This window comes from Natrix helvetica (assembly GCF_964273705.1).
Source record: "Natrix helvetica genome assembly, chromosome: 1".
Lineage (NCBI taxonomy): Eukaryota > Metazoa > Chordata > Lepidosauria > Squamata > Natricidae > Natrix > Natrix helvetica.
Genome location: NC_138548.1, coordinates 299,356,858 through 299,501,036, shown reverse-complemented (window position 1 = coordinate 299,501,036; position 144,179 = coordinate 299,356,858). Strand labels below are relative to the sequence as shown.

At 40.7% G+C, this 144,179-nt stretch overlaps 1 protein-coding gene across 1 annotated transcript; it reads right to left on the bottom strand.

Annotated features, from left to right (window-relative positions):
- Positions 1-25,169: 25,169 nt before the first annotated feature.
- SEMA3G (semaphorin 3G) lies at positions 25,170-118,378 on the bottom strand. Its single transcript, XM_081946372.1, has 16 exons — positions 118,171-118,378; positions 75,874-76,034; positions 69,059-69,121; positions 58,552-58,671; positions 54,680-54,770; positions 52,741-52,857; positions 52,058-52,200; positions 41,373-41,487; positions 40,556-40,625; positions 40,080-40,224; positions 39,547-39,778; positions 38,251-38,342; positions 37,034-37,075; positions 32,485-32,710; positions 31,578-31,717; positions 25,170-27,011 (listed from the first exon to the last, which is right to left on the bottom strand). The coding sequence occupies exons 1-16, from the start codon at positions 118,289-118,291 to the stop codon at positions 26,526-26,528; spliced, it is 2,364 nt and encodes a 787-aa protein (XP_081802498.1). The 5' UTR covers positions 118,292-118,378; the 3' UTR covers positions 25,170-26,525.
- Positions 118,379-144,179: the final 25,801 nt, after the last annotated feature.

The window sequence follows — 144,179 nt, the reverse complement described above, 5'->3', positions numbered from 1 at the left end:
GTTCAATCTTGGCAGTAAATGCCAATTTTAAATGTTCTGCCGAGAAGTTGTGAAGATGGGAAATTACATTTAGAATATTCCTTTGTTTCTCCAACTAGGTGTAAATTAACAGCTACTTGCTGGACTTTATAAATACTATTTTTGTTTAGACTTCTATGCCGTCCGTTTTGCCAAGGCGATAAGGCAGCTTATAGTCATGCAGTTAAAATACCATATAAAACATTAAAAACGAAAGAAAAATGATAAATAAGAACTGTGTGGTTAAAAGTTCTGATAAAATTTGATTAACTGGGATGGAAAGGAAGGAGCAAACTGCATGGGGAGGAGCTGGAGTCCCTGACTAATCCATTAACTACCACCAAGACACCATGTTCCCATTGGGGCCATGGGCCAGCTGGCAGAGCCATCTTCAAGTCCTTTTGGAAGGCCAGAAGGGACGGTGCACATCTCACCTTAAAGGGGAGGGAGGATGTTCCAGAGGACAGGCACCACTCCCTATATCAAAAAGAAATCTTTAAAGAACCATAGGACTGTCTGGAGATTTCTACCTCACCATTATTCTCAATCTCCAAATTCACGAAATCAGTTTAAATTTGGTTTATCCCAATCCTCCAAGCAATTGATCTTAAAAATAATAAAAATAGTTGACACAAATTATTGATACAACATCTCCAGCAGCAACATTCTACTCTATAGAACCCACTCCGATTTCAGAGACAATTCCTCCCCCCCCCTCCACAACAAAAAAGCCCAGCCATTGCAGCCAACTGAAGAGAAAGCGGAACCAGAGCAATCTCTAGTCACATTCCCCTCACAACCTTCCCTTGGCTTCTATGGGTGGGATCTGAAAAACCCTCAAGCCACCTTTTCCCTTGAAGAGTCTGCAGGAGCAATGTGGGTGTCAAACTCAATTTCATTGAGGGCTACATCAGGGTTGTGTTTGACCACAGGGGGCTGGGGAGTGCGTGGCCAGGGTGGGCATGGCCAGCTCGATCTCCACTTTTGGCATGACAACCTCCTGCAGCTCTCTGCCAGCAAAAATAAAGTACGGTGTTCGGTCCTCCTGAACTCCATTTTCACTGGCAGACGCACCACAGGCTGGTCCTTCGCTATTTCCAGGGCAGCCCTGTGGGCCAGATCTAAGCAGCCTGCATGCTGGATCTGGCCCATGGACCTTGAGTTTGACACCGCTGTGCTAGAGCATCTGAACTCAGGGCTGAGATGAAGCATAGCAGAACATCTGACATCTCATATAAAACCCCCAGCCTGACTTCCCTGAAATTACAAATAAGCATGCAGGTGGGCCAGAAAGAAACCAGTTTGGTTCTCCAGCATGGATATTGTTGGGGAATTACAGAGATCCAAAGCTGCTTTTCAGCTGCCTTAGAGTCTACAAGCTAACACAGTATTTCTGGGTGCAAGGAAGGTGGGGTATACTCCTGGTCTCTTATACTCAGGGTCTCTTCCATCAACCAATGCCATTGTGCTGGACTTCACATTCATGCTTTCTCTGTGGCTGCATCTATCCTGTAGAACCCCATACTCCCAGATCTCCAGAGGGCCCTAAGCCTTTTCTAAGCTTCTAAAGACTTAGTTGTCCTCAAGCCACTTGGGCTCAAAGTCACTGCTATGAGATTCCTGACTTTGTAAATCACATAAATAAATAATATAAATAAAGAAATTCAAATAACAGCTGCAAAACTGGTGGAAATCTTTTGACATAAGTGACAATGGGGTTTAAGTTATATAAGTTAAACATGTACCTGTTATTCAGAGGTTTCAAACCATTGCGTGATTTGTAAACATTTAGAAGCAGACACACACATCTCTTTGGGCAGACCAGACATGACTGGTTTCAATTCTTGATTGTTTTATTTTTGCTCTGTAACAGAAGGGGCTGGGGGGGGGGGGGGGCTGAAATCTGAACCAGAGCCTGCAATGCTCTGTTTTCTCTTCAAAATTGTGCCCTGAAGCTCTGAGTTATCCCAATGGATTGTTGTATGAAATAACTTTGTGTGAGAGAGGAATCCTCAGCTAAATCAGATATGCCCAAATCAAACTAGGATGTGGAAAGCTAACTTCAGCTCACCTGGAATTCCACCATCTTCACCGCCCTGTTGGCCTTGGAGTTGAAGGATGCAATCAATACAATGCGAACAGTTCCGTTTGATGAGATTCTCGGATGAGTGGCATATTCCTGACACATGTTTCTGATCTCAAGATATGGAAAGCTGGGGAAGGGTCTTGCCTTCTAAAGCATGTTGAACTGGGGAACTTTGGGACCTGACATCCACACATATTAAAGTAGCTAAGGTTGAGAAACATTGTTCCTAAAGGGCAGCTGTTTCCCGGAACCATCTTTGCAGATTTTCCTGAATCCAGCTTATAGACATCTTTTTTAATCTTTGTTGTCTGGTTTAGCCCAAAGGAAATCTAGAGATATCCATCTTTTAGCAATAATTGGTGAACTATTCCGAATTACATCATTTGTTTTATGAGTGTTTGCTTCTTTTCAAGTATAAAATAAATAATGAGTTGCTGCAGTGGCAGAGTTATGTTGGCTACTGAGCAGCCTTGTGGTACAATTCAAAGTTCTGATATTGACCTACAAACCTCTACAAGGCCTTTTAGGTATGTAAAAGGTTGTCAGAGTTTGATGCAGCAATCACATCCAGAAAGCACACACAGGTAACTGATTCAGGAAGATTAATTAACTTCTCTTTATATATAATATAACACATGAAGTAAAATATACAAAACCAAAAACTGGTTCTTCCAATGTGGTAGAGAGTACAAGCAAACACAGGCAGAGGAGACAACAGTTTCAGTTCAGAGCAGCAAACTAGTTTTTTTCAGCTCAGCACAGACTCAGAGCTGCACAGCTAAGCCATGTCCTGGCTCCTAGCTGTTTCAACTTCCATTGGCTGAGCTTGTTATTAAGCCCTATTCCAGTTCATGAATATACACTGACAAAGGTACCACCTGGAGATTAAGAAATTCCCTGAGGATGAGCTCCAGCACAAGTCTGAAAGCTCAGAAGACAAAACCTCTGGTCCCGGTGACCGATTTAGACTGGATCCTGCAACATTATCCTGCGACACCTATATTTGCCTTCATTTGCATGTAAAGGACCATCTACTTCAAAACAATCCTATCTATTATATGTGCTTATCTTCAGGGGAGCATGCTACATGTGGCCTCTCCAAAAGAGATTTGGGCAGAGAGAGTGTCCTGTGAGAGCACCCTCCCTTTTGGAGCAGCCTCCCACCCAGCCACAGATACCGTCGCTGAGTTTTGAGAAGCTTTTAGAATTGCCCTATTCAGAAAGGCCTTTGAGGCATGACATCTGTTTCTTGCATGGATATTTATACTATGAAAAAAAAGAAAAAGAATGTAACAGTTGAAGTGGAAAGCCATCTGATCTTACTAAGTAGAATTGGTGAATATAAGCATGGAGATGAATGTGTAAGTTTAATTATGAATGCAAGCAGTAAAAGGAAAGTCAGAATCCCCATTTTTATTAATTTATATTTAATTTAAATTTATATTTCCATTTTATTTTAATTATGAATAAGAGCACTAAAAGGGAAGTCAGAAAGTAGGAATCCATAGTTGTTGCTCGTTACATGCTAGCCTCCAAAGAACAGTGATGCTGGAAGAACCAGATATGATCTTTCAGAAAACAGATGTGACATTTTGGATAAACATGATCCAGGAGAAAAGATTCAGCTAGCCCTCATAAATGGATAGTTTGCAAAGAAATAAGAGAGTAAAGAAAAAGCAATCGGTCCCTTCAAAATCCCAAGAATGAATTAAAGTCAGAGGCATCTTCTACTAATTTGGCATTTTTGCATTGCCAAAAAATGACAAATCTTCATCATGATGTTATGATGAAGAAAAAATTCACCCTTTCATGTTTTTATGTTCTTATGATCATGTTTTATGTTCTCAGATTGGCTGCAAATATGTAACTCCTGGGATCTGTGTTGTGATGTCATGACAGATGTTTTGTCACTTGCTCTCTCCATGGGGCCAATATGAGAGTGTTGACTGGTGAGTATGCTTCTTTTAAAATTAAAAGTTTCAGCATGAGCCTGTACTCTATACTCTATATCCATGATGGCGAACCTATGCACACGTGCCACAGGTGGCACATGGAGCCATATTTGCTGGCACCTGAGCCATCTGCTCCAGCACGCATGTGTGCACCAGCCAGCTGATTTTCAGCTTTCCAGGTGACCGTTTTCATCCTTCCCAGGCTTCAGGAAAGCCTCCGGAGCCTGAGAAGGACGAAAAACAGGCCCAACCGGAAAACTGGAAATTTGGAAATGATCTGCTTCCAGCTTGTGGAGGGCCTCCGGGGGGCAGGGGGAGGCCGTTTTCATCCTCCCCAGGCTTCAGGAAAGCCTCCGGAGCCTGGGGAGGGCAAAAAAACAGGCCCAACGGGACAAGGAAGCGGAGGCTTAGGGGGTTTTTAGTTAATTGTTTTTTAAAAACTTTTAGGGGTAGGGGGGTGGGTGGGTCAGGTCAGGAGCGATGAGAGAGCCAGGTCTTCAGGTGTGGTCGCGAGCAGAAGGAGTGGAAGGGAGGAGGAGGGGGAGGATATCGTTCCTCTACAGGGCTCGCTGATTTCAACGGTCGTAGGGAGGGGCAGATACGAGGACAGATTAAGAACTCATAGTCGGTTGGGAGACCGTGGGTGCTGGTTACACCTGGTCGCTCGTACCAACCCCCGCGTTCTAGGTGGTCAGGAGCTGCAGACCCAGGGCCTGAGGCTGTTGCTATGCAATGCGAGGTCCGTCGTTAATAAGGCCCCCCTCATCTACGATCTAATTTTGGAGGGGGAGCCGGACCTCGCGGGAATAACGGAGACCCGGTTGGGCCACGAGGGAGGTTTACCACTCGTGGAAATGTGCCCACCAGGCTACCTAGCATTTCACCAGCCCCGGGCCCAGGGAAGGGGTGGTGGGGTAGCAGCGATTATCCGGGAGGATTTAGAGCCAAGGGAGTCCACTGTGCCACAGACGTCCGGGTGTGAATCCCTTGTTGTGAAATGGGGCCCTGGGAGACAGTTGGGCCTGCTGATAGTATACCTGGCTCCTCGCTATACATCAGTGGCCCTGCCTGAACTCCTCGAGCTGATCGCATCGGTGGCGGTTGAGACCCTTAGTGATGGGGGATTTTAACCTGCCATCGATGGGAGAAGCATCCGAGGGGGTTCGGGAGTTCATGGCAGTGATTATCCGGGAGGATTTAGAGCCAAGGGAGTCCACTGTGCCACAGACGTCCGGGTGTGAATCCCTTGTTGTGAAATTGGGCCCTGGGAGACAGTTGGGCCTGCTGATAGTATACCTGGCTCCTCGCTATACATCAGTGGCCCTGCCTGAACTCCTCGAGCTGATCGCATCGGTGGCGGTTGAGACCCTTAGTGATGGGGGATTTTAACCTGCCATCGGTGGGAGAAGCATCCGAGGGGGTTCGGGAGTTCATGGCTTCCATGACAGCCATGGACCTGACTCAATTGATTCAGGGCCCGACACACGAGGGAGGACACACCCTGGACCTTGTTTTTGTCTCTGGCCAGTGGTTGAGTGATCTGGGAGGAGGGGACTTAACCATCACTCCCCTGTCATGGTCAGATCACTCACTCCTCCGACTCGACTTCCCTGGTGCTACCCCCCGCTGCGGGGAGGCGGAACCTGAAAACACTAGATGGTTCCGCCCCAGGCGCCTGATGGAACCAGATAGGTTCCAGACGGAGCTTGGGCCACCTCCTGCAACCCTGACCCGCCCCCGGGTAGAGGACCTGGTGGTCGCGTGGAATAATGCGACTACCGGGGCCTTGAACCGGGTGGCGCCTTTGCGGCCTCTCCAGCGGCAACGATCCATCCTGGCTCCTTGGTTTACCGAGGAGCTAAGGGTGATGAAGCGCCGCAAGAGATGCCTAGAGAGTCGTTGGAGATCCTCCCGATCCGAATTTGACCGAGCACAGGTACGAGCCCATTTAAGGACGTACCTAGTGGCATTGAGAACGGCCAAACGCCAATATTGTGCCGCTCTCATTGCATCCGCAGAGAACCGCCCTGCCGCCCTGTTTCGGGTGTCCCGCTCCCTTCTGTTTCAGAGGCCGCAGGAGGCCCCTTTACAGGGTAGGGCAGAGGAATTTGGGAAATATCTGCAGGATAAAATCGCTCAAATCCGGAAGGATTGGGTCCCCTTCAGTGGCCCAGTCGAGACGCCAGTGGCGAGTCTTGAGAAACCTTTTTGGGAGGAGTTTGACTTGGTTGTCATCGAGGATTTGGACAGATTGCGTGGACGACTGCGACCTACCACATGTTTACTGGACCCGTGTCCCTCCTGGCTTGTACTGGCATCCTGGGAGGTTACACGCGACTGGCTCCTGGGCCTAGTGAACGCTTCGTTGGGTGAGGGGTCTCTTCCGGCCGCCTTGAAAGAGGCGGTGGTGGGACCCTTGCTCAAGAAGCCTTCCCTGGACCCTACGGAGCTGGCCAATTATCGTCCTGTCTCCAACCTTCCCTTTTTGGCGAAGGTTGTAGAGAGTGTGGTGGCTTCTCAGTTCCCACGACATCTGGAGGAGAATGATTATCTAGACCCGCGCCAGTCCGGCTTTCGCCCCGGGCACAGCACAGAGACGGCCTTGGTCGCGTTGGTAGATGATCTCTGGAGGGCCAGAGATAGGGGTTGTTCCTCTATCCTGGTCCTATTAGACCTCTCGGCGGCTTTTGATACCATCGACCATGGTATCCTGTTGCACCGACTGGAGGGGTTAGGGGTCCGGGGCACTGTTTTGCGGTGGTTCGGCTCCTACCTCTCTGGCCGGACGCAACGTGTGTTGGCAGGGGAGCAGAGGTCGACCCTAAGCCCCCTTACCTGTGGGGTGCCACAGGGGTCGGTCCTCTCGCCACTCCTGTTCAACACATACATGAAGCCGCTGGGTGAGATCATCCGTGGTTTCGGGGTGGGATATCATCTGTACGCTGATGATACTCAGCTGTACATTTCCACCCCGAACCACCCCAACGAGGCCGTCGAAGTGATGTCCCGGTGTGTGGAAGCCGTACGGGTCTGGATGGATGACAACCGACAGGCTCAACCCTTCCAAGACGGAGTGGCTGTGGGTTCTGGCCCCCCGGTTCAACCAGTTAATTCCATCTCTGGCCATTGGGGGCATTCAACTTGCCCCCGTGGAGCGGGCGCGCAATTTGGGCGTCCTCTTGGATGCCAGGCTGTCCATGGATGACCATGTGACAGCCGTGGCCAGGGGGGCGTTCCACCAGGTTCGCCTGGTGCGCCAATTGCACCCCCTATTGGACTGGGACGCCCTACGCACAGTCACCCATGCGCTGGTGACGTCTCGCCTGGACTACTGTAACGCTCTCTACATGGGGCTCCCCTTGAAATGCACTCGGAGACTGCAGTTGGTCCAGAATGCGGCCGCGCGGGTGATTATGGGGAGTACGAAGTATTCCCATGTGACACCTCTCCTGCGTGAGCTGCACTGGCTTCCTGTGGTCTATCGGGTGCGTTTCAAGGTTTTGATAACTATCTTTAAAGCGCTCCATGGCTCAGGACCTAGTTACTTGCGGGATCGTATTCTGCCCCATACATCCCTGCGACCAATTCGCTCGCACAGAGAGGGACTCCTCCAGGTGCCGTCCACCAGACAGTGTCGAGGGGCGGCGCCTAGGAGTAGAGCCTTCTCTGTGGCGGGCCCAGCCCTGTGGAATGACCTCCCTCCGGATATTAGGACTACGTCTGACCTCCGTTCCTTCAGAGTTAAGCTCAAGACCCACCTATTCCAAGTAGCTGGCCTGGCTCAACCATGATCTAACTATATCGCTCCTGACGGGTTTTTTACTAATGTAATTCAATTGAATTTATTTATTGGGGGTTTAAATATTGTGACTTTTTAATTGTTTTAATTGTTAATTGTTTAATTGTTTTTTAGCTATCAGCCTACCTCCTCCTTGTATACGTCTTATATACGTCCTTGTTATATGTATGTCCTGTCCAGATTTGTATTGTATTGTATTGTACTTTGTATTTTATTTGTTTTATTGTACGCCGCCCCGAGTCCTTCGGGAGAGGGTGCGGCTTAGAAATAAATATTCTATTCTATTCTATTCTAACTGGAAATTCAGAAACGATCCATTTTGGCTTCCAGAGGGAAACCTGCGGAGCCTGGGAAGGGTGAAAAAGAGGGCCAACCGGCCAACTGGAAGTTCGGAAATGATCTGTTTCCGGCTTCCGGAGGGCCTCAGGAGGGGCAGGGGAGGCCGTTTTCACCCTCCCCAGGCTTAAGGAAAGTCACCAGTGAAAAACTCCCTTGCAAGCGCGCATGCATGCGGGGGGGGGGAGAGGTGTCATGCATACATGCACAGGTGGCCGGGGCACATTGAATTTTGGGTGTGGGCATGGACACACGCGCGATGGCACGCTCACACACAATTTTGGCACACCTTTACAAAAAGGTTCGCCATCACCGCTCTATATATTATAATTGATTTTTAATTATGACTTATTCACAGGCTGGCAGGTTAGGGGGGTTATAAAACAAAATCAGTATCAAACTTTAAAGCTCTTAATTCTCCCTAAACCCAATCCAAACAAACTGGGTTGTTTTTTGTTTTTTTTGCTTTATCACGTCCAATGATGCTAAGATATGGATAGGGCCTAAATTGCAAATCTCTTGGAGGGAATAGCACAGTTAAAAAGAGGAAACAAAGGCCTCAAGATATGCCTCCTGCAACCCTCAGAGGCCAAAACAATATTTTCCCAAATGTAACTCCCCCTTCCCCATTGTTTATTGCTCCTCATTTCTTTGCAGTTGTATCAATGTCGCTACATAGCTGCACAATAATTGCTAGAAGAGGTTCTCTAGTGAACTGCCAGGGATAAGAACATAAACAGTGTCCCTGCTGGATTGGACTGTTGACCTATCTAATCCAGCAATCGGTTCTCACAGTGGCCAACCAACTAATTGCCCAAGAAATCTTTAGTCTCCTAGTGGATGGCATGAGAGTTAGTCACACTGTCCTTAGGGCTAATAGAATTGGTCCAACCCCCCACCCCTTTTTTTTAAGCCAACCAAGCAGATAGTCGGCACCACATCCAATGGTAACAAATTCCAAAATTAAATAATATGTTGTTTTTTAAAATTCCAAAAGATAACCTGGCAATCATCAAATCTCAAAAGACTCCATTTGAATTGAAGCTCTGTGATCAGGCTCTCAGGCTTATCTTTTTAAAGGTGAAGGCTGACCTTAAATTCAAGGAAATGGAGCGTATTAGTTCAGGCCCCATAGTAACGGCCTTTTGTATTGTGAAAAACAATTACCTTTTCCCATCCACCTTTAATTTAATCTCATTAAAGAAAAAACTGTAATCGCTCTACATAATGCGGCTGAGGCAACTGCATTTATAACAAATTGAGAAATCTCCCAAGGAAATCAGATGAAGGCTGTCTAATCTAACCAGATTGCCATACATGGAAAAACAAAACAAAACACTATGATCTTTTTTGCGGAGGAAGTGACACATTAAGTGTGCCTTTCTTATCTCTCAATGGATATAGAGAGCTATTTCAGTATTCATAACAAGGGTGAAATTCATCAGGTTCTGGAGAACTGGTAGCAGAAATTTTGAGTGACATGCTGAAGTTGCTCACTTCTGTTCCCTTTGTCACTTTTTTTCTTTTTAATATTCTCCTAGAAATATTAAATGAGAGCTGAAGAAGCTTCTTGGATGAGAAGTGAAACATCTTCAAAGAAAAAGCAGAAGGTCCAGTTGTCTCTATAAAAAGCACCTTTGGCACAACCATGACCTGAATAACTGAGAATCTCCATGGCTTTATCTTCTTAATGGGAGAGGATAGCAATGGGGAGGGGGGGAATAACCTCTCCCGTTTATTTGTATCATAAGGTGATCTAAAATTCCCTTCCAAGCTACCTTTCTTTAACTGATTCTCTCTCTTCTCCTCAGTCCCCAAACTTGAAAGAACATTCAGGAACCAACTAGCATCCTCCCCAATTTTGGAACCAGAACTCTACCGTGTTTCCCTTTAAATAAGACAGGGTCTTATTTGTGTTAGGATTATGGAGACAGGGTCTTATTTTCTTTTGACCCCCGAAATAAGCACTTATTTTCGGGGAGGTCTTATTATTTATGAAGTGCAGGAGGTGGTGAGCGTGATCACTTCATGGCTGCTACTGTGTTGCAATATTTTGGGGGAGGGCTTATTTTCAGGGAAGTTGTTATTTTCAGGGTAGGCCTTATTTTAGCGCATGCGCTCAAAAGCCCGATTGGGCTTATTATCCGGGGAGGTCTTATTTTAGGAAACAGGGTAGGTTATTTTGGCCGTATCCTGGCTGCTCCCATGCTCCTGGGAACTTGCTCTGGTGTCTTGATAATCTTGGAAGCGTTTCCCCAAACTGCTGCGAATGTTAAGAGAACTGAGACGCCGGATGGGGGGGTCAAGGTGAGGATGTTGGGAACCAGTAGGAAGAAGAAGACCTTAAATAATGGTTGGGGATGGCCTGGAACCTTAGAGGTCACTGGAGACCCGTGTTAGGGCCATGGATGAGCCTAACTGACTGCCCAGACTAAGACTAAGAACAGCTGGGCTTAGAAGGCCACCCCCCATTCACTAAGGAACCCACATCTGTAACTACATCTACTTTCAACCACCTTGGACTGTCCCCCATTTTTATGATATCTCCACCTGCTTCACCTTCACGTTCTGGAAATATTTGGAACATTTTCCCCTCCAACTCCCCATTAACATCTTAGCCTCTGGCTATTAACTATTAACTATTACCATCTGCACCCTTACCCAATTGGGTTTTAATATTCTATCAATCTACTCAAGGCTAGACCTGCTCCGCCTGCGAGAGGCCCCTCTCTCGCAGTATGGCCCTTGGCGCTTTCAAGGGCCTGCCTTGATGACGGGTTTGTGAACCCCGAGAGGTGGAAGAAACGGAAGCTGAGGGGCTTTTTATTGAAATGTTTTACACTGTTCTTAGGGGGTTCCAGGGAGGGGGGTGGGTTAACCAGGCCGGGAGGGAAGCCAGCGCCAGACGAGCAGGTGAGTCAAGGAGGGGAGTGAGCGGGGTGGGGGGGGAGAGGGAACAAGCCATTCCAGTAGAGGGTTGTTTTATTACATCGGTCGCGGGGAGGGGGGGATGCGAGGACAGGAGAAAATCACGAGGTCGGTTGGGAGACCGTGGCTGTTGGCTACACCCGGTCGTTTGTACCAACCCCCGCAGACTGGGTGGTCAGGTACTACAGGGCCAGGGCATGCGGCTGATGCTGTGCAATGCAAGGTCCGTAACCAACAAGGTCCCCCTCATTAGTGAGTTGATCTCCGAGGGGGAGCTGGACCTTGCAGGGATAACAGAGACCTGGTTGGGCCACGAGGGTGGCTTACCCTTCGTGGAAATGTGCCCACCGGGTTTCCGTGCATTCCATCAGCCCCGGGCCCTGGGTAAGGGTGGCGGGGTGGCGGTAGTTATTCGGGAGAGTCTAGAACCGAGAGAGTTCACTGTTCCTCAGATACCCGGTTGTGAGTCCCTAGGTGTTAAATGGGGCCCAGGGAGGCAGTTGGGCCTGCTGATTGTATACTTGGCTCCTCGCTATACATCAGCGGCCCTGCCCGAGCTCCTCGAGCTGATCTCAGAGACGGCGGTTGAGATCCCCAGGCTTATGGTCATGGGGGACTTCAACCTGCCATCGATGGGAGCAGCATCCGAGGTGGCTCGGGAGTTCATGGCTTCCATGACAGCCATGGGCCTGACCCAACTAATTCAGGGCACCACACATGAGGGTGGTCACACACTGGACCTTATTTTTGTATCTGAACAGTGGACGAGTGATCTGGGAATAGGGGACCTAGTTATTACTCCCCTGTCATGGTCAGATCACTCATGTCTCTGTCTCCGGCTCGACTTCCCTGTCGCTACCCCTCACCGCGAGGAGGCGGAGCCAGCTCGTCCAAGCTGGTCCCGCCCCAAGCACCTGATGGAACCGGAGAGGTTCCAGACGGAGCTTGGGCCGCTACCTGTAGCTCTGACCCACGCTCGGTCGGAGGACCTAGTGGCCGCCTGGAATATGGCGGCGGCTGGGGCCTTGGACCGGATTGCGCCTTTGCGACCTCTCCTGCAGCAGCGATCCGCCCGAGCCCCTTGGTACTCAGAGGAGCTGAGGGCGATGAAGCGCCATAGGAGACGTCTAGAGAGCAGGTGGAGGTCCTCACGCTCCGAGTCTGATCGAACACAGGTAAGATCCTATTTACGGACCTACCTTGTGGCATTGAGAGCGGCCAAACGTAGACATTGTGCCGCTCTTATTGCATCCGCGGATAACCGCCCTGCTGCCCTGTTTAGGGTGACCCGCTCCCTCCTATCCCCGGGTGGCGCGGGAGGTGCCCTTGCAGGGTAGAGCAGAGGAGTTTGGGGAATATCTGCAGGACAAAGTCGCTCAGATCCGGAGCGGATGGGCCCCCTCCAGTGGCCCGGACGAGCCGTCAACAGTGAGTCTTGTAAGACCACTCTGGGAGGAGTTTGACTCTGTTGCCCCCGAGGATTTGGACAGGTTGCGTGGACGGCTGCGGCCCACCACATGTTTAATGGACCCGTGTCCCTCCTGGCTGGTACTGGCATCCTGGGAGGTGACACGAGGCTGGCTTCTGGGCCTGGTGAACGCTTCATTGGGTGAGGGATCCTTACCAACTGCCTTGAAAGAGGCGGTGGTGAGGCCCTTACTCAAGAGGCCTTCACTGGACCCAATGGAGCTGGCTAATTATCGTCCAGTCTCCAACCTTCCTTTTTTAGTGAAGGTTGTTGAGAATGTGGTGGCGCAGCAATTTCCACGACACCTTGACGAATCCGAATATCTAGACCCACGCCAGTCCGGCTTCCGACCCGGACACAGCACAGAGACAGCCTTGGTCACGCTGGTTGATGATCTCTGGAGGGCCAGAGATAGAGGTTGCTCCTCTATCCTGGTCCTATTAGATCTCTTAGCGGCTTTTGATACCATCGACCATGGTATCCTATTGCGCCGGCTGGAGGGGATGGGAGTCGGAGGCACCGTTTTACGGTGGTTCGGCTCCTACCTCTCCGACCGGTCGCAATGTGTGTTGACAGGGAGGCAGAGGTCGACCCTGAGGTCACTCACTTGTGGGGTGCCGCAGGGATCGGTCCTTTCGCCCCTCCTGTTCAACGCATATGTGAAGCCGCTGGGGGAGATCATCCGTGGTTTTGGGGTTGAATACCATCTGTACGCTGATGATACTCAGCTGTACGTTTCAACCCCAAACCACCCCAGTGAGGCTGTCGAAGTGATGTCCCGGTGTTTGGAAGCTGTCGGGGTCTGGATGGGGGACAACAGACTCAAACTCAACCCCTCCAAGACTGAGTGGCTGTGGCTACCGGCACCTCGGTTCAGTCAGTTGATTCCATCGTTGGCCATAGGGGGCGAACAGCTGCCCCCTGTGGAACGGGCGCGCAATTTGGGCGTCCTCCTAGATGCCCGGCTGTCAATGGATGACCATGTGGCAGCCGTGGCAAGGGGGGCGTTCCACCAGGTTCGCCTGGTGCGCCAATTGCGCCCCCTCCTGGACCGAGATGCCCTACGCACGGTCACTCATGCACTGGTGACGTCTCGCCTGGACTACTGTAATGCTCTCTACATGGGGCTTCCCTTGGGACGCGCCCGAAGACTGCAGCTAGTCTAGAACGCAGCCGCGCGGGCAGTCATGGGGAGTACCAGGTACTCCCATGTAACACCGCTCCTGCGCGAGCTGCACTGGCTGCCTGTGGTCTTTCGGGTGCGTTTCAAGGTTTTGACCACCATCTTTAAAGCGCTCCATGGCATAGGGCCCAGTTACCTGCGGGATCGCATCCTCCCACATACATCCCAGCGGCCAATTCGCTCTCACAGGGAGGGGCTTCTCCTGGTGCCGTCCGCTAGGCAATGCCAGCGGGCGATGCCAAGGAGTAGGGCCTTCTCTGTGATGGGCCCAACCCTCTGGAATGACCTCCCCCCCGACATTAGAACCACCACCGACTTCCGCTCCTTCCGGCAGAAACTAAAGACTCACCTGTTCCGACTGGCTGGCCTGGCATAATTTCAACGCCTATCTCCTGGCATTTATATTTTCACTGGTTTTTAAGGGGATTATTCTGTAGACTTAATTTTATTGGGTATTGGGATGTTAATGTCTGTTTATTTTAATTATTTATTAGCAATACAGTCCTGCACATCTTTTATCCTCCTCTTATCCATCTATTTTATATTTGTATATATATATTGTCCATTTAGTAATTTTAATTGTTTTAATTTTGTTCTTTGACATGGACTGTACACCGCCCCGAGTCCCTTTCGGGAGAGGGGGCGGTCTATAAGCGCTAATGAATTCAAATTCAAATTCAAATTTTGCTGTGGTTCCTGGCATCTTCATATCCAAAATGGAATAATGTGATAAAGACAGAAGAATTCTTCCTTGTGCCATCCAACATCCCACTGTTTTGTTTTGTTTTGTTTAATGTCTGTGCCGAATCTATAAACATCCTAAATCAACTATGTAGTCCACAGAGATTCTTGCTTGGTAATAATCTTCTTCTTGGCAGGCCCACTGGTTCTCCCTACTGTATGAGGTTTGATTGGCAACAGGAAGAAAAAGATGTTTATCAGACCAGAGAGGTCACTGAACAAGCAAGATCATGCTGTTCCTCCAAAAGCACATCTGCTTTTTCCAATCAAAGCTGCTGGTAACCATGACCAAACCAATATCTCTTTTTCTGCTTTGTTATATAAGGTTTCTCTCCCCCCACCCCCACCCCCTTGACTTCTCTTCTAATCTGCTCTAGTTTCAGGAATAGAATCCACCTCAGCCAGCCCAGATCACACAGGAAGGGGGTGTAGGCTTCACCAGTTAGATGCAGCTACACAATGTATCTGCCTTGGCTTAGCCTTCATTCTGTCAACCGATCCTGTTAAAGCCTGAAGGCTTATGATGAGGGGCACTGAATAGTGGTGAACAAAAGCATATCCCTCACAATTAACTCTAGTGTGTTTTGCTATAGTGGTTGAAATTTCCAAAGGATAAGTTGGGTGTGTAGCTAATCATTTGCCCCTTTACTGAAAATGAACAAGGGTGCTGAATCAACATACACCTCCTGGTTACTGCAGATGGCAACCTTTCTCAACTTGGTATCTCCAACTGTGTCAGAACTGTGTTCTTTCCAACACCAACAACCAGGAATTTGGGTGGAAATTTAGAGACAGTTATGGAAAGCATGAAACTAGAAAGAATTGATGGATGGTACTTGGAAAAAGCTTAATCTGGAGAGTGACAGAAACACGCATGCATTTAAGTATGAAACAGGACTAAGACCAAATGATGAACTAATTATATTTGCTTTGAATCCAAATTGGAAAGTCCCAGTGAGGATTCAAATGGATTTTTCTGGTTATGTGCTTTGCATAATGCTAACTTCATTTTAATGTGTGCTGCCAACTAGCAACTAAACACAATAAGAATCTATTAGTGTATCACAAGGAATCTATTACCTCCAGATTTTGGCAAACTACAAGTCCTAGTGGTCCCAGCCAGTACAGTCAAGAGGAAGGATCCTGGGGGCTCAGTAATAAATGAAGGAGTACAGCTCCCACAATCTGGGTGTCTCTAATGAAAGCATTCCCAGTTCCTGCTTTCTGCATAATTTTAAATTTTCAACCGCTTTTCTATTTATCTTTTTATGATCTGTAAGCTATCCAGAGTCATCTTACTGTGGAAATGGACAGCGAATAAATTTGATAAATAAATACATTTCCACCATTTAATGTGATTAATAGAAAACAATTCAGGCAGTTGGGTCTGTACACAGTCTGATAGCAGCTTTCCAGAATATCAGAGAACAAACCTCTGCGATTTTGTCTGGGCTGTTCCAAGAACTGAAACCAGAACCATTTGTATTCTAAGTATATGGGCTACTACTCATTTATAATACTTAGGTCAGAGGGGAATCAATGACCAATCTCCAGTTCCTAATATATATGGCCATAGTGGGCTGGACACAGGTCTTCTCTAGCTAATTAGATGAAGCATTTCCCCCACTAGTTTATGCAACTATTAATCTCAAAAGCCCATCTTCAATGCTCTCACTTCCCTGTTCCTGAAGACAAAAGAACAGACATCAGAAAACCAGCTTTTCCATGTGTGTTTCACTGCTTATTTGGTGTTCAGGGCATTTTTATGGCATCAGGAGATTATTTTTCCCCTCTCAATCCTAGGTTTCTGATGTCTAAATTGATCTTACTATTCCTGGATGCTTTTATTACTCAATTTAAATTCTTGATTGTTTTCTTGTACTGTTATTCTGTAACAATTTTGAGAGCAACTCTACTATATGTATATTTGGGGCAGTGGTGGGTTCCGGTTCCCATCGCAACCGGTGCGCTGCGACGGGGCCGGGCGTCCACAACTGCCCCAAATACGTCTACCACTGCCGTACGCTGCACGTGCCTGTGCAAATGGCCCAGTTGGCTTAAACACAGGTAAGGAACGAGAGTGGGCAGGTGGGCCCACCAAAGCACCATTCCAGTACGGTGGCCACTGCTCCCAGCAGCCACCGGTACACCCATACCAGGGCATACTGGCTGGAACCAACCACTGATTTGGGGTGTTCTGTAATGGACTGAGGGCTGGGCTATAGTGTAGTGTTTATGAAGTTGGACCTGAAATAGGGAAACTAAACATCAAGTGGAGTTCAACCAATCAATCTCAATTTTCTGTTGGGAGTAAAATTAGTTAAGACTCCCCCACCAGAGTCATCTTGAACTCTGAGAGAGATATTGGTCTGAAAACGCATTTGACGGTGATGATAATTAATAATAATTATGTTGGAATTGGATTAGTGTAAAAAATGTTATTCTTCACAAGTGACAGATTTTACCCATAATATTAAGACCTGAATAAGCTACAATTTAATAAATCATAGCTCAGTATGTGAACTCTGCCTGCATAAATCTGCCACTTCAGGATAACATATCTGATGAAATGGATTCTTCTACACTTCACCAAACCTAATGTTGCCATAAATCTGTTATGTCTTTATATTTTACGGTGGTTAGCTTGATATTCTTTAACACAGAACTGTAATGAGCGACTAAAAGAGTCAAGACACTGGGGCAAATGAAATCCTACCCATTTTGTTCAGAAGATGGTTACATTCTTCTCCGATATTGTGGTCTTGAGAGACTTTGGACTACATTGCCCATCTTTCAAGTCAGCATTAACATTATGGAAGATGGATTCCAATAGGAACTTTTGAAAGGAACTTCACTGGAAATGAGGGTGAGCAGCATGGGCGTTTCATAGGCTATAACATGTGAAATCCATTCTCAGCTCATACATTATTTTACTCTACATCATGCTCCTTTTGCATTTTATAGGACTTTTTTAAAAAAAAAAAACTTCCTGTAATTATACCCCAGCAGATGCAAGAAAGAAGTTCCCCAATTTCTCTCCTCTCTCTGATCTCGTCACTCTCTGGTCTTCAAAGACTTGAACTGACCAAAGAAGTCCAAGCAAACAGGGATGGGGTAAGGAGGAAGTGTATTTTTTTTCCTTCCTAAAGTCTGCATGAAAAATCCACTTCTGGATATCCATTCAGATTAGAGCTGAGGTCATTCAAGTATTAAACCTATTACTGAAGTATATACTTGGCAGTAGCTGCTGCAGTCACAAAAGGAGTTTTACATCAAAAAATGCCTTGTTGAACACTAGGGTAAATGTATTCCACTAACCAAGTCTGAAAAAATATATTATTTTACCCTTCCTTTTTTTTGAAAATAGGAATTGCTTCCCCTACTCTTTAAAACAAGTGGGACTTAAGGTAGACATAATGGCGCTGGGGTTTATCTTCCCCACACATTCTACCCTAGCCATTCTGGGGATGCTATTCTCTTGGCAGTCTTTGCTGGTTAGCAATATATAGAGAAGTGAATAGTAGGCCCAGTTATGGAAGCTATCAGATAACACGCAATATAAGCCATAACAAAAAGCCACTGGTGACTTTCTCTTCAGTCTTGGAAACAGGCCACGTAAAAGCCTGATTCCAATGATTTCAGAGCCCAGAGACTATCTGGTAGAGTACAAGTTGATTACTTGATGTTGAATAGCAGCTACACTAGAAAAAGGTGGCATATTCACTGTACCTTTTTTTCCCCTCTCTTGCTCGCTCTTATCGCTTTTTATGCCTTCCCATCCTTCAAAAGCTTTATGAAGACGTCCGCCAATTGTCTTCATTTTAGTCAAGAGAAATGCTTAGAACCAGAAGTGAAAATGAGTGATTTGGCCAGGTTCTGCAAAATGACCTCCCAGGCTCAAGTCAATGAGAGATTGAGGCAAAATAAATCACTTCTCCTCCTCCACTAATCCATACTTCCTGTTGCAATTTTCTAGCTGTCTGCCAAAAATTCATCTTCGTCATTATCATCACGATGATGAAGTAACTTCTATTGAGGAAGCTGAAAAGCAGTTAAACCCCTTTTACCTTTAAAGACCTAGTGGTACAGGTATAATCCCAGAACTGAAAGACAGGATGAGGCAAGAATTCTTCAAATGGGAGAGGGGAAAAGGAGTAGAATTTAAAAAATGAACCATCTTTGCAACGGTTTTAAGTACACCACAACTGAACTAGCAATGCATTGGCTCATCTGTTGAGCAGAGATAAAGTGGTGACATGGATATATATTCACTGTTTTTTCCCTTCTCATATTTCTCAGCCTCTCCATCTTAAAGTTTCCTCTTGTTTCCCCATATCTTAACTGCAATCATGTTTTAAATCAAACCATCGTCATGTAGCCTATTTAATTGCTTTCAATCAGTACATTGTACAGTGATTGCAGCTCTGTGTTGTTTTTATATAAAATATTCCAATGTAGCAAACCTGCATTTCACAAAAATGAACTAGTCCCTGGGCTAAATAAACAGATCTTTCTCCTCTTTCACCCCCGCCATTTTAATGGGTTTTTTTCAGCAGAAAAAAATGGGTGCAGATTCTGAAAGATCTTTTCAATACAGTACAAGAGTAACTTACAAGACCACCATACACTCTTGCTTTAGCAACAAGTGTTGGAAGTGATTTACTGGGACTAATTATATAAAGCGACAGTGTTATCCTACAATAAGAAATATTCATCTATTTTAGACATTTCTAACATGTTGGCCTCCAACAGTGTTGAATAATAACTTGTTTCATTTTCAGCCTGTTCCTATTTCATGAAACATCCAAGATTGCTGATTGGAACAAGATGAATTCATTGCTAATCGGACTACTTTCTTTTAGTCTATTTCCAGGATGAATGATTCTTACTTAGCCTTCTTCCTTCATTCTTTTTAAGATTCATTTCGATCAAAGTATTTTCATTTTTCTGGCAAATATTTAATGGAATTCTGTAGGCATAGACATTGCAGGACAACCATATTTGTCTATGGCAGCAAAAAATCAGGAGTCTGACAGCTTTTTCCAAATAAAAGTATTTATTAAGAGCTTTCATGAGCTATACCTCATCATATGTGTGTGTGTATGTGTGTGTGTGTGTGTGTGTTGTATTTGTGCTGATAAATAAATAAAGGGAGACTAGTATAGATCTATTTCAAGCTATTTAGCTCTCATCAGCTAGCCATACCCTTACTGGGATTTGAACCTGGGCTGTAATACATATTAGGCAGAAGTGTTAGCCACTAAGCCACAGGCTCGCCTCCTTATCAGCTGAGCCAGGGAAATAGGTATGTATTTGTGTTACAACCCCTGGTATGCCCAAATACAACCCCTGGTAATGCCCAAAGACAGAAAGGGGGAGTAGTGAGCTCCCCCCCCATATTTGGGCATACCAGGGGTTGTAACACAAATACATACCTATTTCCCTGGCTCAGCTGATAAGGAGGAGAGCCTGTGGCTTAGTGGCTAACACTTCTGCCTAATATGTAATACAGCCCAGGTTCAAATCCCAGTAAGGGTATGGCTAGCTGATGAGAGCTAAATAGCTTGAAATAGATCTGTACTAGTCTCCCTTTATTTATTTATCAGCACAAATACAACACAAACATAGCAAAGGCAACATTAAAAATAAAAATATGGTTTTCTGCCTGGATGTCTTCTGTAATGAGCCGAAGGACAGAAAAGGGGAGTAGTGAGCTCCCTCCCATATTTGGGCATACCAGGGGTTGTAACACAAATACATACCTATTTCCCTGACTCAGCTGATAAAGGAGGAGAGCCTGTGGCTTAGTGGCTAATATAACTGCCTAACATGTAATACAGTCCTGGTTCAAATCCCAGTAAGGGTATGGCTAGCTGATGAGAGCTAAATAGCTTGAAATAGATCTATACTAGTCTCCCTTTATTTATTTATCAGTACAAATATAACACACACACACACACACACACACACACACACACACATATATATATATATATATATATATATATACACACACACACATACACACACACAGAATCTATGGAAACATGTACTGTATGTATGTATGTATGTATGTATGTATGTATGAATGAATTAATTAATGAATGATTTAAGGAGAGAGATGGGTGGAAAAAGACTGAAAGATAGGTTGATTATGCAAATGTTATGCATATGAATTGCTCTGTGAAATTTAACAGATGTTTTCAGATGACTGGTATCTAAACTAAAAAAATATTTCAGATATTTTAATTCATACAAAGAATGGGGCAAAGTAAGTTTGTTTTTGGATATGGACGAAAGCATGATTCTTCTGGATAGAAGTGATTCAGAAGAAGTATGAGGAAGAAAAAGCCAAGGACATTAGCAGCAGCTATAAGGAGGGAAGGGTAGCCATGCAGAAGATCAGAAATGGGTGGACTGCTTGGATACACTATGCTGGAGCTACTTGGGAGAAAGGGGGGAGAGAGGGCAACGCAAACCAGTCTTTCCCTATTTGCCCAATCATCTCACCAGAAAATACCATGAACTGGTGTTTTGCACAGAACATTAGGCACAAACCCCATGAACCTCAAAGAAGCCCTAGTTGTGTGACATAATGGGACCGTTCTGTGTGCTAAGAGAATCTAATATATCATTTGTTTATTATAGATACTCCGTTGATGGTGAGCAATGATAAAATGGATTCAGAGGTAAAACAGATGAACTGACTTTATGAAGTAGTTTTGGTTTTTTTTTCCAGGTTAAATGTGGTGATAAGAATTGTGCTCATCCTACCTACCATGGGAGTCGATTCTGCTTCTAGACCAGTGGCGGGATTTACTACCGGTTCTGTGGACATGGCTTTGTGGGCGTGGCAGAGGAAGGATAGTGCAATATCCCCATTCCCTCCCCACTCCTGGGGGAAGGTTACTACAAAATCCCCACCCCACTAACCTGCTTTCCAGCTCCGTTCTCCTTTTCAGAGCAAGAAAAGAAGATCAGCTGGGAGGCAGTGGGGGCAGGGCCAGCCTATTTGCCGGTTCTCTGTACTACTCAAAATTTCTCCAGGATCTGTTAGAACTGGCTAAATACCACCTCTGTTCTAGACCCAATAGATACCTTCATATGAACCTCCAAATCATGTTCATTCCATTTAGTCTATTCTTTTTTAATGGAACAATGTTGAATAGTATGATCAATCCAGATGTTAGCAGTGGAACCTAAAGTTTACAAAGGACTTGCTTGATCATTGAAGGGACTCTTGGCTTGTTTTGAATGAGCTATATATTAGAGCTTAAGGAACATGTCACAACCTTGGCAAAAGAGAAATCCACAAGTTGGTGTACACAAATAGATTAAGGGTTTGGAAACATACCAGTGGATTATTGCCTTAGTGCCAGCCAGGGCTCTCTGATCTGCCTGTCCTTTTGTTACATTTTATTAATTAAACATATTCATGCTGACATATTACAGGACGAGGCACAGCTATAGCGTCATCTTTATTTCCAAGAATGTCTGTGAGCCATATGTTGGTACTATAGGCGTTCTCAGAAGTAACAACGACTGAGCATTGCAGCCCAAGGCTTCCTTTGAAACGGTGCCCATCTGTTAGGAAACAGTCAACCACATGCAACAGAGTAGATAGGAAGGGCTTGTGGAGATGGTGGGTGGGAGTAGAAGACAAATTGGAACAGCCATAATCACCATGGCAACCATTTCATGGAATCGTTCCCGACATAGGACTGATCCTTCTGCTTTTCTCAAGTCCTTGAGTCAGTGCAAAAGCATGAAGGCTGCCCTGAGAGTCAAGGATTGGAAGCAGCACTTTTATCGCTTTAATGTGGGACAGACTAGGGAAAGCAATGAGTGGAATTCCTGTTGATGGGAAAAATCACTCTCCCTAACATGGGATGCAGCTGAAGCTTGGGAAGGAAGTGAGTTTTGATAGATGGCTTGACCCATCTGTCAGAATCTGTCCGTCAGTTCACAAAGGGAATCAAATCTCTCTGCTAAACAATATTGTGATTGTCAAGAAATAATATGTTTCTACTTGGCAGTCACTTTTGTTTCTTTCAAGCCAATGCTTTGAAGTGCCAACTTCTAAAGCCCTTCTTCCCTCAGTGAGATGATCTCATGGACTGGGTCAGTCCCCCCCCCCATGTTGAATCCTTCTGTTTTAGGATCTATCCCACCGCAACTTTGAGGAAACAAACTGGAAACTCTACACAGTCTCCTGTTTTATTTTTATTATCTATTATTGGAAATTACAGTGCCAGGGGCCACTCAAATCAAAGGAACCCATGGGATTTAAAGCTATTAGTGGGCAGATGTCCAGACAAAACTGTTTCCTGAAATAGTTGTTGGACAGCTATCCTGCATCAGCATTTCCCATTTGACAAATGTTACAAATCCAGATCTCTCTTGTTCTCCCATTCTCTTCTCTGCTCTTTTTCTATACATATAGTCCTTGACTTATGACCACAATTGAGTTCAACATTTTTGTGGTTAAGTGAAACATTTGTTGAGTATTGCCCCATTTTATGACCTTTGTTGCCTCAGTTGTTAAGTGAATCACTGCAGTTGGTAAGTTAGCAACCCGGTGGTTAAGCGACTCTGGCTCCCCCCCCCCCATTGACTTTGCTTGTCATGTCGCAAAATGGGACCACACGACTGTGGGACACTGCAACTGTCATAAATATGAACCAGTTTCCAAGCATCTGAATTTTGATCCCATGATCAGGGGGATGTTGCAAAGGTCGTAACTGTGAAGAGTGGTCAGAAGTCACTTTTTTCAGTGCTGTTGTAACTTTGAACCATCACTGAATGAACTGTTGTAAATCAAGTACCACCTGTATAAGAAGGGCAGATGCTGGCAGGGCTGTTGATAGGCTCTAGCAATGAGCCCCCCATTTCTCCTGCCACCTTCCCAGCACTGCTGCTGTAGCTTGTCTTCTCTGCTGCAGCCACTGCCTGAACAGCAATAAAAAAGACGAAGAAGCCCTGGTCAGTTGGTAAAAAGTAACTAATATGGATATATATTATTCCAGGCATATCAATAACACGTTTGAGGGTGCCAGCTAAAAACCTCCTTCAGAAGATTTAAGGCCCTCGTGCTGTTATCAGAGCTGGAAAGTATATTTGAAAGTCCTTCTGATACTGCTTCTCCCCCTCACCCCGTAACATCTCTTTGCAAGAAAAAACTTTTGAGAAGTTTAATATGAAAAGCAGCACTCGGCACTGGCAACCTGAGAGAGGTACAAAGATCTTGCAGACTAGGAGGGAATAGAAATCCGTTCTGCATGTCCCATCTGAACCAGCCTCTCCTTGTCTGATTAAAGTTCTTCCAGGCACCCTTGCTTTCACCCCCTCTCTTGCTCATTGAGGAAGCCAAGTGGCCAAGCCAAGTCAAGCCAGCCATGAAAGGCAGTGTCAAGTGACTAAATGAGAGGGGTGTGTCTTCGCCAGCACAAAGTGGCCTGTCCCAGCTTGACCATGTAATCAGCATTGTTAGTGAAGTGACCTAGAACATGTCCATAGCAAGAGGAGTCAGAAAACGGAAATCTCTACATTTAAATTGGAATAAAGATACATGTAGGCTCCCCTCATAGCAGTCTGGGGATGAGATGAACACGCCGTCATTGGGAACACATTTGCTAATAGCACTTGGCAACTGTTAGTATCTTCATCTTCTAGTTAGAAAAATTTGAGGATGAGCTCATTGTCTCCATATGTACCCAATGGGCCCTGGACATAAAATAACCCAGGATGAAGAGAATGGCGATGATGATGATAGCAGTTTTAAGATGAATTTGGAATGGAAACTTCAGACGTTACCCCAACTGCATCTGCTGATCTGCTTTATAGGAATTCCTCTTTTCTTCCTATTATACTGCCTTTGCATACTTGCAAACACGGCAAATATTACTCAAATATTCACTTTGTTTATAGAAAGGTGGATGCAGTGCCCCTGCAGTTTTTCCTTCTTTCTTTGATATGCATAGAAATCCCACATGAATCATATTTCTTGAAGGATGAGAGGGCTTGCACATTTCAAAAACAGCACCATCTGCAATAAATCATCATCTGGAAGGAGTCCCAAAAGAACCATGATCTGCATCAGTAGCTGTCCATTTGCTCTGGAACAGGTCTCTGGAATTGGCTAGTTTGTCTAGAAACTGGTCACCTAGTTTATACCTTCTAGCCAATTCACTAAGTTACAGCAACTTGAGCATTGTTTTCTGCACTCTACATCCGTTGTTCTCAACGTGGTCCATCGGGGGGCCATCCCATAGATCTAGGGGGCCTCGTTCTCTTGCTGCTGCTACGCATTGCATATTTTTGTATACTTTTTGAAAAACTGTTGGCATTTACGTCTGCATAGAATTCACCTTTTGGGTAGCTACTACCAATGACTTTGTCTTAATGTTATAAAGACAATTACATTACACAATACAGTTCAGATTAATAAACAATGCAGATGGTAAAAATAGACAGCTAACGGTATCTTTGAAAGGGGCTGCAGAGGTAAATTATACTCACGAGGGGCGGTCAACAACAACAGAAAAAAAGTTCAGAACACTTGCAGAACACATTTCAATCCCAAGGCCAACGTGTCCTGACTATTCATCATGTTGATGAAAGTCAAGAATCAGGTGTAAAATTATCCCCCAAGTCAGAGCTTGCTATGTAAGATTTAATTTATTTGTTGAACAAACTGCTAGTTTTCACTTAGCTGTCAATCTTTTAAACAAAGGAATTAATACAAGTCCATGAAAGGCAAGGCTTACTTAGGGCAAATGCTCATGTGGGCCTCCGGTGGTGGATAGTTGTACTGCCCAAAGGAGAAAGTGGCCAGCACTGAAATAATCAGAGGTAGTGCAGAGACAGGATAAGATATTGGCAAGCAAAATATAGGAAGCTCAGGAATAGGCAAACAAAGCTACAGTACGTTATGTGGACAAGTTTAGCCTAGTGGTTCCTCTGCTGTTCGACAGAGGGATTGGGTGTGTGTGTGTGTGTGTGTAAGAACAATTATAGTGGAAGGGGAGAGAGGCTGAGGAAAACAAAAGCTTAGCTACTTTTCTGCCATTCATTTCCCCACTGAAATCTCTGCTCAGTCTGAGAAAAACCTAGGGAGGTAACGGGAGCTGCATAAGGTTTTACTTTATTCTTTTGGTCTGGTCCATGTTACCCCTGAGGTTTCTGTTTATTTGTTTGCTTGTTTCTTTGTCAGGTTTAGTTTCGCCTCCACAACCGCCGGTTATTTGAAAGAGAATGCATGAGAAGGACACATGTGGTATAAATGAACATTAGGGTCAAATATCGTAAACGTAACTGGCCTTTTAAAAACTCATATGCAATCATGCCCAAAGAATTGACATTGCTTTTGACCTGTTGGGCAGAAACGAGGAAAAACACGAGGCTGGAAGTGCCGTAACAATCTGCTTTGCACCTCCAGGTACCATGATACGCACAGTTCAATGGTCACACCCATTCTCAGCATGTAGCATAGGGAGAATAGGTCACTGGAAGCAGCATCTGTTCCTTCAAAGGGGTGACTGTGTTGCCTGTTATCTCCAGCTGATCCTTGTCACCTCCAGAAGAGCAAGGGTTATATACATATCTCCATTCTTTCCAGCTCCCCACTGTTTCTTCTCAGTCTTGTAAGAGGAATGGGTGCCGCTGTTCCTTGGTTGCTGGTAACAGTCTCCCAGCCACATGGTTGGATCCTTACGGCTCCTTTTCTGAGTCATGTATCTCAGCCGTACGGAACATGAGGCTTCAGGGATGATGGCATTTAACACACACAATCATGTGTGAGGCTACCTCCACCCATTCTTAGATCTGATGCCATGCGAGGTGTGATACAACTCACACCAGGGTTGTCAATACAGGACATAAAAACAATACTTTGGTATTTGTTAAATCTCCAGCATTTTGACAGAAAGAAAGGATGTCAATAGGCTCAGTGGATCAGCAAGGGCAAAGGGGGCCTCCATCAGGGCAAGGGCAGTTTTAGAAGGGTGGATTTTAATTCAGGGGAAGCTTTTGCCAAGAGTTGCCTCCATGTCCCCTTCAGTGGCCACCGCTTGCCTGGGCACCCGGTTTCTGTCACCGGGCTGCTTGCCTCGTCCTTTTTTGCCACCCTCCAGCAGGTTCTTGCTTTTTGGGAGTTTGCCTTTATGCCACAGTGGCCGATCGCCACACCACACGCGCTCACAGTACTCCTCCACTCTCTGCAGGTTGGCATAGCCGATCAGATGCATGATGTCTTTGAACCACAATCGTTGTCCATGCAGCAGGCGGACTCGGCATGGAGACCGAGGCAGCTCCTCCTCCTGCTCCTTCTGGAAAATATGTTCCAGCTGCTCGTTCTCAACCACTTCCAAAATGATTTTGGTGACAGTCTGAGTAAAGCCCTGCTCCTGAGACCTGCAGTAATAAGTTCCAGTATCCTGACGAAAGAGTTTCCGAAATAACAATCCGTATTCTGTCTTCATGATCCGTTCATCTGTTTTCACCTGGAAGAGCCGGGGGGGGGGGAGGAAATATATTAGGCAATTTTCTAGAAATTCAGTTTGATTTAATCAAGATATTGCAGGATGTCAAGAAGTGGGTAAACTTTCCTACAAAAGTAGACCCAGTCTTTCTTAGGGACAAAAAACCCAGATTTGTGAATATGCTATGATTCACATCTTTTCTGACATATATTACAGTATGCTTGAACTGATGCAGCAGTGTATGACGAAGTGATAACAGTACGGGTATGTTGTAGAAATTCCAGCAGTTCGAAATGCATCTTGCTTCACCCCATAAGTAGGCAAGGCAGAATAATAAAAAAAGTAAATGCTTATTTTACGTAACTGATGTGACTCTGAGAAGGGATTTTTTTATAATTGATTAAAAAAAGTAGAATTACACTTGCTAAATACTGAAGATACTGGTAAAGAATGGACCCAGGGACTGGAACATCCAGGCAATCTGATAGATATATAAAAGATTGCCCTTAAGATCAAAGCTATTTTAAAAAAAAAGCTTCCACTTCATTTCCACTATTTCATCTACTTTTGTATTAGAGCTTCTGAAACATCCAGTCAGGCTTTACATTTTCTTCAAACCGTGCTGCTTATCCTGACCCAAAAGTCTTGTCTTTCCCTCAAATTGCCAGACTCCTTTGGTGGCTGGCAATTTTCAATAAATGAAAACCTTTCTCTAGTTTGGAAATGTCCCCATCTATAAAAATGTTCTAATTCCAATCCAATCCTTTCTCTGCCATTAGGTTGTGAATTCTTCAGGTGACTTACTCCTAGTTGTATGCTGGGTAATAATAGCAGTAGTGCCTAGAACAGGACTGTCAAACTCCTCGCCCACGGGCCAGATGCATCACATGCTAGCCACGCCCACACCTGGTTTAGCGAAGGGAGGGGGAAAGTCCCGATACATCATGTGACGCCGCTGTGACAACATGAGTTTGACACCCCCCTGGCCTAGAAGGAATTTTTCTAGGGAGATAGCAATCCCCAAAGCCAGGTGTGCCACCCCAAAAGCCTACCTAAAATGCTAACAATGCTCAGCTACAAAACACTTTTATTCAAGGCTCCATCTTGAAATGGCCTTCTCCTGCAAACACCTTTCACCTGCAAGAATCTATTCCAGCTGAGTTTCCTGACACAAGCCCCACCTTATAAAGGAAAACACCTCATACTGAAACAAAATAAAAACAGCAGATAGATGCACAACTTGTTAATTTCTTCCCTTCTTTTTAACGATTGACTTGTATTTATTGTTTTATACAAAGAACAAGGAGTGCAGCAGGAGCAGCACATTCCAATCATCTGTGTGGTCCTTCAGAAAGTTGAAGGGAGACATGGGAGGAGGTCTGACACCACTGCACCCTCAGGAGATACCAGCGCTGTCCTTATTAGCAAATGATGGTTTTGGACTGGAACTCAGCAGCTGTGTTTACTTATCAGTTCCCACCTTCTATATCCCAATTGCTCTCCAATCATTGTGTATTATCACTTCACTTCCTGGGAATTACACTTGCCTGGGAAAAGAGGAGAAAGACCTCACACAGTAGGGGGGTGGTGGAGTTCCCTATTTTCAGTTTAGTTACGAATTTCTCATCACCCTCCCTGAAATAGCAATTCCAAGAACCCAAAGTTTGGTGTGGTGGTTAAGGCCTACAAACCAGGAGACCATGAATTCTAGTCCCATTTTAGGCATGAAAGACAGCTGGGCCAGTCATTCTCAGTCAACCCATCTGAATGGGTTGTTGTTGAGGGAAAAAGAGGAGAAAAATGAAGCACTGGGTATCTTTGATGCCTTGAATAACTTATAAAGTGATAACTGGGATAATTTACTAAATAATCTACATCAGGGCTGTCAAACATACGGCCCTTGGGCCAGATGTGTCACGTGCTGCCCACACCTGGTTTAGTCACAATATGTCATGTAATGCCACTGTGATGACGTGAGATTGACACCCTTGATCTACATGCAGATAACATCAGGAAGAAAACCCTCTCCTTGAAGGCCAGTTGCCATTACAAATAAGTTTTTAGTGTAGAGTAGAATTCAGCATGAAGTGGTAAAGTTAATAACATGTTATTTACATTATGTAGAATAATTATTGGCCTTTTTATTTTAAATATTCATGGACTGTCCTTCACTTTGCTTGCATGATATTTTTCTGGTTTCCACAGTACTGACACATATTGTAAAGGCAACTTTATTAATAATTTTGTAATTTTTACTCAAGCTTCTATGTTGTGATTTGATATGCAAGTCTGCCTCTTTTAAAAATATTGTGATTATGGCAAAATAATTTGTGGGGAAATATCCCCCAAATCATCACACTTTTCTCGCAACAATGAAAGTTACAGATTTTTACTGAGAGCCACTCCCTAATATATATGCATTCCAAACCACTGAAATCAGGACTGAAGATTTAAGAAATCATAGCAGGGAGAAGTGAGGCTGTGCCACTATTCCAGAGACCTGCTTCAAAATTAATTAATTGGAGAGTCTATGCCTCCTAAATTATTATTTTTTCCTATAAGGATGGTCCACCATTTGCACAGAAAGAATGTAAGTTTATCTTCCATGCTTTGAGCACAAGTAAAAAATAAATAGAGTTTTGGATTTAATAGTGAGGGATTAATGTCATTTGCCATGATTCAATATTATAAGAACTTGCTGGATAGTTCAATCTGTTTTATTAAATATTTTATGTATTTAATGAGTTCATCTTTCACCTGTATTTTTGTGTATTTTTTTAAGAATTCGCAGTGAAAAAAAATATACACACATTTTAAACAATTATTCTGAAAGTATTTTCGATCAAAGTATTTTCTCAGATATTTCACTGCCCTAAAATGTATATCCCTTATCACCAAATCTATCACCAAATATTTCTTAGCTGAGAACTGCATCATAAAATTCAAAGAATAAAATCTGAAGGACATATCTTTCCTTGGTCACCTATGAATTTGCCTCAGAATTAATTTATTTTTGAATATTGAAGCAACGGATAACAAAGTATCTTTATTAGGAGTTTAATAGAACCAGTATTCAGTGGATCTGAACATCAAAGCAGAGAATGACACTTCTTCTGAGGTGTCATTCTGATCACCAGAAGATAGACAGAAAAAGAAACCCACCCTCACCCTTCCTCAGTTGATCCTTGACCAGGACGTGTCCCTGTAGGTCCATTCCCAGATGTCCAAACCTTTTGAGAATATTCCCATATACACACTCCTACAATGAACTCTGAATTAAGAGTTCTTCATTCCTCATCTTCTCTCCTTTACTTCAACTGCTGTTGCTGGAACCCTTGTGTTGATACTCCTGAGGTCCCCGTGTCTATTTCCTTGATTTCTTCCAGTAGGAAGCAAAACTGGAATGATACTTTCTAGCCTTAAAGGCAATCAATCTTTTAAGTATACGGCATTTTTAAGTATACGGCATTTTCCTTCTTAGCTGCAGATGGCAAGTACCTCTTCTTAGTATACTCTCCACCAACATCATAACAATAATCTTCCCAAACAATTTCTTCCCCACAGAGGGCTTGCCTGCCAAAGTAGTTCTTGACTGATGGTCAATTTGCCAATGTCTGATCCCCAGCCATCTGCAAATTAACACTCTGCTTGTCATAGACTGCGGTTGCATCAATAATCAATTCAGCTGTTTTAGCAAACTCACTGAAGCCTCCTTAAGGGGTTCAGGGTCAGTTAGTAAAGCCTTAAACAACTCACAAACCCATATTATCAGAGCTGGGGTGTGGGAAACAGCTATAAAAATAACACTTGAAGGCCCACAACAGCTGTTTCATGTTATTTAAGCTCTATCCATCTTACATTCAGTAGGATCCATAAGAATTGTACTTCCTTCTCTTTGGACCACTGTCTTGGCAATGATGGCCATGAGTAGTTTATTGACAGAAGACATTCCAAGCTATTGTATTGCCTCCTTGAAAAGGAGGTACAAATCAAGAGAGGAAAATGCTTCATATTTAGCAGGCTCCGTTATATGATAATCTATTTTCTTTTATTCAAGTCCGGATACAAACCACTTTTTCCCCTAGACCAGATAGAGCCAAGAATTAAAAAAAAAATCAGATTGAGGAATGAGAGGGAGGGCAGATCACATCCACCAGATGCAAGAGTAGCTCTGTCTTATGACTGGAAGAGGTTGAGGAGACCTTTCTTATCGCGTCCATCTTCGCTAACTAAGAACTCCACATGTGCTTATAGCCTGAAGAGAAGGCAGTTTTATTCACAGACTGGGAACCTTTCCACAGAATGGGAAGGGGCACACTTGGCAGAGATCCTCAGCTTTTACAGCTGTATTGCAGGCTGAAATTTAGTAAATAAAGATCTCCCAAACCCTCATAATATAACCAATATCTGTTGTAAGAAAACAGTCAAGACAAAAAAAAATGTGGTATTTATGCGATAGAAGCAGCAGGAACAATAATGTGCTAATATGACATATATTTACATGAGAGAGCATATGTTTGTGCATACTTAGAGGGAGAAGATATAAAGAAAATTGCCATTAAGAAAACAAAAGCAAGAGTGCCTCACCTCATCTCTCAGCTCCTCTGGAGATCTGCGTACAAACCATTGCACTGCAGCTTGGGGTGATTTCGGAATACACTCTAAGAAGGTACTGTTGTGCTCCGTCCCATACACCACCTTCTCCTCAATGCTGTCAAAGTCATCCACTACAAAAACACAAAAATTGAAGTTTTTAAGAAGAGATTGGACAACTGTTTGTCTGAAATGGCACAGAGTTTCTTGTCTGAGCAGGGGGTTGGACTAGAAGACTTCCAAGGTCCCTTCAAACTCTGTCTATTCTATTCTATTCTATTCTATTCTATTCTATTCTATTCTATTCTATTCTATTCTATTCTATTCTATTCTACGCTACGCTACACTACACTATACTACACTACTCTATTACCAAAGACTAATCATTTGGAAATCACCCATTTCCATAAAAGGGATCACGATGGTTCAGGAGTGCTTCTGAACAGGTGGGAGGTAGGAAAGGGTTTGAAGCTTGGCCCAATCTGATACTTTGCTTTTTGGTAGAGAGAGATATTAATTCCCCATCCAAAACACTGAGTACTGAATCAAAATTGCCAGAATGTTTGCAGGATTAATTCAAGATGCCAAAGACTCCAAGTTCTCCTCTCTTTCCCAATATTCCAGTGAATATGGTGGTGCTCTGTTTATGTTTTCATAAAATAGGTGCTGTCCAAAGCAAATCTTTGACCCATGTCCCTATGGAATTGTCTGTTTCCATGTACAGAAAGGTCATTATTAATGGTAATACAGCAGACGCCTTACCTATTTGTAACTGATCTTAATGCTGCCATGTTCACACTGTCTAGTGTTCTTGAAATCCAAGGATATAGCAGGTACCGCTCCACAAAAGCCATCCCATTTTGCCCCACTGCTCTAAACACATATTCCCAAGTTCCTTCACCTGTTAGGTTTTGATCCAGGCACTGGTGCATGGGGTTCCCATTCTGGATGTCTTGCCTGCGAAAGCGACGTTTGCCCAATTCCTGGTATCTGGTGCAAGTGAGACCATCCCAGGCACAATACGGATCCCGTGCCAGGCAACATTCTGCACAGGCGGTCCCGTAAGTCTCACACTGATGCAGTTTCACTTGGGCAACACCGACCCGTGAGCCCACGTAAAGCATTTGCTGTCAAAGGAAGCCAAAGCAGGGTTAATCAGAGGAGCACCAAATCACCTTGGAGCTGGTATTTTCGTGCTGGTGAATGGAATAAAGCACAGAGTGAAATTGGGGGGGGGGGGGGGCATTTTTTTTGAACATGGAGCACTCACTCCACTCACTAACACTGATGGTATTACCTGTTTGGGTAATGAAATGTCTGCAAGTAAATGACCATGCTCAGAGACCACCCAGGACTCCACAGTTCAGCTCTGAGTTACGGATATTCTCTTCTAGTGGGACATCTTTTGTCTCTATCAGAATTTCCTCTGCAGTCTTCAGAAAAGAAAACTGGAGTTTAGCTTGCTAAAAGCACCTCCATATGAGGATTCCGATCCTACCTGAAGCCAACTCCAACTCCACCTAATTTCAGGAGACCGGCTTGCCTGGAGAGTAGGCTGCCTTACTCCCAGCGGTGTTTTGGTTCAGTAAAATGGGGATACATGTGTAGCGTTTGCTGGAATGCTGCTGCTGCTGAGTGGGAATTGTGAGGGAGTGGGGCAACCTCCCTGGCTCATTTCCTGGGCTCGTAAGCCTGCACTCTTTCCTTCCCCCTTACCACTGAGGGTCAATTCCTACATCCTCAACTATGTGTTTATTTCCCTTTCTCGCCCCCACTCCTTCCATGCCAAAACTCTTACAGGTCCTGGAAGAAATGCCCTGCCAAAAACTAAAGTGATATGCTTTTGTTCAAGACATGTTTTTAAATACAAAAAACAAATGATGTCTAGGTATCTAAATAATCTATTTTTACTTTTTATTTTTCAGTTCCACCCCTTGCTTTATCAAGTTCCCATAATAGTAACATAGACACTAGAAACAGTGCACGTCACTTTTGTTATGAAACAGGGAACTAATTTTTTTTTTTTTTTTTGCTCCTTTGGGACCCAAACAAAGTTAGGGAGCAAATCCCGACTGAACTATTTTTTCTAAGCTACCCTACTGATCAGTGGGCAGGAACATTGATATATATTGAACGCAGGACCGAGCAGCAAGAGAACCAATCAGCTGCTCAGAATTTAAATATAGCTCCAAACGAACAACCAATCACACGACCAACTGACCAAACTGGCACACAAGACATTTATATGCTAAAGGAGAATAGGAGAAAAAAATCCTGATGCTGATGTTATCTAGTCGGGTAATGAAATGTTCAGAAACTAAATTGAAACAAGGTTGGTGAGCAAACCACTGCCAAATTCATGCTGATCTTTTACAGGTAAGATGGCAAATGCCACACCTGCCATCTTGGTATAGAAACAAGTGCAGAAGTGTCAAATTTCATGGGAACAATGGGACTGGGAGGGACTGTTCAGTCTCTTTCCCCACCCCACGCTATATTTTCCTGATCTAAATTGCCGTCTTCCTTTTTCTACTGAATTTAGTCCTCTGAGTGAAAATATTCGCAGCTGTGTCATCAACCTTCTTAAATTACAGCATTTGGAAGAGCAATAAAATTAAATGGCTTTGGAATTCCCACAGCTTTCTGGATATGTTATGACATTATTTATGGCCATTCAGACTTGAAACTGATCGTATATACGTTCATGTCAAAGAAAGCCTACTCGGTGACATCAGAGGTCTTAGAAGTCAAGACATACAGAAAGAAGCCACATTACATATGCCGTGAGATAATCTGCAGTATCAAACTACAGTTAACATTTTTCACAGATCAGATTTAAAATAGAAATTCGTGATTTAAATAATGATTTCACATTTCTAATTTGCATATCAATGACTATTGAAGAATAATTGGGAAGTTGTCCGCTGTTTATAAAGCAGGGACATGTTTTCCCCAATGTAATGCCCATTGAAATGTTGGACTACGCAACCTATGATTTACAAACAGGATTCCCAGTCTATCTGAGATTATGGCTACTGAATTCAACAGAGCTGGATAATGCTAAGATTGGAGGAAGGTAAATTATATTATGATGGTTCCCTGTTTGGGTATAAATGTTTGCTGTGAAGTCAGAGCTTCTTTTGGAAGAGGTATCTGAACTTTCCCTGGTTTCATTAGAACTTAATATCTTTATTGTATTTGTTTTACCCTAGCTAACTTTCAACAACAAATCACCATAATCTACAGTAATCTTAAAATCTGGGAGATGTTTTGTTGAACTTCAAGCATGGTGGTGATTGTAAGCTGTTTTCATCACCATATTCCCATAAAGCACCTATTCTTTTTTGTTCCTATTTTTTAACTTTTAGTTTAAACAATCAATATTTGGATTGGCAGTTTACTAATTTAGCATCCACATTGTCACATTACAGATCACATTATGATTTCCTCATATGCCCTGGGTTGACAGAAAATGACTTATTATTGTTTATAAAATATAGTTCCCCCCCCCCAGGTCCTCTAAAATGACAGTTTGCCATTCTGTTTCCTTAGCACATTCATCTTGTAGTTTTTCAAGTAAAACTCCTGGCCAAATTTTATTATGAGCCACTTTACTGGTGAGAGGAGAGGTATATAAATCAGGGGTGAAATTCAGCAGGTTCTAACAGGTTCTGGAGAACTGGTAGCGGAAATTTTGAGTAGTTCGGAGAACCGGCAAATATCTCTGGCTGGCCCCAGAGTGGGGTGGGAATGGAGATTTTGCAATATCCTTTCCTTAGGAGTGGGAAGGGAATGGAGATTTTGCAATATCCTTTCCCCAGGAGTGGGGAAGGAATGGAGAAGGAATGGAGATTTCACAGTATCCTTCCCCTCTCATGCCCACCAAGCCTTGCCCACAGAACCAGTAATAAAAAAATGAATTTCACCACTGATATAAATAATTGTAAATAATGCAATTTTCACACGATAAATTATTTAAATATAAAGCTGAGCATTCATGATTTAAGTGAGAAAAATAAAATTGTAATAGTTTTTTTTCTGCTTGATTCTATATTTATCATATATACTGTATGAAAGATTCTAAAACAGAATTCTTTGTTTAGTTATACTATTCAGTTCATCAAAGACATTTTCTCCAAAATCTGATCTTTTTCCACATGTGAATCTAAGGTGGAAAAATGTTAAAACTGATACTTTTGCAAATTTTTGCAGCTCCCTTTTAATATGAAGCAAATGTGCTGTGTTTGAGTATCTATCACATTGCAGAAAGATTTTTCTCTTGAATGCATACTTATTACATATTAATAATAACTCTTGTATTTAAATATCCTTGCGCTATTCCTAAAACTCCTTACAGAGTCTGATCCTGCTGATTGCCATTCAGTACTATAACATTTGTAATTTAGATTATCATTAATTTCATCTGCTATAGAATTGCCTAAAGGTATATAATTTTTTTCAAAAAATCATAAATTAATCATTAGTATTTTAGTCTGGTAACAATTTGACCTTCAGAGATTTTTCAAAATCTTTTTATCTTGATTTATATTATTGTATTCATAATATTTTTGTTTTAGATATAAAAGCTATATGGTGATTTTATTAAACTCCAAAATATCCTATTATTTTTTCCTTTTCTTTTCTAACTGTTCATACACATATTGACAGATTGCTTACTGTATTGCCAATATATTCTTGATTTCTATATCTAATTTATTTGCAGATGTTGAAGATTCATGTTCAATTATGCCGATCTGGTTTATATATTCATAATTATCTAAATTATGTACTGATATTAATACTTTCATAGATTCCTATCTTATTATCAGTATATAGCCAAATATGAATAATTGCCTAATTTTCTTTAAAAATTATTAAAATGTGAAATAAATGTTATTTTGCTGCTTCATTGAAGGTTAACATAAGATTAAATGAGAAAAATGAGTGTAGGTTATATTATTATGTAATTTTAACTCTAAAACATTGGTAATTGGACACTCATGGTTCCCTATGATTAGATTAAGCTCTTAACATAATTTTCTACAGGCTTTTATACAGTGATTTTTGGGTTTCACATTTTTGAATAGCAATTTTTGTTTGAATTTTTGTTCCTGAGTTTGTATTTGCCATTTGTTCCAGCAGCAGGTTCTCTATTTCAAATCTATTTAAACACTGCATTACATTCTGAAGGAATCTTGTTTGTTAATTAATTAATTATTACTTTTTTTTGTCCAATTTCCTTTGGCAAACATTTAAGATTTTTAAAATTCATCTATAGCAATGCTGCAGGAAATTCAACCAATAGAATAAAAGATAAGTATTTTGGAAAAGTACAATTTGTTGGAGGGATTGAAAGAGTGAATGGCCATGCCTAGCTTAAATATTATTTTTGAGTTTTATAGTAAAAATGCAAACGGATGATTTATTTTTATAATTCATTTATTACTTACCCGTTTCACAGAAATTTCCATCTCAGTGATGGGGACTGGTACCTGGAGGACATGAAGACATGGCGGTTCAGCTAATGTATATCATCAAAATGATCCCCATCCCTATCCTGTGACTCTACATTTATGTATTTCTAATAGTCACAGAAGGTCATTATTGTCCCAGCTATTTTCTCACAAAAACAAATGTGTGCACACAAATGGCAGCTGGACAAATCACTCTTTTGAAAATTAAACTTTCAGTAAATCTGAAAATTAGGGCTAATGGAAGTATACAGCCATTCTCTTTCTCAGATTACTCAATAATTATAAGTATAAGTAAGTATACTTTCTGTGATCTTTTTCTCTTTTATCCTGAGAAAAACTGGATCAAACAGAATGGCAAATTCCAACAAGCAAGGCTCTTGCGCTATCTAAAAAACTGGGCAAGGTCCCATTATCCATGAAACTTCATTAGCCACATAGGAAACCAAGCCTAAAAGCAGGCTTAAATAATTACTGCAGTATTCATATTATGGCTACCTTTATCATCGTTCCTTTATGTAGTACATACATACATACATACATACATACATACATACATATCTGGATGCATAAAATACAATTTTTCACTTTCCAAGATAGGCTTCTAATTAATAAAGTTTTTTTTTAAAAAGAAATTGTTCAGGATGATTGTCTTCATAAAACACCTTACAAACATGGAATTATATGGCTAAGAAGTAATCAGGCACAAAAGTGGTCCATGTATGACTATTACCACACAGAAGGGGTGGGTTCTGGCCACCATTACTACCGGTTCGCCACCTGAAAATGTTTGCTCTGCACACGTGCGCATTTGCACTTAAAACAATCTGCGCATGTGCACAACATTAAAAAAGGAATAAAAATTATGTTTTTTCAATGAATATTGTTCTGCGCATGTGCAGAACAGAAAATCAAGATGCCACCGCTGAGGATAGAACTGGTATAGTCATGTGTCTGCCGGAGTTACTACCTCTCTTCAGCTGAACCGGACCAAATAGGTAGGAACCCACCTCTGCCACACAGGTGCCCATTGATATTGTAAGACTTTGTCAGAGGAACACATTCAAATACTATGCAAGAAAACAGTGAAAGTCAAGCAATGTGCAATATAATCCAAATTAGCAAGCCAGGATTGCTCTTTTGCTGATCTGTATATATGAGGCTCACATATATACTGCTTTTTTTTTTTACTGAACCTTAAACACTTGAAGTTCTTCCAAAACAACTTCTTCAACAGCAGCAAAATTTCCTCTTTGTAGGGCTATGACCTTCAATATGGAGCCAGCCTCTAAAAGGGAGGAAGAAGAGAAAGTGCAATGAAACAAGGCCATTCCTGAGGTCGCCTAAAATCCTGGCAAAGCTGATTGGGAAGTTTTTCAAAAGCTACTCTTGAATAGCAGGTAGCCTAGAATCTAACTCCTAGTTTTACACTATGAAGTACATTATGCTACTAATATGTGATTTTGGATCTGAATCTTTTACATTTAAAAGCTATTGGGGAAATGCTAATTTAAAAAGTATTTTTCAATGTTCTACTTTCCACCTTAAAAAATGAAATGGTAATATAACCATTTTTTTTCTCAATCTCCGACCTTGACTTAGAAAACATTTCTTGTGAGCTTGCCAAGCTATTGTTTTTCTCACCATTGAATGGGGCCTACATTTTGAAATACAACAAGCAAAAGGACACAATTTCAAAGAAAGAAGCCTTAATGGGAGACAAATTTGAACATCTCTCCCACACAATACTCTAATTGGAGATTCCGTGAAGAAGTATTTTCCTTGAAGAAAATACATGTGTGACTCGCTCAAATCCATTCATCCACTTCACCATTTCTATCCTCCTGAATAAGTGAAAATTGAAAATATTCTATTATGCTGGTATAGGGCAAACTTCCTATCATGCCAAAAAATGCCAAATCATTCAGAGTGCCTCATGGTGGTTACAATGTAGTTCTAACCGCTTCACAAATTGGTCCAAATGGCTCACTTCAGGGGTGAAATTCAGCAGGTTCTGACCGATTCTGGAGAACCGGTAGCGGAAATTTTAAGTAGTTCAGAGAATCGGCAAATACCACTTCTGACTGGCCCCAGAGTGTGGTGGGAATGGGGATTTTGCAGTATCTTTCCCCCAGGAGTGGGAATGGAATGGGGCTTTTGCAGAATCCTTTCCCTGCCATGCCCACCAAGACATGCCCACAGAACCGGTAGTAAAAAAAAAATGAATTTCACCACTGGCTCACTTCTATTCTGAATTCAGCCAAACATGATGCACAGGCCTTGTTTCAACACATAGCAAAGTTTGGCTTTGTCCATTTATCAGCATTTTACCCAAGACCCCCTTGGGTCAGGATGTAGTCTGAAGATTTGAAAAGTCAGGAGATTATCTTCAAACTCACAAATGACACGTAACTCCATATACGGTATCTGCAGTTTGGAAGAGAGATGTTGAGGTACTGCTGAACCCCAATTCATCACATGATGAACTGTACCTGTGCCAATGAACATGACATCGTAATGCCCGTCCTCAGCTTCCACACGGTCCACCACTAACTGCCGTAGACGATGCTGCAGGTTGGTTTTCACCAGCACAGGCCGCCGTTGGAGCGGATACACAGATTTGCTCATCAGGGGGTGAGCACGTGCGAATTGCAGTACCTCATCTGGGTAGTCTTTGGTGGAGGAGTACTGACGACTTGGCTGGTTGGTGGTTTTGCTGGGGCACTAAGAGAAAGGAAAGCTCTGTTAATACTATTTATCAGGAATGAAAGCCAACTCTTTCCCCCATTTCATTATGTTCCTTGACTCTTCCCATGCTTGCAAAATTTATTCCAGAAGTTGAGGAAATTGGTTTTTTTTTGTCATTTCCACTGACATGAATAGTTCTGGCAGCTTTAGATAATCACACAAAATATTATTTTGCATGTCATTTTTTAAAATTTCTTTGTTTTATGGCAAATTGCTCTTCCTATACATCGTTCTTTTTTTTCCCCAGGAAAATCATCAGCTTTATTGTTATACTTACAACTCCTGGCCTTGGGTAAGGCACCTTGCCCTCATAAGGTGCCCATTGATGATCAGGACCATCTTTATGAGCAAATGGTCCATTAAAAACTTCCCAGATGTCTGCCATACGATAGACACAGATGGCAAAGCCTTGGAAGACATTGCTGTAATGAGAAAAAAAATTACTCAAATATTGCTTGTAACACAAGATTTAAATGTCATTGAGATTTGCTTGTTATCTCTCTAGGCTGCAATTCAGAAAGAAAAAAAAGATTTTAGGTAAATAAATGTCTAGAAGATTACAGGTTTTTTTGGAAAAAAGAATTCATATTGTATGGAGCCTACTGAAGTTAACTGAAGAATTGGGAGAAAAGCAAACTACCATATATTGGGTATACAAAAAATTATAAACTTATTATTAAGGACATTTTTAAAAGTTTCACTGTTAAAAGTAACCAAAGACAGAACTATAAGCTACAGATGAAAACATCTTACCTGATGGTGCTAAACAGTGCATAGACTTCAGGATTCTTGCCATCTTTAGCCCTCAGAAGAAAGACGTCCTCTGTTGAATAGTGGATGATCGAATGAGTTCTGTAACTGTTCTGTCAATATACTCACTCTACCCAAACGTTTTTTCTAAGTGTTTTTTCTAATATCTTGGCTGGTTCAGGAATTCTGGGAGTCGAAGTCCAGAAGTCATTAAAGGGCCACAGTTCCCCATCCCTGGCCTAGAAGAAATTTGTGCTGTCCGTTTTGTTTCACTGCTACTAATTCCTCTTAACTACCACTGCCCAATCTAAAAGAAAATTGCATGGCATCGCACTCTAGCATAGGAACACAAACTTTTTCCGAAGTGAGAGTTGTGCTAGTCTGTGGGTGCTATGCTGGAGAAGAGGCTCCATTCCAAAAGTTGGGCAGTTGGGCAGAGCCAGAATAAGACTACAACTGATTTCATTTGTATGTCATTAAGCATCATCAATATGATTACTCTTCATCCATGCATTTAATAATTTCCCCTTTCTCTTATACAAAAAATTATCATTTTTATTTGGAGGTTGCAGACACATTGGGGGGGGGGGGGCTGCATAAGGCCGTGGATCCCAGATTATGAATTCCTAACACAGCATTTATCATTGACTTTAAACTCCCAGTGATTTTTGATCAAGCACTGATCAAATCTCCACTGTCTTAGTTTTACGATTAGTACAGAATTAAATGTCCCTGGTCATTCTAACAACCCCATACTATAAATATAAATTCTTAATCCTCTACAAACCAACCAACTGTGATTATGGAATATAAGTCATACCCAGTTCATCAAAATGTGTGTCAATGCCATCTGGTCCTGGGACGGAACAAACAAGACGGGCTTTGTTGAAAGTGCTCCATTTGTTGACCAGGACTCGTTGTCCACCAGCATCATTCTGGTGAAGAAGAAAAATAAATATTGTTCAGAAATGAAAGCTACTGACACAGTGGCACATAAATGTTTTTGAACCTTCTGAATTGGTAATATTTCGGCATAAATATGACTTAAAACATGACTTTCTCTACACAACTCCTGAAACGAGATCCTGAGGAGCTAGTTGAACAAACAAATAAAAAACATTACATTCGTTTATTTATTCATTGAAAGGCTCTAGAAAGCGTGCAGAGAAGAGCAACAAAGATGATTAGGGGACTGGAGGCTAAAACATATGAAGAACGGTTGCAGGAACTGGGTATGTTTAGTTTAAGAGAAAGAAGGACTAGGGGAGACATGATAGCAGTGTTCCAATATCTCAGGGGTTGCCACAAAGAAGAGGGAATCAAACTATTCTCCAAGGCACCTGAGGGTAGAACAAGAAGCAATGGGTGGAAACTAATCAAGGAGAGAAGCAACTTAGAACTGAGGACAAATTTCCTGACAGAACAATTAATCAGTGGAACAACTTGCCTCCAGAAGTTGTGAATGCTCCAACACTGGAGGTTTTTAAGAAGATGTTGGATAACCATTTGCCTGAAGGGGTGTGATGTTTCCTGCCTAAACAGGGGATTGGACTAGAAGACCTCCAAGGTCCCTTCCAACTCTGTTATTCTATTCTATTCTAAAGAAGTGATCCAAGGGTACTCTTAAACATGCTTTGCCCCCAAAAAAGCAACAGGGCTGTATTTCCTTGAGGAGCAAGAAGAAGACATTTCGCTACTCCTCCAAGAAGCTTCATTGGTTCTGGCAGGATGGTGGGGGCTATAGAAGAATTAATTCTCACAGGATGGAGGTGGGGTGTTGGAAGGATCATATTTCTTTGCAGTCTTCTGGTTGTTAGCATTTTCCCTGAGAGTTCTTGAGGCAACTTGGGGATTTATCTGTGCCCCCCAGGGTCTTCTGTATCAGAGTACAAATGGGGATGGAATTTTCTTGGAACTGCTATTACGTATTTGAGCTTTCCCTAGGCAGCATCACTTTGTCCTGTCCCCCAAGGTCTCCCACTTCTCCCCACTTCCTCATTAAGAAGGAGAGGAGCCGTTGGTGGCTCCTTTTATACTTTAAATTAATTCCTACTTGGCCTTAGCCTACAGCCAGCTCTTGTCCAGAAACAATCCAGTGTCATGGCTCAGATTTGGTGAACTCTTTTTCCTCTAGAAATTCACAGGCTGACAAGACCATTTTGTCTGAGTGGGCTTTGGAGATGTGGTTTGACTTTATTGGTTTTGAGATTTTATATTTTGTTTTAGTTTCATGGCGATAAGGAATTGGGCAGTACAGAAATGTAGGTAATAAATGAAAAAAAGAACAAACTTGGAGTGACAGACATTAAGAAGAATGGAAAGGAATTTTAAAACTAGATAGGAAAAAGGGGGAAATTTTTTAAAAAAGAAAGACAAACATATACTGTATAATGTTAAAAGAAAAGAGACACTGATGGCTCGTCTAACATTGTAAATTCTAATTCTACCCATAAGACCTGAGTTTTGATAATGCACATCCAAACAGATGTAACGTACTAATTCTACACACAATGTTACTATTAATTATTTTGTTTATAATTAACTGCTCCCTTGAGAAACAGAATAATCCTTTCCCCCCCACACACACACACTTAAAATGTTACACTCCAAGGAAAACACTGATAAGATTGAGGTTAACAACCAACATTATCATTTTGGGAAGTTGGTGGCAAGATTTTAAACTATATTTATTTCTCCCACCCCCAATAAACTTTAGACTTCTGACTAAAATAAATCTTGTTTCACCACAGGAAGCATAAAGAAGTAATAGTATACTTGCTAAAATTATTCTTTGCAACTAGAAAATGCAAAGAAAAATAACCCAACATCTCCAGAACCCCAGGAAAAACACAGAAAATCCTCATTCAGCCTTCCCATGTAATGTGACCCTACCTAGTTTTCATCACTGCCCTGCTCAATGTGGTTTTTATTCTCCCTCCCAAATATTCAAAAGAGCCCACAACAGACACATGTCTCTTTTTCTCTGCCATAGAGGAACCAAAATAGACTCCAACTATCTTCCCACAATTAACAGCACTCCATTTCAGGTATTGTTCTGACAACTGTTCCTTTTCCTTCACAAAAGCAGCCCTTACAAAATCCAGAAATCCCTCTGGGATTATTGTAGATTAATACTCTCAAGTGACTGCAGCAATTTAACCCGGCCATTGTGTGTGTGATTTGACTGCCAAAGAGGCAAAAGGACAAGGCCACAGTCTTAACTAAGCAGGGTACTTAACTCCCCCTTCCCTGCCCTTGATTTATCTGTGCCCCTGCCAACTCTGCAAATAAAATTAGATCCCCATCCTGGATGCCTCTTAAACACAAAATCCCTCTTTGTAGAAAGGCGGGTTAATCTAGCAAATAATTGCTTCATCCCTATGTTTTATTGTTTATTTGGAAGATTAGGACGAGAACAAGGAATTCACAGCCAGCAGAATTAGCCTATTTGCATGGAAATCTGCCATCTCCATTTCTCTCTAGTCCATTATAGTACAGTGACTTTATGACTTGTTGCAGGGAGTTTGAATTATTGCAGGCAGGCGCCACTAGGATAATTTCCAGCTGACAAACACTTCTCCTCAACAGCTCTTTAGGCAGAGCGAGAGGTTTTTTTTTTTTCCTTTTCAATTTTTCAAAAGCAGTGATAGAGACTGAATCGTGTCTTGCCCTTTAGGCTGGCTCTTAGCTTTGCAGAGGCCAAACTCCAACTTCTGCTTCACAAATATGGCAAGCCTTTGAATTGTTAGCTGTAGATGTTTCCAGATGTGTTTTTAGAATGCAGGCACGCTGCCTCAAGTGCAAATATTTAGAGTGGATTGGCTGATTTTCTATTTTGATACCCTCCCTCATTTTCCACTTCTTATTTAATGTAGTTTTCTTTTTTCTCCCTTTCTTTTCTTCTTACGTAGACACATACACACAATAATGAGGGGAAAGATGGTTCACTACTGTCCATTTATAACAGGCCTGTCAAATTGGCGGCTCACAGGCTGGATGCGTCACAAACATGCCACGCCCACCCCGGCTCGGCAAAGGCAAAAAAAACCCGCACCGCAATACGTCACACGACCTGATCGAGTTGGACATCCGTGATCTACAAGGATTCTCTTGAAAAGTGTCTCAAATAGGTCATTTCCTTATATATGTAGATTTTGAATAAGCATCCATGCTTCCCTGTTCAGGTTATTTTTATTTCTTTATTTATTTTTGGTACAGGTTGTCCTCCTCCACTTACGATTGACCCCAAAATTTCTGTTGTTAAGCGAGACATTTGTTAAGTGAGTTTTGCCCCATTTTACAATCCTCCTTGCCGCAGTTGTTAAATGAATTACTTAAGTTGTCAAGTTGTGAAGTGAATCTGGCTTCCTCCTTGACTTTGCTTGTCAGAAGGTCACATCCCATAACCCCGGGGTCACAAATATGAGTCAATTGCCAACCGTCCACATTTTGATCACGTGATCAGGGGGACGTTGCAACGGTTGTAAGTGTGGAAAATGGGCATGTCATTTTTTACAGTGCCGTTGTGACTTTGAACAGTCACTAAAGAAACTGTTGTAAGTTGAGGACTATCTGTATTTGCTCTCCTCCTCTGGCTAGAAAACATTAAGAGAGAGAAAGAATATGCTGGCAAACATTTCGTACAGAAGAACAGGAATATGTCTGAAGCATCCCCCAAAATAGGAACATATGTGGAACACACCCAGGTTCAGGCCAAGCATCAAATGATGAATTAGAGAAAATTCTTTGCTGCCTGTTGTGCAGCACATTGGCTCATCTGGCAATAGCCCCTCTTTCCCTGATTTAAGAGACAGTAGACTGCTCTCCGTTTTAGTTGAATATAAACATTAAAAATATAGGCTCTCCTAAAATATGCTGTGAATAATCCAAATACATTTTATCAAGCTGTAATATGACAGACTGCACACCCCAAAGTGCCTTATGTACCACACCCACTCCGCAGAGTCTAGGGAGCTAAGGCTTAAAGATGAGGCTAGCAACGTATTAATATATCCCAGTATGGTAAAAGAAAATGGCAGTAAATTATCCAAATCGAGTCACAAATGAGCTGGCCAGTTGGAGCACAAGAGAAAGGAACCCTAGACTTGAACAAGCTTAACTTTCTGGATTTCAGTCTCTTTACATACACAAAGACAGCTCCATCCAGCATTTTTGGCCTTCACTGTTGCCATGGAGCATCCATAGCTCTGAGATGTGGTGAGATAGAACAGTAGTACTCATTCATCAAAATGTTAATGCTCTAGCACTGAGTGTAAGAACAGATGAATCCCAAGAATGAAGGGGGCAGCGGCTAAAGAAATGAACGTATTTTACAAAGTGCTCAACCAAAAGAATTGGAACTATTTCAACCAAGGATGGAATAGTAGGCGGGGGTGTAAGACTTTCTACTTCCCCACTTGGTGGAGATGCTCTTTGACATTTCAAGTATACAAACAATGCTATGATGTTTGCTGGATACCCATTCCGCAGAGGGATTCTCTCTTAACAAGTAAGAAGATCTATCTGTGGGGTCACCGGGCGTTGAAAACGAATGATTGCACTTAACGGTAAAGGAACCAGCAGTCAAGAAATATGTCACAGATTGGCACTAGATGAAGGGTTTGGAAAAGACATTCATATGAAACGGTTTTGCTTCCTAATCTACCCTATGGTTTAGCTTTTCCTGGTGGCCTCTCACTCAAGTATTAATTCAGATTAAGCATTACTTAGCTTTTTGAAAGCTGACAGATTGGTTAAATGCTGAATTTAATCTGGGATAACCTAGATTGATTGATTTACTTGTTTGTTTTAAATGGATAAATTGGTCAGGAACAATGGCATCTCAGAAACAAAGGATCTGATCCAGGTACACTGCCAATAGCACTTAGCAATAGCACTTAGACTTATATACCGCATGATAGTGCTTTACAGCCCTCTCTAAGCGGTTTACAGAGTCAGCCTATTGCCCTCAACAATCTGGATCCTCATTTGACCAACCTTGGAAGGATGGAAGGCTGAGTCAACCTTGAGCTGGTGAGAATTGAACTGCTGGCAGTTGGCAGAGTAGGCCAAGCTAGAGCATATAATCTTATCTTTTCATTTGCAGCATCCAAATTTGAAATACTTTCCCCAGTAAAGTACACCTGCCACCATCTTTGCTATCTTTTGGTGCCAAGTAAAAACATTTTTATTCTGCTTGCTTTTTAATAGTAATTCTGCTGTAATTTTAACGCTCTGCTGCTGCTTTTTCTTGTTACTGCCTTATTATTTTTATTCTTTATATATTTTATCATGGTTTAACCTTAATATGTGTTTGAATGTCTTAAACTTATAAATTGTTGTAATTGATTATCTCTTTGCATTTTAAAAAAAGGAGTAAACTTACTTTAAGAAAGTTTAATGTTGTACGTGTGTATGCGTTTTACATATATATTTTACATATATGGGTTTCTATCGGTTCAGTCCAGTTTGGCCAAATCGGTAGTGGTTTGGCAACCTGGATTGCTGGAATTGGCAATGACCCAGGCCTGCCACGTCCCCGAATTGGTTTTCTGGGCGGGGCCATAGGTGATGCCATCTTGTTTTTCAGTTCTGCACATGCGCAGAACAAATTTTATTGTACTGCATGGCATGCCCACAAACGAACCAGCAGTAGTGGTTGCCGAAATTCACCCCTGATATACATACATAAAATCTTAAAATATTCATTATATATATATATATATATATATATATATATATATATATATATATATATATATATATATATATATATATATATATATATATATATATATATATATATATATATATATATATATATATATATATATATATATATATATATATATATATATATATATATATATATATATATATATATATATATATATATATATATATATATATATATATATATATATATATATATATATATATGTTGTATTTGTACTGATAAATAAATAAAGGGAGACTAGTATAGATCTATTTCGAGCTAATTAGCTCTCATCAGCTAGCCATACCCTTACTGGGATTTGAACCTGGGCTGTATTATATCTTAGGCAGGAGTCTTAGCCACTAAGCCAAAAGGCTCTCCTCCTTATCAGTTGAGCTAGGGAAATAGGTATGTATTTGTGTTACAACCCCTGGTATGCCTAAATATGGGAGGAAAGAGGGAGTAATGAATATTGGCATGTAAACATATTCTGCTGATTCCAGTTCTAGATTTAGCAAGGGGCTGCAGCTGAAAAGAACCTTTTTAGATATTCATTTTTAAAAGAAAAACTATTCTACTACCTGAAAACCTTATGAGGAGAATTGAGGCAAGATAATTCAAAACATTTTTAGTTGGGAAGAGATCCAATCTCTCCAGGAACCTATGGAAACTTTTCTCTATTTTATTGGAGAAGCTTGGCAATTACCAAAATTGCAGAGAATTGTTAAAACGGGCATTGGCTGAGACAGAAGAGGGGGGCTTCCAGTCTCAGAAAAGGGTGCAGGATTTTATTGTAATGCATCAGCTCTCTGCTTTCAATGGTGGGGAGTGCCATTAAGAGTGGTACTAAAAAGTACAGCTCAGCTAGGCTTCAGATCCAAATATAAGAAGGTGTTTTAGATAGTGGAGGGAGCCCTTCATATAGCACTTATCTGCAATTCTTTCAAACAACTGTGCTTTTTCCTGGAATAACACATTTACTTTCCACAGCCAGTCAGTAATCCCAGCAAAGACATGTTTGGATTAAGGACTTACATCAGTTATTACATATATGCCCACATGAGCTCCAAAGCACCGTTTTGGCTTCAAATCTGAAGCACTGTACATCCAGTGGTGGAATTCAGCTAGTTTGCACTACTTTGGGAGAAGCGGTTGCTAACCTTTTGAGCAGTTTGGTAAACTGGTTGTTGGAAGAAATCATGAGGGCAGAGAACCGGTTGTAAAATTATTTGAATCCCACCACTGTGTACATCCCTATTAAAAAGTAAGCTTATCAGTGCTCCAACAAGAAAAGGTTCTTGGTCAGTGAGAACGAGAATATTAAAGAGCTAGGAATGTATTTGCAATAGATCCATTTTTCTCAGTTATTTTCTAAATGAGACAGATGTCATAAAATACAAAGGGGAACATTAAAGAGTTTTGTTAATGACCTATTATTCTAATTCATTTATATTGTGCCTTCAAATCAGTTTTGACTCCTGTCGACTGCCTGGATCCAGTCCCTGCTGTCTTCCAGGCAAGATTTTCGAAGTGGTTTGCCATTGCCCGTTTTCAGGGATGAGACAATGTGACTGGCCTAAGATCAGCCAGCTGCCTCTCTACCTAAGGTAGGACCAGAACTCCAAGTGTCTAGCCTGATGCCTTAACTATTACACGAAACTGGTTACTTGAATGACATAATCAATTACAATGCCATAGAGGTTCAGCAAGTTTCAATTTATTTTACTACCGGTTCGCGCGTATGCACAGAAGCATCCAGCATGGATGGGCAGAGCCTGCAGCCGCCACCACTACCGGTTTGCCTGATCCAGGGTGAACAGGCAGAAACCTACCTCTGCACTTTTCCTATTTCTACAATTAGCCTGTTTCCTTGCAGAGTAAGTTTTTCATTGCATTACACTCCGTGCATGCATGACGTAGAGAGATCCAGGAGACAGAACTGAAGCTGGCATCAAAATGGCTTTGTGGAACCATTGGCTAGAAGGAATTGCTTGCAGGAGAAGTATAAAAAGAACAGTTGAAGTTAGAAGGGAGGAAGTGAAAACGGCTTGAACAAAAATATTTCCATTTGGAAGAACAACTGAATTCAAAAGCTTTAAAGTATTATCCCTTCCTCCCTTCCTGCAACACCACTCTCCCCACCGGTTACTTTTTTTGAGGGGCGGGGGAATCACCAGAAAGAAAATCACCAGAAAGAAAAGGTCCATGTTCATAACTTGGCTGGAAAAGAAACAATTGTGTCAGGCAAGATTTATACAGCCTACAAGAGCCAGGCCCTACCAAAGAGGAGATCTTGATAGGAGAATTTAAGGCCAGCAATTTGTTCCAAGCAGACCTCCTCCATTACGTCACTCACTGCTCTTCTTTAGGAAGCAGAGGCAAGGGGACAGCAGGTTTAACTTCAGTACATACAGTATAAATCAGGATTTAGTTCAAAATAAACCAGAATTGAGTAGGCTCACCTAAGTTTCAGATACATTTGTCAACATTTTCTCCCCTCCTGTTTCAAAACATTTTATATCCTTTATTTTAAAAAAATATATTTCGGATAGTTCTATTTTTAGGTGGGTGATTACTGGAAGCCAGTGAGCATGCTGTAAATTGAAGAACACTATCGGTAATGTTTTCTAAGCATTTTTCAGCTTTAACTAGGTACATTTTCAGCTCTGGATATTAAAATAACCCCGTTACAAATCCCAACAATGTTATATTACCCCATCATGAAACTGATCACAAATAAACAATTGTAGTGAACAAGGAGGGAGAAAATACATTCCCACATAAAGCTACATAGCATGCCAAAGATATCAAGGAGTCTTTCAGTTAGGTATCTGCTCTTGAAAACTTCCTTTCTTTTTCATCGTATGAGAGCGACTGCTTGGAACTTCCTTGCATGAAACGCCATGAGACCTCATCTTTTGGGATGTAAGGCCCTTTGGTGAAAGGGAGTTTATATAAGGAATGCAAAGGGCCCAACAGTGAGAAAAAATAATACAACAAGAGAACCACATTGTCTCCTGCGGGCATTTTAATCTTGATTTGGGATTAGCAACGCATCCAACTTTGGCTATTTCACTTTTTGTATATTTTGTTATTTATTAAATTGATATGCCGTCTATCTCACTGCCGAGCGACTCTGAACACTTAAGCTAGTGTATACATTCCTATTTGATCACCTGTCCCATTCACCAGTACTCATACATAGTGATAGCATCTTCCTCAAATTCTTTAGTGAATTTATTTAGCCTCTTCCAAGTTTTCTGAGCTGGGCTGGACAACTTTGTTTAATTTAAAGCAGACAAGACCTCCATGATCAGAGATAAACCTTTTAAAACGTTTCCATGTTCAATGCATATGTAGTAACATTGCCAAGTCCTAGAGGCAATTTCTGTTTACCAGCAGAGCTTAGGGCTTCAACGGTTACTACTTGATTTTCATTTGGACCCTTGGCTGCAGATCACACATGCCAATCCTTTCCCTGGAAAGTTTTTTGTTCCAATCTCCAGAGGCCATTTCTCTAGAATCTAATTTGGTTCGATTATTTCTTCCGAGTAAAATCCAAACTATCAATTCTGGGGTGAATTTTTAATGGAGAAGCTGAGAATTCACGCAGGGTCTTAGAAAGCAAAAATGAAACTGAAACATTTATCCCTTCTGGTCAGAGGTGGTATTCAGCGAGTTCTGACAGGTTCTTGAGAACTGGTAATGGAAATTTTGAGTAGTTCGGAAAACTGGGAAATAGGCTGGCCCTGCCCCCACTGCCTCCCAGTCTCCCAGTCTGATCGTCTTTTGTTGCCAGGAGAACGGAGCTGGAAAGCAGTGGGGTGGGAGGGAATGGGGTTTTGCAGTAACCTTCCCCTAGGAGTGGGGAGGGAATGGGATTTTGCAATATCCTTCCCCTGCCATGCCCAGCAAGCCACACCATGCCCACCAAGCCATGCCCACAGAACTGGTAGTAAAAAAAAATTGAATCCCACCACTGCTTCTGGTGTGGAAATCTATACATTGTGGGTGCAGGTTTTGGTCTAACCTCTGCAGTTTCTGCATAAAAGAAAGCAGTGCCATTTAAGCCCCAAACCTATACAGCACCATTTCTGCCATTGATACCAGGAAAGGATACATCTTTAAACATTTTTTTAAAATCAATGTACACATTCAGATATTCTCATTTCTCATATTCTCATTTGACTCACAGAAAACAAGTAATCAAACAGACTGAAGGCTATTATTGCTTAACAGTTTTCATAATAACTAGCAATGCCATAAATCACAAAATGGCATGCCCTTGTGCTATAAAGTGGCCTCGTATGTATTAATAAATCTCTTTAAACTCACCCGTGAAATATAATTAGGCACCAGTCAAAGACCAAATGATCCATTTCAGTTGTGCGTAAAGATGTCAACTGAGTCGTTTATATTTATAATTTATTTATTACATTAATTTATATACTGTCTCCTTCTAGATCTCTAGGCAGCTTGCAATAACATCCTCAAAACACATTACAATGTACCATTAAAACAACAGAGCAGCAATAAAAATAAAATAAAGACACATCATATGGCCTTTATCTTCAAGTACCATACAATTATTCAACTGCTTCTCCTGAATTAAATCCCAAAGGCCAATAAGAGCAGCAAGCAACCACTTCACAGGGGATAAGCTGCCCCAGGATCTATAGATTTTAAAATATGATATCCAGAGCTGCAAGCTGTTTTTTTTAAAAAAATCAATACCAACACACGTCTCTAAGGGGCCATCATTATGCCTGGAAATGACCTGAGAAACTCACCACACAGATTCTACCCACACGGCTGAAAATGGCATGCCCTTTGCTGTCTGACTCTGCTGCTTTCTCCGTGAAGAAGAAGTAGACTTTGTCATTGTCCCGATCATCATTCTCTGGGATCATATAAGCAGCAACAAATTTGGGAGCTGAGAAAAAAAGAATCATTGATTAAGAAAAAAAGGTCCCCAGAAGCAGTTTCTAGCTTGGTGCTGGTCCTAAAAGTTTAAAATCTTGGCAGATTCTGTCTTGGAACAGTTAATGAAGGTTATTGCCAAGAGAGATAACAGATAAGTACTCTTCTTAATAAAACTATACAGGGTTAGTTATATAAACACTCCCCCATCTCCTCCTCCTTCCCCATGTACAAATTTAGAGTGAACATGACCTCCATTTCACCTTTTTTCCCCCATTCTTATTTTTGTGGACAACACTCCCTTTTTCATTGATTGCTGTGTACGTTGTATGGGTTTGTGTCAGTCACTTTTCTTCTGACTATCTTTGAGCTTTGCATGAGGCCTTGTTTAATCCCCTTTATGCCCTTGTCATGATCCAGTGCACAAAATTCATACAACACATATTTCATTTTTTGCCTAAAATGAAGCAATCCCAACTTCTCTAAGACTGCATATTTACGTACATGTTCACTGTGCTTTTTGACTTGATAAAGAGTCGTAATTTTTCCCTACCATTAAGCAGCCTCTGGTCCATCTCCGTACGTAGAGAAGAGCGATATCCCATGGTCCGGAAGATCACAGAGTCCCTGCCCAAGAAATCGGCTGTTAGCCCCGTATACAAGTCTCCACCTAGGGAATAAGTTCAATTAAAAACAGTAGCCATTTGTTCACAAGTTTTGTATTTGTTAATAATAATTAATAATAAAGGCACCAGCATATAGAGACGCATCCCATTATATTTAAAGAAGATCGTGAGTATTCTGATTGCCTGATAACATTCATAGCTGGTTCAAGGTGAGAATGGATAGCTTGTCTAAAGCCATCCGTTGCATTTATGGTAGAGGTCAGATCTAAACGGGAGATTCCTTGGCTGCCATTCTTGACAAGTCTGTTCTATCAATTCTCAGGGTCTTTCTAGATCAGCCCTTCATTAGGCAACAGCCCAAGGGAGCTGATGGGGAGGGAAGTCCAGATGATTTCATCTACCATTTTTAATCCTCCCGTCTGTTCCTGTTACTTTCCCCATCATTTTTCTTACCATGGACAATTCATTATCAGCGGCAAGACTGAAATGTATATAGCACAATTTTCATGTGAGATGAGGAAAGAAAATAACTGGAGCAGAGGGGGGAGCAGTTGTCCCTGGAGGGAATGAATGGGGCTTTTGTAGCTGTCTTTTCTTTTTTAAAATTACGTGGACTCAAAATCACACTGAAGTTCTAAATACAGTTACAGTTTGCTTTATTGATTAGCCCTTGGGTCATTTCAAACGCAGAGTTCCAGAGGGGGGAAAAAATCTGATAAGAACAATTTAAAGTTCTAAGTGAGTGTGGCTATACTGAGAAGGAGCAGGCCTCACATCCATAGGGAAAAACCCATCAACATAATAGTCTTTAAAAAGTCAAGCCAGTGTTTCTCAACTTTAGCAATCTTAAGATGTGTCAATTTCGGCTCCCAGAATTCCTCAGTCTTAAAGTTGCCAAGGTTGAGAAACACTGGGTTAAACGATCCTTGTCCTTGCCCTGCTTTTTGCCACATATTCCACTGAGCACTAAAACATGATTTAAATATAAATTAGGAAATCGAGAGTAGAAGAAGTAGCAGTCTTTTATTTCTGCAAAACAGCAACTGTTCTTCTCCCTAACCATCCTGCTAGATGTAGCACCAGTTTTCTGGATTACTCCAGAGGTGGGTTGCTGCTGGATTGGCCCAGATCGGTAGAACCGGTAGTAACGGTGGCGGGAGGCTCTGCCCACCCACCCAGATGCTTCTGCGCATGCGCAGAAGCGGCACGGGAGTGCGCATGGGAGCGCGCCCAAACTAGTAGTAAAAAAATTAGCAACCCACCTCTGGATTACTCATGTTGCACTCTCTCCTAAGCTCTCAGAACTTGTCCATTTATAATGGTAGTTTAGAAAACCCAGCAGAACCCACATCTATTATTTAATCATAAATTCAGCAATTGCCTGGGCAGATTTTACATAGAAATTCAAGAAAGACCTTGGAGAAATACAGTCTCAGTAGTTTGTTATGTTTTTGGTTTTGTTGAGCTTTTTAATTCTGTTCATTATTGTTATTGGTTTTTTTTTTCATTTTGTATGCCACCCAGAGTAACAAACAAAGGCTTTCTAATACATGCTTACAGACAAATAACCTAAGTTATTGATTCTTGAGCAGAGTGACCAGAAAAAGCCTGGGAGAATGGAACTGAATCAAATTCTCTCTGGAGAACAGAAAATTGCCAAGCAAGTAAGCCTATAAGATCAATTCCTGAGAAGTCCACTTGAGATAATGCATTTCTTCAATTATTTCCAGCACTTATTTGCTGAACATCTTAAACAGTAAACTAAGTAGCAGAAAAAATAATATACACATACAATAATAAAACAATAAATATCCATGTGCAGCTTATTAGGATACAAGATTCAGATTAATTTACTTTGGCACCTACCAAAAAATGTACTTGCAAACGCTCGATTAGGCTCATGTGGACATCTGCCCCGGCCACTTTCTATACTGGTTGGATCCATGCTGAACATGTGCTGGGAAGAGAAACAAGGGGGGTGGGATTAGGTGCCCACATCAAACTAATAGAGTCAAAGGAAACATGGAAGTGTTTGTGTGATAAGAATGAAGAGAACCCCAAAAGGCTCTCAGATTATAGTATGTGTAAGGAAACCCTTGTCATGATAGCAGAGATTCACCAAGAGGAAGTAACAGCATTTTTTTGTTCTTAATGTAAGCAAAAATCAAGTTACTAAGACTGATATTCATCCCATTATTAACCCTATGGCTTTCTCAGTGCCAATAGATCTTGGAATGTTTACATCTTTATGAATTAAAAGTCGCAATAGAGGTTACTTGGGTTTAAGAACTCAAGAGACGAGAGGGAGGGAGGGAGGATTCACTAAAATGCTGACTCATCTGTTCAAACAAGCTGACGTTTGATTTTAGGACTGTCTGTTACTGTTGTTGGTCAATGACAAAATAAATGATGGCCAGTATAGGAAGGAAAAGGTCATAACCAATCCTAGAAAGGCATTAAATGTCCTTGCCATGGTTAACTCTTTGGTAAAATGTTGGTGGTGGGGTCTTCACTATCCTGTTTATTTTCCAGAAATACGCCCTCAGCATAATGAAACTGTGTTTTTTGAAAATTGTAATGCTGATATTATTTCTGCAATTTTTGAGTGTTTCTCTGGAATCATCTCCTTGGCTGGACAAAGCGATCTCTTCAAATCACCTAATTGTGGGAGCTTCATTCAGGCTTTCCGCACACCCACACACGAGGTGGAACACAGGGCTCAGATTGTGTTTCTGCTTTGCATGGCAAACCAGGGTGATGTCAATCTGAACATTTGGGGAGGGCGTTGCATGAAATGAGAAGTCCAAGTGATCATCCCAGGGGCTCATGATAAACAGCTGTGCTGAAAGGACTCTTTCTCCCACAGGCTTGGTCATAAAAGCTTCTGAAATTGCCAGAGCCAAGAGGGGTTATGAGGTGAAGTTGGACGACCTTCCTGCTTAGGCCAGCTTGATGAATGAGGAAAGGACACGAAATACCACCCACAGATTTTATATCTGGTTGTTGATCGGGGTGTTTTTCATGAGAGGCCAGTGGGTCAAATGGCTGCTAATTGGTCTTAACCCTTGGTTAGTTTTGATTTTATTTGTATTAGTCCTTTACAGAGCTAGACTGTAGTTTTAACCGAATTGGAGATAATGCAAAATTTTATTAATACCTTATTACACCAAAGGTTTTATAATTTATGTATGTATAGAAGGATGTTGCATATGTGTGTACACACAGAGAGAGACACGAAGGCAACCAAACATTTTTCAAGAAGTAGCCCCCAAAGCTTCTAAGAGGTTGAGCTAACAATGGATATAGGTATCAAACAAACAGAATGATTTGGTCCTTCTGGTTGCAAAATTTTTTAACAATGTGATCAATAGGTGCAAATTACAGAGAGTAGATTATTTTCTACAATACTGCTTCCAGACCAGTGATGGGATTCATTTTTTTTACTACCGGTCCTGTGGTCATGGCTTGGTAGGCATGGTGTGGCTTGGTGGACGTGGCAAGGGAAGTTTACTGCAAAATCCCCATTTCCTCCCGATCAGCTGGGACTCGTGAGGAAAGAAAAGATGGGGATCTATTTACACACACCCAAAAGTCCCTAAAGATAGCATTACCAAAACACAAAATGATTAGTTCGGGGAACATAATCAGTTACAAAATATGAAAATAACAGATGGATGTGTAGGCTCTCTCTCAGCAGATGATTTCTGCTAATTTTACCTCATTCCTGAGCAGGTGTGTATAGGCCAAAGGTCCAGATGGCAGCCATCCACCATTTTTGTTTTTAGAAAAAGATTATGGGGCCCATTTGGGATCCAAAGGCATTTTTGAAAACTAAGGCAACACTGGAGACTGTTGTTTCCTTTCATAGCAGAGTTATTTCCTAATTTAAAAGATGTCTTTAAAAATGTGAGAAACCACAAGGGAGGCAGGGAGGTTTAGCAGCCTCCATAATAGATCTCATAGTTCCCAAGGAATCCATCCTTGGAAGCTACAGTACTTGTAGCTCATATCCCAGATTATCCCATATATGCCTGTATTTGTGCTGTCCCCCAAACATAAGACAGGTTTAATGTTAATGTAGACCATTATACTGGACTCACTGGAGAAGAGCCTAATGCTGGGAAATATTGAGGGCAAAAGAAGAAGGGGAGGACAGAGAATGAAGTGGCTGGATGGAATCACGGAAGCAGTCCGCGTGAGCTTAAATGGACCCCAGAGGATGGTAGAGGACAGGAAGGCCTGGAGGAATGTTGTACATGGAGTCACAATGGGTTGGACACAACTTAACAACTACCAACAACAACAGGCTATTATACAGTTGCGATTTCACTGCTTTTTATAGGTTGTTGCCTAGGTTAGGTTATGAAACATCTGCAGGAAAACAATGAAGCTCAGAGAGCACCTTCTTCTTTTTTTAATCTGTCCCCATCTTAACATTATTTCTGTTGTCTCCATGTAAGTACATTTCGGAGTGAGTGAACATGTTTCAGATGGAATATAAATGGGGTTTAGTTTGGTTTGTTTTTTTAAAAAGAGAGCAGACAGAAAAACAGGCAGAGGAAGAAAGTAGGAGTTAGATATGAATGGAGCAATGCACTGATCTGCTTGACAGCTTAATATATCCTACATTCACTTCTTAGAATGCTGAGAAGGCTGGGCAAATTCCACAATGGCAGTTATGTTTAGTTGCAACAACAAGCAGGCTAAGTGCACTGAACTGAAAAATCAAGGATTTGTTTTTCCCTATCTGAGAAGCATAATTAAGCACATAAATCAACCTTTCCGAACTTAATACAAGATAAGGCATTTAACGCAAAGAATTGCAAACCTAGTTATTAAAGTCTGCATTGATTCCTTCTTGGAAACGGAAATATCACGGTTTAATCTTTCTGCATTAAGTGAGCAGACTAGTACACATACAAGAGAAGCTCTGCTAAAACAATCCAAGGCTTGTCCAGTCTTCTCTATGATTTCAAGAGGTATCAGTCAGCTAATGTAACAAGATGCTGGTTTGATTAAATCTCTGTCTGATCCAAAAGAGGTCTTCATCCCCCCCCTTTAATTTGCAAAACAGATGGGATGGAATGATTGAAACATTGGAATGGGATTGGAAGGGCATGGGTTCAGATCTCACTCAACTGGGACACCATGGGGTAGTCACTGCTTCTCAATCTTGTAAGGATCAATGAGGGAAGCCTCCTTCTCCAAGAAGCCTGCCTTTATTTCTATAGTAATGGTGTGTGTGTGGATGCTATAAATATAAGAATGAATAAAATAAAAGATTTTCCATAAGAGAAGGAAGGGCTTGGGAACTCTTGCCTCACCAACAAATCTTCCTTCATCTCCTTTATTTGCTTTATAGCTTACCTTTATTTTTTTTGCAAATCATCCTTCTACTCCTATTTTCCATTTTCCAATCTTTCTGTGAGATGAGTCGGACTGAGAGACAATGACTGACCCAAAGTCACCCAGCCAAGTTCAATAAATAAGGGAGGTCTAGAGTTCAGGGTCTGTAGAAGGTTTCTAGTCCAGCATCTTAGCTACTAAACCAAATTGCCTTCCCTCAATTAAAAAAGAAGAAGAAGACTGACTCAAAGAAACATTTTACAAACAAACGTCACCACTTGCCACCCCAGGAGAGGTATTGTGAGTCGCAATTGCTCTTAACAGAAAAGAGTCTCGATCCTTCACTATAGTACTGATATATGGTCTGCCTCAGATGCACATTGTCTCCTTACCTCTCCTCTGTGTCCCACATAGATGAAAGCACAGACGGGATGAAAAGCTCCAGTCCCACAAGCTAAGAGATGAGTCCGGTTTAAGGGATAAAGAACTCGGATATAGTTTGCACACTCCGTCTGGAAAAGAAATAGCAACTGGTATTTGCAATGCTTTCTATGAAATAACTTCATCTGTATGGTCACAGCTAAGTACTACAATTAAAAGAGTGTGTTGAGCAAAGGATGACACAATTAGAAAGAGGGTGGATTTCTGTTTCAAGGGATAAAGTACCATGAAGATATACAGAGTTATTTAGAACCATGCTTGGTAGCTTTGGTTTCTCAACACTGACTTTGGCTAGTCCTTCTCACTCATTCTCCATGCTTTGAAACACCTTCCCCATAGAGATTGAGGAAAGCACCTGCAATCTAATCATCCAATCCATCCCAGGAGGAAGGCATGTTGCAATTGTTAGGTCACCTGGTCAACACATGGCTTAGTATGTTTTCTTCTGCTTCTATACAACTGTAAAACCATTAGTTCATTTATTACTTTCAGGGGAGTTTTCTTGTTGCGTGATGGTTTTGATTGTTAGCAATGAAGAGCCTTTGGGAATGAGCAGCTTAATAAAGAATAAATAATCAAAACAGTAAAGTGATACGTTGAGCACAATGAACCAAATAACGTTTTCCACTTGCCAAAGACTAATGCTGTTTTAGATCCAATATCTATACTGAAGTACAGAGAACAAATCCCCTCTCATATTTCAAATTTTCACATGTCACTCCCCTAGGTCATAAAAAAATTTCTTCTCGTTGAGATCATATCACCAATTATCACTGTACTGCTTTTGATCAGACAGCAGTCTTTTCTTGGGACTACCAAAATGGGTAGTGAATTCCTGTTTATATCTTGTAGGTTGTTAGGTACATTACAGTCCCATGTTCCCGTCACTTCAACTGAACCAATGGCGATCTTTCCTCACCTCAGGCTGCCTGGGCGACTGATGTGACTGAAACCATTGTGTTATCATTCATAGGTCAGGAAGTGAGGTTGTCATATTGCCTTGTGCAGTGATATCCTGTATTAGCCTAAGTACATACAATGTATGTAACACTGCTGTTAAATCAGCAGAAAACAGGAAGAAAGCACCACAATGGATCTAAAAATAGCATTTTCATTTAGAAATTCAAATGGGCATCTTGACAGGAACCTATCCAGAAAATAAAATCTATCCTACCATAGTTCACAAGCATGTCCAACGGAGGAAGAGGCAGGTAGGCAGGCAGGCAGACAATTCCTGCTTCCCAGTCTTTGTTTTTCAAATTGGGTTCCTGTTCTCAGAAATGTTCATATGGACACACAGAATGCTTCTACCTCCATCATTTGGTGCCCATCACATAACCTCCCCTGTCTGTACTGTATATGTTAAAGACTTTCTAAATTTAAATGGGAAGCCAAACACAAGGCAAAGCACAGTGCCAGTCTCAGATTCATTTGTAGGAATTATATGGGGTCCTCGGAGTAGACAACATTTTGAAGGATTAGTTCTTTTCTTGGTAAATGGGATGTAATGGGACACACACAATCTTGTACGTGGCTGGATATGGTAGGTTGCTTTGGGTGGGACAATTCCTCCATATAGTCCCCTCCCATACCTGGGTGGTGGTGATGGAGTAATTAGGTAAATGCTGCTACATTTCCCCGAAAAAAGATGAAAGGCAACCACTTTTCTTGCTTTCTTCCTTTTCTGTAGCTTAATCAATCAGGGAGGTGTTAGAATCCTTTCAGAAAGAGAGAACTGAAGTCTTTCTAAAATAATTACAGAAGACAAAGGATAAAGAGTGGGGAAAAAGAAAGCATCGTTTCTAATGGGATCTCAGCTTCTTCTCTATCAGCAAAACCCCAGACGTACAGTACTAATCCCACATCTAGCTTGACTAGATTGCCCTAGATGGCTATTTTCTTTATATCTCCAAAGCAATTCCTGCACTGAAGTTCTGCTTTCCTAGATTTGATCCCAAGAAGTGATCAAAGGGGCAAAAGGCAAAGAGAGAAGGGAGCTGCCCCTTCCTTTTTTAAAAAAATCCTACCTGAAAGGAGAATCTGTTTGATTCTTGCAAATTTTGGACATTTATATCCATATTCCTGGATTGTTAGACCTAGGAATTGCTTTCAGTTGTCAGCATCAGTGCCAAGTTTAGACCTGGTGAGGCATTAAGCTACGTTATATAAAGTTTGGAGGGCGCTTGTTAAAAATTTAAACTAAAAGGCCTCACAATGGGGCATATCGAAACAGGACTTTGGGTAACCACAAAATACACACACACACACTCATACACCCCTTTTAATTATTTTAATTATTTAATAGCAAGACATTCAAAGTGAAAAATACAATTTATTTTCAAATGAATTCTTTGCTGCTAGTGTATTTATCATTTGGCTGGCTTAATACCTCTCATAAATTATAATATAGTACAACATGCCCTAGAAACAGTACTTAAGTGTAATTTCTAAAAGCAAAAAGAAAACAAATACCAAACATGTTGTGAGGTCCTAAGTTGTAGCTTGATTGCCTTATGTCTGAATCTAGCACTTCTTAAAACAGACTCTCACAATCACTTTTGGGTGCTTTGTGATTGGCCATATTTCCCACGAACCTGCCAAGGGAACCATTTGGTGAAGATACTTGCTCTATTCCTAAAATGTCTAATGTGCCCCCAGTTTAAAAGCATCATCTATTTCTGGTTGTAATTGCTAGGAAGTTGACTTACAGTGATCAAATGCTACTTTCAACTCCCAACAGTTATAATAAAATTGTTGGCAGACATTGTCAAAAGGTAGCAGTCTTCCAAACAAAGAGGGCTTGATTTAGGAAGAGCTGTTTCCAAAGACAATAAAGTCAAGAGACTCACTGATTAAAGGGGGAAAAAGAATACGTATGATTTAATAGTTTGCTTTGTTTCCTACATGTCAGGCAGGCTATGCTATAGAAATAAATTTGTCCAGCGAGTTTCTTAGAAAAATGAGAATCTGAGTGTCTGAACTCCCTGCTCAGAATTTAACAGTTGTAGTACACAACTTCAAAAATATACTTTCAGAGCTACAAGTTGATGAAAAAGATTTCTTCTGTTTTAGGAATGAACAGAACCTGGATTGTGTGACTGCCGTCCCTACATGCTGGATTCCAGGAATCGAGATTATGGGAGATTGTAGATCAGAATTCTTCACGCAGAACAGAATACCAATGAAATCTGGATAGCTGACACTGACAGCCAACTTGGTCTTATAGACATAAGGCTATATATAACAATTTGGGGCCTGTGAATAGACCTAATGGGAATTGACGTAAAACATTCATTTCCAGGGTCTAGCAATCCAAAAAGCCATCTTGGGCTTTTTTCTCTGCTCTAAGAGTCTTATGGAAATTTAGGGAAATTTGAAATGAATTGGCTAATGCCCCTAATAAGAAAACAACTGACTTATAAGCAACCACTCTGTAATGCTTCAAATTAGATCTGCCTTCCTCAACATGGTATCTTGCAATTGCATTAAACTACAACAGTTCAAGCCAGAGTACTGGCAGCTGTGCTGGATGGGGATTATGGGAGTTGTAAACCAACGTATGCCGACAGTACTAGCTTGGTGGAGACTGCATGTAATTGTCCCATCTCTCTTGCTCTCTCTTGGAACAAGGCCTCCTCAAGGCTTCTTAATCCATTTTGCTTTTTCCCACCCAAAGGGAAAATTAATACTAAAAAAAGAGGATATTAGACTCAAAGCAAGGGTCTTAGATTTAGTTTTGCCTGCACATTCCAGTTAAGATGTAGAGTTGGGGGGGGGGATATTTCTGGTTGGGAGACAATTACAGGAAATGAAGGAGACGCACAACCTTCATCCAGCCAAACAGTCATTTAAAAAGGAAGTTTAGTTACATAGCAGAATGACAAACGACCACTCACAAGTCTGACCTGGATTAATTGTTGACTTTTCCGGAGCAGAAGTCATTGGCAGATAAGCAGAAAGAAGCCATGGAGTCTCTTGGAGGCACCACAGGCCATCACACCTAACAAACTATGTGTAGACTGCTGTAGAAACCCAAGGCCTGACCCTCCCTGTCTTACCCTCACCTTTCCCTCTGCATCACATCATCAAACCGGACATGCCACATCCCATCTCTCATTTCTATTTTGAATACACCACTTTAACAAAAAAAAAAGTCCCTAGGTATTTCCAATAAACTGTATAGTAGGTTGCTCTTTTATCACCCATTCTCAAAACCAGGCAATAGTTGGTACCCACTTAAGACTACCCACTCAGGGGTCATATTAAAATGGGAAATCTGATTGATGCCGAGGAGACGTCACGTGTTTTCATGACAGGTTCGTCATGAGTTTAAAGACTGAAGTTAAAGGTGCTCATAATGCATCAATTCAACTTCTAAACCATGACTATGCAGGCAGTCCTCAGCCTATGATCACATCGGAGCCCAACATTTGTTAAGTGAAACATTTGTTAAGTGAGTTTTGCCCCATTTTACGACCTTTCTTGCCACAGTTGTTCAAGTGAATCACTGCAGTTGATATTATTAGTAACACGGTTGTTAAGTGAACCTGGTTCCCTATTGATTTTGCTTGTCAGAAGGTTGCAAAAGGAGATCACATGACCTTAGGACACAGCAACGGTCACAAATCAGTTGTCAAGTGTCTGAATTTTGATCCCCTGATCATGGGAGTGCTACAAAGATTGCAACTGTGAAAAACGGTCATAAATCACTTTTTTCAGTGCTGTTGCAACTTTGAATGGTCACTAAATGAACCATTGTAAGTCGAGGACTACCCATATAACCCAAGAATAGCCTTTCACTCCAAAAGCCTTGAACACGGAGCCTAAAACCTGCAAAAACTGCCACCAAACTGATTTTAACAAGATAAGAGAAAAAAACTGATAAAGCTTTCTCAGAAGAAAGCAATCATATTCACTATAGAGGTAATCCTTGATTCACAGCCACAATCTGGACCAGTTTCCATTGCTAAGCCAGGTGGTTGTTAAATGAGTCATGTCTGGTTTTACACCTTTTTTTTGCTATGGTTGTTAAGCGAATCACTTTGTTAGGTGAATCAGGTGGGTTAAGAAAATCCAGCTTCCCCCACTTGTCAGAAGCCAGCCTGGAAGATGGCAAAGGGCAATCACAGGATTCCAGGACACTGCAATCATTGTAAACACATGCCAGTTGACAAAGTGCCCAAAATTTGATCACATGACTCTGGAGACGCTGTAACAGAATGACAGAGTTGAAAGGGACCTTGGAGATCGTCTAATCCAACCACCTGCTTAGACAGGAAACACAATACCATTTCAGACAAATGGTTGCCCAGTCTCTTCTTAAAGACTTCCAGTGTTGGAGCATTCATGGGTAGTGGTGATGCAGTGGTTAGAATGCAGTACTGCAGGCTACTTCTGCTGACTGCCGCCTGCCAGCAGTTCAGTTTGAGTCTCACCAGCTCAAGGTTGACTCAGCCTTCCATCCTTCCGAGGTTGGTAAAATGAGGACCCAGATTGTTAGGGGCAATTTGCTGACTCTGTAAACCGCTGAGAGAAAGCTGTAAAACACTTGAAGCCGTATATAAGTCTAACTGCTGTTGCTATTCACAATTTCTGGAGGCAAGTTGTTCCACTGATTGTCAGGAAAATCCTCATTAATTTTACTGGTACATCGTTTATCTCCTTGATTAGTTTCCATTGATTGCTTCTTGCCTATCTTTAGGTACTTTGGAAATAGACTGATCCCCTCTTCTTTCTGACAGCCCCTCAAATATTGGAACATTGCTATCATGTCACCCCTTGTCCTTTTCACTAAACTAGAAATAGGATGTGATGATTGTAAGTGGGAGGGCTGGTTGTAAGTCACTTAAAATGATTGGTTGTAAGTCAAAGGCTATCTGTACTTAATTTTAATTAAATATAAATCAATGAAATCTTACTTTTACTTTTGGAAGATGTCCTCCTACCATCCTGCCTCTTAAACACTGTGTGGTGTCTCCAGCTGGGGAAGAATTCTGTATTTCCATCCAAATAGGACCCAATTCATCTCCATGGTATTTATTTGGACAGGGATCCTTCTTGTAATTCAGGCATGTCCAACATGTGGCCCGCATGCAGCCCTGGACTGCTAGTAAGGCAGTCCCGCAAGATTGTAAACTTTTAACATTATTATGTGATTTTTAGCAATATTTATATAGATTAACTCTATTATATACTTTATATGCGGCCCAAAGACAATTCCCCTTCGCTTAATGCAGCCTGGGCAAGCCAAAAAGCTGAACACCCATGTTGTAATTCATATTATAATACCATCAATTATTCCTTTGTTAGTCTTTGAGCCAATGATGACATTGGCTGGTGCTGCTAATTGCCTTAGTATATTTTTCCTGCTCAAGAGATTGAGGAAAATTGAGGCAAAACAGCCGGGACACTTTGAAACAGGCAGCGTTTCCCTGCTCGTTATGTTCCAGGCACACAAGCAACACCCATAATCAATTCCCAAAAGGCACAATTCCTGGCCCTGCTGACTCGGAATTCTGGGAATTGTACTCCTAAAGACATCTGGTTGGGCATGACACTGAAGAAGGCGGAGCGACAGTAACTCCCATGTCTCTCATAATAAAATGTGTAGTCAAAAAGAAAAACATCTCATTTCCAAAATATAATTAAAAAGCCAGCCTGCCCTTCAAGTGATTATTTTCTGCCTTCTTACTCTTCTTCAGTTTCCAAAGAAGAGTCATTTATTTGAATTCTTTCATAGTTTGGTAATCAATTCCATATTTTCAGCTTTCAACTTTTCCCTTTGAAGACCTTACCAGAATAAACAGCGGACAGATCTCAACCAGAGATTTGTGTTCCATATCAGGTTAATGCCTTTTAATCCGAAAATGTTATTCTTTCAAGGAACAATAAACAGGCATAACATTTTTTATCACATATGTAATAGAAGAAAAAGAAGGCACTTTTAAAAATAATTTGTATTAAATTATCCTGGTCTGGATGGCAAAAGGTGGGAAACGCATATCTTAAAGCATTTTAAATTTTGTCATATAAGGTTTTTATTTTATTTTTTTCAATACCTTAGGAACCGTAATTTAGCACAAATTTGCAGGTCTCATTTGCTAGATTTATGAGTGTATTTATGCATGCACTGAAATTTGAAATTAAGTTCTTACAGAATGTTTTTGTTATTTTGCTATATCTTTAAATTTATAACACTTAAAAATCCTAGACATTAGTGCAATTATTCATTGGATTTATACCCCATCTTTTGGCTAGAGCTCAAGGCTGCTTACATGGGGATTGTGTTTCAATTTATCCTAATAGTAGTCATCCTCAGAGAATCATTGGAGTGACAGAGACTGGTACCAATAGAAGAGAATATTTGTAGCTCAGGGTTGAGCTATGAAGTCCTTGGTGCTCTCTAAGCTTGGTTATTTTCTTGCTAGCACTGATGATGTTATGTAGTTGTTAATGAAATTTCTGCAAGAAAATAGAGGGTGCCAAGGAATCCAATGACAAAGAATGACTGCCACAACCCAAACGAACAAGGTTCCATGGCTAAGGATGGACATAACCCAAATCTCCCAACTATTAAACACACTGGCTGTCTTTTTCATGTCCCATTATGATCCAGAAATTCAAGGTCAGATCCCAGCTTCAAAGAGTTCCCTATTCCTCAGACTAGGCTACAAACGAGATTAAAATTATAGATATTGCAAAACTGAAATAAAGACATCTGCGCCTACACCACCATATCTAACAGCAAGGGATTATGTGAGTTATATCTCAAAACATCTGGAAGGCACCGTTGACTGGCCTGAAGTAATTATTTTCTTGGATCCAACTGTCCCCATGAATTAGCTTCCTTCTTCTTTCTTCCTTCCCTCTTCCTTCTCCCCCTGCCTTCTACTACCACTGCTATTTTTCTATGATGTGGAGAGTTCTAATGAATCTGTTGACTATGATTAACCTGTTTCCATTTTCCTGATTTGTGGTGTTTAGAAAACCCTTCTAACTCTCAGCCTTTTAAATCTACTTCGGAATAAACTTCTTTGTTTCAGCAAAGATGGCATTAGAATTCAATGGGGAAAACAGCAGCAGCTTAAAATAAGAATTATATTTCTTTTCCTTATCCATCTTATTATTTCATCTTCTTTTCTCTTTATTCAATAGACACCTGGTTGTTTCACACTTCTAAAAACATAGAAGATGTTCGAAGTGCTCACAAGCATATTCACCTACTGATGAACTGAAAGTCCAAACAGCTGAGCAACAGTGCCAAAGTAAAAAGGGAGACATTTAAAATAATGTCTTTGAATAATTGTTTAGAAAACAAATTGCCATTTCCTATAGAGTTATTTATATAAGATTTGTCTGCGGTCATACAATCAAATTATGATGGATAATTTATATGTTTGTTAAAAGGCAACTGAAATATAAAATCAGATAGCATTACACTCTAATAAAACAAAATGCAGAATAGCTGGAATTACAAATGCTGATTAATTGTGGTCTTTCCCCTCCTCACAATATCTGGCCTCTGCTCAAATAAGCTGTGTCTCACCTTCTACAGGGGACAGATCAAAGCAAGAGCTGCAGCAGGATAAGTGTTCCAATCCTTCTCCTACCCCAAGAGAGGCAAGAAGCAGGTTTTTTTTTTTTTTTGCACTGTTATCAAATCCAGTACCAACACTCAGTTGTTCAGCTCAATCCACTGAATAGCACTGAACAAAAATATGAATAAGTAAAAATAAGAGTTCCTTGGAAAATTTAAAATCCAACATTCCTTAATGACTCTTGGTGCATATTACGTAAGCCTTCCTTTTATATAAGTGAAAAAGACTATAAGCTAAACCTAGAATGTGTCTGGCAACAAACTGATGGAAAGAGTTATCGGACCTCTAAGTCACAGTCTAAAAATGTACTGGAGAACTGGATATATTTTCCCCTTTCATTATTCTAACAATGCTTTTAACCAACAAGGAGGATAGTGAAAACAAGGCATTTTAACTCAATTACATTAGTAGGTCTTTAATAGCTGGTATATTCTATGTGTAATCATTGCTTTTATTGATCTATTCCTTCTGGATAACTTTGGTCAAGTTCTCGTGTATCCTATTAAAAGCATAAATGCTGGGAAAAGAATTTTTTTTTTTCTGTAGCTAAAAGAATGATTTTTTTTTCATTTGTGTTTGTAAAAGCAAAGAATGAGCACTTTAAGATTCCCTTCAAAGCCTGCAGCTTTTTTTTTGCAGACTGCAAAATAAATACCATAAGGCTGAAGGGAGTGACACTCACTCTTGGGAACTATTACCATGAGATAGACTGTCAACAAAAGATCCCAGGGTCCTTTTCTCCACATTTCTCCACCCCACCCCCTCATTTGTCTCAGATTATTGCTCGCCTGATGTAGAAGCAAAGAATAGGCACTACATAGTAATAAGATCTATAGTGAATCTAACACCAAAATGCAATCCAGTGGACAGCTTGATGTCTCCTGAGAATGTGCTTTACAATCAATACCTAATCAGTTCTTGCTTCCCCTATCTGCAAGGAAGATGGAATTTCAGTAATAAGAATCCCAAACTTCAAAGGTTTAGAGTACAATACCCCAAAGAATAAGATCAGAATCAAGATGGGAGCTCATTCTGATGACATTGTACTAATGCCTTTAAACTGTAGTGCTGGAGAAAAAGCTAAGAATATCCTAGCCTACAAAAAGAACAGATCATTCAATATTAGATTAAGTAAGGTTAGACAACTCCCTAGAAACACTAATGATGGAGCTATGCTATTTTGAGCGTATAATACAAAGGTTACTGGAGAAGATGCTAATGTTTTGGAAAACTGAAGCAATCCACAGGGAAGCCAAGAGAAGACAAGAGCATTAGATACTATCTCTAATGACACAGGCATAAGCTCACAAAAACTCAAAAGAGAAGTTAACATCAGATAATCTTAGAAAAATAATGGCCACCAAATCATAAAGAGTATCCAATAACAGGCCTGTGAGAGTCAGGCACAAGTAACCAGGAATACGAGTTGAGTTCAAAGCACTAAAAGTTTATTCCATATTATTATTTATACACAAGGGGAGTGGTGGCCTAGCAATTCAAACACTGGGCTTGTGAACCGGAAGGTTGGCAGTTTGAGACCCAAGTACCATCACATGAGAAATGCCCCAGCACACAGCAGATACTAGGTCATGTTTGCTCCGGGGGTAGGTACAAGTGAGGAAATAGATTCCTAATCTCTCCTTCCTCACAGAATGCAAATTCCTTAAATTAGGGCAGGGAGTGATGTTCAACAACGGATGGATCATTTGGGTAGAAGGACTGAAAGAAACTTTTGGGGAAAAAATCCAATGAGTTCAAGGTGATTGCAGACATTTTCAGAAACTGCAAATTCATTTCAAACATATCACAGAGTGGAGATGAAATTTAACATAAGCATTTTACAAGCAATGGAATGACCTACCGCTAAGTCCTTCCCTTTCCGGAAGCATTCCTCTTTCTGCCCAGGAAGAGGTGGCCAGTAGATCTGTAAAAGAAGACAAACTTGAGTTCAAATCAATTGAAGAACATCTCTTACGGCAGGGGTGTCCAAACTTGGAAACTTTAAGACTTGTGGACTTCAACTCCCAGAATTCCCCAGCCAGCATGGGGTCCACAAGTCTTAAAGTTCCCAAGTTTGGACACCCCTGTCTTAGGGACTGGGGAATCTTCTGAGTCAGAAGAGTAGTTTCAGTTCAGTAAATCCCCAAGTTTCAGGATCTGCTTTCTAAGCAATATTGTGGAAACATCAAAAATCTTTGTAAGGTTGGTTCCAGTTACCAGGAATAAAACTCTCCCAGAGATAATATTATCAAATTTACTTATCTTCCCCCAACCCAGCCCCACAGATCTTTGTCAGTGTTAAGACAAGTGACCACAAGCAGCCAAGCAAGCAAATGGAGCAGCTCTTTGGGTTGAGTGCTCTTGGATTCAACAAAGCACTCTCCACTCTGAACTGACATAGGAAAAAAATAGTTTCTCTCTGCAGAAGAAGGAACAGACTAAGCAATAATCATAACTCTAAAATGAGTATAAACCAAAGAGTGTTTTATTTATATTATGTAATAAATGCCAAATGCAGTCGAAAGCATTTGGACTGCAAATAAAGAGACAAGGAAAGGGGGAAAACCACCTCAGTCATTAAAAGGAGTAGTTCAAATAAATTTGTAAGGACAAGAGGACAATTGATAAAAGGTTGAACCAAGCAAAAATAAGAACTCATGAGCTACAACAACACTGAAGTGATGACAGAATTTAAACAAAACAGCAGAAGGGAAGAAAGAATAACTCAGAATAAAGTTAAATACAGAATAAGCCAGCATTATCAATCATATTTAGTGACTGTCAAAAAAAATCTTAGCAAAACAAGTTCTAAACAAAAAGAGAAATAAAGAAGAAAATAATCAGCTAAAGGAAAAGAGAACAACACATATCCACCAGAGAGGAAAATATTCAAGTCCTATCATACCAAAATTTCCCACCCCAATTTTCTACTGGACGTGGTCCCATCTATCTCATGCCACCAGCTGCAAAATCATACAGGTAGGCTACAAGCAGCCAAAACAAATCTAGATTTTTTTTTCCAAAAGCAGAAAATCAGACTTTCTCATATTTCTACTGTGGGTGGAATACTCAAGCAAGCATGTTTCTCCTGAAGGTTTTTTTTTTTTAATTGGCAGACTGACTGCCCATCATCTACCATGCTTCCTGCCTCCCGGTTCACATTTCACACTCACTCAACCAGCAGTAACAGATTCCTGAAAGTGGTTGTGATTTGCAATTGGTGCAGACAAACAAAGGAAAGTAGATTGACTTTACATGCACCGGCTTGCAAGTTGAGTTGCCTGGCAAGGCTCAAAAGCAACATTAAGAGTTTCTTGAGAATGGTGAAGGGGAAGCAATACAATGGAAGGAATATGGACCAGAACTAAAAAAATGGACCAGAAATTAGATCATTCATAAGAAACGTTAGAATCATCAAAAGTGAAAACTAGAGAATGAAACTAGAAGACATGAAAAAAAGAGAAAGATTGTGTGATGACTTCCTTGGATGCTTCCCCAGATGTTAGTTTGGACAAGGAACAGCAGGACCCAGGGATGTTGGGGGAGATGTGGAGGAACATCTGGAGGCTGCCAGAGGCTATGAGCCAGGAGCAGAGGGGCCAAATACAGTGGAGCAACTGAACAAGCAACCAGTTGAGCTAGGGACAGGAGAGGCACATTTGCAACTGGGAAGCCCAGAGATTTCAGTTAGAGAAGGCACACAGCTGTAGATCTAGCTGGTCAATGCAGATCAGGAAGAATTGCCTCCTCACCCACCAATCCAAGAGCACCTAGGGCTGAGAGGAGGCAAGTACAATAAAGGTCAGCCAGGTTACTTGCGAGGTGGCAGCCTTGCCCCTCTTGATGGAGCATGAAGCGTGAAGCAGCTATTTAGTTCAGCAAGTGGATTGTAATGATGCTGGGAACAACATGTCCGTTTCCTTGCTGTGTGTTCTTAGCGTTTGTGATTCTTGTCTTGACTCTCAGACTGGATTCTGTACCTTGAACTTTGGATCATGCCTCTGGAACTTTGGACTTGCCTTGCCTTTGCACTGTGGACTGACACTGGCTTCTCTTGAGTAGCCTGTTGACCTCATTGGGGGTGTGATGGTGTTGGTGAAGGGAATTGCTGGGGAATATTAATTTGGGCTTGGAAACCTTAATAAAGACTCCTAGCACTCCGTGTGTGTGCGTGCGTGTGTGTGTGTGTGTGTGTGTGTGTGTATGTGAGAGAGAGAGAGAGAGAGAGAGAGAGAGAGAGAAGAACAGCGCAGTTCAATGTTAAAAATACAACTAAATTTTATTATGCTGCTTGGAATTAATCTATTCATCTATCTACTCTGAGAAAATGAACTTAAGAGGCTATCTCAATATTTCAAATGAAGGCGTCTCTGAGATTGTTTTATCTGAAACAAAAACATAGTAATTATGTTATTGAGCTGTAGTTTCATGACACAAGAAAGAATTAAGATAAAATCTTAAATAAGGGACTTCTGATTAACCCTGACCTGACCCCACAATTTGGCACTTTTATCCCTATTTGTTTATGCAAGCCAAGACCTGATTTATAAAGTTTGTTTTACTGGCGGATGAGCTGGCAGAAAATTGTAGAGAAACATCATTTTTAAAAAGACGTGTAGAGGAGTAAATGTTGACTTTTAATTTCTCTTTTGTGTGGTCTCACACCGTCAGAAACCTAAGTATGCATAAATGACAAATTTCTATTTCTAAAAACCTTACAGTTTACAACCGGCTAAAATTTCATCCAAATGCAGGGGTGCTCAAAATCTTCCTTTCAAAATGGCCATAAGAAGTCAAGCTATATAATTAAGAAGAATAAATGTGCTCTTGTTCCATATAATATATCATATGAGCTTGTTTCCATATCTTTTATTAATAAAACACAAACAAGGATGGACTCCTGTAGGTCAGTAGGGTAAGCAATACAAACGCCTGAAGACTATCTAAAATGAAAACTATAATTTTGGCTTTCAGCTACCGTATTTTAAAAACCAAAGTACCAAAAACTGAAGCGATCAACATTAATGAATAATAGTGTAGGACTCCCTTTGGGCATCCAAGTAAATATCAAGTACTCACAACTAATGCAACATTTGAGCAAAATATACCAGGATGGCATCATAAGATCATGATGGAATTGATCTAAAGGAAAAAATGAACATTTTTCAACAGATAACTCTATAAAGCCAATTCAGAAGTACCTGATCTTATTGGTGATCCTTCCTGCTTCACAACCTAAGTTGTTTTAGATGTCCTTTTTTTACATATACAGTAAAAACTGAAGAGAAGACAAACACATCCCTGGCTGGAGGCCATTTAGGGGAAAGTCAAAATAGTATCTGATCAAATGCAACTATAGGTTATGAGTCTATATTCCCTACATGCTGGATTTCTACTTTTTTCAAAGCTGTTAATGAAGACTTCCTCTATACAGTAGACCAGGGCTATCAAACTTCCAGCCCGCGGGCTGGATGCATCAAACACAGGCCACACCCACACCCGGTTTAGTGAAAGGGGGAAAAAGACTGGATATGTCACGCAATGATGACGTGACGACATGAGTTTGACACCCCTGCAGTAGACCAACCTCTATAACCTTCCATCTAGCATGGCTAATGATGATACTGGCTAATGATTATGAGAATTAAAACCAAAAACATCTAGAGGAAACCAGATTAAAGAAAGCAGAACTAATTCCAAGACATATATAGCTGCACATTCAGAGGTTATCTATTGCATTCCCTCTTCTCCCAAACATCCAGACACATAAATCTCTTCAGTCTAGATTCAGTACACACAGATATAACTAGTTTCTTCTGTTGTCACTGCATCCAGTGGTGGGATTCAAATAATTTAACAACCCTAATGATTTCTTCCAACAACCAGTTCACCAAACTGCTCAGAAACTTAACAACCAGTTCTCCCGAAGTGGTGCGAACTGGCTGAATCCCTCCACTGATTGCATCTATTATATTCTTCAGATTAATGAAATCATTTTTCTTTTATTGACTGATTCAGTAAGACCAGATTTAGGCAGAGTAACTTTATATTACCTGTTTACATGGATTGGAGGAAAAGTTTGCTATGACACACATGGGCCAGGCAGAGACCAATGATACAAAGAAGACAAGCTTCAATGGCAAACTCTATCTTGACAAAACCCATTACATTAGTCATAGAATATATTTAAACATATGTTCCAGCCATATTAGTTCTGTGAATTTGCAGTGATCCCACAAAGAACAAATGGGACACAGTCCATAATTTACGTTGGAGTTGCAGCCTTATGCATTTGCAAATAGCTTCCAATGAATATACATCTTTGCACAAACGGGATCAAGCAATTCTCTTCAACATGCATGATTTAGAGAAAACAATGTTGGCCAGACCAGAAGAGGAAAAAATTTTGGATTTAATTTCTCACTGGACAGATTCCCTCTATATAGTCTTGATTTTTTTTCTTTATAGGCTTATGAAGTGTTAATGGATCTCACAGAATTAATGAACAAAGAAAGAGAACAATTACCATTAAGAAGTTTGCATAGTACTTGTACTAAAAATTCCTAACCTGTCAGATCTCATTTCCTATCTCAATTTATACTAAGGTTGACCTAGCAGTTGATTTACTCATTTAACATGTATAGCAGAAATCCCTCTGTAAACTTCTATAAATTACTCAAAACCTGATTGTGTCTCAGCTTCCCATGCTTTCAATTATTTTAATTGCAATATAATCTCTTTAGGGCTGTATATTTTGCAAAACCCTCATCCATCTATCCAATCTAGTGTCACATTTCTGGCTTCTATTTAATAAAGTTCACTTTGCTCTTAACTCTACCAGAACTTAGGTCTGACTTTGCAGAGCTCCTTCTGTCCATCTCAGATTTCTACTTCTATGGAAGAAAATGTCCTCTAGGGATGATTTAATATCCTGATCTAAAACTACTGAAAAGTACTTGGTCATGCTAGAGCAACACTCAATGAACACATTTAAAACCACACACAGAGACAAATAAAAGTCAACATGCAAGACTCTGAAATATCCACAATGGAGGAATAACAGAATTAAAATGGAAGACAAAATTGACCTGCTTGATTAGGAAAGACAAATAATCATATTTAGTGATTGGAAACCCCTTATGGACTTTTTGCAAAAGAAGGGGAATATTAACTTTTTATTAGGAAGGGTAGACTTTGTTAAACAGGAAATTATGATGTAAATTTAGAAAGAGATGACAAAATATAAAAGCATCTATAATAACTGCTAAGAAGACTGGGAGCCATTTATTGTAATCTTTTTTTTCATTCTTTTCTGTATTCTTTTTCCTATTTTCTTTCTTATCTATTCATTATTTCTTTTCTAAAATTTATATTGTTTTTATCTTGTTAAACATTTCCTAAATAAAAATATAAAAAGAAACACAACTCAATGTGCTTGTAGAGGCACTTGACTATTAACATGTGGAAGATTAATGTTAAGTATACATTTTATGGCAAGTTTTCCCAATAATATCTAAACTGGCCAGCAAGAGGAAAATACGTAAATGAGATTAATAAACAGAAGTATAAAAGCAAACACTTAGTATCTCAATAATTTGCAAAAAAGTTCCCATAAATGACACAGATGGCTGTTTCCAAATTTTTACAGAGCAGGGAATCCAATGATTTCTCTCCCCATTTGCTATTGTGGTCATGGAGAAGCAGCTGGAGTACCCATGGTGGGCTGACCTGGTAATCTGCAAGCTGTGGACTGCCACATTTCCAGTGGAAAAGTGCAGGCATCCAGTCCTTTTGCCTAAAAGCTAGGATTTGAAGTCTTCTCTTCTACCTTAGTCCTATTTATTCCCAATGCAAACAGGTCATCTTTTTCTCCACAGTAGGTCTCCAACTAGCCAGAGTCTTACAAGACTATTCAAACTGAAGTCTCCTTTCACCTTGCTGAGCTTCATCCCTAATGATCTCACAGACGTGTCCATGTAGTAGTTTTCTTGGCAACTATAGGGAAATAACTTGTCATCTTCTGGTACAAGAATGGAGGAGACTTCTCAGTCTAGATTTCAGTCCTAGCTTCCCATTCACTAGGTGCTAAAGCTGTGGTGGCGCAGTGGTTAGAATGCAGTGTTGCAGGCTAATTCTGCTGACTGCTGATTGACAACAGTTTGATAATTTGATTCGCACAGGGTCAAAGTTGTCTCAGCCTTCCAGCCTTCTGAGGTGGGTAAAATGAGGACCCAGGTGGTTGGGGGCAATGTGCTGACTCTCTAAACTACTTAGAGAGGGCTGTAAAGCACTGTGAAGCAGTATATAATTCTAAGTGCTATTGCTATTACCCAGGCTTGAGCCTGCTTAGCTTGGAGTCCAGACAAGGTCAGCTAGATGCTAATCACTAGTATAAAATCATATGATAAATACATTCCTAAATTATATTATGAACAGTGAAATTTTAGTTCCAATGTCAGCTGAGTATGAGGCCATTTGATGGTCATAAATAAGTATCTGGCTTCTCTCACTTTATTGCTTGCTTGCTTGCTTGATTCTATGAGAATCAATAGATTGCTCTCCTTTCAGAAGCCACCATGAAGAAGGTCCATGGGGAGCAATTTTATTTTTTCCTATGTAAATAATCAGTACTATTACAAATACCTGACTGTAAACAATCAATCTTGAGAGCATTACCTCCTTAACGTCCACATTGGTTTGGTCTAGCCGAAGAGAGTAAAGGGTGTCCTTTCCTCCAATGAATAGGCGATCACGGTATTCATCTAGGTACAGGGAACGAAAGTCTAAATTTCCCCGCTGACCAAGAAACAGGACTGAGCGGTTAGTGGCCAGGAGATCTAAGAGACAGGAATAAAATGTCAAAACAAAAAAGTTAGGACAAATAAGTTGAAATAGAAGATGTTCTCTGTACCACATAGCTTGGGTAAGTCATTGCTTTGCTTGGCACAATTCAACAAAAGGGAGTAGCAATAAGTAAGTTATAGCAGTTGGCTGTGAATTTGCTGCGATTAAAGTCTCATTCCTTCCAACAGAATTTTGTCATGTGTTTTTGCAAATATAGGATATGGGCCAGTTGCTGAATATTTAGATAGACACAAAAATTACTTTTTCCCATCACATGCCAAAAGTGGGGGGAGCTCAGGGGGATCGTTCACAGGTGTGCCCACACCCATAATGCTATGTTTGCGACACCACCACCCCCGCTTTTGGTGTGTGGTGGACCCATTTTTCCTCCTCCCCAAGCTCCAAAGGCTTTCTAGGAGTCTGGGGAGGGCAAAAACAGCCCTCCATCTCCCCTGGAGGCCCTCTGGAAGCTTCAGGAGGCTTCCCTGAAGCCTCCAGAGGGCAAAAAATGGTCCTACAGGCAACCCAGAAGTTCGGGAATGGACATCCGGTTTGCCCATAGGGCCGTTTTTCACCCTCCAGAGCCTTCATGTGGCTTCCCTAAAGCCCCCAGAGCACGGAAAACGGCCCAATGCACAAACCAGAACTCCGTTCCTGAACTTCTGGCTTGCGTGTTGGGTTGTTTTTCGCATTGGGTAGTACAATTTTTTGAAACCCACTACTGGGTCTTAGAATAGAGCAATCAGCCACATTCAAGAATTTCTGCCCTCTCTGCTCTCCTCCACAGAATCATCTACAAAAAGGGAGCCAAGTGGACCAAAATGGCAGCCATCAAAGCCCCTCCCAGTGTATGTACATCAATCATACATATGAAGCAAGAGATTGGGCTTCAATCTGCAGTTCCCATTAATTAGCCCCCTCATTCCTCTTGCAGATAATACCATAAGAGCAAGGTGGATGGACTCTGGTATAATGGCAATGAATGCACCATTGGGAGACTTGAAAGAACAGATAAGGATAGATTCATCATGGGAAAAATTCTATATCTGTAGTTGCTAGCAGTTGAAAATGATTTTATGGCACATAATTAATCAATCAATCTGGCTTGCAGGTGGCTCTATGTAAGGATGCATTAAGGAATTTTCTTTCTGGATTTTTCAAGCTTAGATTATCTTTTACTGGCTTCTCCAGCTACATCAAATTTAATCCTATTCTGCTTAGTTTTTTGTTTTTTTTACCATTACCATGTTGACCCACAGATGGGGAGGCAGTCCTGAGCCTCTTTACATAATTTTTCCAACATTCCTTTGGGTTGGAAAGAAAAAAAATAGGTGGAAAAAGAACTGGAATAGAGAAGGGCAGGGCTGGAGACTGGAATGCTCAATAGAAACAATCCAAATTATAACCTTTTCTTGTGGTCCCATTTTGCAAAGAAAGATATACACACATGCATGCAACTTCCTGATTTTTTGTGCTATAAAATGAAGAGAGATCGTATTGTTAATTTTCTAGTGCAAGTCAAATGACAAATACATTTCTTATATAAATCAGTGCATGCCAGACAACAGTGACAGATTCAACTAGTATCTCAGAAAATCTGCTAAATCCCATTTTTAAAAAAATGTATTTTTTAAAAAGCAATGTAATCTTGTAATGTGTTACTCTTACTCATTAAACATCTTTCTTAGTTTAAAAAAATCACACACTTCTGAAACTGAGAACCACAAAATCTGAGAATTTTCATACTTGGCATAAACTCCAAGAACTGTAGAGTCCTTGGTGTTCTCTGAGCTTCATTTTAAGAGAACTCCAACTTAGTTGTAACAGAACTCCAAAAACTCTAGTTTCAGGAAGGGTGTAGGGCCTGGAAATGATGTTCTAACATCATCTGAGTAAGACCTAGGAAAGTACTGCAAGATGACAAATGCCAAAATTAATCTTTTTCAATTTCACTAACCTCACAAGTTTCAGGGGCAGAAGGGGAGGAGACGAATTATAAAGGAGGATTTTTCTAAATTAATTACTACAAGAGTTTCTGCTCTTGATATACAGTGTACTGAATTTGTCAAGAAGCAAATGGTTTCATGTCAGGGAAATTGGATACAGTATAAACAATCTTGGTTCAGATTTCTACTTTGGTTAGGAAGAAGAAGGGGGTGGCTAGAAAAATAGTATCTGTTACATCCACCTTGTCTCAGCAGCAATAGGGCTGGTAGAAAGGATGGGGTTTAAACCTGGAAAATTAACATCCATGCTTAGGAGGGGCCATCTTTTTTTTAAAATTCTCTGACAGCTTCCCAAGAAATTTTTCTAGCTAGGAAAGCTGGGTCCTCTATCTGAAAGGCTGGAAGGAGTTGCCATTATCTGGGAGTGAAGACAGAAGGATTCTTTAAGGCTGATAAAAAGGCTAAAGGATGAAATCTCTATAAAGCAGTCAATTGTGTGACAAAGGATTAACTCCCTGACAATTGCAGAATGAGTTCTTATCTGTGGCTGCTGAAAGCTGGAGTAGATTCGAGGTCTTGGAGCACTGTGGAGAAAAGTCAGGAAAAGAAATGTGGGGAGAAAGATGAAAGAAGAGCACACAGGGTTTTATAAAAAGAGAAAGTAGAAATATTGACTACAACCCCTTTTACCAATAAAGGTAGAATATTTGTAGTTCAGAGTTGAAATGAGGAGTCCTTGGTGCTGAGTTTGGTTGTTTGCTTCCCAACAGTGGTGGATTAAGGCTCAATGGTGCCCTAAACAGTAACAAATCTTGATGCCCCCTTCCTTTGTACATACTGTACAAATCTTCATTGGTTTTTCTTTCTTTCTCAACTTTGTGGTGCCCCCTTGGGTCTGGTGCCCTAAGGATGTGCTTAGTCTGCTTAATGGTTAATACACCACTGCTTGCCAATTTTCATTCTCCAAACTGGACAAAACCATTAGTGCTAGTCTACTAACACTGATAAAATTACCTAGTTTGGGTAATGAAATGACTGCAAGCTAACAACCAAGCTCAGAGAGCACTAAGAATCCTTCAAAAACCTTTATAAATAGCTGAAGCCCAGCAGATGTTCTTCAGGTGTATTCCTCACCCTCATTCCGCAGGGCCATGATGCTTTGGGCTAATGAGAAGTTTCAATGTGCCTAATGGTCAAAGCAGCTGACATGGGGATAAATAAAAAATGCTCAGCATGAGATTTAGCCCATTTAGAAACCACCAAGTTGATATAAGCATGTTGCCTGTTGTTCTTCAACAGGGGGAGATACAACATCTGCAAAATAATACCATCTGTATTTATTTTTCTTCTCGATAGTCTACTCATTACAGAAAAACATTTGCAGATTGAAATTTATTTGAGCTTTCTCTTGCTAAAATATGGCTGACCAAAGTCAGGAGGATGTGATATTACAATATATAAACACCACACTTATTCCTGAATGTTACTATCATCAGTGTGGAATTTACTGCATTAACATTCCCTCTGTTGTAATGCTGAAATACTGTATGATGAAGTTTTTTAAAAAAATATATATATGGAAACAGTCTTTGTGAGAAGAGGCCTCCATCAAGTCAGATGGTTAGTGTCAATTGCACAACGTAATTATTCTGTTGTATAGGGATGAGAAAATACAAGCCTGAGGAGGAGAAATCCCCAAAGGAATTGCTTAGCACAGGCAGGAATCTATCTTTTCTCGCCCCTGAAGATGGTGAGCTTGGAGTCAGGTGCTTGTCGTGCTGAATAGTTCCCAGCTGTTAACAGGCATGCCAATACAGAAAGCATCCTTGGAGACCAGCATTCCAGTTGGCTTCCTAGGCATTCTTCAGCTGTTTCTCTGGCTAGGCTGGAGCTATTATATGAAGTATAATTGTGTATTTATAACCCTTACTCCACTGGAGGATAAACCAGACCATATATCTCTGACCTTTTAAATCAGCACTGGCTATAAGAATCTGACTTACGGAATATTTTGCAATACCTAACAGGATTGCTCAGGTCTGACTCAGGAATTATTGAAATACATTGCCAGGCTCTGCACCTCCAGCCAAATTCTCAGACACAATGTTATTTCATTAATCTGTTCTTGCTAAATTGTACCTTCCTTGAATAGGCAATGCAATGCCGTTGTTTCAGTAGCTTTCTTCCCCCCCCCCACCCCGCCTCATTTTGCCTCTCTCAATCCAAGAATTCCCAGCAACATCTTCCCCTTTCCTACAAGTTTTCTGCATAAATCATAGCAGTAGAAGGAGGGAGGGAGGGAGGCAAATAGGATGACATGTGGGAGAAGTTGCTGAGCAATTATAAGTTGGAAGGAGATAAACAACCAGTCTTGACCTCAGGATGCTCCCACATACCAGATTCAGCTCTGGCAGACTTCATTTCACCCTCATCATCTTGCCTCAGCATTCAATCATTTGGTGCACCTTCTTGCTACCCTGAAAAAAAGGCTCAACTACTGCAGGCTAATTTAAAGCTTATTCCAGAGGAAGGATCTCTCCCTAGGATGAGCAATCTGCAGTCCAAAAGCCCTTCAAGATTACCTCCAAGTTACCCTGTAGTAAGGCCAATAAATATAATAAATAAATAAATAGAACAATTTTAAAAAATCAACCCAATACTATAATTTGGGAGTGCATGGATAGTAAATGGGAAAATATAAGGGAAATACAAATGGATTTAATGATTCAATTTTAAAGTTAAAATGCTTCATTACTGAAATCTGGACACTTCTGATTTGCCTTCTTCACCATGACATCACTGTGGTAGCATTTTGTATGTTTTGCTCTTAAAGTACAACGCCGAGATTGCCTTATTGTCCTACTACAGGTGAAACTTGAAAAATTAGAATATCGTGCAAAAATTCATTTATTCCAGTAACGCAACATAAAAAGGTGAAACTAATATATGAGATAGACTCATTACATGCAAAGCAAGATAGTTCAAGACGTGAATTGTCATAATTGTGATGATTATGGCGTACAGCTCATGAAAACCTCAAATCCACAATCTCAGAAAATTAGAATATTGTGAAAAGGTGCAATATACTAGGCTCAAAGTGTCCCACTCAATCAGCTAATTAAGCCATAACACCTGCAAAGGGTTCCTGAGCCTTTAAATAATCTCCCAGTCTGGTTCAGTAGGAATCACAATCATGGGAAAGACTGCTGACCTTACAGTTGTGCAGAAAACCATCATTGACACCCTCCATAAGGAGGGAAAGCCTCAAAAGGTAATTGCAAAAGAAGTTGGATGTTCCCCAAGTGCTGTATCAAAGCACATTAATAGAAAGTTATGTGGAAGGGAAAAGTATGGAAGAAAAAGGTGCACGAGCAGCAGGGATGACCGCAGCCTTGAGAGGATTGTCAGGAAAAGGCCATTCAAAAGTGTTGGGGACTTTCACAAGGAGTGGACTGAGGCTGGAGTCAGTGCATCAAGAGCCACCACACTCAGACGGATCCTGGACATGGGCTTCAAATGTCGTATTCCTCTTGTCAAGCCACTCCTGAACAACAACCAACGTCAGAAGCATCTTACCTGGGCTAAAGAAAAACAGAACTGGTCTGTGGCTCAGTGGTCCAAAGTCCTCTTTTCTGATAAGAGCAACTTTTGCATCTCATTTGGAAATCAAGGACCCAGAGTATGGAGGAAGAATGAAGAGGCACACACTGCAAGATGCTTGAAGTCCAGTGTGAAGTTTCCACAGTCTGTGTTGATTTGGGGAGCCATGTCATCTGCTGGTGTTGGACCACTGGGCTTCATTAAGTCCAGGGTCAACGCAGCCATCTACCAGGAGATTTTGGAGCACTTCATGCTTCCTTCCACAGACGAGATTTATGGGGATGCTGACTTCATTTTCCAGCTGCCCACACTGCCAAAAGCACCCAAACCTGGTTCAATGACCGTAAGATTACTATGCTTGATTGGCCAGCAAACTCGTCTGACCTGAACCCCATAGAGAATCTATGGGGCATTGCCAAGAGAAAGATGAGAGACATGAGACTGAACAATGCAGAAGAGCTGAAGGCCACTATTGAAGCATCCTGGTCTTCCATAACACCTCAGCAGTGCCACAGGCTGATAGCTTCCATGCCATTGAGGCAGTAATTGCTGCAAAAGGGGGCCCAAACCAAGTACTGAGTACATACGCATGCTTATACTTTTCAGAGGTCCGATATTGTTCTATGTACAATCCTTGTTTTATTGATTACATGTAACATTCTAATTTTCTGAGATGGTGGATTTGGGGTTTTCATGAGCTGCTCAAATCACGGCTTGAACTATCTTGCTTTGCCTGTAATGAGTCTTATCTCATATATTAGTTTCACCTTTTAAGCTGCATTACTGAAATAAATGAACTTTTGCACGATATTCTAATTTTTCAAGTTTCACCTGTATATATGACTGACTGACTATGTGTCACCAAGCCAGTGTTACCTTTTGGCAACCACATAGATAGATTTTCTGTATCTATCTTCTGTCCTTAGCCTCATTCTTTAGTCCACTCATTGTCACTGTAATCAAACCCATCCATCTTGTGATTAGTTGTCATCTTCTCTTTCCTTCCACTTCTGTCAACATTAGGGGCTTTTCTAGAGAGCTAGATCTTTACATAATGTATCTGAAGCAGGATAATTTAAGTTTGGTTGCTTGTGTCTTGAGGGAAAACTCTGGGCTGATTTGCTCAATGATCTATTTGTTTGCATTCTTTTTGGTTGTCCACGGTGTTCTCAAGAGACGATGTCAAAGTTCAAAAGTGTGAATATTCATCCTGTTCTGCTTCTTCTCCTTTTGCTTCCATAGAGTGATAAACATGGCTTGCCTTATTCTGATCTTCGTAGCCGCATATGATAAATAGTACAAATGATATGATAAACACATCATATTATTTAGATATCTTTTCGCGTCCCATGCCTCAGCCTCAGGTCGAAAGGCGAAAAAACGGTAGCGGCAGCCATGGGAGGCACAACGTGGGGATCCGTGTCACCCGTCCTCGTCGCCAGTGTTGTAGCTTGAACTGAGGAGACGGAGACAACTGAATCCAACTAACGCGTTTTATTAACTAGAACAGAACTGACAGGAACAAGCACAACAGTAGCCGTCTGACAGCTATTTATACATGCAGCTGTCAGACGGTGAACCAATGGGAGTTGTGTATTTGTCCCGCCGGCCGGCAGGCACGCCTGGGCCAATCAGAGGCGTTTCTCCTGACGCCCTCTGCTGGCCGGACTCAACAGTACACAACACACATCATATTATTTGGATATCTTTTCCAAGGCCTTCTTGGCTGCCTTACTAAATGCTAGTCTGACTACTGGTTTCTTTACTGTTCATGATTGATCCTAAAAAGCAGAAACTACCCACTACTTTAGCTTCATTGTAAATTCTATGGTTGGTTGTTCTACCTGTTGCCATTAGTGTGGTTTTCTTTATATTCCACCTTAACCCCATTTTTCCCCACAATGCTCCTTGACTGTCATTACTAGATCATTTGCATTTTCAGCTATCAGATACATAGGAGTTAATGGTGAAGGCTCCGATCTCTCACGGGCATTTTTTAATTATTTCTCTTTTTTATGAAGGGCACAGTGCCAAGAAGACACAAGGAATATAAAATGCAGAAAGGATCCCAAGTGTGCAAAGTGGTCTCCAAAACTGTATGATAAAAAAAAGCCAGCCATGGGTCAAGAGCCACAAAATAGGTTCTTATAAACAAGGGGTTTGATGAGCAAGTAAAGCTACAGATACCATGAATAATTTCCAGACCCATGAGACTCTATTGTTGGAGTCACACCGATTATTTATTTCAGGCCTAAAAAGTAGGAGATGCAGATGGATGAAAAGAAACCCTTCTCACTTCCTGCTTTGCTAATCAATGCAGTGGAAGAATTTGCATATCCATCACCACAAAAGCTCTGCAAATTATCGTCAAGTGCTGGGGTAGGATTTATACCTAAACTTTGCGGAATGTAGATCTCGACTTGAGACTCAACACTTCTATTCAGGAAACTGCATCGCTCATGATGATAGAAGGTCATGCAATGCTCAAGGCACTTTAAAATTCATTCCTAAAAAGAGGTAAATGGGAACATTGACTTTTTCATGTCCACAAGAAAGTCTGTCGGGTGTTTTGCATTGGGCATCATATACATTCTTAGATGTAGGTTTGCAAGTATCAAACATAGGGTAGAAGAGATTGTGCACTTGAAGCACCATCTATGGGCATCCTGCTCTCTCATAGTGAAGTGATGCTTCCAGCTAAGCTTAGGTGTAATGGAAGATATCATCCATTTGAGGCCAGGCAGTGACAGAAGCCTCCTGTTCTGATCTTTGTGGGTTCCATGCCAGAACCCAGCATTGCAGCAATTGTCCTACTGTTGCCCTTCCATTTGGCTTCCTTTCCTTTGCATTTTGGCTGGACATAATTATTCAGACTAGAGCAGAAGGCAACAATAAATAATTCTGCCTCTTCCCACCCCTCACAAACATTGAAATTTTTTCCCACTAACATGCCTTTATGCGGAGTCCTCTCCATTAATTCCCCAATTTCCGCCTCTTGGTGGAAAACAGTCCTTCTTCACCATACATCTGGAATGGTTTTGACAGTCTCCCAATAAAAAGGAATGATATGCCATACTTCACTGTCTAAGACCACACACATCCCCCTCCTCTCCACAGATGTTAAATCAGAATTAGGATATTAAGGGGGCAATACATTATTAAAACAGCAAAAAAAAAGGCAGCAGGTTAGTTTGAGGAAGCTTCTCTTCAAACTGGGATATCAAACTCCCGAAGTATCCTCACTAGAGCCAAATTCAGGAAATGTAAAGGTATCTATGTCACATGCCAAAAAAACAGCCAAATCTTTTACATAAATATTATATTTGGCACCAGGATCAGTCATCCTGTTAGGCAAAAGGAGTCAATCACCTCTGGGGGCAGTATAGCAAAGTTTGAAAGAGGAACGTCTGTGCCATACATTCATTTGAAGAGCTCTTACACTAGTCTGTTCTCTGCACCACTATCAAAGAATAATGAAATTATTTGGCTGGAGATCTTTTTATAAAGGGACCAGGAGAGTGCAACATCTGTTTTATACTTCAGAGATTAAAATAATTTGATTGATTCATTTTTCAACTACCTGTGGTCTTAGTGCCAATTTAAATACTCCCTACTTAACTGAGATAATACTAGAAGATTAATTTAGATCAGCACGCCAATCATTACCACGTTGGACAACTGCAGGAACCGATGGAATATCCATCGGAGTGGACTGAAGTATAGCGAGCAACAGAAAAAGAATCAGTCAAGATTCAAACCAAGCTAAGCAGCAAACCTGGAGAATGATATAGGGGCCAACAGATTGGAAGGTATCAGCCTACATTCCAATACCAAAAAAAGGAGACTTAACAGAGTGTGCAAACTATCATACATTATCCTTAATTCACATGCTGGCAAAATAATGCTCAGAATCATCCAATGCAGATTAGAATTTTATGTGGGAAAAGCATTACCAGATGTTCAAGAAAATGTCAAGGAACAAAAAACATTATTGCTGATGTACATTGATAATTGTGAAAGCCAAAGAATGGCCAAACAGAAGTCATTATGTACGTGATTGATTATAGAAAAGCCTTTGATTGTGTCAATCACATTAAGCTGTGGAATGTGCTTAGAAAATGGGAATCCAATTCTTTCTCCTCGTGAGAAACTTACTGGCACTAGGGAAACTGGATTGGAAGGGTATGGTTTTACATTGGAGGAGGAAACATTAATAATCTGCAATATGCTGATGATACTTCTAAACATAAATGTAATGGATCTGCAAACTCTAGTAATAAAAGTCAAGGAGCTCAGGAAAAAAAATTAAATAGAAAGAAAACCAAAATCATGAGCATAGATACAACAACCAACCTTGTAATTGGCAATAAAGCTATCAAATTGGTGGAGAGCTTCTGCCTTTTAGAATCAACCATCCACCATAAAGGAACAAGCAGTCAAGACATTAACCACAATCTAGCATTTTGTACAGCAACTGTTCAAATGTCATAATGTAGCTATCCTTATAAAATTCAGAATCATCTTGTTGGAACATAATCAACCAATCACTTAACTAAGACAGTAATTGAGTTCCAGTTATCAGTTATGAGAACTGGGAAACTCTTCGACTCTCCCCTTCTCTTAAAAGCCAACCACAACTGACAAAAGCAGAAACAAAAAAATGGCCAATAGCAAAGGGAATCTGCTCATTTGTCTACATAATGGAAGATAATGTAATTGCAGTTGCACTTAGACTTATACACCACTTTACAGTGCTTTACAGCCCTCTCTAAGCGGTTTACAGAGTCAGCCGATTGCCCCCAACAATCTGAGTCCTCATTTTATCCAGCTCGGAAGGTTGGAAGGCTGAGTCAACTTTGAGCTGCTCAGAATCAGACTCCTGGAGTGAGCAGTTAGCCCTGCAGTACTGCATTCTAACCACTGTGCCACCACGGCTCTAATGCGAATGAAAGAATTACAACAGGAGGAATGAAGGAATCTGTGATTCTCCAATGTCTTTGACCCTCAACTCACACCAGCAACCACTAGATGGGATAATGGTGAGGAATGTTGGGAGTTGTGGTTGAACAGCCAAATGACTTTAAGAAGATAATGACTAAGTTACTATGTCTATTGGTTAAGTCAGTGATGGTGAACCTATGGCACGCGTGCCACAGCTGGCACGCAGAGCCATTTATCAGGGCACGCAAGGCGCTGCCCTTTCAGCTGGCCAGCGTGCATGCACGCGCTGGCCAGCTGAGTTCACCTTTTTAAAAGCCATTTTTCGCCCTCCCCAGGCTACAGAGGGTTTATAGGAGCCTGGGGAGGGCGAAAAGAGCCTCCCCCGCCCTCCCAGAGGGCCTCCGAAGGCTTCAGGGACCGTCCGGACGGTCGCTGAAGCCTTCGGAACGCTTAAAGCCACCCTCCGAGCAAACCGGAAGTGACTTCCGGTTTGCTCGGAGGGTCGTTTTAAGCGTTCCAAAGGCTTCAGGGAACATCCAGAGCCTTCCCTGACACCTTCGGAACGCTTAAAACGACCCTCCGAGCAAACCGGAAGTCACTTCCAGTTTGCTCGGAGGATCCTTTTGAGCACTCCGAAGGCTTTAGGGACCATCCGGACGGTCCCTGAAGCCTCCGGAGGGCCTCCAGGGGGGCGGGGGAGGCTCTTTTCGCCCTCCCCAGGCTCCTATAAAGCCTCTGGAGCCTGGGGAGGGCGAAAAAAGCATGTAAAAATGGGGGGGGTCGCACGTTGTGCGCGCATGTGCACTGGGGGTCACGCATTGCATTACGGGTGCGGCACGCCCGCACACGACCCCCCTGCGCTCCTCCCACTTGTGGCACGGGAGCCGAAAAAAGGTTCGCCATCGCTGGGTTAAGTCTACCAAACAAGTGGTGACTAACCTGCCCTTGCTGGTGTTACCACCACCTATGGAGGAGGGATTTCCTTTTACCAAGACTCAGAAGAGGCAGATAAAGATGGCATTTTATGCATTTCCTCATTCCTTCGGTGACATATAAACAAGGACTTTTGTTTGGATTTTAAAAAGCAAATATAATCATACTATTTAAACCCCTACTATAGGTGTTCTTCGAGTTACAACCATTGGCTTGGTGACTATTCAAAGCTATAATGGCACTGAAAAAAGTGACATGACTGTTTTTCACACTTATGACCTTTGCATCATCCCCATGTGCCAAGAAAGGTCACAAAATGGGGCAACAAGTCCCAAATTCGGAAGTATTCTGTGTCTTTTTTCCCTTTAATCTTCAGTATTAAACTATCCATTTCTGCACAGTCTAATATATATTTTAATTATGTCTTCTTCTGTTGGTGTTTCCTCATTTTTCCAATTATTGTGCAAGTACAATTCTTGCTGCTGTCAAAACATGTAATATCAAATGTACATTCTCTTTGTCATATTTTTCTGATATTATGTCTACTAGAAATACCCCTGGCTTATAATCTATATGTTGCCTTAACGTTTTTTCTAACGTGAGCACTTTCGTCCAGATTTTTTTTTCCTTTTGGACACCTTCACCACATATGGTAGTATGTATGTGCCTGGTACTTGATTACATTTCCAACATTTGGTGAACATATTTCTAAATATTTTTGCTAGCCCCGCCAGTGGAAAGTGCCACCCATAAAACATTTTATATAGGTTTTCTTCATATGTAGTTGCCTTCATCAATTTATAGTTTTTGCCAATTATCTAATTCTATTTTATGTCCAAAAAATTTTTGCCCAGACTATCATTGTTTCTTTCAGAACGAAATTTTGGCCGTAAGTTTAAAACGACCTGAACATCCTCAGATCCCACCAAACTCCATCAAGTGCCATCACGCTAGGATAGAAAAAAAGTGTGCATGAGCTAGTAAATCTAAATGAAAATGGTCTGCACCTCAGAGATATAAAAACAGCCCAATTCAGAGTTTTATGTGGGTAAATAAATTATCAGATGTTTGAACCCAAGACTAGCAGGTTGTATGCAACATGGTGAATGCACTCTTCAATTCTCCTGTCATCAGCTTCTCTCATGCAGCTTTCTTAATCTCTTTGCAAATCCTCCCCTTGAGTTTCTTCTCTCTACTTTCAAAGGAGTTTATTTTAAAAGCCCAATGTCCTCCCCAGCCCACATCCCAGTGTTGTTTTCTTTAGCTGTGTCATTTATTTCCAGTTGAGGTTTTGCTTATTTGCATTGGGCTGGGTAATTATTTCTCTAGAGAAACTGGTTGGGCTCAGACAGGCCAAAATCACTTGATCCTATGAGAGCTCAGACACGGAAAATAATTACTAAGCCCGCTGGGATCACAAAATGCATCCTATCAACACAAGAGAGAGCTTGAAGGGATGAGAAAGAGGGTGTAAACAACAGGTTTGAGAAGGACAAGAAAAAGCTAAAACAATTCCCAGCTATAAATAATTTGAAGCCTGTATTAACCTGCAAGAAGAAAATCAGTATATGGCTACAAGTGCTTTGAAATACACAGCTGCCCTCTTCCTTGTTTTAAAATGTACCAAAACTGAACTCACAGGGAGTTATTTCCTTCCAATCATGTACCAAGATTTCTGCAACACAACCTGAGAAGTTGATCTGTTATAATAAACTTTATTGATTTATTGCTGGCCAGGACTGTAGGATTGCCATGACAAGAGCTACACTTACTTATTATTATTTTATTAACATGCAGGACTGTAGTGAACACAAAAAACAAGAAAATACTCAGGATTCCTACCAATACCTGGAAGGAAAACTACTCTTCCTTAGCCCCTGCTATCTACCATATGCAATGACAAGTCCCCAGAACCAAGATTTCTGATTATTACTATAGGAGAAAGCCCTGCAAACTTTTGTTTTGCGATGTTTGACTTATTTATAAATATAAAAGCAGGGCAGAAGGGCATTGGCAGTAGAGTCCCCAGACAGCAATTCACTGAAGACTCTTATAGTTGCTTTCCTGTCACAGCTCTCAAGAGTAGGCCACAAATAAAATATTTTATTGGAGAAGACAGTCCAATAAAAATCCAAAAGGAATACCTTTTTTAACGTCATAAAAAGAACTAATATGCTTATACAGATTTCATAAGAGGAGAAGAGAGGAGAGGAGAGAAATTCATTTCAATTATGATGTGTTAGGTACCAAAAACCAAGAAGGACACACTGAGATTCTTTTAAGCCATTTCCTTTATTGTTCCTCACCTACAGGCAGAAATTTTGCCAAACTAAAGCAGACTATTTGCACCATAAACATAGGAACTATTTCAGAGGAGCTATCTTCACTCTTTCTCCCACACAAGCTGTCTAAACTGCACTGTCTCTTGCTCCTCTGGAATGCACACCCTCTCTCCTGGGAATCACTATTTATTAAATTCATATACTGCCCATCTCACTATATAAGTGACTTAATTATGCTTTCATAATGAAAGCAAGAATACGGGAATATTAAAACATTAAAATTAAGAAAGATTGACTAAAACTAGGAACAAATACACGAATGGAAATGAAGATAAAATCTTCTTTCATAGTTCACTAACCACCTTCAACATAGGACATCCCCATTGGGGCCCCAAGCTAATGGCCTCTGGGAGCCCATCATACCCAATATTAGCTTATCCCCAACTCTATGGGCTTTTGGAAAGCCACGGCTATTGGAATGGGGGTCAGGAAGTTAGTTAAGCCCAGGTGAATTGGTATCCACAGTACATTTGTCTTGTCTTCAGTTATTGTTTTTAATTCACTGGTTATATTATTCTCTCAATAAAATTTATGCATCATATATTTCATTTGGACTTATATTTGAGAGATATGTGGTGTTTTATTTTCAAATTGAATAAAGAGGTTACAAAACATGTTTGTTAGCTAAAAAATGGAGAAACCAGGTGCCCTTGTGAATTTTGCAGCAAGTTTTTCTTCATTTATTTACTTACAGTATTTGCATAGCTGCCCATCTGTAAATCAACTCAAGGTAGCTTTTGAATAAATAGTGGTTTAACTTCTACCTAATGCAACATACACATACTTAATATGACACAGAGGCCCAAATCTGTATATTATCAAATTTGATAAAGGAAGAAAGGGAGGAAGAAGAGGAAGAAAGAGAGAGAGTGAGAGTGCTCTCCAACAATCAGCAGGCAATTAAGCAGGGACATTAGGGAAATTATCACAATTTCCTCTGCATCAAGAGTGCAAACCATGTTCTCTTGGGCACATCCTCTAATATGAATTAACTCCAAATTCACCCAGTCAGCAACATACAGTATTTCCCAATGTGAAAATTATAGTTCCCACTGCCAAGAATAGAAATTCAGATACTTTCTCTCTGAATGCTGGTTCTAGGCATTCCCAGGGAAACTACTGGCCACCAGTTGCCACCCGCCTGGCCAAGCCTCATTTCCCCTCCTGGGCAGATGGCATCTCATCTCCTTCCTTATGCACCCCAGTGAACGAAGCACTGTTATTAAAGAGCAGTGGCCCAGCATAAGGGTCTTGCAGCTGTCTCATAGACCTTTGCCCTTCCTCTGCATTCCCATGGATTCCCACAGAACACCCACCAACACACATGAAGGATATAACATGAGAAACAGTTTTCCATTCCTTAATTTTTTTATTATTCCATTTTCAACCAACTCCCTGAACATAGATTCAAAAGTTCCAATAGGTCAGTATCTGGTTTGAATGTAACTGCATCAATTCATTTTTTTTAAAAAAAAAAAGACGGTTTGTACTTTTTAAAAAATTGTCTCTATATATTCATTCTCATTTAACGGAAAATATTTTTAATATTTTTAAGGCAGCTTATACTGATAATAAAAGAACATAACACAAAAGTTGAACTGAAAAAAAGGCACCAGTTACATTCTTTCACCCCTGCTAGAATGAACCTGTTTCTACTCCAAATTGTGGAATGTGCATACCAGTCTCCCCCCTCCCAAGAACATTTATGTACATACACAGATGTTGAGATTGAAGCAGTTGTACATGAATTTTCAATTGTTATATATATATGCTGGTTTTGTTGTATTCGGGTGTTTTCACGTGTAGGATTGAGATTGTCTTGGCAACGTTTCGGCAAGATCTCACTTGACATCTTCAGGCTGTTGTCGGCTAGGCTTAAAATGTGATCGGAGCTGCCGTCTTTCTGTAAATCTTGGTGGGAGGGGATGGGGTGCTGGCTTTGTTTCAGTAAGTGGAATGATTGGTTGTGTGGTTGTATCATGATTGGTAGATTGGTGCTGATTGGTGCTGGCTGTGTGTGCATTGTTGTTTTGTATTGTAACAGCCTGGGTGGTAGGTGGTGTTCGTTTGTTAACTAGGGCTGGTTTCCAGATGTTTGGTAGGCGGGAGGTATCATCACATTTATTCATGTTGTGGGGGTGTTTCTCTATTTCGATGGCTTCCATAATTATTCTCTTGTTGAGGTGTTCTGTTTTGGAGATTAACCTGGCTCCTTCAAAGTTGATTTCATGTCCTGTAGCTTTAAGGTGCTGGAAAAGGGAGGAAGTTTTTTCTTTTTTTCTTACTGCGTTCTTGTGTTCTGTGATGCGTGCATTTATTCTCCTGTTTGTTTGTCCTATATATGTTGCCAGGCAAATTTTGCATGGTATTTCATAGACTCCTTGGTTTTCTAGCTGGATTTTGTCTTTGGGGTTTCTTAAGATGTTGGCTATTTTTTGGTCAGTGGTGAAGGCTGTCTTGATATTGTGCTTGTGGAGAATTTTGCTGATTTTATCTGTGGTGCCTTTGATGTAAGGGAGGAGGGCGATGCCATTGTCCTATTCTGTATCTTGGTTTTTGGGGGGAGTCTCCTTTTGGATTAGGCTGGTGATTGTTTTTCTTTGGAATCCGTTGGAGATTAATACATTTGTGAGTTTGTGTAATTCAATTTTCAGGTGGTCTTTGTCGGCTAGGCGTTTGGTTCTGTAGTTGAGGGTCTTGGCTACAGAGTTGATCTGTGCAGGGTGGTGATGGGATTGTGCATTTAAGTAGCGGTTGGTGTGTGTTTTTTTCTGGTAGATGGTGTGTCCTAGGGAGCCATTGGCCAATATATATTGTTATATATATATTGGTTCTTAACAATTACAGCTAATTTCCATTATATATCGCACCACTCTAGTTAGCCCCCAATAACCAACTTTGCATTTCCGACTAAATCAGGAGTGTCAAACTCAAGGCCCACTGTCTCGGTCCCAGTGACATGCTGTGAGGTTAATGGCTGGTGAGGCTGGTGACGTCATCAGGAAGGCGGGGAATGGTACCACGTGTGCTGGAGGCACACATTTCTGCCTCCGCCCTCCGCAGCTCCCGGGCGCGCACGGACGGAGATAGGCAGAATGGCGCCGAGGCGATCTGGCGGGTGAGCGACCAAGGATCGGGCTGCCTCGCTCGCTCTTTCGTCCGCCCGGATCGCCTCGGTGTCGCTGTGGTTACTTCCGTCCGTGCTGCTGTTGTCGGCACTCCTGGATGACGTCATCCGGAAACGCCGACATTTCTGCCTCCGCCCTCCGCAGCTCCCGGGCGTGCACGGATGGAGGTAGGCAGAATGGCGCCGATCCAATCCGGCGGGCGAGCGACCGAGGATCGGGCTGCCTTGCTCGCTCTTTCGTCCGCCCGGATCGCGGAGCCGGGCACGCACGGATGGAGGTAGGCAGAATGGCGCCGAGCCAATCCGGCGGGTGAACGACCGAGGATCGGGCTGCCTCGCTCGCTCTTTCGTCCGCCCGGATCGCGGAGCTGGGCGCGCACGGACGGAGGTAGGCAGAATGGCGCCGAGCCAATCCGGCGGGCGAGCGACCGAGGATCGGGCTGCCTCGTTTGCTCTTTTGTCCACCCGGATCGCGGAGCCGGGCGCGCACGGACAGAGGTAGCCACAGCGACACCGAGGCGATCCGGGCGGACGAAAGAGCGAGCGAGGCAGCCCGATCTTCAGTCGCTCGCCCGCCGGATCGGATCGGCGCCATTCTGCCTACCTCCGTCCATGCGCGCCCGGCAGAATGTCGGCGTTTCTGTATGACAAAGGCACAAAAGCGACTGTCGACTGTCGCTTTCGTGCCTTCGTCATCTGGGAGCGCCGACAACATTTCTACCTCCGCCCTCCGCAGCTCCCGGGCGCCCGGACGGATGCATAATATTATAATATTTTATATATATATATATAGTATATAATATTATATACTATTATTTCATGAAGAGAGGTGAGGCTCTGCCTCCCTTGCCTCCCCTGACCGCACGTCACTACTCGGTCCGGCCTGCAGGGTGCTTAGATTTGTTTTCACTGGCAGAGCGCTGGAAGATCCTCCAGGCCTGCCTGGGCCATCCTGACATGAGTGACATCATGCTGGCCACACCCACCCTGTCCACACTCATCCCAGCAACACACACACATGCTCTCCCCCTCCAAGGTTAAACACAATCCTGATGTGGCCCTCAATATAATGGAGTTTGATACCCCTGGGCTAAATGATCCCTATTTTAAAGTTTCTAGAAAAGTGGCTATATTCTGTGCCATAGCAATTGCTGATAGCAGTCACTGGTTCTGAACAAAATCCTGTTTCTGTTATGCACAAGGTTTTTATGCCAGATGGCTGGATATGTTTGCCACCTTGAGTTAAAAATAATAAAGGGAGGATATAAACAAACAAAGATTATGGGATTTTGAATTTGCTCCCCTCCTAGTTCTCACAAAAGTACCAAAGAAATTCCCAGGGGAACTTTCAATTCAGCTGCAATGAAATTCTATTTGCTTCAATATAACATACCAATATTGAAAAATAGCATCCATATGTATGGAATTTGTGCTAGTGTTCAATTATTTTAAAAAAATCCTTCCCCCCCCCCCATAGCAGTGTCTCTCAACCTCAGCCGCTTCATGTGTGGACTTCAATTCCCAGAATTCCCTAGCCAATATGCTGGCTGGGGAATTCTGGGAATTGAAGTTCACACATCTTGAAGCTGCTGAGGCTGAAAAACAGCTGTGTATACTGAGAAAGAAACTGAAGCAAATGAAAATTAGGAGGACAACAGTTAAACAATACAATACAATACAATACAATACCAGAGTTGGAAGGGACCTTGGAGGCCTTCTAGTCCAACCCCCTGCCTAGGCAGGAAACACTATACCATTTCAGACAAATGGCTATCCAACATCTTCTTAAAGACTTTCAGTGTTGGGGCATTCACAACTTCTGGAGGAAAGCTGTTCCACTGATTAATTGTTCTAACTTTCAGGAAATTTCTCCTCAGTTCTAAGTTGCTTCTCTCCTTGATTAGTTTCCACCCATTGCTTCTTGTTCTACCCTCAGGTGCCTTGGAAAATAGTTTGACTCCCTCTTCTTTGTGGCAACCCCTGAGATATTGGAACAATGCTATCATGTCTCCCCTAGTCCTTCTTTCTCTTAAGCTAGATATACCCAGTTCCTGCAACCGTTCTTCATATGTTTTAGTCTCCAGTCCCCTAATCATCTTTGTTGCTCTTCTCTGCACTCTTTCTAGAGTCTCCACATCTTTTCTACATCATGGTGACCAAAACTGAATGCAGTATTCCAAGTGTGGCCCTACCAAGGCATTATAAAGTGGTATTAACACTTCACGTGATCTTGATTCTATCCCTCTGTTGATGCAGCCTAGAACTGTGTTGGCTTTTTGGGCAGCTGCTGCACACTGCTGACTCATATTTAAATGGTTATCCACTAGGACTCCAAGATCCCTTTCACAATTACTACGGTTGAGCAAGGTACCACCTATACCAGTGATGGCGAACCTATGGCACGCGTGCCACAAGTGGCACGCGGAGCCATTTGTCAGGGCATGCGAGGCGCTGCCGTCAGCTGGCCAGCGCGCATGCGCGTGCTGGCCGGCTGAGTTCACCTTTTTAAAAGCTATTTTTTGCCTTCCCCAGGCTCCAGAGCTTTATAGGAGCCTGGGGAGGGCGAAAAGAGCCTCCCCCGCCCCCTCCCGGAGGCTTCAGGGACCGTCCCTGATGCCTTCGGAGCGCCTAAAACGACCCTCCGAGCAACCTGGAAGTCACTTCCGGTTTGCTCGGAGGGTGATTTTAAGCGCTCCGAAGGCTTCAGGGAAGCCTCCGGACGGTCCCTGAAGCCTCCGGAGGGCCTCCGGGGGGTGGGGGGAGGCTCTTTTTGCCCTCCCCAGGCTCCTATAAAGCCCCTGGAGCCTGGGGAGGGCGAAAAAAGCATGTAAAAATGGGGGGGTCACGCGTTGTGCACGCATGCGCATTGGGGGTCGCGCGTTGCATTATGGGTGCAGCACGCCCGCACTCGACCTCCCTGCGCTCCCCCCACTTGTGGCACGCGAGCCAAAAAAGGTTCGCCATCACTGACCTATACTGTATCTGTGCATTTCGTTTTTGTTGCCTAAATGTAGAACCTTACTCTTTTCACCATTGAATTTCATTTTATTAGATAGTGCCCAATGTTCAAGTTTGTCAAGATCCTTCTGTATCTTAAGCCTATCTTCTGGAGTGTTGGCTATTCCTGCCAGCTTGGTGTCATCTGCAAATTTGATGAGTTCCCCATTTATTCCCTCATCCAAATCATTGATGAAGATGTTGAAGAGTACTGGGCCTAAAACAGAGCCTTGGGGTACTCCACTGCATACTTCCCTCCATGTAGATGCAGTTCCATTGAGGACTACACGTTGGGTGTGGTTGGTCAGCCAGTTACGAATCCATCTGGTGGTGATGCTGTCCAACCCACATTCTTCTACTTTATCTAGTAGTAGGTTATGGTCTACCTTATCAAATGCCTTACTGAAGTCCAAGTAAACTATATCGACGGCATTCCTCTGGTCCACTAATTTTGTCACTTTGTCAAAGAATGCAATAAGATTAGTCTGGCATGATCTGTTGACATATGAAAGCCTATATATGTCCCTTTACATGCAAATGAAGGAAACACTGCAATGCCATAGTAAAACCCTATATTTGGAAGCACCTGTACTGTTTTTTCTACAGCACCTTATAATGCTATTTATCATAATTTCCAACCATCTTTCATTACCAGTGTGGCCTTCCCAGAATTTTTCCACAATTTTTCCTGGCTTAATTTGGAAAGTGACGTGCCTTGCTGGCTTTTATTACCTTTTGTTCAAAAAAAGAATTCTTCCAGGGCTCTCCAGGAGAGAGAAAAGAGGAAGCAACACAGCTGAAAGTGAAGGGGAATGTAATCTCAGGGCTAAGATTGTGAAGTGGGGATGGAACTTCATTTAAAATATGAATTTCAAAGCCCCCCCCTCCCCAATTCCCACAAGACTACGATGGGGATAGAAGAAAAGAATGAGGTTGTATATCAAGCATGTCACAGAGCATTACCTGAGAGGTTTATTCACAGATTACGCCATCTTTCATATGAAACAGTATTGGCAAGGATAACACTAGAAGGCAGGAAAGCGGCTGTGAGGAACTGGCATTAGTCCAGCAACAAGAAAACTGGGTTTGCTTACTTAGAAACCCAAACCTATCAGAGCAACTCCAGTTAGTCAGAAAAATGCCCAGCAGGTCTTGCAACAAAGGGACATCTCTTGCATGCCTCATGTTTTCATCCACGGGGAGGATCATCACTATCTATGATGAGTATCTAATAAGATAGGGGTTCCCAACCCCCAGTTTTTGGACCAGCACCGGGCCTTGGCATACCAGCAACCAGGTCAAACAAACAAGCAAAGTGCCAAGCATGGGATGCAGGCAGCACGCAAAATCACGCCCCCTCCGGTTCATGGAAAAATCTCCATGGAACCGATCCTTCATGCCCAAAAGATTTGCAATAAGGTATTTCTTTTCTGTAGGAAGTTAGCACCCACACTTCTCCTAGAAGAATGAAATATTCTAGGAAATATTTTAAAAGCCAGAATATTATACCTCCCTGGATAAGACAAGATGCTCTTGGAAAGCAGCCCCCACCTTTGCTAATAGCCCCTGAAAGGCTGGTGTCAACCTATCTACAAGACAAAAGACCCAATCTACAAGACTGGGCCAGCTTATCTACAAAACAAAAGACCTTCACCCTCAGGACATGATAGGCTTAGCTCTCACTCAAGATCCAAACCAGGACAAAGCCATTAAGCCATAATAGGAATTGCCCAAAGCCCCTTCATTACATCACCCAGCAAGATTCAACCAAGTCTGGGACTCAAGACAACCTACAAAGTTACCCCTGCATGGCCCCATGGGAGTCTGACAGCCAATAAGAATACATTTCTTATTCTTATAACAGGAAGCAAGTTCAAAGTTCAAGAGAAGGTATAAATATCTCTCTCTCTCTCTCTCTCTCTCACCCATGTGCTCAATTGCCCAAGACCTCAAACCATGTGGTCCTGTCCACCATTAAACCATCTTTCTAAACAGTCTCCATGTTTCCAGTGTCTTTCTCCCCACTTGGAACTGAACCCAGATGGACATTTCTTCCAAAACTTCTTTCTGAACATACAAAGTCCTCTTACCTATTCCTCTGGAAAGCCTCTCAGCATAGAAGTGCCACAAATGGTCACTTCAAAAAGAGTGATCTCTTTTGCTGTAATTAAACAAAAGTAATATTTTCCTGCCTCAGAATAGCATTGGGCTTAAGCTCTCAGCCTTTTGTTGTTTCAGAAAACTTCCACCAGCAAAAATATAAAAGATCCCGGAGAGCTTTTATATTTGTATTAGTCCAGCAGGATTTTTCCCTGCTTAAGCATTATGGCCATATCAAAAGAGATTAATGGCACAAGAAGAGAAGAATGGCTGTGGGTTGATTCTGGCTGTGATCGTTCGGAGATTATGCCCAATCCCCTTCAGACTTCACCAAAATGCATTCTCCTGACTCTGAGGCAAAAGAATGAAGGATTTTGCAACATTATAGTGTATTTTAAGCTACACCGTGCTTTCCTTAATGAATCCTTCAGCTCACTGAAAAACATTAATTCATAATCGAACTTCAGTTCAACCATGCACCAATGTTGTGGTCCTTGGGTGCTTCTTGAAATATTACTTATGTCATAAATTTTCTTCTATAGTCAAGTTACTGAAAATTCCTTTCACTTCTCCAGCAGGAGCTTTTCTCTGTAAGAACCATTTTCTTGCTTTTGTTTTTCGCATCATCTTTAATTTTTACTGTTCCTCATTAATGCTTCTGCATTCCTTCATGTAATAAATGCTCCTATATGAATACCAGATAAGACAGTTCCTTCTTGTAAGATCTCAAGAGACATCATTTAGTGAAGTGCCCAGCAGCTAAGCACCCTAAGAAGTGTCTGCAGAACTCAAGATTAAGAATTATTTTTAAAACAATCTCGCAGGACTGCAAAATCTCAGCATTCTTGCCTAAGCAATCTTGCTCGATTTGACGATCTTGTACAATTTTATTCCTTTAAAAAATATCCAGCATTTTAAAAGACTGAAAAATCCTCTTACTACTAATTGATATTATTATTATAGTGTATCTCATTGTTATACATTCCAAAGTGGCTGGTAACATTTGTGGCTAGGAAAGCCAACATAAAAATACAAGTCAATGCCAATAGTCTCTAGACTCTCTACCAAGAAAATATCTTTGCACATCCCTCATAATCCACAATCCAAAATAACAATAGGATCCTGTAAAGGCTGCAGGCACTTTTGTGGTTGTGTCAGGAGTTGCCTTGTTAATTCAGCTCTGCCTGCTTTTGGGACACCATGTTCTATATGAAAAATAAAAGCATTTTCCTATTATTTCTAAAAGGCTTAGTTACATACAGTACAAAGAAACCAAGATAATAAATTAGTTATCTATCAGGTTATTCTAGGATAAAGTAGTGACCAATCAGCCTTTTTAAAAATCATGTAGGCAACAAAGTGCTTTGTATGTACAAATGATGTTAACCATATAAGGCAGACGGAAGCACTGAAACCAATGAGAAATGGATACATTGTGTGATAGGTGGTAGGGGACGGATGGGTGGATGGATGTATGGGTGGGTGGATGGAGACAGACAGACAGACAGACAGACAGACAGACAGACAGGCAGGCAGGCAGGCTTGTAACCAATGCTGGTATCTGCTCTTGCAGGACACATTCAACTATTGTTGTTGACAATGTATTTTTTTAATTTCATTTGGAGAATTGATATGGCGGCCTATATTAAGTAACTTTCCTTTTTACCCACTGGTCCTCTCTACTAATTGAGGGCAGAATGATAACTCAACAACAGCTTCATTTATCCTAGACTTCCATATGATCTCATAAAACAAAAACTTTGCATCCAACCTTTCCCAGTCCCTGAGCACTCTCACTCCTCCTCACTGTCCAGAATTTAAGGTGTATTTTTTCTTTGCAAATAATTTCCTAATTCTGAAAACCTTCAGATTCCCCAGATAGAGTCAGACTATTGTCTTCAGCATGAATGATACATTCTGGGTACTTCAGTTGTTTGCCAGAAGAAAATAGGATATGCAAGGACATAGTTTGAGGCCTATGCTCTTTATAACTCTGTCCATGGTAGAAAACCATAACCTTACTGAGATTTAAAAAAGGTAAAAGAGCAGTTGTCATCTACACAAGTCTGATCAGTCCTCTACCTAATCAGTGTGTGGACATGAAACAGTGGTGGGTTGCAGGCGGTATGCCCAGGTACGGGTGTACCGGAGCCTGCCCAGAACACCGGGTACCATTCCAGTACAATGCTCCGGAGGGCCCACCCACCTGCCCGAGCTCCTTAACTGTCCTTTAAAGCCTTCGGCGCTTCCATGCATGCTCAGGGCGCATACAGCACCTGCGCAATGCTCCACCAAGCAGCTGGAGCGCCACGGAGGCTTGCAAAGGTATCGCTGGAAGATATGATGCATGCGCGCACCCCGCACACGTTCATGTGGAGGATACCGGGCCCCGTTGCAACTGTACTGGTTGCAACGGGATCCGGAACCCACCACGGGCATGAAAGTATCATCAAATATGTTCACAGGCTTCATTCAAGTCTTGCTTGAAGAAGGCAAAATCCCTCAACTTTCTTTTTTTTCAGCAGAGACCAAGTTTTCCTTTGCTTCTAAAGTCTAGGCTTTCCATTGTTTTTCCCTCACATTTACTGTTGTCAAAATAGTGGCCTCCTTTTTTTGTCACCCAATTTACCAGCAAGGAAGGAAACCCTGGATTCTGTGCTGACAGCTTTTTCTCACAAAGGGAAGCAGATATACAAACAGACCCTCCAAACACACATCTAGGTTCAGTCATTAAGCAAACAGCAGCTTCATCTGATCCTTGCTTATGTTATATATGATGAATGCCTTCTGTAAAATCTCAACTGGGCTTTTGACACAACCTCATGCAAACTATCCCCTCCATATTATTGTGTCACCATGCTACTTTGGGAAAAGATGAAAACCTGGCTTTGCTTCAACAGTTCCTTTTCATTTAAAACCCAGGCTATAAACTGATATATCTGCTGCTGGCAGGACGTATGGGAGATTGCCAAACAACGGCCCCATACAGTCTGAGAATGGAAACTCATGGGATTGGTAAACCAAGCTCTCCTTTGAAATCAGTGTATTCCCTCACTTGGAGATCATTTTTCATTTTTTTTCCCATTGAGGAAGTCCACAACATAAAAAATGCATTTTGCAGCTATTGTTATTCTTGCAAGGACAAAAGTGGATTAGGTGCAGCTTGACATCCACTGATTTTGATCAATACCATTGATTAACTACTTTCCATGATTTCACAAAAGGTTTTTTTTTCCCCCAAGTCTACCTAGAGTTGCCTGTAACTAAATCTAAGATCTCTTGAGCCCTACTCATGCCCTTCATAACTAAGTTAGAGTCCTGTTCCTCTAACTTTGAAAGAAAGGTCAAGACTCCATCCCCAAAAAATCTAATTTCTTTAGGAAATTATTATTTGCAGACATTTTTCGATCATTTGCTGGTGCGTAAGAAGTAACGGAAACAGCTTAGTTAGTGAAATCCTCAGAAAATACTTGCTCTGATGAAATCCCAAATGTAATCAAGGAACAAGGCAACTGCATGGACACCTGGGGGTCACAAGTGCCAGGAATAGATGATTCTGCTGAAATACTGTATATATAAGATTTGCAAATATGTCAAAGGCAACAGCTTGGGAAAAGTGGAATTTGGGGATGGGAGACAATGTATTAATTATGGCATACTTGCTAATTATTACTGGTAACTAGGGAAAATGTGCCAATTGCTCCTAGACAATGTGGATCAGTGGTGGGTTGCAGGCGGTACACCCACTAGGGGCGTACCGGAGCCAGCCGGGAACACCAGATACCGTTCCAGTACGGTGCTCCGGAGGGCCCACATGAGCTCCTTACCTGTCTTTTAAGGCTTCTGCGCTTCCGCGCATGCGCACAGCACGTACTGCGCCTGCGCAACGCCCCGCTGAGCAGCTGGAGCATTGCGGAGGCTTGCGGAAGCCTTGCAGACAGATATCTGGAACACACCACTGATGTGGATGCAAGCTAAGCAATATTAATAAACATTGATAAGATCATAGGACGACCTAAAAGGGATTGGTTTAAAGTGGGGCTTATGAAGAAGTACCTATAAAAAGTGTACTGTTGAAGCAGTAGCTTTTGTACAGGTCAGTGGAAGTGACTCCCTGTGTCCTTTCTTCTGAGCAGAATGAACCTTTTGCAAATCTCCACCTCAGAGTATGGTTTTATTGGGCATCGCACACTGGTCAGAACCAGTTTTCTGGGACAAAGTGACATCCTGTAAATTTGTTTTCTGGAAGGTCACTGTTCTCCCCAAGATATACATTTTTTAAAGTTGTTAAAAGCTTGAATTCTCCACTACCACCACCAGAAAGACCTACACTCTGTGCACATGTCTTGAACATGAACGCTTTCATCCGTTATGTTTGTGCTGAGAATACGGCAGCAGTTCATTTATCTAAGGCGCTCTTGGTCTTCTGTGGAGCAAATAACATGCAAAGTGTTGAGCAGCAACACTTGCACACGGCAGCTGAAGATTTTACTGAAAATAAGTTCCATGGAAGTGCTGCACCTATTTTGCTTCTTCAGCAGCTAGCTTTAAGCATGTGCTGCTACTGATAAAGACGGGTCTCCACAAAGCACTGTGGTGTTGTCAGAAAAGAGCACTGTTAAATTTGGAAGAATCAAAATAAAACTTTGAAGAAGATTTGGCGTTTGGGTGGGGTCTTCATAGTTGCTCTTGTTTTCTTTTTGCCTCTCAATCAAATATGTAAACATCAATAAACACTATGCATGGAATTTAAAAAATAAAGTGCCATTTTTAACACCTCATGTTTTAAAAATCCCCCATCTGGCAAAGCCTACTATATATCCCATTGTTACATTAGAAAAGCCAAAGCTGGAAGACTCTGTTTCAAACAACTCTTTTTCCCCTAGAAAAAATGTGTTTTAAAAACCAGTCTCTTTTTCACCATTCATTTCTTCTCATTGTATGCTAGGCAATTTCTCCCTTGAAAATGTGGGCCATATGTGGTAGGCAGTATCCAGCCGAGGTACATAACCATTTCTCCTCAGTATTTATACCTGTCTGAGAATGATTAAAGGGTTGGAACTAGACCTCAGAACTAAAGATTCAAACCAACCTGATGCTTTTTCAATGATCTGCTGCTTTTCAACCTACCCTACCTAAGAAAACGTACTGCAGATGAAATGATAAAAACTAGAGCTGTGCAGCTATTCTGATCCTGTTTCAGAGAGCGTGCAAGTACAAACAGCACCAATTTCCAACACCACCTGCTTTCTCAGGATCACAAGGCACCTGCAGAGAGCAAGTCCACAACTGCAGAAACAGGTAAGATGCCACAGGCAGCTGCTAGAGTTATGTTTCTATGTGCTTGAAAATCCAAACATTATAAAGTCACTATGAAAACCTAAGTTTCTTAAGTAAATAGTACAAGTCATTCTAGACTTACGACCACAATATAGTCAGTGTGATTATAAAGTGAGTGATCACATGCTCCGATCTAATGTTATGATCGTTTTTACCATGGTTGCTAAGTGAATCATGTGGTCATTAAGCTCAGCTTCTCAAGAAGCAAAGATATGAGTACCCATAAGTGAGATACATCTGCAGCTGGGTTGTATTATAGCCGTTGCCACTGCTCAGCTCTCGTTGGGAACAACCATACCAACCTGGGATCCATAGCAATAGCACTCAGACTTATATCATTTGTTTGTTGGTTTTGTCAAGCATATATATGATAACAGACATAAGTACATACAAGATTATGAATACATGAAATGGATATGAATAAATGGGGTTGTTAGGACAGGGATGGTAGGCACACCCCTTACAGACCTCTTAGGAATGGGGTGAGGTCAACAGTAGACAATCTAAGATTAAAATTGTGGGGGTTTGGGGAAGAAACCACTGAGTCAGATAATGCATTCCAGGCTTTGACCACTCTGTTGCTGAAGTCCTATTTTCTGCAATCGAGTTTGGTATGGTTTACCTTAAGTTTGTATCTATTGTGTGCTCGTGTATTGTTGTGGTTGAAGCTGAAGTAGTCATTGACAGGTAGAACATTGTAGTAGATAATTTTATGTACTACTCTTAGGTCAGACTGAAGGCGCCATAGTTCTAAGTTGTCTAAGCCCAAAATTTCAAGTCTGGTGGCATAAGGTATTCTGTTGCGAGCAGTGGAGTGGAGGACTCTTCTGGTGAAATATCTCTGGACTCACGCAATTGTATTAATGTCCAATATGCAGTGCGGGCTCCAGATAGATGAGCTGTATTTGAGAATTGGTCTAGCAAATGTTTTGTATCCTCTGGTTAGTAGTACAGTGTTATCAGAAAAGAAGCTACGCAGGATTAGGTTAACATTTCTTAGTGCCTTTTTGGCAATGCTGTTACAGTGGGCTCTGGCCCTTAGATCATTAGAGAGTGCTTTACAGCCCTCTAAGTGGCTTACAGAGTCAGCATATTGCCCCCCAACAATCTGGGTCCTCATTTTACTGACCTCAGAAGGATGGAAGGCCTTGAGCCTGGTGAGATTTGATCTGCCAAACTTCTGGCAGCCAGGGATCATTCCTGTTTTGCATTCTGAAGGCTAACTAACCTTGGTGACTCCACTTTTGAACTGTTCCAGAGAGCATCTTCCTTTCTCAATCTGTGCTTTTTTGACTTTATACTGAACTCTCCAACCACCCAACTCTCAAGCAAAACCTTGTTTTCCTATATACATTTCTGGAGCACAGATGCTGGCTCTCCGCCTGTCTGTGATTGTTTGGTACTTAGTAGTAAACTGTTTGCAAACCAAGTTGGTATGTGTGCACATGATTAATCTGAAATAAGACATTTTGTTCATGTTTTCCAAAGCAAATTATTACTTCTTATCTATTTACTATTGTTTACTGTAGTACAATATGAATTATCAATATTCTATTGTATTAATTCCTACTTGCATAGGCACTGGCCAAAACCTAGACATCTTCAATGTATAAGCAATGATGTACATGTTAGCCCTTTTCTTCATAACTGTATCTGCAACTTTACTTCCTTTAGTGTAACTCTAGCCTATAGGTCAGACCAACTGCATTCAGATTTACAGTATTGCTTCCTTCCCCTTTCTCTTAGTTTTTCTCACACACACAAATACCTACTTTTTCTTTCTCACACTGCATTGGTTAATTCATTCCCTTTTCCACTTATAGTACTTGTAGTATACATTCCAAGCTGCAGTCTTTGACATGTGTTTATTTATTGTGTTTATGCACCACTGGACTCAGAAAACAACTCAAGGCACCTTACAAATGAAAACCACAAAAACATAATGCAAACCATATTGCAGTCATGGGCCCACTGATGACCGTTCATTCATTCTGAAGCAGCTTCCTATTTAATGGTTTCTGGATGACCACCAATGAGGGTGCCATCCTAATATCAATGGGGAAGTTCTTCTGTAATATGGCTGCTGCAACTGAAAAACGCTGACTATGAGCCCCATCTCTTCACCCTCTCTCGCCTGTGGCAACTAGATGATTTGATAGCAAATCAGCACTGGATGAATTTGGTGGACCATTTCTGAATGGAGAAGGAGACCCTGGAAGTCCCTGAGTGCCAAGCCATAGATAACTTGAAAGGTCAAAACCAATCCTTGAACTGCACCTGAAGATTTACTGGTAACCAATGCGGCAACTTCAAAAGAGATGTTGCATGACTCTGGTGGCTCTAATTTGGTAATATTTGGGTTATCATATCTTGTAATAAATATAGTTTCTGAATGGTTTTCAAAGGCAGCTGCATGTAAAGCACACTGCAGAATCCAAATAGGGGGCAATGACAGAACACCACCGTAGGTTACAGTTACAGGGACAATAGCTCTCTCCTCCAGGTAGGGATGTCCCAGCTGCAGAGACACAAATGGTTGGGCTCACCTGACTATAGTCTCCACCTACTTCTCAGGCAAAAGCTGTGAGTTCAAGATGAGAAGTTTTGATAATTTAGAATGGTCTTTTATGCTTCCAGTTGTGAAGAAGATGAACTGTTGCTCAGATTTTTTACTAGGAATTCAAAGTCTTATGATGATTCTTGTTTATCTTAACTATTATCTTCACTGTTTCATGATAAGACTTTGAATATCTAAACGATGCTACATCATATAAAGGACAAGGTTGCCCAATTCTCCCTTTCTGATTTTACTCAACCATTAGCAGAAAAGATTCAATAGGATAGTAACTTTTTAGAGTTAAAATGGCAAGAAAAGTATATAAGTTCAAAGTGTACACTGATTAAGTTGTAGTTATTGTTACTCATCCAAGGGAGTCTTTAGAATTAATAATGGAATATATACAACAATACAGTATAGGATATTGGATAAACAACAATGAGACACGGCTGATTGCATGGAAATTCTCCAAAGAGGAATAACAATTCCTAAGATAAACATCAGGGTTTAATATTACTATTAAATCAATAAAATAATTAGGAATTTACTTTGCTAGAAAATAATATGTACTCTAGAATAATTTGCAAATCTCAAAGAGTGTAATGGACATTCTTAGATGAAAAAAAGTTGAACACTTTTTGGCTAAGGAGAATGTTAACAATAAAAATGAACGTTCTTCCAAGAGTTAGTTTCCTGTTCCAAATGATTTCAATAAACATTGATGAAAAGATGCTGAATGAGTGGCAAAGACAAAATGTGTAATTTCATCTGGTTAAATAAACAAGAATTAAACTTCAGATTTAACCTTCGATTCAGACTAAGAAATGAACAGGATTTGCAGAAATAACATTGGATGATTATAAGTATGAACTCTGTTCAAAGCAGCTTATTAAATGTATAGAATAATTTCTTTTAATAATTCTTTTTATTTATGACTTTAGTTATTTAATAAAATACAGACTTCATAGGATAAATATTTTTTTAAAAGAATAAAAAATAAATATATATTTTCTACGCTGAAAAGTTTGATCATTGGACGAAAAAATCTTGACAGCCTGCAAAAATAAAATCGCTCGAGATTCTTTCCTTAGAATGGTCAAAAGTGCTTCAAGTATTTTAAATGAGCAGTCCAGAAGGAATTAAAAAAACAAGGTGAACATGCTCAGATTGTTTGACTGGATTTGAAATGCTTGTCATACAAAATGGAGAACACTTGCTGGATTTTTATGTAAGTTGGTATTGAAATGCGATTCAGAGACCAAGCTAGTTAAAGATTACATAATCAAAAAGAGACAGACAGAACTTAAATGATATAATTGACAAGCAACAATGAGAGCATTAATGGAAGATGAGCATCAGATTCACTGTGAATAATACACTGTAAGAGAGTAGCTACAAGTACAATACAATACAATACAATAGTAGAGTTGGAAGGGACCTTGGAGGTCTTCTAGTCCAACCCCCTGCCTAGGCAGGAAACCCTATACCGTTTCAGACAAATAGCTATCCAACATCTTCTTAAAGACTTCCAGTGTTGGGGCATTCACAACTTCTGGAGGCAAGCTGTTCCACTGATTAATTGTTCTCACTGTCAGGAAATTTCTCCTCATTTCTAAGTTGCTTCTCTCCTTGATTAGTTTCCACCCATTGCTTCTTGTTCTACCCTCAGGTGCTTTGGAGAATAGTTTGACTCCCTCTTCTTTGTGGCAACCTCTGAGATATTGGAATAATGCTATCATGTCTCCCCTAGTCCTTCTTTCTCTTAAGCTAAACATACCCAGTTCCTGCAACCGTTCTTCATATGTTTTAGTCTCCAGTCCCCTAATCATCTTTGTTGCTCTTCTCTGCACTCTTTCTAGAGTCTCCACATCTTTTTTACATCGTGGCGACCAGAACTGAATGCAGTATTCCAAGTGTGGCCTTACCAAGGCATTATAAAGTGGTATTAACACTTCACGTGATCTTGATTCTATCCCTCTGTTGATGCAGCCTAGAACTGTGTTGGCTTTTTTGGCAGCTGCTGCACACTGCTGGCTCATATTTAAATGGTTGTCCACTAGGACTCCAAGATCCCTTTCACAGTTACTACTACTGAGTAAGGTATCACCTATACTGTACCTGTGCATTCCGTTTTTGTTGCCTAAATGTAGAACCTTACTCTTTTCACCATTGAATTTCATTTTATTAGATAGTGCCCAATGTTCAAGTTTGTCAAGATCCTTCTGTATCTTAAGCCTATCTTCTGGAGTGTTGGCATTCCTGCCAGCTTGGTATCATCTGCAAATTTGATGAGTTCCCCATTTATTCCCTCATCCAAATCATTGATGAAGATGTTGAAGAGTACTGGGCCTAAAACAGAGCCTTGGGGTACTCCACTGCATACTTCCCTCCATGTAGATGCAGTTCCATTGAGAACTACACGTTGAGTGCGGTTGGTCAGCCAGTTACCAATCCATCTGGTGGTGATGCTGTCTAACCCACATTCTTCTACTTTATCTAGTAGTAGGTTATGGTCTACCTTATCAAAAGCCTTACTGAAATCCAAGTAAACTATATCAACGGCATTCCTCTGGTCCACTAATTTTGTCACATTATCAAAGAATGCAATAAGATTAGTCTGGCATGATCTGTTTTTGACAAATCCATGTTGGCTTTTGGCTATTACTTTGTTTGCTTCTAGGTGTTCGCAAATTCGTTGCTTGATTATTTTTTCCAGAATCTTTCCTGGTATTGAGGTTAGGCTGTTCTTCTGTGTTCTTCTGCTGATAAATTATCCCTGTGATAATTGTTAAAAAGTTGTGGAACTGTAACAACTGGAATGTTCTACCAGACCTGGTGGTAACGCCATAAATAATTCAACTATTATTTAGATGATTTACTGCAAGATGCAACAAACTCTAAGAATTGGCTTTCCTTTTCTATCACATATTTTTCTGTTAAGTGTTACTAAACTTAATATATCTATAAAATACACTGAGCTCACTTTATATAGGGTAACTGTCCCCAGAATACTTTATGCTTTTTATTGGAAATCATACCTCATTCCTTCATTAAAGAGATGCCAACTTAAATTATGGAAGTGTGTATTAATCCCCAAAATAATGGCATTCTGAAAAGAAGACTGATGTTAGTTTCAACTTAAAACTGTTTATGAAGTACAATTAGACGGAAGGTTTGCTGAGACATTCACGCTTTGGCTTCTCTAAAAGTTCTAAACTCTTTAGTTAAAATTATTTATTGTTACTATATAGAAGTTCTTGCTTTAATTTTTTTAAATGGCAATTAATTGTAGCAGTGTTTTATTACTAAATGTAACAACATAAATACTCTTTCTGACAGTTTAACAGTATAAAATGTTAAAATGCTAAACTGTCTTAAAATTATTTGATTTTTATTCTAATCCAAATTAATACATATGGATAAAAATGAGATGTTTCTTCCAATGGAAGGGTTTGTATTTTCTTCTAATATTATCTTGCACTATTATGAAAACATTTCCATGTAATATCATCATTTTGCAAATTCTGTGCATCTTTCTTTTTTTCTCTTCCTTCTTTTCCTTTCAAAACAAATATTATACAAAAATCAAAAGTTATCATTGGTGGCAATAGAGATACTTCATCAGAAAAAAAAACTTGCTTGGGTTCACTTTAAACCTGCTTTGTCCCATCTAGATATGAGCAGCCTCCAAAACACCCATTCAAGACTTCCACAGAATCTCAGGCTCAGTCCAGGATAAAAAGGCAGAGTATTTATCAGTATGGTATCTCACCTCAAAACGAATGGGTGATGTCTCCCATTAGCCTCATCAAAATGACCTAGGACAAGTCAATCAAAGCATGCTGGATCCTATAAATATTGCGACAGCCATCAGCCAACAACTTTGACCGACAACTTCCCTTGTAGTTTGACAGATTGACCAACACCATCTCTTGTGGCTTTGATTAATTGAGGCTTTCCATAACACTTTTTAAGAAGCAAGTTTCACATGCAGAATTCCTTTCTAATCATAAAGGATTCCCTTATCATTTTGGTACCTTTTGATTAGTATACCTCAAGTACAACTGAAGTCCAGTAGAATCTCTAGACATGACCTTGCAGGCCAATACATTGTTGCATCTCACCAACTGGGAGGCGCAGGCAATGTACTGACAAACTCTGCTCACAGGATACACATAGGCATTCCAGGCCACGATGTCATGGTCTTTACAGTATTAGAGGGAGTAAAATGCTGACAAAATTACTCTGAAACAAAAAGACCATGACCTTAATTTCTTACATATGACTACATAGAGTAAAGGAAATGTAATTGATCCTAGGCGATGGGAAACAACATGCAGGCTTTAGTTATTCATTAAAGATATTTATATTTATAAAAAAAATTTTGCCCATCAGGGCTCTTAGACTAATTTAAACCAGGGAGGCAAAAGAATTACAACAGAGTAAAAGACAAAGCAAACATTATTTACAACTGGGGATGGGATTGCCAACCTGATCTTTCCTGAGAACTGCTCACAAACTGCTTTGTCTAACTTAGTACATCTTCATTTCTCACTCATTTTACCCTCTCAGTCTACCCCATTTAATCCAAATCAACCATTCAGTGACTCCTAAAGCTATGTTCTTATTTTCTGCCACTTCTCTTATTCTGAGGTTGCTTCCAGCTAGGCCTCAAATGGAGTTGGGAATAAGATCTTAGGGTTGTTTGTGTATTTGTTTGTTTAATAAATATGTATGGCTGCCTATCTACCCAAGGGACTCTAAAATAAAAACAAAAAAACTTTCATGGATCCATTAAAAAGAAAGTGAATGGATACTCCTAAAAATCACATTATACTATGTAGCTCATTGAACAAACCACATCCATTCCCTTATTATTATTAAGAATGTAAAATACAAATAAAAGTGATATGAAAGTGGGAAAGGAGGAAAGAAAGAAAAAAAATGAGGAATAAAATAGGACAAGAAAAAAAGGCACTGACTTCCAACTTTTTTCATGCAGTAAAATGCAAATGTAAATATAAACTAGAATTACAGCCTCAATTTTTAATTGTATCATTCTAACAAATGCTAGCCAGATCCATAACAAACTAGTTTAATCAGGAAAACCCCCAAAGTCAAAATTTCATTTTTTCTGTCTCAAGCACAAAACCCAGAAGTGATTTCCATGTAGAAATAAAACTGGATATATTTTTTATCTGATTAAAATATCATTTTTGCCATCTCTGTTAGCTCTGACACTTTTTCCACCCAGTGTTCTATTGTGGGGATTGATGTCTCTCTCCATGTCTGTGCATATTCAATTTTTGGTGCAGTTAACATATATAGTAATAAAGCTCCAAACTTTTTTTCCCAACTCTTTATCCAGTAATCATAAAAGAAAAACTTCTGGTCTCAATTTTATGCTGATTTTAAGGATACAAACCACATCCATTCCATCAACCCCTCAACATTCAGTCTCAGTGCCCAATGGAAGAGTCACGGTTTCACAGATTTGTGCTGCAAAAGATGCATAGCAAAGAGCATTTCTTTATTTCTGCTGCCATGTAGGCATCATCCAGAATTTTGCAGCCCCACTGCCATAGCCCGAGTTATCTTGACAGTGTGACGCTCACGTTCCTGAGTTTTGGTACCCGGTTCTCCTCCCACAATGTTGTTGTGCAGTTATAGTTTTGCTTATACGTAAAATTTAGATAGTATTTATATGTTTCTAGAGAAGGACGGAGAATCCGATATTGGAAAAGAATGAGTCACTTCCTCAAATGACACCTGTACATCCCTACATGGATTTGTTAACCTATAGGTTTCCAACAGATTCATCCACTTGTTCTACACCAGAATAAATTCAAATGGTAGCTTTTTTTAAAAAAAAAGTTTTTAAGACACACAATTGAAAAAGGAGACATTTAGATATGCAGAGTTAGGCACCTGTATACGTATATTAGGAGGCTTAGTGCTCTCTGAGCTTGCTTGTTTTCTTGCAGATGTATCATTACCCAAATTAGGTCACATCATCAGTGCTAGTAAGGAGTGCTGTTTGTTGTCAGTTTATATTCTAATGGTTTGCTCTGTTAGTGTTGATGGGAGTGCTCTAAGAGATTATTTGGTTGGGCTGTTTACTGTTGGTTTCTTTGGCAGTTCCATGATTGAGGCATTGTTTACTTAATTGTTGATCTGATGTTAATCTTGGAATTAATTTAAGCAGATCTGCTGATTGCTAACGGAGAAGTATGTTTTTGTTCCCTATTTGGCTGGTTCCTTGTCTCTTTTGCATAGTCTATATATGCTGTTAATATCAATGTTTCTATTGTTGGCTTATTTGACAGCGTGCCAGGCTTCTAGAAATTCCCTGGCATCTTTGGACTTAGTCTTGGAGTTAGATTAACTTCAAGATTAACTTCAGACCAACAATCAAGTAAGCAATACCCCAATCAAGAAACTGTCAAAGAAGCCAACAATAAACAGCTCAACCAAAAAAAAACCCTCTAAGACCACTCTCACCAACACTGACAGGGCAAGCCACTAGAATATAAACTGAGAGCAAGCCACACTCCTTACTAGCACTGATGATGTTATCTAGTTTGGGTAATGAAACGTCTACAAGAAAACAAGTTCCGAGAGCAGCAAGGACCCCTCATGTTAACCCTGAGCTACAAATATTCTCTTTTATTAGGTGGTTTACTGTAACTGCAAGAAAGACATACACATGCAAATTCAGCATTTGTTGTATTTTTTCCCAGACCCAAGTCTTCCCTGTCTGGTCTATTGTGTGTGATTGGGTCAGTGAAACAGGAGCCAGACCATCTGAGTTCCCTGCTTGATAAATAAACTGCTGTTTAAAAACAAACAACATAAGAAAGGAAGTAGCATGGATGAGAAGTAAGCAAGACATTTCAACATATGAATGGAGAAAAAGGATGTTTGGCCCTGCTTCTTTGAAAAGTAAAGGAAGGAAGCATTCTGGGCATTAGGCATGATCAATAGCAGCCAACATAGTTTTATCTCCAAACCTGCTCTCTCCAATAATTACTTCAGAGTTGAGTTGTCCTACCTAGGCCCACATAATCTATCACATGATGTTGGGCAGATTCAGAATTTAGCTCAACTTGCACTCAAGGCTCAGGGAGCTCCTTCCCTCCTCCCCATCCTCCGGAAAGCAGAGTTTTGATCGAGTGGCAATTGTTGGGATACTCTGATTGCTTATGGCACCAAATGAGAGGTACAGCTGTGGGACAGTCATAGTTATATTTCCAAAAATTAAAGGGCCACCCAGCAGGTGGTGAAAAAGCAAGAAGTAATACTCATTTCTTACACAGGGAATTTTTTTAATATGCAGACATCAACAGTCCAAAAACAGTTTGCCAAAGGCATTCCTTTACAATGAAGTGGCTTACATACATGTGTGCATGCATCTGTTTACATGCATGCACGTGTGCTGTGCTTGCTTATGGTAATTGAACCTATATAGGTGCACTAAACTATGGCCATAAAGCAGAACAGAAGTAATGGGGAGATGAGAGTGTCCTACAGCTGCCTCTTCTCTGCTTCCCATTTCAAGATTGATTAGGAGGTACAGACATTACCTAATCCTAATATTAATAAAAGAAAAAAGGGAAAATAAGGGTTTTTTTAAACCACCTAATGTAGGCTACAAGTCAATATTGGATACTTGCAAGCTCTGTGGCTTGCTGTAGAAAGTTCTTTCATTGGCATTCCTACAGATCCAAACAATCATTTATTTTTACTTTGATTCTCAAAATTAATTATTTCTCTTGGCGAGCCTGAGCCATTTGTAGAGGCCATGTGCAGTAACCAACTATAAGTAGGAAAAGGGTAAATAACTTTCCTCCTGAGTAAAGTAACTTAGAGTTCTGATAAAACACTGGCCTAGTTTACCATGTTTTGGGAATGCAATCTATAAATAACTGGGAGAAAAGTTCTTTATAAGACTTTTTTTTCAAAAGTGCAGAACAAAGAGCCTTTCTCAAACACATTTTCTGGCTATATCCATATGTTTGGATTTATATAGTTCTCTGATTGCAGAACTCTTTACTGTGCTACCCAGTATAAGTTTCTAAAAAACTGAAATATTACATATTGACAGTGACAAGTAGCTGGTTACATTATTATTTTAAGGCAGCTCTAACATCCCCCCAGCTTCTCAGATGAGACCCATGGATAGCCTACGGCGTTCCTCTGAGAATAATCCAACTTAGACCCTTGTGTAAATATACCCCTTCTCGGATTCAAGAATCCCAGATCATAGCCTACAAGATCCCATCAGAATGGATCTTAGCCAGAAGGACCTGGTCTGTCTTTGGGAAAAAAGATCTCCATAGCTATTCAGTCTAAGCCAGCACCAACCCAACTCTTCTGTTTTACATTTCCTGCCCTCCCACAGTTACTCCTAGAAGCAGATTTTCCCTATTTCCTTTAGCCTATTTGAGGTTACACTATCTTTGTTTGCTGGCCATGATATTTCTTTTTGCATGGAGCAGCATCTTAGAGCAAAGAAGAGAACATTTGTTTGGAAAGTGAACTATTTGTCTAAATAGATGCAGATGCAGCTACTTCAGCAATACCTCAGTACAACGTGTGTGTCAACCTTAACATGACTCACAAGGGTAGAAGTGCCAATAAGTATTCCTCTGAGAAGCACATGTGAATTTTACTACTGGCTTCTGTGGGAACAAACCATCAAAAGAGCAACTTCTGCTTTTCACTATAATAGAAGGCTGTGGTCCCTAGTGGGTGGCTTCTTGGATTTCTTATGGCCACCAACATTCACATTCTACAACACGGATACATTTGAAAGATTATAAAATCCCCACGTCCCCTTCATGCAGTCCTCAAGTGCCCTTTTTTATTTATTTCCATTTTGTGATGCAAAACAGAAGAAAACTAACATACTGTAAATCCTAAACTAAACATACCACAAAGAAGGAACAATCCAAACAATTCTGCTTAAACAACTAAGCTTATGTAAGTTGTGGCTCCACTCCCTTTGTAACCCTCAGATCTTCAAAACAGTCTGGGCAACCTTCGGAACATCCCACCCCATCCCTAAATTGCATCAAACCAGGATCACTCAAGGAATGCTCAAATGTATTAGACATAATACTTACATTGAGTGACATGTGTTCCAGTTCATCAAAATTCCTGAGTTTTTCTCTTTATTGTTGGAATCTTCTGTAATGTCACAGAGCACCAGAGCTCCCTATTCAGCCTTTAAGTCCAATATTGACAAACGGACTAACATAATGACTATGCCCTCACTTCCAATTCTTGGAACAACATTTTATAGAACTATTACAACTGAGGCTTTAATGGACACTGACAGCTTTCTCTAGTGTTCATATTTGAACAACACATCGACTCTGAAGGATATCTTCACAAAAGAAGGGTATTTTGCTATTCTAGAAGAGCCATTGAGAACAACTGCGACAATCCTTTGATTATCCTCTTGACTAAGGCCCCAACCTTAGATCAAGAATTATGGGGTTCAGAGCTAGTGTAAGGAGATGGCATCTTGAATAATGAATTTAGGAAATCAAAAAGCACCTCCAATGGTTGGAAGCAAACAAATGTCCATGCCAATAGAGACAAGCTCTGCCAACTGATCACTGTCCTACTGAGTGAGCAGTACAACCTCCCTAGGCATTTAGCAAGAAACAATATTTCAGAACTTGACAAGTGAATGATTAAATATACAACATTCCAACAGTGTTTTCTTATCCTGCAGAAAAGCAATACACAAATGTTCACAATAGAGATTCTAAATAGGCAAATTCCCCATAGCCTCTCAGATTGACTCTCAATTCTTGTGACACAGGCCCAGACTCATCATTTGTAATCATAAATGCAAGTAATCCAGTCCATCTGATCCCTGAGAGTTCAGATAACTCTACAAGCATCAGAGACACCTGAAGCATTCTTCACCTTGTTCTCACTCACATGACCTCTCCAGACACCATTGTTCTGCTTCCATTCTGGACCAAAGAAATGCAGCCATGGAAAAAAGACCACCTACTTTATGATCCTTGTTACAATCCTCCCCAGGGAATCCAGGTCAAGACAGAAGGCTGGGAGGAAAATAGCCCACAAAGGTCATATACAGAAGGTCCCCTGTTCTATCCTGGAGTTGTTCAGATCATGCAAGACTGCCTGACCTCTGACAAAGTCAGTAGGTTTGTAGATGATACCAATAAAGGAGAATATTTGTAGTTCAGGGTTGAAATGAGGGGTCCTTGGCGCTCTCTGAGCTTAGTCGTTCTCTTGCAGACATTTCATTACCCAAACTAACAGTGCTAACAAACGTCTGCAAAAAAACAACAACATCCAAGCTCAGAGCAAGGACCCCTCGCAGACAATATCATTTATTGGTGAAAGCAGAGCCATTGGTTTAACTTCTCACAAGTTGTCTTCAATTTTCCCTCATCAGCACACTGCTTGTAGACAATAACTTTCATGAAGAAGCATCGTCTAATTTGGTAGTGGTGCAAGTAATAATTCTTTTTTTTAATTATAACTTAAATAATAAAGGGAGAATGTATTAAACCTGTGGTTCTCAACCTGTGGTCTACGGACCCTGGGGAGGGGGCGATGTCAGGGTCCACGAAAGCTTGAAGAAATGTTATGATTTGAAACTTGAGTTAAGTTTTGGAGGTCGGTGGCCATAGTCCGTGGACACAAAAAGTACTTAAAGGGGTTTCGTGGCAAAGGAAAGGTTGAGAACTACTGTTTTAGACAATTGAAAAGCAATAAAAAATTCCTCTGCAAATCAGAAAAAGCAATAAAATCACAGCACAACACATTGCAGGATATAATGGGTGAAGATAGCAAAGCAAGTAAGAAAATAAAACTGGAAACTGTAGGTAACTTCAGTGAAAGTTGCTCAGCGATTTGTGACAAAAAGCACATCCTGGAACTAAAGACTTCATTGTGTTGGTGATTCCTGTAAACCTGTTTTTTCCAGGCAAATGCCACTCATAGCTACAATAACTAGCATGTTCTTGAGATCGTGCATAGAGACCCTATTAAATATGAATTGCCCTTAGGTGGGGCTGCATAAATACAGGCATTGTTCACAGGACCATGCGAGAGAAAACTTTATGAGTTCTTGTTATATCGCCCAATCAGAAAGAAAATTAGCAAAAACGCTAGAGAGGGTTGGGGGGGGGTCCCCTCCCCCTCTAGTGGTAAAAGTTCAGGAAAGACAAATGGAATCTATCTGTGTTTACCCCCAGGGCTGACAACTTTTAGGAAAATCTAATGTGTAAAGTACTTAGTTTTCTTGCCTGCAGGCTGATATAATAAAGGACACTTGTTGATTTTGATGCATCAAATTGCTGTCAAGGAAATCAAGGCATGGCACCACCAGATGATTTTGCTTTTGCATCAGTTGGTAACTGATTTGCATGCTTATTTGACATGCTTTTTGTCTGGGTTGATTATATTGTGCGTCTATTGCTAGAAAACATCCTTGCAGAAATGTACAGTGCAAATTCTGATATCTCTCAATTGCATGCAATTCAACACTCCCCCCACATTCAAAAAGCATCCCATACACACTATTTCAAACACATAACTTTTGCACTCTTGATTTGGAGCATATATAAATATATTCTTATCTATCTCGCCGTTCTTCACTTACCCCTAACCGTGATATAAACTGCCCAAGAGAAAATGAGTCACAATTTAAAGCATTTCAAAGGATTTTAGTAACCTCCACCTCGTTAAAGAATGTGGATCTTAGTCCAAAGATCTTCCTTTGAGATTTAGGGACTTGCAATGAATCTAGCAAGTGCAGAATGAAGTAGCCTGGCTGATGTAACGCTGATAGTCCCTGCAACTATCTCGTTCGTGCGCGCGCGCACGCACACACACACACTGACCTCCGGCTTTAATCAACGCACCACAAAAAGGGAGAGAACCAAGATTAGATCAAAAAGATCCCCCAAAGATTAGAGAGATAAAACTATAAAGGGATTCACCCAAACGCACGTGCAGAAGCACAGATTTTAAAAAGGCGAAGGCAATTTTGGAATTGGGAAGCAAGTGGAGGATCCCGCCCGTCGACCTGCCTCTGGATCCCTCCAGTTTCGCTTGCTCAGCCTCAGTTCCCCGTCTGCGAAATGGAATCAGCAGCGTTCCTCTATCGCCGAGGCTTAACCGACGGCCAAAAAAGAAAAAAAAAATCAAATCAGAAAAAGGCTTAAAAGGAACTGCGAAGGCGTCTCCCTTTACCTTTATAGGAGAGGCGGAGGCGAGGCACGCGGCCCTTGGCAGCCTCGCAGACGGCGACGAGGTCCCAGCTGAGCCACCACCACATTCCCAGGCCAGCGAAAAGGGCTCCAGGGCGCTGCATAGCCCCTCACTTGCCGGGCTGGCCCGCACTAACGGCCCCGCCAGAAGTTCTTTCAAACTCCCTGGGCTTTTGTCCCGAGCCCCGCAGCCTTTCCGAGGCCGCGCGTGTCCAGCTGCCTAAGGGAGGCTCCAGAAGCCGGCTCGCTCGCCCGCCCTCAAGCGCGCCTCGCTCTTCAGCTGGACGCCGCCGCCGCGCATTTCCCCCCGAAGTTCTGCACGCGAGGGCTCCACCCAGCTTCTAGCGCCGGAGACTGCCGGAGCCCGAGAGACGAGAAGGAAAAGGCCAGAGGGAAGCGCGCTCCGTCTCCAAGCCCAAGACTTCTCAGCAGCTGCCCGCCTCTTGAGTTCTCCGCGGCGGATGGGCAAGAGGAAGCGGGCAGGCTAGCTCGGAGCGCAAGAACTACCCTCCGCGCCGCAGCCGTGTCTGGATCAGCCCTCTGGAATTCTGCTCACTTTCTGCCTACTTTCTCCTCCGCTGGACCCCAAAGTTCAAGTCCTCCCTGCTGGAGGAATTCCACTTACGGCCTCAGGTCTATTTACCAGTTAGAGGGTCTGGAGGTGACCCTTGCAAATTGGGGGGAAGGGTGGGGTAAGGCGGGGAGGGGAGGGGTCAAGGTGAGAAAGGAAAAAGGGAAACAGTCAAATTTGACAGCCGGAATTGTTTCCTGCTGGTTTTGTCTTCACCTGGAAGGGAAAAGAGGTGAGGCCACCTGTAGCCAAGTGAATGGACCCAGCTGCAGTGGCATGGGGGCACTCTTGGAAGATGTGAAGGACCAGTTTCGGAATGGATCATCATGGATAAAATCTGTGTGGTCCTTTAGAGTGACACATAATCAATTAATACATGTCTGCCATAGTTTTTTTCTGTCCTAAAGAATGTCCTTTGCTGCCCTTTGAAGACTGTTGAGTCCAGCCAAAAGAGAAGATTCCAGGGAGGTCCAAGTCTTTTGGATTGCCCCTTTGCTTTCCTTTGCATGAGTACAAGGCTGCACTTAAAAAAGTGGGGGGGAATGCACAGAAATGTGCTGACAAGCATTGTTAAGATCAATCAAGGTAGTCATAGGTACCACCTGGTTATCCCAGCCAAAGAACAGACCTACCAACAGCTCTAGTCCTATAGTTTTGTACAGTGTTGCAAGTTCATACTAAGTACTTAACCAGTCATTAAGATGTATTATACTTGCTTGACAGCTTGGGGAAGTTGGGGGATTTCCAGTAAACCATAATTAAGCAAATCAGGTCAACGGATTAATCCAGGCAACATTCCTTTATTTCCAAGTAAGCAAAGGCCAACATTGGATGGTGCCCTTTGTTTTGCAAAGTACAATATAGGATAGAATCATAGAGTTGGGGAGGGTCACTGAGACTTCTGAACCCAACATTCTACTTAGTACAAGAATCCAAATCCACTAAATTGTCAAAAATGTATAAAGTACGTCAAACAAATGTTGGAAATGTAAATGTAAAGAAGGGACTTTTTAATCATTTATGGTGGATATCTGATAAAGCAAAGAAATATTGGAGTAGGATTCATATCTTAATACAGAAAATTCTTAAAATGAATATAGAAATCAAAGCAGAGACTTTTCTTTTGGGTTTCATGGAACAAGATTTAGGGGGTGGGGGGGAATCGGAACTCTTATGTTCCCGCAGCAAGACTACTTTATGCAAAGAAATGGAAGGTCACCTCGATTCCCACAATGGATGAATGGCTACAAAAACTGATGGAGTTAGCAGAGATGGATGCATTTGACTGCTTCGATCAAAGAAAAAAATACAAATACTTTCACTTCTATTTAGAAACCACCTCTGGGCTTTGTGCTTGAGGTGGAAAAAGATGAAACCTTTATTTTGGGTTTTACCGATTAGATAGATTTTTTGTTATAGAAATGGCTAGTTTCTATTATTATAAAAAAGTAAAAAGTTGAGGGTAGATCTTAATGCCTTATTTTACTGCACCAAAAGGAGTCAGAAGTCAATGCCTTTCCCCCTGCCCTTGCTTTCCCCCACTATCCACTTTTTCCTTTCCTAATTTCCCTAATATTTGCTTTTGTATTCTTTTTGTATGTCGTATTATAAATTAATAAAACTATGTAAAAACAAAACAAACAAAAAAATACAAGAATCCAAATCAAAGTATCGCAGGTTCTCTAGCTTCCTCTTGAACCCATCCATAGAAGGTCCCACCACTTGTCTGGGTGACTGGTTCCCCTGTCAAACTTCTGTTATTATTAGGACGTTTTTGTCTAATGTTGGCGAATCTATAGTCCTATAATTAAAATCTGTTATTTCCTGTTCTGCTCTCTGGCACAAAACAGAAGGGGTCCTGACCTTCTCTTATGGGGCATCTTTTCAGGTATTTCAAGGTTGCTATTCTATTCCCTCTCAGCAATTTTTTTTCTTAAGGTTAACATATCGTGTTCATCCAATTTTGCTCTGCAGGTTTTAGTATATAGTCTTCTAAGTGTCTTCATTGTCATTTTCTGAATTGGTTCCAATTTCTCAGAATCCTTTTAAAGTGTGATTTCCGCTTTAAGTGTGGACTTAAATTGTGGGGGTCCTGACCCAAGCAAAACAGAATGGAATTGTTGCTTCCTGTGATTGGATGCCCATTTCATTTGCTTTCTTTAAACAGCCACATCATATTACTGGCTCGTTTACAATTTCTAATCAAGCATTAAGCCAAAGTCTTTTTTTTTTTTTGCAAGTGTTATTACTGAGCCAGGTGATCCCTAATCCTATTCTTGTACATCTGATTTTTGTCCCCTAGGTAAAGAATTTTGCACTTGTCTTTGTTCAACTTCATTCTTTTCTTTTCAATCCATTCCTCCAGTACATTATGATCTTTTTTTTTTACTTCTAAAATGTTTGGATTTAGAAGAATTGGATACAATATCTCCAAACTCATTTTTATAATTTGCAAACTTCATAAGCATTCCCTTCACTTCATCATTCAAATCTTTAATGAAAGTAGTGAAGAATAGAAGACCATGGATTTTTATTTATTTCTTTATTTTTGGGAGATCTTCACTAAATCTGTTCAGTTACAGTATTGGTCCTTAATTTTCCTCTACTCACCAATTTTTCATTTTTGGGGTATAAGCTATCTAATCCAATTTTGTATCATCTGGAAATACCATAAGCATTCCTTCCCATCCATCTTTTTTTTTTAAAGAATTTTATTGGTTTTTACAAATGTTTATAGGAAAGGGTAAATAGGTACAAGAAAATTTTGACAGCTACATCGTGCGAAAGGTAGAAATCCCCCCGAATCTCACAACTTTTACAGAAAATAGGAATCAAAAATTTAAAAATAAACTTTGGCAGCTTTTTGTTTTGCATTATAGCAACAATATGTTCAATCATCTTTTATGTCACTTCCAACAATTACATTATAACAACAATTGCAATAATGTTTCAATCCATCTATAGTTCCACTCTTACCTCCTGGCGGATATTTTTATTTGGGATAGTTTTTAGGGTTAATGTTTTTAAATTTTTAAAATTTTAATCTAACTTAACCTAAATTTGTACAGTGAATTATTGCTACCTCCTCCAGTCCTATATTTATTTTATTTATCTTATATGTATACTATGTATATTTATTGTTCAATTGTTTTAATATGACTGTACACCGCCCCGAGTCTCTTCTGAGAGAAGGGCGGTCTAGAAATTGAATAAAGTTAAGTTAAGTGTTTCAAACTCATTTTTGTGACCTGAGTCTTTTCACTATTGCTTCTTCCCCCCCTGTCTTCTGGCAGAGCCATGGCCCCTTCCTCCCCATATCTTGGGTACTGTCCCCTGTTCCTTTCCCATCCATCTTAAACTACTTTTCTTATGAGCTTCATTCCCCATGGAATTCTATTTATCACTTATTGATCTAGGTTTATTAAGATCTGATTTTCTGAAGACAAAATACAGGTTTTACCTGTATTTAAGTTTCCCTTAAAATCAAGAGTGATAATCACTTACCCACAAGTGCGTAATTGGGTAATTCTGTTGCTTTGACATTCTCAAACTATATTTAAAGAGACAATCTAAAAATAGAACATAAATAAGACTAGCAATTATTCCGAGTCATTCAGATTGATATCTATTATCTTGGCCAAACCAAAATGCCTAATTGTATAGTTGTAAAAAAAAAAAAGCCTAACCAAATAAAATATTCTATCCCCTTATCTCACTATGTATCTAGAAGCAGACTATGGAAAGTAATAGTACTCATCTTGTGTCTTTTTGATTAGCTGATGTTTCATGGGCATTTTCAAAATGAGCCCCCAAGGGACAACGTTACCACAGTGTGGATAATGACGTAAAGTTTAGTTATCTGTGGTGCATCAGCTACATAATAAAAGATGCTCCAAACACCATCTATGTAATGTAGTCTTTGAAAGTATCCCAGACTAAACATCTCATCCTATAGGGATTATGCAATTTTACTCATACCTAATACTTCTCTCTCACACACACACCACATTAAACATTCTTACTAAATGCAGGTACCAATTTAAAACATACACAATTCAAGTGGATTAAATGTAGATGCCATCTGCATAAAGATGATATCAGCAGCAGCATTTTAAAATAAGCTCTCAGAATTTCCATGCCATTGCTGAATAACATACAGAATAAAATGTAGTCACAAGCAGTCATATTTTCACTAAAATATAATGGAAGCTCCACTTCTAAAAATAGCTTAGAATCCTCATAGTAAATGGCTGAGCCAATAGCATGGAAAGCTGGAAGCCTCAACTCTTCTCCAAAAAGCCTTTTTACATTCTGCCCTCATCTCCTGTTTTGTGGGAGCAGCTTGTTAATTTTTGCTGCCATCACCTAGTTCCCAGGGAGCAGTTGATTTGACATCCACATTAACGGTACTGTTGAGAGAAATGAGACTTTCATAAACCTGCTACCTTTCTGGCAATGAAAATAAAGAGCAAAAATTAAAGTAATTTCAGTAGTGACATTGTAGTATAAAGGCATAGTATCTTGAGGATTTAGCCTTTCCTGCCTTATGCAATAGTTCAATCTCACAAGAGATATACAAAATTAAAAAGAAAAGAAAGAATAAAAGACAAAAGCTTTTTAAAACAATACTAAAAAGGAAATATTCCATGTCTGAGATAAAAAGAGAGAGCAGCTAATAGCAAAAAAATATGAAAGACTATAGCAATAGGATGGTATTGTTTTGCTCCATAAAGAGATGAGATGGAATTCCAAATTCATACTAGCAATCATAGGAATATTCTATAGAGGAAAACCTATTTTATGGAACTCTGCCTACAGTAGGAGATAAAAGTTGCATGTTCAGTATGAAGTTAAATAAGTTTTACAGAGAAATAAAAGACAGAAGAGCCCGAGACATTAGCATTAAACAGCAAGCAGAATCAACTCTAACTCAATTCCAGGCTATAACTTTTAATTTCTCTTTATTTTATTATTAATAGTATTTCTATGTTGCTCTGTTATACTGTAGAATAACCTTTTTCTAAAGCAAAACTTCCTTGCAATGGTTGGTTCACAGGCTGATAAGGATTCAGGAGATGGCTTTGTAAACAGTCATCTGAAAGCTTCTCTGTTATCTATGAAAAAAATCACCTCCTTGTCAGTTCCCAAGAAATGTGTTAGAAAGAATATGAAGGACTCTCCACCAAAATGTATCTTAAGATAAATTGGTGCTAAATGGGAAATAATTCAGCTGCTGAAGTGCTTGTAATCCTATTATTTCATCTCAATAAATCCTGTCAGTGATAAAGTTGCTTGAAAACATTACTTTCAGTTGAGTCAGCTATCAAATGCCTGGTGTTCTGCTTCAGTTACCTAGACTTCTCCTAGAATCTAGAACTTGTCAGAACACCTCTATTTTAATAGATATTTTTCCATAGTTGCATTTTATCACATTACTCTCTTAACACTGCACTGAAAGGAGAAATTAATTCTTGAACACACTTAACCTAGTGGTTGAATTAATCCATTATGGATTCATTCGGTCCATTGAACCATAAGGTAACAACACTGAAAGCTAAAAAAAAAAGTTAGACCAAGCCAAGCATTGTATGTTATATGCATGAGCCTATTAGCTCTTTAAATGACCTGGATAAGTATGTCTTGCAAACATGGCTATAATAAATTTGGCAACCACAGAAAAAAGCTCTTTGTTAACTTGGTTCTGTCGTTCCATTTATAAACTGGTCCTGATGCAAACCTAGGTTTACTTGCTTAAAGTGAAATTCCTCAGAAGCCACATTTGTGACACACTGCACACTGCACCCCAAACTGGTCAACCACATTTTAGTCTAGTATATTGCGCAAATCTGTGAGGTTAGATTATGGTTTTAGGTGAACCCTGAAAAATTGGATTGAGTAAACTACAGTTACGAAAACCATGGGTAAGCAGGCTAGAATAAATATTTCTTACATCTGAATAAATATGCAGTCTCATGCCAGCAGTGTAAATGGTTAATTTAACTCACTTTACAAAATCTTTTATTACCCTAATGTAGCCTTGGAGGAATATAAGGGAAACAATGCTTATTGTTTCAAGCAGATAATCATTAGCTATCATGTGCCATTACTGTAAATGCTCTATTAAATATCCATGTCAAGCATTTACATTATCAGGGGTCCTAATAGAAGTGAAATTAAAAAGACAAGACACACCTTAAGAAATAGATGAGCCTGTTTTAAATTGTCCAGATAGATTTACTACCCTTTCCTATGGGGCTAGCAGGGGAAGGTGAGCTTTGAAGAAAGTTCTGGAATGCATAAGAAAACTCCCAAATTATTGACCCTCCCTCTCAGAAATGGCAGGCATTTTATTTTGGCAGGATAATAAATATCGGTAAATTTTCTCTCTGACCTTCAGTCCAGATTTTGTAAGAATTTGGAAAGCCTATATGGTGTAGTAATAAGCAAGGGAGACAAGTTGGATGTCTGACACTCCAGACCTGAAGCTGTTAGGTTATCTTACACAATTTACAGAGTCTCAGCTTTGCTTGAGTGGCCTGGGGAAACCAAGGTGCCCCACTCCAAATTCCTTGCCAAGAGGATAGTATCACGGCATAATTTAACACACTCATAGACTCTGTGCCTGGTGAATTATGTTAGACTGTTGATTCAGGCAGATAAAGTATTATTCACAAAAGCAATGTGCTACATTCACAGACTATTTTGCTGGATTACATGCTATCACAGAAATCAGGTGCTGGGTTTTATTTCATTTTATATTTTATGTAATTTAATTTTCCCACATTGCCAACACGGCTAACACTGTATGTTTGCTTTTGTTTTTCCAATGCTAACGGACCTAGGTGCTTGGGAGCTACATGAAAGTAGCAAGGAAAACATTTTAAACAGATGTTAGGCCAAAGAGACGAAGGGCAGGCGTGAGGAGTAGGTCCACCAGGCAGGCAGTTACAGCATGTCATTGAGGAGGGAGTGCTAATTGAATTCAATTAGTTCAGGGCTTGCCCCAGAATCCCCAAGGAAGCATTTAGGAAGCAGATAAAACTAAAAAGACTTGTATTGTTAGACAGAGGAATAGAGCCCAGAAGAAAAGAAAGAATCGGGCATATAATACAACTTTCAGCATGTGTTAAAATCAACCCTGGAGAAAATTGGGTGGTTTAGAGGGAAAGCAGTCTGATAATTAACATGCTGAGACCTGTCAAATAACTACAATATAGAAACTGATCCATGAAAAACAAATGAGTAGGAGAAAGGACTTCTAAACTGCCAGCTCAACTAGTAGGGTAAATGTTTAAATTAAGTGTTCACCACCAGCCTTTTACTCTAAATTCCATAGATGAGCCCAAAATAAAATAATCAGTGGAAACCCTGTTGTGGGTTTGTTCATATTTAAACAAGCTCTTACCACCACCCAAAAGTTCTACCTTTTAAAATCTTCTATATTATTTGCAACTAGTCCTCAGCTTATGCTGTAATGGACCCCGCCCCTTGCATTCTTAAGCCATGATGGTCGTACAACAGGTTGTCATGTGATTGATCCAATTTTACTACCTTTTGTTGCAAGTCGTGAATGCAACAGCTGTAAAACAACTGTCATCAAGTGGACCAATTGTTCCCTACTAACCGGCTTTGCTGAAAATCGGAAATAAATGCCAGTTTTCCATTATAAACAAACCATTGTAAAATATATCAAGCGCGTGACTGCAGACGCTGCAAATGGCCGTAAATGCAGGCTGGTTGCCGACTGCCTGAAATGCAATCCTGTGACTGTGGGGGTAGGGGAATCTGAATTTGGAACCAAGTCTTAATTACCCCTGGGCTGGTCCATTGTAACTTTAATTGACCGCTAAGCGGCCATAAATCAAGGACTTCTTTTTGAGAAGAGATTGGAAGGCCACTTATCTGAAATAGTATAGGTTTTCCTGCTTGAGCTGGAGGTTCCTTCCAGATTCTATTCTATTCTATTCTATTCTCTTTGTATAGGCCAGTGGTGGGCAACCTTTTTTTTCAACTGAGCCAAATCTCGCCAAAACCACGATTGAAATTTATTTTGAGAGCCACATTTTTAAAACCGAATATATATACGATGGTACACTGTTTTTAGTTTCAATAAACTCTGGCATTTGAAGCACGCAAGTTTTAAAGCTGTCAAGTTACAAGATCCTTGCATCCCTAACCCTTTAGGAAAAAAAACCCAAGGGGTCTTCAAACCTGACAGCTTTAAGACTTGTGGACTTCAACTCCCAGAATTCCTCCTCCAGTCATGTTGGCTCAGGAACTCTGGCATTGAAGCATGCAAGTCTTAAAGCTGTCAAGTTGCAAGACCCTTGCACCCCTAACCCTTTAGAAAAAAAAACCAGGGGTCTTCAAACCTGACAGCTTTAAGACTTGTGGACTTCAACTCCCAGAATTCCTCCTCCAGTCATGTTGGCTCAGGAACTCTGGCATTGAAGCATGCAAGTCTTAAAGCTGTCAAGTTGCAAGACCCTTGCACCCCCAACCCTTTAGAAAAAAACCCAGGGTCTTCAAACCTGACAGCTTGAAGACTTGTGGACTTCAACTCCCAGAATTCTGAGAATTGAAGTCCACCAAGGGCATCAATCATATTAGCCCAGGGATCTGCAAAATTGGCTCTTAAGACTGGTGGACTTCAACTCCCAGAATTCTGAGAATTGAAGTCCACCAGTCTTAAAACAGCCAACTTTGCAGACCTCTGTGTTAGCCCAAAGCCTGGTGCTGGGCCTTGCTCCCCCATTGGTGGAGCCCCAAGAATTGAGGAGGGAGAAAAAGAGACGGAGGCCAAGGAGCTTCCCCCCCCCGCCTCCTCCCAGCAAAAATCTAACCGGGGAGCCAGGTGGGCAGTAGCAAATTAACCTCAAAACGTATCAACGCTTGGAAGGACGTTGTGAACAAAAACCAGCGTGCAACATGGAAGGATCCCAAATGACTTAACGTTTGTAATGCTGAACTGTCCAAGAATGCTAAACCAATTTGTGATTGCAACTTCCTCGAAAGCCTTTTGAGCGCACCTGGATTAAGGTTCCCTTCCCACAACTTTGTTACCAAATCCCATGGCCACCAAATTAACTCACCCATTTCCACATATACCCAATCATAAAGTAATCAAGACTGACTGGAATGGCACACACACACACACACAAATTAAAAATCATAAAGCTGAAGGTGAGCCTGTTTCTCAACCTTGACAACTTTAAGGGGTGTGGACTCCAATTCCCAGAATTCCCTAGCCAGCCATACTCCAATTGTAATTTCTTCTTAAAATAGGATAGAAAGGCTCATGGCAAGAAACTCCAGGCATCCAAACAACTAAAAGGTCAAGGCTGTGTGTTAATTCTGTTTCCCACTTATTTCACAAAGTGGGCTGATTTATTTATCCCACTCATTTATGCCATGCTGTCTTTAGTTTTTGAAACATTTTACAGACTAAGCCTTTTTTTAAAAAATGCCATCAATGTATACACAATTTATTGAGCTGGTATAGGTTCTCCTTGAGCAGGCGGCTGAATTAGAAAACCTCCAAAGTCCCTTCCAGCTCTGTTCTATTCTAAAGACTCTCTTGTGCTCAGCTCCATTCCAAACAATACTGACACGGTCAGTACTAGTTTTCCTGATTTTCTGATTAGGGAGGATCCTGAAGTCGGGCGGGGACGAGAAGCGAGGAGGCAGAAAAAGAAACGGAGGCTAAGGAGCTTCCCCCCGCCCCCTCCCAGCAAAAATCTAACCGGTTAGATTTTTGCTGGGAGGGGGCGGGGGGAAGCTCCTTAGCCTCCGTTTCTTTTTCTGCCTCCTCGCTTCTCGTCCCCGCCCGACTTCAGGATCCTCCCTAATCATTGTGGGTCGAAAAAAGGGAAAGGGGCGCTTGTTTTGAAGTGCCCGAGAGGAGGGAGGGGAGCGGCACACAGAAGAGCCGCATTAAAATGTGTAAAGAGCCGCGTGTGGCTCGTGAGCCGTGGCTTGCCGACCACTGGTATAGGCTATTTGTTCACCAGACAGTGGTCCTCAAAGTAGCCTAAGCCACTACTTTGTAAATTAACAGTCACTATGTTTTACTTAACATCCGTAACTAAAAGATCCAAATAATGCCTTCTTTGGGCCAGTGAAAGATCATGAAACAGTGGACAGACTTCCGGGATCTGCAGAATTATTCTTCAAGCAGATTGTAAGGACAGCCTTCTCCTCCTACCTCTGATGTAAAAATGACTTGTGTCAGAGGTTTAAGTAATAGTCCGGAAAGAAGTTGCAGACATTCAGACTGGGAATTACTTGATGTTGTAATGGTTTCAGACTGTACCTAGTAGTCTCTCTAGGTCTGCTGGAACATGAAGGAACAACAATGGGTTGACCTTCTCCCACCCCCCGTTTTGAAAATATGAAATCCAGCTGTTACCCAGATCTCTCTTGATTTTCAGACAATATACCCTGAGCTCCTTAGAAGATGGAAAACAGAAATGTATAGTAATTAGAGAGAGGGCTTTTCTTTTTAATTAAAAAAATGCTGCAGAAGTAGTGCTTACTTCAGGTTGCAGCAGTTTTGAGAAAGTACCCTGACCTTTAACTGAAGATTTTCAGCCTGTTTTTCATTAGGAACGCAAGCAATCTTTTACAAAAAAAAACCTTGCTTCCCATTAAGCTGCCAGTGTGAACTAACAACGGCAATCTAAGCAAATGAAAAATAACCAGCTTGTCAGGTGCAAAGAATCGGGAACTTTTGTTAGGTTGCATCGTAAATGATTTCTTGAAGCCAAAACACAAAAATCTAGTCAACTAATGGCCAACAGTAAATTGGCACTAAAGGGAAACTGGACTTATCTGGCTTTAAATTGTAATGATGATGCATTTTGCACACCCCCAGCTCTGCTTGCTCTTCTAATTAAGCAAGTTTTGCTTAATTACTTGCTTGTTCTCTGACACTAAGCCAAAGGTGTCAAACTCGCATCATCATGGCGGAGTCACGTGATGTATTGGGACTTCCCCCCCCCTTTGATTAACTGGGCGGGGCCAACAGTTGACGCATCTGGCCCGGGGGCCGCAAGTTTGACACCCCTGGTCTAAGCTACTCTTAAAGTCAGTATAAAATCAGAAAGCTTTTTTACTACCTCACTTGCTTGCCAAAGTCAGAAGGGCTTACCTTCTGAAAAACTAACCTTACTTAACTGAAAATTATTCCTACTTATCCCTGTTTTGAAACTTGTCTCAAATCAGCCTTTTAGTGATTCCTCTAGATGCAAATGTATATCGTCCTCAAGCAAAACATTTCTTCAGAGATCTGACAAACTCTTTCAGTCTCTTTCATCTCAATCAAACTGCAGTCACATGAAATAAAAAATTGTTCCACTAACTGTTCAACTTCTAATATCCTGATGCTTAAAGGTGCTGGAAACTTCACTTTGGGTTATTTCTCTTTTCGGTTAAACACAAACTTAATAACTCTGTCCTGTCTCTCATATTCTTGGGTATGTTGACTGTCTTGTGAGTATGAAAATATTGAAATCAACTGTCTTTCAGGGAAAGTATATTTGGCATCTGAATATGGTCTGTAATGTGTTATTAAGCATTAATGGGACACGTCTGCACCCAAGCAGTTTCTTCATTTCTCATTTTCTTTCTTTCTTTTTTACTTTGAAACTCCCCATCTATCTCTGACAATATGGCATCTTGGTGCCATTTGCTATGCATACACCTCTGGTAATTGTAGGTGCATCCTTGCCCATGTAGATAGATGAAGTGCAAAGGTCAACAAAGTTCTCCATCCTTCTGTATCAATGTTCCTTAAATTTCTTTCTTTCAGGATCCCTTCTCACTTCTCACTTTTAAAAATTATGGAGGGATCCCAAAAGAGCTTTTTGTTTGTATGGGTTATATTTATCAATATTTATCATATTAACAATTAAAGTTCTATGGGCACTTGCTAGAGGTTAAGTTAGAAGAAGAACAGGTTAAAGAATCTATGATAGCCTGGGGGGGAAATTTTGGGCATGGGATTGAACTAGAGAAGTGGCAGAAACTGTGGTCTCAAAACTACAAAATGACAATGTCAACAGCATATAAAGAAAATTTGTATAAGATGTTTTACAGGTGGCATCTACTTCTGACGAGAATATCAAGAATATTCAAGAACAAATCAGGAAAGTGTTGGAAATGTCATCAGATACTGGGTTCATATTATCATATGTGATGGACTTGCGTAGAAGCTAAAAGATATTGGACTAAGATCTACATGTGGTTGGAGAAAATGACAAAAAAAACGCATAGACTTTAAACCAGAGGCTTTTTTATTGGGAATTATACCAGAAATATACAACAAAGATTTGAAATATTTCATTGTAAATGTTTTAACAGCAGCTAGAATTGTATTTGCAAAAAATTGGAAAAATGAGAAAATACCAACGCAGGAGGAAATTATCCTAAAAATAATGTTATGTGTGGAAATGAGTAAATTGACATTTGAAATTAGAGAAGAAGAAGATGAACAATTTTATAAGGTTTGGGATTTGTTTTATCAATGGTTAGATAAAAAATCATGGTAATGGAAAATATTGAAGATTTTTTTATATTTTTAGAATAATAGAATTATATATGCAATACCATAAGGGTTTAGCATTGTTAAACAGATTAGAATGATGCAATGGAATGATGTTGTATGCATGAATTCAATATTTAGAATATTCTATTTAAAATTAAGGAATAATAAGTATAGTTGAAGAATTGATATATAACAATAAGGTACTTATGTTTACCTAATGAACAATTTGTGATTTGATATATCATTATAAGTGATGACCATGGAAAGGGCGCACAAAAATTTTGTAACCAAACGACACGCTTTATGAAATGGCAGAAGGTTGTATATGTTTTTGTTTTTGTTTGTCTTTGTCTGTTTAAATTTTTTTTTTAAACTTTAAAAAAACAATTAAATTTGATGCAAGCACTGCCATTGTGCTTCTCATGATGATTGTTTCATGGGATTTCAGTACAGGTCCTTGACTTATGACCATAATTGAACCTGGAATTATGGTCATAAGTCATTGCGGTTGTAAGTCAAGGTATCACATGACCAGATCCAAGCTTTCAACGTTTTTTGGTGGCAGTCGTTAAGCAAACACCACAGTTGATAAGTGAATCCTTTTTTCCCAATGGGTATATTTTGCCAAAATAAATTATGGAAACCAGTCAAACCGGCCTCCCTCAGTAACCAAGAAAGAAACCACTTAACTCCATTTTGCAGAATTAAGAGTACTTTTACTGGTTATGAAAAGATAGTAGCTAAGCAAAGCAAGATCTGAGGCAAAAGCGCGCGAAATCATACATATCAACACGTGACCAACCCCCTCCCCCTGGCAACCCTCACCCCACTGTCCAATCTGTAAATCCCTTAGGTGTCATGTGAGTTCCATCTTCAAGGAGCATCATCAGGTAGGTATGCGGATGGTTGGCCTTGACAGACACCAAACGCTAATCTCCAGCATGCACAGTAGACGGTGAGACCAAAACTCCCACTTTACAATCTCTCCTGTACTAAAGCTTTCCCTCCCAAATACCAGCCCCCCCTCCTCCCCGTTTCAATGGCAGCCAAAAGCAAATAGTGAAACAGAGGCTGACAGAAAGAGTCACAAATTGAAGCCTCATGACTGCATGTAAAGCTGAGCCGATTGCCAAGTGACCATAAGCGATCATGTGACTGGCAGAGTGGGGTTGCCGCCATTGTAACTTCAAATCTGGGTCATAACTGGCTTTGGGGAGGTCTGTTGTAACTTCAAATAGCTATTAAGTGACTCCAAGGATTATCTGTGTTGTATTATTATTCAACATAAGCTGACCAATAATTTTGATTTCACGGACCACTGAAAGGGTCTTCAAGGGCCCCCAGGGGTCCTAGGATCACTTTTTAAGGAAACACTATTATACATTTTCACACTGTTCTCAGAATGTTTTAAGGGTTTTGTTTTCTTTCGTTTTTTTAAAAACAACTTTTGAGTCCGCACCTCCTGGCTAGTACTGAAGCATTATATTTTCTAATGTTCACACTGTGCACTTTAATATAACCCTCTGGATTAAGAGGCAACTGAATATATATTTATTTAAAGCGGGAGTAAGCAATCTGGAGCCATGTAGATATTTTTGTCTTGCAACTCCTACAGTTCCCTGTTATTGGCCATGCTACCTAGTGCTGATGAGAAAGTACCAAGCTGTCTACCGCGGGTGTAAATATCTGGTGTCCCTGTTCAGCAGAAAACCTCCCTGAGAAAGAGAGAGACTCTGCAATTTAAGCGACATGACAGGAAACAAGAAGCATATGAGGAGAGCAAAGCAAAACAAGGGAAGCCTGGCAGTGATGCTTCAAGTTACACTGTAGTTCTGAAAATAATTAGTCAAGTGAGAACCTTTTCCAGGAGAGAAGCCAGTGGGAATGGGCTTCAGAGAGCAAGGAAATGGTTCAACTTCAGGACTAGGATGAAGGAATACCCATTGCACTGCTTGCACTTACTTGGGACACTGTGGAGCTATGCACAACACACAATTACTACAGTATGCATTGTACAGTGGATAGATTTCTCTCCCTCTCTCTATTGCATCAATATTACAGATTCCAACAGTTTTGGCTCTAGCATACATGTGAAGAAGCCAGCATACATGTGAGCTCTGTTTACTTAATAAGGCTGAAAAGGAAACCGTTCCTTCCAGGTTTAAACAGATAAGATTTGTCAGAAGATACAGGGGTCCTCACAGCTCTCAAAAATGCCATGCGCCTCTCATAACATTAGCAACTTCTGCTAACTCAGCAACCCTAGGTTTTTCTTGATGCCTTCTGCCAAATATAGAGACACATTGCTAGAGGGAAGTATGCTCCAGCCAATACAGCTGCTCAGATCTGAAAAAATGACTCCGGAGAATCCTCCAGAGCTTTTTCAAGTTACTCTTCTTCCTTCTAGCACTGAACAAATGAGACACCACCACCATACACTCCTCAAGTCATTTAAAGCACACCAGGGAAATGAGCTTCTGTCCCACACAATTATTATTTTTTCTTTCACCTTATAACAGAAACTCTATAGGGGAGTTTGCTGCCCTGGGGTAGAATTACTTGTAATAGTCTTAAAGTGTTGACATGCACAGGAAGCTGCAAATATCATCAGTCTGGGACAACCAGATGTTCTTCCCTTTCATTCTGGGAAGGAATGGTTCCATGTATCTGAGCATAATCGTTTCATTTCAGTCTCCTGTCCTGAACTCCCATAAACTCAGGGTATATTTTCTTTCTCTGTTGCCTGTACACTGCCAGAGGAACTGATCTCTCTGTCTGGAGCCAAGGGTGACATCTGCATAATACTCACTTGTAAAATTCTAGCAATGTCCTTCCCATTAAAGCCAAGCCACAAAGAAATATATTTGAAAACCTATAGTAATATGGCACCACTGAGAAGTTTGATTTAAGGCAGGGGTGTCAAACTGGATTTCTTCAAGGGCCAGATCAGCATTGTAGTTCTCCTCTGTGGGCCAGCTGGGGTGGGAGGGGAGAGATGACCTGGATGGTCTCCTGCAGCCCTTGGCTGGACAAAATGGGGTGCAGGGGGTGGTGTTTACGGTTTTGGCCGGCAAAGGGCTGCAGGAGGCCACCCAGGCCAAAAATAAGCCATGTGGGGGTCCCCCATGCCCCCGTCCTCCCTGTGCCCCATTTTGGTTGGCAAAGTGCTGCGGGAGGCTATCCAGTCCAAAGACGGGCCATGCCAGGGCTGCATGAGCTCCCCGTGGCCCATATTGGCTGCCAGAGGCAACGTGGGCTCGTCCTTTGCTATTTCCAGGCCAGCCCTGCTGGCCAGATTCAAGCACCCTGCAGGCCGGATTTAACCCATGGGCCTTGAGTTTGACAACCCTGATTTAAGGGTAGCTTATAATATTCTATGCTAGATTTTTTTAAAAATCATGTCTGTTTCCATCTTTCTGCACAGAAATTACTCCTCATCTGTTTCTAGCATAGGGTCTGTCTCTCCTTATTTCTCCTTTGTTGTTTGCTTTTCCTCTAGACAGGCCATTCCTTTGAAGATCATGTTCCTACTTGTGCTGTGCATTTTGCTACCCAGTGACTCACCCTTGTCTTCCATTTCCCTATCCTATACTATCTTTCCATTTTTATTGTCCTCACCCACCCTAAAACCCCGCTGCCTAGAAAGAAGAAAGGCCTTACTATTACTCAACTGTATTATGCAGGGTAGGAAGATAAAGTGACTGCTAGCATGCTCACATTTCTCTGGGTCTGTGTGTGAAATGTCTCTGTCAGCTGCTTAGCTGATGATGTTCTCCTATTTTTTGTAAGATGCTCACTGTTTTTAAGTAATAGTAGAGTTGAAAAAAAGTAACATAAATTGCATTCACTCATAAATTGCATATCACCCGGTTCCCTTTCAGGGTAACTAAAGTAATGCTTTACTTTACTTTACTTTTATTCATATTTATAGACCGCCCCCTCTCCCAAAAGGGACTCGGGGCGGTGTACAGTCAATAGAATACATAAAAAGAATACATAAATAAATCAATACTTAAATATTTAAATACATAAATAATTAAATGCTTAGATGGAGGAGGTTAAAAGAACTGTACATTCAAGTAAAGCATTTAAAATACAATATTTAAAAGACCCCTAAAAATACCCCCAAAATTAAATTTAAAATAGTTCCCCAAAAATTCCAATTAAAAATATATCTGCCAGGAGGTAAAAAACTATGAGTGTGCCAGGCCAGCTAATCGAAACAGGTGAGTCTTTAATTTTTTGTTGGAAGGAGTGGAAGTCGGTGGTAGTTCTAATATTGGGGGGGGGGGAATGCAAGTACAGAAAGGGAGTAAGAAATAGTTTCCCTCAAAAATTAAATACATGAGATTAGATAAGGAACGGAAAGCTGACTCTAGTTTATACTAACATCATTCCCCAGAGCTTTCTTTCTTTGCTTGATCATCACATCCTGTAATGGAATATGTGGATGACCTTGAGGGATGAGAGATGCTACCTAGAGAAGGATCATTCAATCCTTCCTAATTGATCAAAGTGATCAAAGTGATGGGAAGTTTGTATTTCAGACTTGAAAGACTCTGTTAATGTAGACTTACAATAAAGTATTGTGACCCATTTAGTTCATCTAGTCAACTAGTCATGTTTCCTATTTGGATTATGCAGGAGAGTTTATATGTGTATATCCATGTATTGCTTTGCCAGAACTATCAGCAAAGCCAAAATGGTAGTCACTTCAGTTTTCCATCCCAAATAATGTCATTATTTTTATGGTTAATTCCATTGGTTAGGGTGAAGGCTTCAAACTATGTTTTATTTCTCTCAGAACTACCTTCTATTTTCTCTGCCTCCTTTAATTTTAACCAATCTTTTATTGTATTCATATATTGTATGGCATCCTACCCCCATCCTCTTCATTTTTTTACCATTCACAATTCCTTTCGCTTCATCATTTTACTTCCCACTAGTGTGACACACACACTTCCATACACACACTTCCATAAACCAACCAGTTGAACAACTGGTTTGCTGGGTTTCGGAAAAGGAAATGTAGGTGAGCATAATCCAGGGGTGGGCAGGCGGGCCGACTTCAAAGTCGGAGTGAACTGGTTTGCTCCCAAATGATGGTTGGAGCTACTGGTTCACTCAAACCAGTCCAAACCAGTAGAATCCCACTCCTGACCCTGTAACATAATTCTATTTACTCAGCAGTTCCCACGGCCATTGTGTTACATCCATATTCTATTCCTTCTGTTGGGAGGCCAATCTGCCTTTTCATACAGGGCTTATACTTTCACTTCCTGCAATTATTCTATTTTCACTTGCATTTCCTTCATATTTTCTTTTCTTCCATGTCCATTTTCTCCTAAAATAGATTCTTAGCAGTACTGAAAATGGTCTTTCCAACATCCAGACTCTCATTGTTTTTTGTGTCATTCAACAAATCTCTCAATCCTTCATCAAAGACAATCCAATCAGTCATGCTTTTAGATTTCTATTCAAAACATAAAGATCCCCGGCACCTTGGCAGGAATACATTTGTTTCATCTTGCCTTTCATCACACTTTTTCAGGTTTTGCTCCCTAAGCTTCTTCTTGATTTGATTATTTTTCATTCTAGTTCATGTGATTATTTTTGATCAAGCTCTTTCCTTTTTTCACTAATCATTTTAATAAAACCATGAAGCCAGTAATTAGCATTCCAAGTAACCCATTCTAAAGTCCTGTCAAGTTGTAAGAAATCTAAAAAATCCTTTGCAGCTTGTACAGCCATATGACCTCACTCAGGTTTTCCTGTCTATGTAAATTTTGATGGGTTTCACAGTGTTGCTATGGAGGTTTGTGTTTCTCCATTATCATTTCTACTTCATGGTACATGATGGGCTTCCTTCATTATTAGCCAGATATCTGACATAAGCACCTTGTGATTTATTTATTTTTTAAATCTAATTTCTGGCTAAACATTTTTATAGGATAGTAGTGATAAGGGTTGTTCAGGCAATCACACTCTTATTAATTAAAAACGGACAGATTTAAATAAAATCAAAGTAGGCAATTTAGGAGAGATTTCATGCCAGCTTATTTGAGCAGGAAATCACTCAATCTGCCACAATAAATGAAAAGAAACTCCAGATTATATTATTGTCTGATCTGGAACATTCACATTGCATTATCTGTCATAGCCTTCTAGGCAGTTGATAGGATTTTTTAAAAAAAGAATAATAATAAAACAACCAGCAAATGCAAAACAGCAGTAGAAAAACACAGTGGAAACAATTAAACTATTTAAAATCTTGAATTAAAAATTATTAAAACAGAAGGATTATATTTCAAAGATCTTCCTCTAAATGAAAATTATCATTAATTTCCAGATAGTTGTTAATGAAAAAGGCAGTTTCACAGAACTCTTCACCTAACCCTAACCCTAACCCAAACCCTGTCTGTCTGTCTGTCTGTCTGTCTGTCTCTTTCTCTCTCTCTCTCTGTGTGTGTGTGTGTGTGTGTGTGTTTGTGTGTGTGATAGACTCTTTTGTCCTATCCCACATGATCTCTACTTCTTCCTTATACAACTGGGTTAAAAAAATCTATTGTTTCCAATATTGTCCTTAAACTAACTCACACAGGAAGCACCATACAACAAATGTAAATAGTTCCTAAATTCTACTTACTGTAAGTCAATGAAGTCATAATATGGGCTGCAGAAATCCGGAAAGTCTCTAGATGTGGCAAAGAGATAAAGAAACCTCCAACCTTTTGCTGCCATCTGCTGATCCTCTGGAAAGTTGGAGTTGAGATCTGGTAGTCCTCTGTTTAATCAATGGCGTCTGAATGGAATTGCTATCTAGACCACATTTGCATGGATTTTAATGGGAAAATATACAGACTGTTTTCCAGTTACTTTCATCATTCATGGGATGAATGAATAGGTGGTTAAAGTTTGCTTGATTGTGAATGGAACTTCATATTTCCTGGAGAACAACACCCTCAGTTGATTCAAGTATCTTCTCTTAATTGGGAACACAAAAATCATATTCTTTGGAAACTATCCACCCAGAAAGTGTTAATTTCCTGGAAGCTTGACGCAAAGATAATGGGGCCATGGCCTGTGAAATTATTCAGTCAGAGGCTTTTGAAATCAAGATATCAAAGATTTGTGAAGAGAAGTTGTATGCTGAGCTTCATTAGATAATGAGGTCTTACACCAACTATTTCCTTTCAATACGCAAAAGGCACTCACAGCTTTTTGGAAGTGTGCATAAATTTCTTTTTCCAAAGGAAGCTGGCCTTAGAATATTTAATGTCTAGGAGTTCAGGAAAGCAAAAAAGATAACCAGTTATTCCCAAATGCTAAAACCAGAATGTACCATTCTTTAAAATTTCTTTAAACACCTCCTTTTTCCACACTCTCCTTGGCTGTTAAGTAACCACAATCTAAAGTTTCTTTAGTTTAACATGCTGGTTACTCAGAAAATATGGCTTCTAAGTAAACCTGAGCTATGATGCTTCCAGTTTAATATATTAAATTTGTTAAGATGCCAAGCACTTTATAAATAATCATAAGAAGAGACTAACTATACAGATATCATAACATTGTATAGCAATGTAGGAAGAGATGAGATCACTTGAACTTCACTTGTGATTATTTTCATAAATGTATAATGCTGAATTGAAACTACTCTAGTCTTCATACCAAATTGGCCATAACATGGACATTATCCCACCACTACAGAATAATTGTATTTGCCTGTCTTGAAAAAATCTTCTTTAATTTCTCTCCTTATTGTTGGAACCAGATGTTAAAGGTAGAGACAGTTGTGAAGACAAAGATAAGATTTAGTGGAAGACAGAATATGAATAAAATTAGGGAAATGGATACAGTATACAAGCAAAACTCTGCCTGGAGGAACTTGAGAAGTTGCTTTCCACTTACTGGTTCAGATGTTATGCTAAGACATGGCTTGCTTAACCAAAATGTACTGAATATATCATAGTTGGCACATTGAGGTTAAGTCATAAACCATGGTTCACAGACATATTAAGTCAAAACAATGGCTTTGTATGTTGTGTGAACCAGTCACAGAATTAAACCTTTGCTCATTCTAACTTCTCAAGATTTGAGATAGGAGTTTTTGTAGCTCTACCTGGAGATGCTAGGGATTAAGGATATTTTTGGTACAAAGCAGACGTTCTACTAGAGAAGTGGGAACTATTCAACTGATCTGACGTTTGAATTTCAGCCATAACAAGATGATGGTGGAACATGAAAAACAGACCAAGCCTTGTTTTACAAACATTGTATTTTCCATTAATCTTAGGGTCAAGCAGGCCAAAGAAACCACATGAAGTGGGTTTTCAGGAGTGTCCCTAAGGAACGTCATAAGGAAAAGCAGAAGTGTATACATGACATTTCAAACAGCCAGAAGTAAATTGGCAGTACAAGATCATGAGAGGAAAGCAAACATCTGTGAACCATGGTGGACATTGACAAGTTGGAGATGATGGGATTAGAAGTGACACTAACTCAAAGCCAGTCCTCCCATAAAACAGGATATTTCTTTTTCTGAACTTTTAGGGAGACGTTTAACCTACCCTTCTTAAAACCACAGATTTTCCTGAACAAGAAATAGGGAGCCAGCAACTGAAAGCCAGATAGAAGAGAGTCTGGATAAAGAAGCAAAGCAGGAAAGCTTGATTAAAACACTGACACAATCATTGGCTGAAAGAGACCAGATCGGCATTCATACATGCAAATATACGCATATAATAATCAGCTTATTGTAATAATAATGATGTAATATTCATAATGACTCGACAAAGGCAGGGTTTCATGTCTTCCGTTGCAACAAACCCATTTATTATTTCTACTGATCATTTCAATCATAATGTTCAGTACAGGCTGATATCCAGTTTCCCTGAGAAATTGACAGCAGTTTATGTACAGAATTGCTAAGAAAACCAATTTTTGAAACTGGTGGTTCTAGACAATCCTGTTTGAAAAGACTATGTACAATCATTCTCATTTTCATCAGTTAATCAATGAAATTTTTAAAAATCCTACACAATTTTTGATTCTAATAGAATATAATTTATATTGTCTGAGAATATATAGTGCTAGCACTACATTATGCTTTTCTTTAATTTGTTATGTGAGAACTCTCATTGTGATGTTCTGAAGATTGGGTTTTTTTTTCATTCATAAATAAACCCAGTTCATTAAAAACAATGTCCCTTGCCTTGGAATAAAGGAAATTGTACAATTTCTCATTTTGTTTGAGTTCTCTTGAGTTCTCTATATATTTTTCCAAAAAGTAATATTTCTCCTGCTTCATAGGAATACAGGATTTCAGTGATTATGCAACAAATGATCTGGGAACAAGAAGGCTATCAACTAGGAAAGAGATAATGGAGAGGAATTCAAATATCTATAAACTGAAGTTTTACATCTGGGTAGAACACATAGACTTTGATCACAGGAGTATAGATTGTGTTAAATGGCAGTAAAATCCCATCCATGCAAAAGATACATAAAGCCGATTTAATCAATGAAATAGTTTGTCCAAGGAGGTGTGCACACTATTATTACAGCATATGTTTCTCAATCTTGGACACCTTTAAGATCTGTCCAGAAATTCACAGCCAATCATTTCACAACTTAAGTGCAATATCAAAAGTCTCTACTCCTAGTGATAGCCAGTTGTATAGTTTTCCAGCAGTGTGGAATATTAAAAGCGGCTTTTGTTGTTAGTTGTGAAGTCGTGTCCAACCCATCGCGACCCCATGGATATCATTCCTCCAAGCCTTCCTGTCTTCTACCATCCTCTGGAGTCCATTTAAGCTCATGCCTACTGCTTCGGTGACTCTATCCAGTCACCTCATTCTCTGTCGTCCCCTTCTTCTTTCACCCTCAATCTTTCCCAGTATTAAGCTCTTCACCAGTGAGTCCTTCCTTCTCATTAGGTGACCAAAGTATTTGAGTTCCATCTTCAGGATCTGGCCTTCTAAAGAGAAGTCATGGTTGATCTCCTCTAGGACTGACCAGTTTTTCACCTTGCAATCCAAGGGACTCGCAGGAGTCTTCTCCAGCATCATAGTTCAAAGGGCTCAATTCTTTGGCATTCAGCCTTTCTTATGGTCCAACCTTTGCAGCCATACATTGCAACTGGAAAAACCATAGCCTTGACTATACACACTTTTGTTGGAAGGGTGATGTCTCTGCTTTTTAGTATGCTGTCTAGATTTGCCATAGGATGACTTAAAGCAATTGAAATCTTGACGTATGGATCTTTTTCATCCTGTTTTTCATATTCAGAAAGAGAAAGACATTGTGCATTGCACTGAACCTCAAAGTTAAAAACTCACCTGTGATGCTTAAATTACATAGAACTAAGACTAATTATTTTATTGCAACAATGAAGTGATTGTGGCCCCTTTGTAGCTTCATCTCATTCTGACTTCATAATGCAGAAAGAATGCACTAGTTTAGGAAGAACTGCATCTGTATTTTTCTTATTAGGATTTTTTTGTCTTGTATTTCCTTGTTACCAATGTGGCAAGAAGAAACTTGGCCAACCTCCAAGAAAACAGGTAATCTATTCACAATGAAAAAGATGGGAAGACACCTTTATCTGATCCTGCTGCAATCTTAATGTAAAGCACTGGATTTGCCAGCCTTTGACCTCATAGTCACAATATGTCAAAGGTCAACTTTATAGTTATGTACAGAGCAATAAGGAACCCTGGCTTTATTATGACTGCTCTCCTGATGAGAAGGAATTCCTTCTAATCCCTGATTCTTTGGCATACATCTTCAAAGACAAGCTGTTTTCCTTTCTTTCAAAAGATTGCAGCCCTTTGGCATTGCCTGCTGATCCAAAAATTATTAGGAAAAATATGTAACTGAATATTTCTAACCAAATAATGAGTTGATTCAGCTGTTTGAAGTCCTTGTTTATTTATAGAATTGTAGAGGAAGAACTTTATGTTGGAGATCATCTTGTCCAGAGATAGGAAACCTGTGCTCTCCAGATGCAGATTAAAGCTCCTATCATCACTGACTGTTGGCCAGGGAGACTGCCAGAAGGTAAATTCCAACATCTGCCAGTTCAGAGATTTACTATTGTTGACTTAATCTAATTACACTCAGGAAAGGTAGGTAGGCAGGCAGGCAGGCTGAGAAAAAATTAGGACCCATTCCATTCAAGACCCAAATCTTGGGTCTTTCACAACAGGGTGGATGGCTAGAATTGAAAAGCTGGACCTTTCCAAGAACTGCTTGAATAAAATGGCCATTTGACTGAGCCTTAATTTTCAAACAATTTCCAAAATGGTTTCTTTTAAAAAAAAATATTATTAAGCTTTTTTAAAAAAACATTAAAAAAACAAAACACAAATTTCCACTCATTGCAGCGAGTCCATATCAGTATCGTTGATCTCATTCGTATTTACCTAAGCTCTATTTCTATATTCTCTGATATATTCTATATTGTATAAATATATCATGTAATCAGTTAAAATATATTAATATTTACAGATTTATACGGTGTTGTCATATTTGTCATAAATAATACTTAGTTCTTGTACAGTATCTCAGTGGTTTCTTCATGGAATACTGCTGCCAGTTCAGCTTCTTTATGGCTAAAAAGTCCTATTTACCTCTATTGAAGTAAGCCTTATGCATTTTCAGTTCTTTTACGTGTACTGTAATTTTTTTAATGTAGAAATTTGTTTAAGATGCTATCTACCATCAATGAAGCTTCCTAATCAACAATTAAAACAAAATTCTGTATGGTGAGCTCTCTCTGAATCCTTGAAGGCCCAAAGATAAATCTGTAGTATGTGACTAGATCTTCCCTTGCAACACTAGAAAAGGGATTGTCATCCCAAAACTCAGATCAAATCAGGGTTATACTTCGCTATACTAAACCTGGAAAATCTCATAGCTTATGAATATATGAAATATCCTTATTGTCCTTGGTCCTATAAAGCATATAAAGCAAAATGTAATTTTAAGCAGATTGTCAGAGGGCAAGTTATATTAGATTCTGTATAGACTACAGTATATAGTTGATCATTTTTCCATAAAATACCCCCTAAAGGCCAGGCATGCAGAAAGAAAGCCAGCTTGAAGAAATTAGTGGGAAGGAGGAATGGCAGAGAGAAAATAATGGAGCATAATTGTTTGCACAATCACACACATGTGCACACTTTTTGCATTACCTAGTTTCATTTCCAGAAGGGTGGAAGAAAATGTTATCTGAATGTATTGGACATATTGCATGAAGAGTCTCGCTCAGCTTTCATCCTGTAAACAATTCAGCCATATTATGCTTGCTCATCTTTAAATAAGAAAATGATGCTTTTATTAGAACAGGTTTGCAGAAATCAAGTTGGCAAAATTTATCACTCAATACCAGTCTAAAGCATACATAGATACTTTTCTTACATTGGCCTATTGCAAGATGTAGTAATGTCATACGTTTGCTTTTAATAAACCATTGTCATTCTCTTCATTTCATATTGTTTCATAGTTTTTATAGACATATGATTGATAATTACTTTCCATGGCTAAATGAAGAGATCATCTCCCATGCTATCCTAAGTAGAACTTTTGCCTGTGTTTCTGGACTGTTGGGAGTATACTCCTAGTGTTGGGCAGGCAATATATATCTATCTACATGACAAATGGTCGCTGTTACTTTAAATGAGTGGATGTACCTAACAGATGTAATTAGCTTTGCTATAAGAGGAAGTCAGGAGAGCTCATTCTCTCTCTGATTCTCTCTCTGCTTGTCCTATGCTTGATGACTTGATGACTGGAACGTGAACTGCAACTGTAAGCAATTGTTTGTTCTTTGAATAGTATTTGGCCTGATATCTACTATCTACTATCACTGCTTATG

Coding starts and splice junctions, on each gene's coding strand:
- SEMA3G (XM_081946372.1), bottom strand. CDS start 118,291: ATGCAGCGCCCTGGAGCCCTTTTCGCTGGCCTGGGAATGTGGTGGTGG. Junction 76,035..118,170: donor CCTCCGCCTCTCCTATAAAG/GTAAAGGGAGAC, acceptor CCTGTCTCTTAG/ATCTCCTGGCCACTAACCGC. Junction 39,779..40,079: donor CTTACCCAAGGCCAGGAGTT/GTAAGTATAACA, acceptor CCTTTCTCTTAG/TGCCCCAGCAAAACCACCAA.